The sequence below is a fragment of the Chanodichthys erythropterus genome, chromosome 2 (genome assembly GCF_024489055.1).
Source record: "Chanodichthys erythropterus isolate Z2021 chromosome 2, ASM2448905v1, whole genome shotgun sequence".
NCBI classification, from domain to species: Eukaryota; Metazoa; Chordata; class Actinopteri; order Cypriniformes; family Xenocyprididae; genus Chanodichthys; species Chanodichthys erythropterus.
The window spans coordinates 39,047,423-39,170,000 of NC_090222.1; the positions used below are offsets into that span (position 1 = coordinate 39,047,423).

General features: G+C 35.1%; 1 protein-coding gene across 3 annotated transcripts; it reads left to right on the top strand.

Annotated features, from left to right (window-relative positions):
* Positions 1–35,550: 35,550 nt before the first annotated feature.
* satb1b (SATB homeobox 1b) lies at positions 35,551–101,011 on the top strand. Of its 3 annotated transcripts, none has more exons than XM_067397864.1 (13): positions 35,551–35,913; positions 45,739–45,977; positions 48,196–48,372; positions 49,891–50,017; positions 52,160–52,283; positions 59,691–59,802; positions 60,125–60,202; positions 65,167–65,618; positions 70,272–70,484; positions 74,330–74,401; positions 76,259–76,414; positions 95,791–95,997; positions 99,933–101,011. In XM_067397864.1, the coding sequence occupies exons 2-13, from the start codon at positions 45,767–45,769 to the stop codon at positions 100,494–100,496; spliced, it is 2,493 nt and encodes an 830-aa protein (XP_067253965.1). In that variant the 5' UTR covers positions 35,551–35,913; positions 45,739–45,766; the 3' UTR covers positions 100,497–101,011. The 3 variants fall into 3 exon arrangements, with proteins under 3 accessions (XP_067253965.1, XP_067253956.1, XP_067253973.1); XM_067397855.1 differs by lacking the exon at positions 35,551–35,913 and adding an exon at positions 44,167–44,773; XM_067397872.1 differs by lacking the exon at positions 35,551–35,913 and adding an exon at positions 44,167–44,773 and having other exon boundaries at positions 52,160–52,208.
* The last annotated feature ends 21,567 nt before the right edge of the window (positions 101,012–122,578 follow it).

Here is a 122,578-nt window from a genome sequence, read left to right on the forward strand (position 1 = left end):
TTAGTCCACCTTCACATGGTTTAGGAGGGCAGAGGCAGTCTCTCTGCTTTGAGAGGGTTTTCCTGGTTCTGTTCTCAAACACTTCATGTCCAGATCAACACATCGATTTTGTGATATGTTTAATTTTTATAAACATTTAAAGGGCAATTTTAATTTAATACAAATATAAAAGCATAAAATGAGCTGTATAAATTTAGCCTAAAGTGAATGGTGATGCATATTCATGAACTAATGTTTTTTATCAACTTCACCTTCACTTTAAAGGAATAGTTAACCACAAAAATCCCAATTCTGTTCTTACTCATCATCACTCTTTTCTTTTCTATGAAACACAGAAGATGTTCATATTATTGGTAACACTTTACCATAAGGTTTCATTAGTTAACATACAGTAAACTAAGAATCAACTACAGCATTTATTGTTAATCTCAACATGTAATATGAACATTACTATTAACTAACATTAACAAAGGTTAATAAATGCTGTAGAAATAGTTTTTGTATTAGTTCACACATTAAAGTCCACTGTAGTCAATCATTTTATCCCTTAAAACTCATCTTTGATCACCAAAATTACATATTTAAACCTTTTTTCCTGTGGGAAAAAAAAGCCTTAAAATAGCATGAATGTAACTTGACACCCTTGCTTCATTTAGTATACGCTGATCTATGAATATGCAAATTAGCCCCGCCTCCACTCACTCGCACCAGCTTAGAGATCCACTCGGTCAACTTACTGAGGTAAACGCTGCACAATGTTATCGCTTTTTACAACTTCAGACACATAACGGTAGTTAATATGATTTGCCTTTTGCTTGACTACGTTTTCAAACCGTTAATAATGTGTTGCTAATGTTGCTTCAGAGCGGTCATAGTTAATGATATGCTAAAGCCCGCCCACACGTTGATGTGTTACAAGGTAGTTTGTGGTGTCAGAAACACCAGCGATTTCAAACCGCATGTCTAAAGATCACTGCAGTTTTTTAAGGGAAACTACTCAGCAATGTTGATGACTTATGCATTTGCACATGGTTTGTCTTAAAGCATAGTAAAAAAAAAAAAAAACATAATATTATTAAAAACTTGATTTTCACCACAAGAGGACTTTAACTAATGTTAACAAATGAGACATTACTGTAAAGTGTTACCATTTCATCAATATATTACACCCAGAATATCCATTTTTTTCAACAAAATCAGTTTTACAGAATGCAAATGCAAATAATGCATGTTTGTAAGTGATTGTGCTTCCATACATAAAAAAACAAACAAACTATTCTTATTTTGCAGGATTTTAATCCCTAACCAGCTTACAAACACAGCATCTAAAAAGGTTTGTAGGTGATTTATTTCTCTGTAATATGAATTGAAATATAGAAAATCAGCTGTAATATTTTGCTAATGAAATGATAAAATTTGCTTTATATATATATATATATATATATATATATATATATATATATATATATATATATATATATATATATATATACAGAGAAATAGGACAGGATTGTATAAGGTAGGACATACCAGTCCAAAGAAATGCTTTCCATGGAGCCATCTTTCTTATAAATCACGGTCTGAGTATTAAATGTGAGATGTTACACATGCACACATGACGCACATACACAAATTACTTGCTGACGGCCCGTAATTACCACTGGTTCGCTGGCCCTTTTGGATAGCAGTTATGGTGACATAATTCATTAGTGTTTGCCCAAAGAAATGATTTGAAATCTTTAAAGTGCTCCTTCAAGCATAATAGCTATTAAGGGGGCCACATGCAAGACTGAAGTGTTAAACGGTTTGTTGAAGTCAGCTGGGGTACAAGAGATGATAAATATAAATTATAGTTAATATACTGCACCAGTGGTTTTTAAAAAATCTAAATGTTGCTGCTGACGCAGAAGACTGCAGTAGCGGCGGCAGCCCTTCACGGATGCACGCCACAAAATGCACAACGCCCACAAACAACACTTCACTTTCACAACTCTGAGAGGTTAGTGCATTGCTTATGCCTGGGTACACAAATTTGATTACTAACAACATGTTTTGTACACCTGCAACCCACATACAAACAATAGTCGTTGCGTTCACGGGGTGCAAATACCCTTATTTGATTAGGAACAGTTGAAAACTTTGCACTTTAAAAGTAGATTCGCGATGCGTTCTACACTTTGTGTTGTTTGTGTTTGTGACTTAATTTGTTCAAACCGCACGTTATAACTGGTGACAAAGCCTTCTGGTAACAATATGTTTTTCCCAGTGCTACAGAAAGGTATTTTTTATCATTTATGAGCTTAGGTGCAAATGAATGAAAACAGACAACTGTGAAACATGATCACATGACATGCAGAGCAGGTGAAGATGTCGATTTGTTTTTGTCATTTATAACGTGAAGGAAATAAATGTGTGGTGCTCCCAAAATGTAAAAGTTGAAGAATATGACACTGAAAAAAATAAACAGATTTATTAATCGATTTATCATTTGCCATATATATATATATATATATATATATATATATATATATATATATATATATATATATATATATATATATATATATATATATATATATATTAAATAAAGTCTTAAATGAACATAAAGAGTTGTAAGGACTTTGGATGTATGTCATATCCGTGTCATGTGCGTCAGGTCTTAAAGTGACGGCAGCCTAATAAACCTGCTGCTGTGACGTCTTTTATTAATGTTAAAGTCCCCCTGTAGTCAATAATTTATCCCTTAAAACTCATATTTAATCAGCAAAATTACATATTTAAACGTTTTTTTTTTCCTTGAAAAATATTTCATGCCTTAAATTAGCTTAAATGTAACTCTACACCCTTGTCTCACTTGTTTAGTATACGCGGTTCTATGAATATGCAAATTAGCCCCGCCTCTACTCACTCACACCAGCTCAGAGATCCACTCATTGCAGATAAATGCAGATAAAACGCATAAAACAATTTACAGCAACAAAACAAACTGCGAATGTCCTGTGGAAGCAAGTTCCACAGATGGAGATCAGCCTAGCTAAAAGCTTGAGATCCCATAGAAGCCAAACACATGTGAGGAAGAACTAAGGAAAAGGCCAGGTTATGCAATGCCTTGAAAAAGTTTTAATTCAATACACTGTTTAAAGGTGCCCTAGAACTTCTTTTTAAAAGATGTAATATAAGTGTCTGTGAAGTTTCAGCTCAAAATGCCCCATAGATTTTTTTTTATTATTAATTTTTTTAACTGCCTATTTTGGGGCTTCATTAAATATGAGCCGATTTAGGCTGCGGCCCCTTTAAATCTTGTGCTCCCCGCCCCCGGAGCTCGTGCTTGCCTTGAACAGCATAAACACAGTTCACACAGCTAATATAACCCTCAAAATACATCTTTACAAGATGTTCGTCATGCTTGCATACATCGGATCATGTGAGTATAGTATTTATTTGGATGTTTACATTCGATTCTGAATGAGTTTGATAGTGCTCCGTGGCTAAAGCTAACATTACACACTGTTGGAGAGATTTATAAAGAATGAAGTTGTGTTTGTGAATTATACAGACTGCAAGTGTTTAAAAATGAAAATAGCGACGGCTCTTGTCTCCGTGAATACAGTAAGAAACAATGGTAACTTTTACAGTACATTAGCAACATGCTAACGAAACATTTAGAAAGACAATTTACAAATATCACTAAAAATATCATGATATCATGAATCATGTCAGTTATTGTTGCTCTATCTGCCATTTTTCGCTATTGTCCTTGCTTGATTACCTAGTCTGATGATTCAGCTGTGCACAGATCCAGACGTTAATACTGGCTGCCCTTGAGTAATGACTTGAACATGGGCTGGCATATGCAAATATTGGGGTCGTACATATTAATGATCCTGACTGTTGTGTAACAATTGGTGTTATGTTGAGATTCGCCTGTTCTTCAGAGGTCTTTTAAACAAATGAGATTTATATAAGAAGGAGGAAACAATGGAGTTGAGACTCAGTGTATGTCTTTTCCATGTACTGAATTATTCAACTTTAATTCTAGGGCACCTTTAACAGGTATTTTGAACAGGTAGTTTTTGTACTACTATTAGGATTAAGAAAATACTTGAAAACCAAGCCTTGATTTCAGACAAACAGTTAGAAAGAGAGGATGGAGGAAGTTCAGAAGTTGAAGATAAATAGAGCTGGGTGTCGTCGCGTAACAGTGAAAATGGATACCATATTTCCTAAAAATGCTTCTAAGTGGCAATAAATAAATGATAAATAGTAAAGGACCCAGGACTGACACCTGTGGGACACCTGTAGTTATACTTGATGATTTAGATTTAAACTGGCCTAATTTAACAAATTAGCAAAAATTAGCAAAAGTGTTGAAAATATTTGAAGGTGCTCTATGTAAGAATGAGAGCTAGTGGTTGAAATGGGTACTGCAGTCCAAATTCAAAATAAAGTTGCCCCGCCTCCTCCTCCTCAGACTCCACTCTCTCGCGGGTTGCCAGTTTAAAGACACGCAACAGGAGCGAGCTCAATTGACCCTTCGCTTGGAGTTTGATTGACAAGCGATCCAACCAATCATAATGCCATATATATATATATATATATATATATATATATATATATTATATATATATATATATATATATATATATATATATATATATATGTATTAAAAAATGAATAAAATATTAAAAATATAAATCAAATATTTAAAATATAAAAAATAAAAGTTAGGTTTGATTAATCGCAGTTAATTACAGAAAAAATGATTAATTAGTGTATATATATATATATATATAAGAGTTTGGTTCCAAAACTCCATTCTTTACCAAGAAAATGGCAAGATGAAAACCACTATTTTCTTTCAGACTTTCACATAGCATCTTTTGTTTATAAAAACATTAAAAATTCAAATCTAGATTTTGATTTTAAAAAGTTTATTATAAAACATATTATTTTTTCCCCCAAAATCCAATAATTCCATGATATATATATATATATATATATATATATATATATATATATATATATATATATATATATATATATATATATATTTCAAAATGCAATTAATCCATCAATATAAAAGTTATTTTTCAAATTGAAAATACACAACAAAGTAAGTTGATTCACATATATGACAGAGTCTAAACTTTGCCAATATTTATCTTATATACAGGCATTTTACTAAAAATACATTCAGCCGTCGCTCCCAAAATGAATTCAACGGGTCATCTTGTTAATGTTATAAATTATTTGTTATTACCGATTAAAGAGTATCAGGCACCACCGCACGGTTAAATAAACACATTTGCAGAGTACAATGGTATTAAAAACAGCTTTTTAAAAAAGCCTTCAATGTTTACAGTGCGTGGAATGGTGCGCTGTGATTGGTTGAGCGGATATATATCGCGTTCTGCAGAAAAAGGAGACTGCGTTTGTCGCGTTAAGGAAAGAAAGGGAGAAAACGTGACAGAATAACACGACAAATATCGCATTTTGTGCAAAATTAATAAATGACTTTTCAATACCGACCAGATACAATGCGGATTTTGGCGGAAACTCAATTTTTTTGAAAATACTGTTTATTGCGTTCTTCATATATATATGAAGAACGCGATAAACGCAATTTTAAAAGAAAATTAGTTTATATATATATAGCTTAATTAAAATAAAAATAGATATTTTAAACAAAACAAAGATTACCAACATGAATTATTATTAATGCTATTAATTTATATTTTATTTTTATTTCATTTGTAATCATTGTATGGTGGTCTATGGTGGTTACGGCCCTGTTTGTACTCTAATCTGGATTTTAGGACTGAATTTGGTTGAAAGAATGACGTGGCCTAATAGCCGCTCCCACCGGCGAGGCCTCCTTTGTGTGCCCGACTTGTTCATTGTTCGCATGGGCCGACTAGCACCATAGACACGGCATTCATCACTTTGTCTGGTCTTTGTGTGTCTCCTTTTGAAGCAAACAGCAGGAATTATTAGGGGCTTAACACGTAGAGGGTCCCAATGTGGCTCTGACGGCATAAGCCTCTTCCCCGAACCCGGGCGGCCCTTCCTTATCCAGGGTTAGGAAACATTCAAGCCTGTATTCTTAACGTTATCGAGCGTCTGCATCAAGCGTTCGTCTGATCTTGTCGATTAATATTGAATAAACAATCTTCTAAAAAAAGCCAAAGAGAGCTTTTCCGAGCCATATTCCCAGGAAGATGTGAATGAGTCGACGTTTGGGGAATTCCAGGGATTATTATTATTGGGAGCGCGAACGTCGATGCCGTTTTCGCAAGAGCGGTATTCCGGCCGGGGGGGTGGGAGGCAATACCGGAGTACCACACCTCGGCGTCTCGGGTCCCGCCGATTTGGGGAGCGTGTGAAATCCGTGGCACCTCTCCTGCATTCCTGGCTGAATCGGTGCCATATCTGTGATGGACTGAGGCAGAAGAGCAGGCAGCCGGGGATGAATACGGCTTAATCTTTACACAGGCCACATGTGTGCGCATGATAACATGGATGCTTTCTTCCTGTGCTGGGTTATTCTCATCCGGCTGCCAGGTTGCTGCCTCGAACAGCCGTGTTTCGCTGCGATATTTAGCTTGCACCAGAAAAGAACGATGGCACCTCCTAAGGAGGGGGTTAATGCATGTTTTTGGAATTGGAGGCAAAAATTGCTGTAATTCCTGACACATTTCGAGAGACAGATACGGCGCTTTTTTGCTGCAGACAATATGTAAGAGCAACTATAAATGGATGACTTGCTTCTCAGAAGCTGATATTTGATTTAAGTCCTCGTTGTGATGGAGATGAGATGAGGTTATTTTTGGGAATGCCGTGGTCGGTTTGAGGCGTTCGACCGAACGGAAACCCGCTACTGTCAAAATGCAGAATTTATGCCTTTTGTTATCCAGTTATCCTTTTCACACATTGTTTTTTTGTCCCCCACCCTTCTGGTTTTCCCAGGATCACTAAAACATTCATTGTGATTGCATTAACATAAATGATTCTATAGCATCTCCGTCTGTAATTATGGCCCATGTTTCCGCGGCCTTCGGCCTTGAGTTTGGATGAACCCCAGGTGTAGATCTCGGCTAGTGTAATGAGCAGACACGGACTCCTCTCCTCTCTGAACCGCAGCGCTCCTGCAACTGGCTCAATTAAAAAAAGCAGGATGTGCCGTGATATTAGCACAAAATTAATAGACTCTCACTAATTGAATCTATCAGATTCAGTGGGTAGTATATCTTCAGCACAAACACAATTGCGTGTTTTTGGACAGCTAACAAAGGTTTTGCTTAGATGCAACTGCCAGCCCAGTTCAGTTATTCTTCAGCAGTCAGAATATAATACATTTATTGTAGAATGCATCAAAATCCTAACCATATTTATTTATTTTCATGATTTATGTATGCATTTGTGTGTTTGTTTGTATTTATTTATTTGGGATTTTCTTTTTGTGTCTGTTTGCATGTTATTTGTTTATTTATTTGCTTGCTTTATGTATGTATTTGTTTGTATGCTTTATTTGTTTTCATGTTTTATTTATTTATTTCTTTTCAACGTCTTTACATGTTTGCATGTTTTATGCATGCATTTGTGTATTTGTTTGTATGTATGTTTTATTTGTTTATTTGTTAATTCAATATGAGTTCATTGAAATTAAAAAATTTAGTTACTACAATGAAGGCGATTGGTTTATGAAATATTATGTTATCTGAACCACATTAATTATTAAAAGTTGATTTGACAAAAGAAAAAAATGTTGTGATAATTAATAATTTCCTATCTAACCATATTTATTTATTTATTTATTTATTTGCATGATTTATGTATGCATTTGTGTGTCTGTTGTATTTACTTATTTATTGAGTTTTTTATTTTTTGTTCAATTTTCAAACTTTGATTGTTTTAGACTTATTTGTTTGCATGTTTTATGCATGCATTTGTGTATTTGTATGTATTTTATTTATTTATTTGATTATATATTTATACATTTTATGTATTTATTTTTGATTTATTTATTTTTGATTTATTTATTTTGTCTTTGTTTGCATGCTGCATTTATTTATTATTTGCTTGTTTTATGTATGGATTTGTTTGTATGCTTTATTTATTTGACTGTACCTGTTTTCATGTTGTATTTATTTATTTATTTTGAATGTCTTTGAGACATGTTTGTTTGTTTGTTTGCATGTTGTATGCATGCATTTGTGTATTTGTATGCATGTTTTATTTATTTAATTGATTGTATCTGTTTGCATGTATTTATTTTGGATCAATGTTTTTCTTTGTTTGCAAATATATTATTTATTTGCACTTTTCATGTATGTATCTGTATGTTTTATTTGTTTGTATTTGTTTTCATGCTGCATTTATTTATTTATTTATTTGTTTAGAAATTATGTCTTTGCAAGTTTAAGATTTATTTAATATTTATTTATTTGCATGTTTTATTTGTTGGTATGTGGTATTCTATTGCTTGTATGTCTTGTTTGCATGTTTTTATTTATTGCCGGTTACATCATTTAAAAAAATAAAAATGGATACACAGCTTTATCATCATCATCCTCTTTTTTACACTGTGCAAACTCTGTCATAATTATTATTTTAGCACGTATTTCGCCTTTGCTCTCTGATGTAGCTGTCACACAAAGACATCAGAAATCATGACATCTGTTTGGAAAGCACGTTGTTTGTTTGCAGTAATAATACATCTGCATCTCCTTCAGTCACTCCTTAGTTGTTCAAGTAGATACAATTGCAATGTCAGATGCACCTCTAATTGAAAACTTAATTATCTTTCTGAAGCCATCAGCTGTCACTTACGAGGATCAGATACGGGGATCCTCTCTGGGGACCGACGTTATTTTGGATGTAATGGTTTGGGACCCTACATTTTGTTGCATGTGAACATTTGATCACCGAACAGAGCATTTATAGCTCACTGTTTAATTGAAGTCAAATTAGCAGTGTTTAATTTCACACAGGAATTGTTTTTTTAAATATGGCTCAACTAACACAATCAAACTTTCCATTAGTCCACTTGTGTCTCTTGATGCATTTGTTATTTTCTCATTACTCTTTATCTGAAACTCCATGGCTCCCAGAAATTTCAAGAGAATGGAATTATCCGGTGTTTTAACTACTATTCCGTGAGGAATGCTTTACCTGGAGTCATGACACCTCTGCAGGAGAACAACAAATACAGAGTTGTCGTTGTTGCTTTGGTTCATTCAGAAGGTAATATTTTGAAGCTGTTCTCTTTTCATTACCCACATCTCTACTGTTGAATTCGAGGGCGAGATATGTCTCGTCATATTTTCTTGTCTTTAAAACACAGTCCCTGCATCCATACTATTAATCCTAAATAAGTTTGTCCCAAAGCATAGTATGTTGAAAAGAGTATGCCAGAAGGTCTACTATTTCTGGAAGATTTTCCAAGTGTGGATCCAGGAATCAGGTCCCCCCAGAAATCGGGTCTCAATTTCTCATGACACCATGTGCTTTGGAGGAGGATTCAATTCAGAACTACAAACATGTGTAAAAAGTGTTTAAAAAACTTCAAAACATGGTGACGGTTAAGATAAAGAGTTTAAACATTTGATAGTTTTTCCTTTTGCAGATGCTTCCAAAGTGAGTGTTTCATGGGAATAAAGCGGTGATCTTGGCATTGGCCTATGGGATCACATTGAATCTGATCTTTTCAATTTCTGAAATTCCCTGTTTGTATTGTTCTTTTGCACATGCAGGTCAGTTCAGAACCATGATCTGTTCACACTGGAAATCTGATATTGGCCACATTTAAAACAACAATGTGATCTGAGCAAGAATCAGAAGGCTTGCAGTGTGAACGTAGCAAAAGTATTTAACTTACAGGACAGTGCCTGAGGTCTTCCTCTGACATAAACTTCATTGTCTTGAATCAGTTATATTCAAGAAACTGATACTGACATGTTCATTTAGTGTTGATAAAAATAGCACAAACTTCTTGCATTTATTTATATAGCTCATAAATAGAGATCTTGCATGCTGTCTGTCATTCATCTGGTAAAATTAAATGTGGGTGTTTTTTGTCTTTTTTATAGTTTAGGTCAGTGCAATGGGTCAAAGAATGTTTTTTACTGTTTCAATTTTTTAAAAGGTACCGTATTCTCCATGGTAACAAGTTATTATTGTTTTTACATATATGATGTGATATATATTTGTTGTTTGGCTTCATACTGTCAGAAGCTAATATTTGTTCTCTTTTCATTACCCACGGCTGTACTGGTGAATCCAAGGCTGAGATATGCCTCGTCATACAACCCGAATTCCGGAAAAGTTGGGATATTTTTTACATTTGAATAAAATGAAAACTAAAAGACTTTCAAATCACATGAGCCAATATTTTATTCATAATAGAACATAGATAACATAACAAATGTTTAAACTGAGAAATTTTACAATTTTATGCACAAAATGAGCTCATTTCAAATTTGATGCCTGCTACGGGTCTCAAAATAGTTGGGACGGGGGCATGTTTACCATCTCCTTTTCTTTTCAAAACAGCTTGAAGATGTCTGGGCATCGAGGTTATGAGTTTCTGGAGGTTTGATGTTGGAATTTGGTCCCATTCTTGCCTGGTATAGGTGTCCAGCTGCTGAAGAGTTCGTGGTCGTCTTTGACGTATTTTTTGTTTAATGATACACCAAATGTTCTCTATAGGTGAAAGATCTGGGGTCTCATTTATAAAGCGTGCGTACGCACAAAACGGGGCTGGAAACGTGCGTACGCCAGTTCCCATGCAAAGATTGTGATCTATAAAAAACAAACTTGACGGGAGAATGTGAGGGGAATTGGGGAATTGGCGACACCGATGGTGAGCTGAGGGACTGACGGCAGATGAAGGATCTAATCATAAAGTCCTAATCATAAATACAGTGCATGTTCACAATAACAGTTTAAATAAATAAAAGAATGATTTAAACTTGTGTGGAAACTCACGTTTTCATTTTGATATACATTAATATTACACTTTCACTAATGGCGATAAGCACTGAAATTACATTACGCAGTCATTACGGAGTTAAAGGTGCCATGTGTCTGTGAAGTTTCAGCTCAAAATACCCCTTTTTTTTTTTTTTTTATATATAATTTTTTTTAACTGCCTATTTTGGGGCATAATTAAAAATGCGCTGATTCATGCTGCGGCCCCTTTAAACGCTTGTGCTCTCCGCCCCCGGAGCTCGTGCTTGCCTTAAACAGTGCATAAACAAAGTTCACACAGCTAATATAACCCTCAAAATGGATCTTTACAAAGTGTTCGTCATGCATGTGAGTATTGTATTTATTTGGATGTTTACATTTGATTCTGAATGAGTTTGATAGTGCTCTGTGGCTAAAGCTAACATTACACACTGTTGGAGAGATTTATAAAGAATGAAGTTGTGTTTATGAATTATACAGACTGCAAGTGTTTAAAAATGAAAATAGTGACGGCTCTTGTCTCTGTGAATACAGTAAGAAACAATGGTAACTTTAACCACATTTAACAGTACATTAGCAACATGCTAACGAAACATTTAGAGACAATTTACAAATATCACTAAAAATATCATGTTATCATGGATCATGTCAGTTATTATCGCTCCATCTGCCATTTTTCACTATTGTTCTTGCTTGCTTACCTAGTCTGATGATTCAGCTGTGCACAGATCCAGACGTTAATACTGGCTGCCCTTGTCTAATGCCTTGAACATGGGCTGGCATATGCAAATGTTGGGGGCGTACATATTAATGATCCCGACTGTTACGTAACAGTCAGTGTTATGTTGAGATTCACCTGTTCTTCGGAGGTCTTTTAATCAAATGTGATATGAATTCAGATAGTAGATGTGCTACTTTCGATCACTTTTCCAGTGACACGCTGTTTTAATGACAGCGAGGAGCGCTAGGAGCACAATAATACCTCTTTAAACTACACTGCAGATGTTATACAAAATATTTTAGCGAGAACGACGATCAATGCACACTTAACTTAGATATAATGGAAGACAATAATTGTCCTGTTTGAATAGTTCCAATGATAATATCTTACTGTATAATCGCAGCTGCAGGAGGTGTTGATGTCATGTGAAGGATCTTCAAACAATTACCACTGTATATGAAGGATATAATTTTAAGGAAAATGGTAAGATTTGCACATTTACTTTTTAAAATACTTCAGTGAAGCGCAGAGAAAGACAATTGTATTTACACTGCAATAAATAAGTAGGCCGATCTGTTTCCACTACAAAATATAGCCTATAAACTTCCTAAAAGATATGTTCACCTTATCAGCAAAACTGCATAAATTTGATTCGAATTGTTTAAAACAATTAAAATACTATTTGGCCAGTGGAAAACATCATTTTTAAAAACTTTATCTTAAGTATTTAATACAATTTTGTTTTTATGCATATTTTGATATATTTATTCTTAAACATAAGAACATTGGATGATATTTTGCAATGTAATGTGTATGTATTGCATGGTCCTGCTGAAATACACATGGCCTTCCCTGAAATAGACGTCATCTGAAAACCTTTATATACCTTTCAGCATTCATAGTGTCTTCCAAAACATGCAAGCTGCCCATACCGTATGCACTTATGCACCCCCATACCATCACAGATGCTGGCTTTTGAACTGAACGCAGATAACACGCTGAAAGATCTCCCTCTTCTTTAGGACACGGCGTCCATGATTTTCAACAGCAATGTCAAATTTGGACTCGTCTGACCATAGAACAATTTTCCACTTTGAAACAGTCCATTTTAAATGAGACTTGGCCCACAGGACATGACAGCTCTTCTGGACTATGTTCACATATGGCTTCCTTTATGCATGATAGAGCTTTAGTTGGCATCTGCAGATGGCACGGCGGATTGTGTTTACCGACAGTGGTTTAGTTGGCATCTGCAGATGGCACGGCGGATTGTGTTTACCGACAGTGGTTTAGTTGGCATCTGCAGATGGCACGGCGGATTGTGTTTACGACACTGGTTTCTGGAAGTATTCCTGGGTCCATTTAGTAATGTCATTGACACATTGACTCATTGTCGCCGATGAGTGATGCAGTGTCGTCCATGGGCTTCCAATAAAGGTCTTCAGCCTTGTCCCTTACGCACAGACATTTCTCCAGTTTCTCTGAATATTTTGATGATGTTATTTGCGAAGCATTTGCAATTTGACATTGAGAAACATTGTTTTCCACAATCTTTTTACGCACTCTTTCACAGCTCTGCCCATCTTTACTTCTGAGAGACTCTGCCTCTCTAAGACATCCCTTTTATAGCTAATCACGTTACAGACCTGATATCAATTAACGTAATTAGTTGCTAGATATTCTCCCAGCTGAATCTTTTCAAAATTTCTTGCTTTTTCAGCCATTTGTTGCCCCCGTGCCAACTTTTTTCAGACCTGTAGCAGGCATTACATTTGAAATGAGCTCATTTAGAGGATAAAAGTGTAAAATTTCTCTGTTTAAACATTTGTTGTGTTATCTATGTTCTTTTGTGAATAAAATATTGGCTCATGCGATTTGAAAGACTTTTAGTTTTCATTTTATTCAAATTTAAAAAACATTTTGGGGATTTTTGGGAAGTTTTCTTGTCTTTAAAAAAACACAGTCCCTGTGTTCATACTATCCATCCTAAATAGTATGTGAGATTAAAATAAGTGTGTCCCAAAGCATAGTATTTCCGGTAGATGGATAGTGTAGTGTGGATCCGGTGTGGTGAGAAATCACTTAGGTCATTGCCTGATTATAATTCTTGCAAAATGTATGATTTATATAATTTAAAATGCATTATAATGACCATTAATGTCTTTTAAATTACATGGTTCATAGTATAACTGAAGCTATACGTTGTAAAATAAAAATAAAAATTGTCTTATATTAGGTATGTTTTTTGCTTCCAATATCTGTTTCATTTTATATTTTCAAGCCTGTCGTTTGTGCACTTAATTTAATAAACATCATACAGTAGTGAAATAGGTTATAATCAGTCAAGAAATCACGATAACAACTTTTGATCAGGCATTACCGCCTGGGTCCTAAAGCAGGCACGATTCCTTGGGGGACTTGATTTCTCATGACACTGTGCAGACTATAACGGCTAATATTGCCCACAACCCACTGCGCTTTGGAGGAGGATTCAATTCAGAACTACAAACATGAGTAAAAAGTTTGGGTCGTTTCATTTTTTTAAAGGTACTGTGTTCTCTATGGTAACAAGTTATTAATGTTTTCACATACATGATGTGATATACATACACAAACACACATATATATTATATTAGAAATATACGTGGTACAGTATATGTGAATAAACCTCCCTCTGTCTCTAAATACCTCACCATATCTGTGCACCCCAGAAAATTATTATTTATACATTTTAAATGACTTGCTCTTGCATAATGTGGCAACAGAGATTGTTAATTCGTTGGCCAGAAATTCATTCAGAGACAGTTGAAGATGAGACATCGTCTCTGTACAGTATTCCCACGGCATGAAACTCAAGACAGATTCAGAAATCAGTTTTACAGTAATTAGGGAAATACTCAAAATGTCATTTTGAATCTTTATACCACTACAATGAATTCCACACTTTTGATATTACTCACAGTTACTCATTGTATTGAGCTGGATCGGGTGTTTTTGCTCTTTGTTGTGGCACTTTCCGTTTCAAAACTCCTACGGCTTACTTGAAGCAAACCATCGTCGGTCTTTCCAAAATAAGCATGATAAGCTAAGGTGTGCTTTGTGTTGATCTGTACTTTATTTGTGACAAAATTCAAATGCCAAAAGCCATGCAAACTTGTTCACAGTGAATACATATTTACGCCGCCGTCTCGTTTGTTAGTTGTTGATGGGAATCTCGTGAAATTGAATGATTGCATTGCATTACGTATTCAAATTGAGTTAAAATTTAAGAGTTATCAAAATACACATTCACTCTTTCTTTAAAAGAGCGATTGTGAAGTGCTCAAAACACGTGGACGTACACAAATCAAGGTTTGCCTCTGTCAGTTATTTTCAACTAGCAGTTTAAAAGAATCAAGGTGTGGAAGGAAAAGTTTGACCTTAAGTCTTTGTGGTTGCCTTCACATCTGTGTGGGTTATTTCCTACCAATTATAAAAGAGTTTTGCGGTCATGAGCGTTTCTGAAACTACGCGCAGTCAATATTAGAGGTAAATATGGCTTTTATGATCTCAAATGAAATTCATAATGATGTTTGCATGTAATTTTCACCTGCATCCTGAATTCACCTAATCTTTAAAGCACAGACCTTATGTTTTAACCGATATGGTTCAGATCGGGAACAAACGCCGATGCCATCCGTGCTGTTGAAGAATGTCGGTGTGGAAGTGTCCAGCTTTGGCACGCGCCGCTTTCGCCTCCAGCGCTCCAATACGCGTCGCCGCCATCCACCCAAGCCTTCGCACGGTGTCAGACGGCGATATGCGGCAGAAAGGAACGCCACCTCTTATCGGCGCCAATCCAGATTAACTCAAAGACACGCTCCCCCTACATTTCTGGGCCCACTTGCTCCATATTTGGGCACCGTTCGACTTGTTTTTGAGCTGTGGCGAACCTAAGGCAAATGAAGAGCCCTGGCCAAGGTGCTCACAATTAGCCACATTTCCCAGGGCTGCAGGCCTGTGGGTTTACTGGACGGCAGAGGCTTAAACCCCCTCGTGTCCCTTCGGGAATCTCGGCCAACTCGGAGCCGCTGGCATCCCTGGAGTGATCGCTGAGAGGTGGATGGGGATGATATGCCTTCCACAAGAGGCCATTTGCATCGTGCTGAATTCTGAAAGGGATAAAAGAAACGTGTTGGCTGGAGGTGTCTGAGAGCTTGTGGACCAAGAGCTGCCTTCACTCCCAGAGTTCTGTCCTATTTGTATTCGCATGCGCTGTCGTTCAAAAGTTTGAGGTCGCTTGGATTTTTAAATGTTTTTGAAAGTCTCTTCTGCTCACCAAGGCTGCATTTATTTGATCGAAAATACAGTAAAAATTGTAAAATATTATTACAATTAAAAATAGCTGGTTTGAATATATTGTGAAATATATGATCAAAGCTGGATTTTCAGCATCATTACTCCAGTCTTCAGTGTCACATGATCCTTCAGAAATCATTCTGATATGCTGCACAGTATTTTTGCCTTGTTTTCCATTACAAATGTTTAAACATAGTTAAATCAAGATACATTTACTTGCAAAATTAGATATGATGTTAAGCCTTGTTGTCTGAGTTTGTGCATATATTATATTTAAAAATATCTGCCAGTGTGGTCAGAAAAATAAACTTATTTTCCCTTTGAATTAAGAAAACAAGACTTAATATCTTATGTCATTTTGCTTCTTAAAGAATTATATCACTTCAGAATTAAAATTTCCTGATAATTTACTCACCCCCATGTCATTCAAGATGTTTATGTCTTTCTTTCTTCAATTGAAAAGAAATGAAGGTTTTTGATTAAATCATTCCAGGATTTTTCTCCATATAGTGGACTTCAAAAGTTACCAACGGGTTGAAGGTCCAAATGTCAGTTTCAGTGCAGCTTCAAAGAGCTCTACATGATCCCAGACGAGGAACAAGAGTCTTATCTAGAGAAATAATTGGTCATTTTCTTAAGAAATAACAATTTATATACTTTTAATCACAAATGCTTGTCTTGCACTGCTCTACGATGCGCTACGCATTTCGTAATCACGTTGGAAAGGTCACGCGTGATATATTTGGAAGTACCGCAGTAGGGCGAAAAACCCTCCAACTTCAAAGTCATCTGACAACCTTTTTTTGTAAAGGCCGTTTGACGGTCTTTACACATTCACTTTGTAAACACTGGATCGGTACTTCCTCCTACATCACGCGTGGCCTTTCCAACATGATTATGTAATGCGTGGCACATCCCAGAGCAGTGCAAGATGAGCATTTGTGGTTAAAAAGTATATAAATGTTTATTTTTTTTTAAGAAAATGACCGATGGTTTCTCTAGATAAGACTCTTATTCCTCGTCTGGGATCATGTAGAGCTCTTTGAAGCTGCACTGAAACTGACATTTGGACCCGTTTGGAACTATTGAAGTCACTATATGGAGAAAAATCCTGGAATGTTTTCCTCAATTTCTTTTCAACTGAAGAAAGAAAGACATGAACATCTTGGATGACATTAGGGTTAGGAAATTTTAATTCTGATGTCAACTAATCCTTTAAGTAAATGTATTATGGTTTAAGAATGTTTGGATATTTGTAATGAAGAAAAAAAAAGAAACAGGAAGAACATCATTTTTTTTTTGCAGTGTGTCACATGATCCTTTAGAAATCACCCTAATATGCTGATTTTCTGCTCAAGAAACTTTTTTTTATTGTTATCAGTATTGAAAACAGTTTTGCTGCTTCATTTTTTTGTGGAAACTCTGATGCATTTTTTCAGGATCCTTTGATAAACAGAAAGTTCAAACTAACAGCATTTATTTAAAATCTATTTTTGTCTTTACTGTCACTTTTGATCAATGCAATGCATCTTTGCTGAATAAGTATTCATTTCTTTAAAACAAATCTTTTGAACAGTAAAAGCCCCAAACTTCTGAACAGTAGTGTATGCACTACAAAGCTTTAGGCATCAACATTTAATTTAAATGTGGCATTGAATGCCTTCAGGTATGGTTTATGTGTAGATTAGTGTTACTCATGCAGGGTTTGATTAAAAAGGCAAGCTTTTGCATTTGATGGTTGTATTCGATTGCATATATGTTTGGTCTGTCATTTTCATTACAGTTGTCAGAAACACAATGGTAAAAAGTAAAAAATGTTTTAGTGGTCATATCATGAGAAATCGATTTGATATTTTGAGAATAACGGAAACAGCTTTCAGATTTCAACACTTCTTTCTGTATATTCATAGTTTGTGAAATGATTGCAAAATCCATCTATTGAAACATATCTAAGATTGCTTAGACAAATTTGAGCAGTGGCCAAAAGTGATTTTTGTTTTTAATGAAGGTCAATTAAACTTTCAAAATATGAGGACAATATTTTATATGTTTGAAATATTTTAAATATGAAGGAAGAACAAAACTCTAAACTTGGTTCAGGTATTTATCTGATAAAATGACAAAATTATTTGGTCAAAAAGCTAAAGGTTTTATTTTACCATGCATAAAACTGCATAGAAAAACAATAAGCATACATTGACTACAGCATAATCAGTATTTAATATCCCATTGGTTCTCTCTTGTTTTTGCATGTGTTCATAATATCCAAGTATGATAGCCTGGCCAAAAATGATGTCCACAACTATTTGGGATTAGGTTGGGATTATCTGGTGCAGTACAGTGTTGTATCGTTGTATGAAGAGGGCATTAAAATGGGGGTCTTAAAGGGAAATCCATATTTTAAATGGTCATTTATGGCATAAAAGACCTTTGTGCAAATTATAAGCAGGCCTCAAGGGGGAAAAATGAATAATACATTTATGATACTGCACCACTTTTGTACTAACAAGTATGAAGTTTAAGTAGACAGACTGTGATTCTTAATTCAGACATCAAACATTTCCTTCCTTATCTCTGTCAGCTCTACCCAAACGCTTTTGATTAATTCACACAGGAAGTGCTTGTGAAAAAGATTTATATCACGATTCATCTGCAAAATAATCAAGTCATTACCAGCTAATGACAGCAGGATGACTGATGGTGTGGATATTTGCCCAGTCCCAGTAACGCTCGCGCCCGTAGACACAGAGGATGTGTTTCTGCTGTTCTGAGATCAGCCGCGCAGACAATCCCGATCTTAATGAAGTCGTCTGAGGCGGCGGCAATTACTGACTTCTGTCACTATCACCGGGGGCAACGAGGTTTGGGAGAAGCGCTCTCTTTGGTTGAGGGATCCCCCATTGCTTTCAATGGAGTGATGTAGAGTGCTTGTCAAAAGCAACATGGAATATCGGAGGATTAATTGTTCGGAGAAAAGAAGTGGAAAGTCTCTATCAATAGAGCGTAATTGTACTGTAATTCTCAGTGCTGTCTCAGTTGTTTCTATTGGTTGATATTGGGCAGGTTAGAAGACTGATGGAAATGACATGCTCCATCTGACATTATTTTAATCTGCATTTTTCTCAGTAGTTTTTATTTATTTATTTATTTTTTAAAGAAATTAATACTTTTTTATTTAGCAAGGATGCATTAAATTAATCAAAAGTAACTGTAAAGGCTTGTTTTGTATGTCGTTACAACATTATTATGAAGGTTTTCATAAAAATATGAAGCAGCAGCACAACTGTTTTCAACATTGATAATAATCATAAATGTTTCTTGAGCAGCAAATCAGCATATTAGAATGATTTCTGAAGGATCATGTGACACACTGCAAAAAGTTCTTTCTCAGTATTTTTGTCTTTTTTTTTCCCGGGACAAATATCTAAACATTCTTAAATTAAGATACATTTGCTTAAGAAGCAAAATGACAATCCTCATTTTGGCTGCGTGAGATTCTCCAGCTTTGTTGTTGTTGAGCTGTTAAAGCTCCGCCCTCTTCTGGAAAGGGGGCGGGGAGCAGCAGCTCATTTGCATTTAAAGGGACGCACACAAAAACAGCGTGTTTTTGCTCACACCCAAATTTGACAAGCTATAATAAATGATCTGTGGGGGATTTTGAGCTGAAACTTCACAGACACATTCTGGAGACACCAGAGACTGATATTACATCTTGTAAAAAGAGCATTATAGGTCCCCTTTAAGATTCTTTAAAATGTTCCACAGGACAAATAACAACAAACAGGTTTGGAACGACATAAATGATGAAGGAAGTTGTGCTCATCTTTTCTTCCCTGTTGTGCCGAATATCTGAGTGAAACGGCTTCTCAAACAAGAACAAATGTAGGGCGGGGCTTGATTTTTGTCTGTGGGGAATTGATTGGATGGTTGTGGTTTGCTATTGGCGGAACTCATGTGAGTGACAGGTTGCCCCGCCCTCATCATCAGAGAAGAGATGCCGCTGCAAGAGGGAGGGGGAAGATATTCTGATTCAAGATTATGAGGGATATGAATTTAAAACAATAATGATATGCAGGGCTTGATATTAACACCCGCCAACCCGCCAAATGCGGGTAGATTTCAGCTGTGGCGGGTAAGACAGCCACTCCCACACTAGCCACTTTGGCGGGTTGATTATAATTTCAGCCTACAGCCAAATGAAATGTAGCCAAGCTTGTTGTATCACAAAATTACAATTCAATCACACTTCGTTATCGATTAACTTGCTGTTAGTGAAGGCGAGATAGGCAGAATCACGCTGAATGACACACGACAGAAGCGTGTGTAAATACCTGTCTGTCATTAACAGGGTTGGGGAGTAACGGAGTACATGTGAGGGCGTTACGTAATCAGGATACAAAAATCCAGTAACTGTAATTCGTTACAGTTACGTCAAAAGACGTAGTAATCAGATTACAGTTACATTTTGAAAAAAGTAGGGATACTATCAGGATTACAGTCATTTAATTTAAAACTAAATAAATCATTATTTTGCCATAATAACACATATTAAGCGCTGCTTGATTATACAGTATTTCCTGGTTCTGTGATGACTCACGTGAGCCACCCGCTGGTGCATGCGCAAATAACACCCGTCTACAATCTCCTCAGACGCAGATTGAATCACTGCTGCTGGTTGAAACAATGCTGTCCGCAGGGAAAAACGCTCTCAATTCATGGAAATTTTGCTGCTATTTTGTTTTCAAAGAAGAAAAAGCAAAAAACTCTGCCTTCCAGCTACAAAAACACTTTCTTTATCAAAGCACTAAAAAAATAATCTGTAATACCATACTGTAGCCACTAGATGTCTGAATAGCCGTTTACACACACACACACACAAGTTGTGGAAATGAGACATGATTAGTTTTAATAGGTTTTAAAAGTAACGAAAATGCTAAACATTAAAGCAGAACAAACATAAACAGAAATGTCTGATCCGAGCTTCTTCAGTTTGTTTATGATCTGATGTGACTTTTATATTTTAAGCTCTAAACAACAACAACAATAATAATATTGCAATTGATAATTTATCAGATTTGTAAATATTTTTATTGTTGAGACCCATTCAAAAGTATGGAATGTGTAACATTGCAGAAATTGAGAAGAAATAATTAAAATTACATTTAAAAAATGCAATTTATTTACAGTAAAGTAGCCTATTTCTTTCTTTCTTTCTTTCTTTCTTTCTTTCTTTCTTTCTTTCTTTCTTTCTTTCTTTTATACATATGACCTTGAAGTAATCCAAAAGTAATCAGATTACATTACTTTCATATTGTGGTACTTGGATTACATTACTAAATACTTTTTTTATGAAGTAATTTGTAACCGTAACGGAAAACATTTTTAAACTCTCCCAAGCCTGGTCATTAATGTTAATCAAACAACAAAAGATGTTAAATAAATGTATACATGTTAAATAAACCTATGTTTCTTAAATTTATTTGTAATTTGCTTCTTTGTTCTTTTTATATAGTATAACAAAAATAACTGTAGCTACATACCAGCTGATATACAATGTAGTCTTGATTTGGGTGGTCAGTCTGCATTTGAAAGTTTGAAAGGGTTTTAAATCTTGTAAATCAAGTAAAATGACTCAAAATCAAGTAATTTAAGCATGCCAAAGTCAATTTTAATCATATAAAATGTAATTTCCCAACAGCAAAATTGTGGCCAGTGAAAATGCTGAGTGGCTAGTAACTTTGGAAAACCACTAGCCACAGTGGCTGGTGAGCAAAAAAGTTAATGTCATGCCCTGATGATATGCACGGATAAATCATTTATAATAAATACAGCAATATTCCATAATAAACAAGAACTGCCAGTTTTTATTTCATGGTGACCTTAAAAAGAAACGGTGATGTGCCACAGCATCTAAAAATATACACTTTCTCTGATTTTAATCTAAACATTTAAAAGTGCATGTTATTTGTTAAGTACCCATTTGCAGATTTATTAAAGACGAAAGGAAAAAAATACAGCTTTGCCTAATGTGTTAAATGTCACGCTGCTGCTTTAGTGTTTAATGCCTTATTGGTGTTATACATATAGGGCATTTTCTGAAAAAAAGTTAAAGATGTGAAATAAAAATGCCTTTTCTTCTATGAATGTTAATAGAATCAGGTGTGAAATGCTGTTTTGATGGGTGTAATGAATCCGACGCTCACAGCACAACTTTGTCACAATTCACCTCTTCCTGCCCCAATCCGGTCATGATTGACTGGAACACAGGTGTGCTTTGATGCTTACAGATGTTGCCATGGTTACATCCTGCTTTCCAGCCCATGCAATTATGCGTAATAGATGAACTTCACTCTTCAGCGAATTAACTACAGGTAAAATGTACCGTAGTCACCGATCATCTCCGAAGGCAGTGAGTTTTCCCTCATAAAAGCTTTTGCCAAGTGATGTGTTCCTGCTTGTCGGTCGAGAGCTTCTCATGGCAGGCAATCCCTCCGAACTTCAAACTCTGTGGAATTCTAGGAATCAGTGTGTGGTTTGTCTCTTCAAATTACTGTAATAAAGTTACATTTATCTTAAGCTCAAGTGCTTGAAACGGGTCATAAACCTGACAAAAACAAAAGAAGAAATGGCAGGAAAATCCCTTCCTGAACTAATTGGAAACTTTTTCTTTAGTCTGAGTTTGAGACTGAATATCCCAAAGCAAACTCATTTTTATAGAATCCATTTATTACAATGCCAATGTATTTGTGTGCTTGTTTTTTTAATAAGCCGGCTAATAATATCCAGTCAGGCGAATCAAACTCTTCTCATGGAGGATTCTCTATCAGAGCTGTGCTTATTTGAGTTCAGATCTGTGTTTAATTAAGCAAGAGTAACGAACTCGCACGTCCTGCTGGGACTCAGACGTCGCCGTCAGATGCATGTCAGTAATTTGGTGGTGAACTGAAGGGGATGGAGATTTAAGTGCACAGTTTTCTCACACTCTTTCTTTCTCTCCTCCCCACACTTTTTACACATTTACAGATATTTATCTTGACTGTAGTGACAGACTCACATGCACCGTTTGCACTTTTAGGTTTTGTGTGGTCTTCAGATTTTTTTGTAACATTATAAAGGTCTGTCAATGTATTGTGAATACATTTTTATAATACAATAATTGTAATTATAATACATTATAATACTTATATTTTCATTGAACACACATTTAGTAAATATAATGCATTGAAAATCAATGAAGATGCAACTTCATATGTAATATTGCAATCTGCAATGCAATGCATTTTAACTTTGGGTACAATTTTATATATATATATATATATATATATATATATATATATATATATATACACATATAGGCTTTAAAAAGTCATGGCTTTTATGCATTTATAAAGGTTGAACTTTTTTAAGCTTGATGAAGCTTTAATTTAATTTTTAATTAAGCACAACTCTAGAAAAACAGTGAGATGTAATGCAATGGTAATGCAAATGTAACTTTGCTTTCAATTTATTACATAAAGCACACTTTAGGCCCTATTTTAACAATCCGCGCATGGCACAGGTGCACTTAGGTTGTGTCTGAATCAAAAGTTTGCTAGTTTAACGATGGGAAAAATGGTTGGTGAGCCAGAAGTATGTTCTAAAAGGGTTGTCCCTAGTCTCTTAATGAGTCATGGGTGTGTTTTGGGTGCAATGTGCAATAAACCAATCAGAGTGTCATCTCCCATTCCCTTTAAAAGCCAGTTGTGCACGCACCATGGCAGATTTGCTATTTACATAGCAGAATTTGCAGGTGGAAAGACTGAATGCTTCTCCAGAGAGGAATCGTATTTTATTTTTAATATTTAGCATGTTTGTGTGCTGCTGCATGTCCCTGTGTGTGTAACAAGTTGTGCAGCCTCCTATAGGCACATATTACTAACGCTTCCTTTAAATAACAAATAAAAATACTGCGGCATTGACTTTAGAGCAGGTTTTTGTTGGTCAACGGCACAGTCGTTTTCAGTTCCCTCAAAATAGCAACACGCCAACAATGCATCTGAACACACCTCGTTTTCAGACCAGCACGTCCCATGGGCACAAATGCATTTGCTATTTAAACAATGTGTGCGCTGGACGTGAAAATGATATCTGCGTCAGGCTGAAACTAGCAAAAAATAATTAAGTTAACCGTCAGTAAAAAAAACTAAAACAAATAAATACATGAATTACTGGCATAGATAAATACAAAAGTTAGTATTCAGGTACAGAAATGTAATAATTAGTGTTCACTGTATAAATGAAATATAGATTGTTTTGTTGTTTGATTTACATTAATGACTAAGGGTACGTTTACACGACAACGATATGCTTAAAACGGAGACGTTTTTTCTTCAAGTTTTCCATGTACAGACGACACCACTGTCAAAACGATCCCAATTCACATAAATCTGTGAAAATGACTAAACGATTATACGCTGTGATCTTCTGACAGGCCATTAGATGGAGATGAATCACTATAGACTGAACATGTGATGCGCATGTGCATGGCGTCATCGTTTTCACAGATTCGTGTTTTTGTTTTTTACATGGACTGTTTTCAAAAACTTGCACTTTAAAACCCGTTTACAAAAGTTTGCATCGCAAAACGCAATTGTTGTGTAAATAAATGGCCAAAACGCATAAAAAGTTTTTATTTCATTTTTATTTGTAGAAAATGGTGTTGTGTGAACAGCCCCTTAGACAGCAGCAGGTATTTATTGGTTGCTGTCACTTTAAGACCGAATGCACAGATCCAATATTACGATACATGAACATAAACACTTAAAGTGCTTTAAACAGTGATATTAAAAGATCAAATTCAGTATACACCTTATTGATGATGCATACTACAGTATATACAGCTCTGAACACGTTCAAATGGTTCTTTATAATGGTTTTCTATGGCGTAACGAGAAACTGCTTTTTTTGCTTATCTTCTTGCCTGTGTATATTAAGCATCATCAATAAGCTAAATACTGAAGTTGGTCTGTTTTAATCTTAGTACTTAATACAAACCTGGTAAAAATGACTGGCAGCCAACGGAGGAAAGCCTTGTTTTGCCCTCCAGGTGGGCATTGATTTTGATTGATAGCTTCTGTTAGACCATTAATTTTAGCAAACAGTTTTACATTTGCACTTATTTGTTTATTTCATGTACTGTATGAGGGATGCAGGTTTTTGCTTGTTCATCAGTTTCACACTGTAAAAAAGCTTTTTTCTTTATCTCGAGAGATCTTCAAATCAACATCCTGCCATGGCCTAACATGGGTGGAGAACTATCAGCGAATCAGAACTCTTCTGCTTTCATGTTCAGAGAGTGTAAAGTGTGTAAATGTTGAAACGCACCAGAAATACAGCCATGATCATCATATTGCTGATCTAATAGGTGCTGGTTCACCATATTTATCTGAATGGGGGATTTAGTGCTGCTTCGTGCACTTTAGCTCAGCGATTCTCCACTAGTTTCGCTCAAAGACCCAGATTTAACGTTAGAGTTTAGGTAGACTGTCTGGTTAATATCTGCTAACACTTTATTTTGATGCTCATTGACAGTCATTCTACTGACTATAAGTAACTTTACAACTACACTCAGTCTACTAACCCGAACCCTAACCTTACAGCCTACTTAGGCCATGTTCAGACTGCTGGCAAAAATCAGATTTTTTGCATAGATTTTTCTGTGCGTGTTGCCAAGTCCACAATTTTCCCGCAGAATTGGTTTACTTTTTACTTTTGCTGCGGGTTGTTTTGCAACTCCGTAGGTTGAAGCGACAGCAATAATGCGATATTTAACCCCCGGAACGTGATTTTTCTAGTTTTGGACTAGTTTTGAGAAGTGGATTTTGTGGTAAAAACCTGGCAACCCCGTTTATATCGTTCTCTTGCACATGCAGGTCAGTTGATCTGTTCACACTGGAAATCTGATATTGGCCACATTTAAAACAACAATGTGAACAACTATACAAAAAAATCAGATCTGAGCAAAAATTAAGCAGGAATTAAGCATTACTTGCAGTGTTAACATAGCCTTAAAGGGTTAGTTCACCCAAAAATGAAAATTCTGTCATTAATTACCCTCATGTCAAACCCGTAAGACTTTCGTCCATCTTCAGAACACAAATTAAGATCTTTTTGATAAAATCTAAGAGATTTCAGTCCCTCCATTGATATTTCAAGCCCCAGAAAGGTAGTAAAGACATCATTAAAGGTGCCCTCGAATTAAAAATTGAATTTATATTGGCATAGTTGAATAACAAGAGTTCAGTACATGGAAAAGACATACAGTGAGTTTCAAACTCCATTGTTTCCTCCTTCTTATATAAATCTCATTTGTTTAAAAGACCTCCGAAGAACAGGCGAATCTCAACATAACACTGACTGTTACGTAACAGTCGGGATCATTAATATGTACGCTCCCAATATTTGCATATGCCAGCTCATGTTCAAGGCATTAGACAAGGGCAGAACGTCTGGATCTGTGCACAGCTGAATCATCAGACTAGGTAAGCAAGCAAGAACAACAGCGAAAAATGGCAGATGGATATATATAACAGTATACAATATAACAGTATACAATAGCCACATAATCCGATGCATGCATGGCGAACACTTTGTAAAGATCCATTTGAGGGTTATATTAGCTGTGTAAACTTTGTTAAGGCACTGTTTAAGGCAAGCGCGAGCTCTGTGGGCGGAGAGCACGAGATTTAAAGGGGCCGGACAGCATAAGTTGGCTCATATTTAATGATGCCCCAAAACTAGGCAGTTAAAAAAAATAATTAAAAAAAATCTATGGGGTATTTTGAGCTGAAACTTCACAGACACATTCAGGAAACACCTTAGACTTATATTACATCTTGTAAAAAAAAACGTTCGATGGCACATTTAAAGTACTCCATGTGACTTTAGTGGTTTAACCTCAATTTTATGAAGTGACATGTTTGCGCAAAAACGTAATTTACCACTTTATTTACAAAAATAATAATCTCTTACACATTCATGAGAGCATCATGACGCATTGTGTTGATGCAGGAGCAAACGCTGTTACATGAATGTGCATTGGAGATTAATATTAAGCTGTAAATCATGTTTTTTTTTGTGCAAAAAAGTTTCGTAAAATTGAGGTTAAACCACTGGAGTCACATGATTACTTTAATGATGTCTTTATTACCTATCGGGGGCGTGAAAGTGGTAATTGCGTAGACTGTCAATGGAGGGACAGAAAGTGCTCAGATTTCATCAAAAATATCTTAATTTGTGTTCTGAAGATGAATGAAGGTCTTACGGGCGTGGAACGACATGAGGGTGAGTGATAAATTATTTTTTGGGTGAACTAACCCTTTAATGTGACACGCAATGGTAGTGTAAAAACTGGGTACGCCTATGTTGTTTCCAGAATAACCCGTGCTGATAGGTTGGTTTTGTCTGGACACACAAATCTTATTTGATCACTTGTAATTAATAGTGCAGAAAATATCTGATTTCAGAAAAAAACAGATTTGCCTGCAGTCTGAACATAGCCAAATACTCTAATGAGAGTTAATTAACATGTAGTTGCTTATAGTTAAGAATGTCCAAAGTTGACTATCGAAACAAAGTGATTTCTTCTTGTTTGTTTTGTGTGGTTATATAGTTTTTTGCATCTAATTATTTGCATTTTGCATAGTTTTTTTTTTCCCTGCTCTTTGTCAGCCATCAGAACAGGCCTGCCGCAAAGTTTTGGGTTAAGAACCACATCTTCCTGTACTGTAAACATCAGCATTTGTTAAAATAAAGATGATAACTGTACAATTCACACACTCTAAATGCTGCAAACTGTTCAGCAAGAACAACAAAATAATAAAACCTTCTAAATTTAGGCGAGACCTCTGATATTTTGCCATAGGCGGCGTATAAATATAGTCTGTAATTAAAATGTACCGACTGGATGAAAACAACAGCAGTCTTGCTTCTTATTCAGCCTGGCTGTTAGTTGTAAACATTAATTTCAGGGTGTTGTTCGGGGTGAGAGGGAATGCTTGAAATCTTATGTTTACCCTGGTTTTCTGCAATGTACCATGGCTCTGAGTTTGATTTATTTCCATTTCTGTACAGACAGTTCTTTTTCAATCATGTATTTTCATTTTACTGTCCATTAGATTCGGCTGGCAGAAAAAATATGACTCTGTCAACACAATTAAGCTGACTTCCTGTGTCAGACACCCACGCCGCCACTTTAACACCTACTGTCAGTGTGCAGATGTACTTCAGAACCTGCACTGTTAGCGACTTCTTCGACACGCACTCTCAGCTGTTATGGCAGTCCTGGCAGACAGAGTGAAATATTTTGTATTGAAGTCAACATGACATCGAAATTAACCCGATTAATTTATTAATACGTGTTTATGGTGCATATTATTCCACCTAGCAAAAAGTACAGCGTTGAAATGTTTCATCAGAATGCAATAATTTGACTCAACTCTGAAATTACTTTCCCTTTCAGATGATGTCACAAATGCTTCCTTGGTTTAATATAACAGATATATTCTGGTATATTTGTCTGTAGGTATTTAAAAATCTTCAATAAAAAGTTTTGTGTTACTGATTAAACTAACGAGTTCTGAGATGAAACAGTATAAGGTGGAGCCCTTGTCAAAATTAATAAATAGTGAATTAGGCAATTCATATAGTATATTAAAAGTTCATATTCTTTCTATTCTTTTACTTTCTTCTACTTTATATATATACTGTATATTATATAAAGTATAATTTTCAACTTTGCCTATATTTTATTCATATATATATATATATATGTTATATATAGTGCTGTCAAACTGATTAAAAGCAATCGATCGCATTTAATGTAAAAGATTGTTTCCATAATGTGTGTGTGTGTATATATATATATATATATATATATATATATATATATATGTGTGTGTCTGTGTGTTAGTGCTGTCAAACCGATTTAAAGCAATCATTGCGTTTGACATATAAGATTGTTTCCATAATGTGTGTATGTATATAATATATGTGTGTGTGTGTGTGTGTGTGTGTGTTTCTGCATGTATACACACACACGTATATATATACATATATATATACACACACATATGCTATGTAAACAAACTTTTATGTTAGATGTGATCAATTGCTATTAATCGATTTGACAGCATTTATATATTAATATGTGTGTGTGTGTGTGTATTTGAAAAAAGTTCTTGTTTACGTGTCTTTGCTAAAAAATGATTTTCTCAGTGAATATAATGTTAATAGCGTCACGGTTGGTGGTGTAGCATTCAATGGAATACTAGGAACAAGGAACAGGAAAATCGCCAGGAAATTATACAACACAACACCATGTAACTTACACAATACAGGACAAAGACTGAACTGAAACTGAGGGCTTATATACAAAGGAAACAGGAGCAAACAAGACTAATTAACAAGACACAGCTGGTACAAATGAACTAATGAAGGTAACCATGGAAACAAACAAGTGGCGGGAAACTGAACAAAGGGAGACATGTGACAAATGAAAATGCAAACAGAAAGTCCAAACACATGACAAATAGTTAGTCTATATCTGTAAAACCTGATAAGTTGTGGAAACTCAAGCCATTTGAGGAAACCAATTTCCGTAAACCAATAAGTATAAGTACTCTAAACTCATATACATTGAGTTAAATTCACTTATATTTTAGAGTTAGTCAATCATAAGAGTAAACTCAACTTAAAGATTTTAAGTTTATTCCACTCATTCAGTTTGAATTCAGGTAAGTCTTATCCACTATATCGTTACTTAAATGGTTTGAGGAAACCGATTGCAGCAAGTGGTTTAAAGGTGCCGGAGAACATGTTTTCAAAAGATGTAATATAAGTCTAAGGTGTCCCCTGAATGTGTCTGTGAAGTTTCAGCTCAAAATACCCCATAGTTTTTATTTAATACATTTTTTTAACTGCCTATCATTATAAATGCGCAGATTCAGGGTACGCGGCCCCTTTAAATCTTGTGCTCCACACCCCAAGAGCTTGCGCTTGCCTTAAACAGCATAAACAAAGTTCACACAGCTAATATAACCCTCAAAATGGATCTTTACAAAGTGTTCGTCATGCAGCATGTCTAATCACGTAAGTAAAGTATTTATTTGGATGTTTACATTTGATTCTGAATGAGTTTGATAGTGCTCTGTGGCTAAAGCTAACATTACACACTGTTGGAGAGATTTATAAAGAATGAAGTTGTGTTTATGAATTATACAGACTGCAAGTGTTTAAAAATGAAAATAGCGACGGCTCTTGTCTCCGTGAATACAGTAAGAAACGATGGTAACTTTAACCACATTTAACAGTACATTAGCAACATGCTAACAAAACATTTAGAAAGACAATTCACAAATATCAGTAAAAATATCATGCTATCATGGATCATGTCAGTTATTATTGCTCCATCTGCCATTTTTCACTGTTGTTCTTGCTTGCTTACCTAGTCTGATGATTCAGCTGTGCACAGATCCAGACGTTAATACTGGCTGCCCTTGTGTAATGCCTTGAACATGGGCTGGCATATGCAAATATTGGCGGCGTACATATTAATGATCCCAACTGTTACGTAACAGTCGGTGTTATGTTGAGATTCACCTGTTCTTCAGAGGTCTTTTAAACAAATGAGATTTATATAAGAAGGAGGAAACAATGGAGTTTGAGACTCACTGTATGTCATTTCCATGTACTGAACTCTTGTTATTTAACTGTGCTGAGGTAAATTAAATTTTTGAATCTAGGGCACCTTTAAGTTAATCAAACTCAAAGTAATAAAGTTACATAAGACTACGCAAAGCCTAACATTGGCACAAAATGAGCGGGTATTCTTAAGTATTTATTGAAAAACAACATTTACGTCACAAAGTGTTCAAGCATAAAACAAAATCAGTGGGCTGTCAAGATTGCTTTAAAGTTATATATCAGACTTTTTTCCCAAGTAAGACCGCACAAACAAGGAAATATTTAAGTTTGTAAAAGGAAAATGATAGCATAAAACAACTATGTTCTAACACCATCAGAAACAGAGTGGATCATTTTTTATGTAAAAAGGTAATTTTCCCCCAAGATTCAACAGCACTTTCTGTATGATTCAAAGTCAGTGCACTGACCCAAGACTTGGCAGACATCACCTCATCTTCAAAGACTATCAAAATATCAAGTGTTATTATGAGTTTCAGATTAGAAAACGTGAGAAGCAAAAAAAAGTTTTAAATTTTAACTAACGTTAGTAAAACAGTCATAAACGATCCTCGAGTCTAGTTCACCGGAGTTTCAGCTGCTTTAGTAAACTGAATTAGCATTACAAGGATATACTAGATGAAACTTACGAAGCGGGTCATAAATAACTATTAACAAGAAGTTTAATGGTGATAGTCTGCCAACCGTCTCAAAACATAAAAGTCGTGTTATCTGAGTCCGACTGTGAAAAAGCACAAAAAATATAAGGGATAGTTCACCCAAAAATGAAAATGTGATGTTTATCTGCTTACCCTCAGAGCATCCGAGATGTAGGTGACTTTGTTTCTTCAGTAGAACACAAAGCACTCAAGGTAGTTGGACATAGTGGTGTTTTAGAGGTACAAAATGATATAAATACTGTTCGGTTTCTCTCACAAACCGATCGTTTCGTGTCTTAGGACATCAATGTGTCATCACGAGCCGCAGGGTTTAATTTGGATTTGTCTGTGCATGTTTTTTTTACTCTTATAGACGAAGTTCCCATTGACATGCGTTATATGACTGACAGACTGCAACGGTTGGAGTTTTATTTGTGTTCTACTGAAGAAACAAAGTCACCTACATCTTGGATGCACTGGGGGTAAGCAGATAAACATCAAATTTTCATTTTTGGGTGAACTATCCCTTTAATTTACCACAGACAAACTGGGGGGTGAAACACGTCATATCACCTGCCATGGATAACTCAGATAGCGTGTTGCTCGCACACCTCGATTGTTTGCTAGCAAACGTTAAACACATTAGTATTACTGAGCTGGTTCATCTTCAGCTAAATAGGTACAAGAATTAAACAGAAAACATTCAAAAGTGCCCCAAATATCAATAAAGATAGTTCGAAATGCTTACCTGTTATTTTTCTTGACCATGGCATAATACTTTGACATGAGTAAATAATTACTTTAAAAAAAGCTTAATGTAGGCGTGTAGGCTTAATATGAAATAGATTAATGTATTTATTATTGTTTGTGTGTTTATTTGATTTTTAGTTATTTATTTAAAGACAACATACGCCATATATATATATATATATATATATATATATATATATATATATATATATATATATATATATATATATATATATATATATATATATATATATATATATATATATATATACAGAAGAGGATTAGGGCCAAGCAATAATAAAAAAAATAAAACCATCTCGAGATTAAAGTTGTTAAATTTCGAGAAAAAAGTTGAGATAAAATGTTGAGAATAAAGTCATAAAATTAATGAAAGTCATAATTTAACGACTGTTTTCTCGTAATTTAATGGCTTTATTTTCAACATTTTATCTCGACTTTTTTCTCATAATTTAACGAGTTTGTTCTCGTAATTTAATGACTTTTTAACGACTTTTTTCTCGTAATTTAATGACTTTATTCTCAACATTTTATCTTGACTTTTTCCTCGAAATTTAACGACATTTTTCTCATAATTTAACAAATTTGTTCTCATAATTTAACGCCTTTTTTTTCTCGTAATTTAATGACTTTATTCTTAACATTTTATCTCGACTTTTTTCTCGAAATTTAACGAGTTTTTTCTCGTAATTTAACAAATTTAATCTCGAGATGGTTTTATTTTTTTATTATTGCTAGGCCCTAATCCTCTTTCGTACATATATACATATGACATATACATTTAAATATATACATATATACAAATATATATATATATATATGTGTGTGTGTGTGTGTGTGTATACACACACATATATATATGTGTATATATATATAATTAAAAAATTATAATAGATAGATAGATAGATAGATAGATATATAGATAGATAGATAGATAGATAGATAGATAGATAGATAGATAGATAGATAGATAGATAGATAGATAGATAGATAGATAGATAGATAGATAGATAGATAGATAGATAGATAGATAGATAGATAGATAGATATGCTAAACTTTGATTTACTCTGTGATTATAAGGTTAACAGTTGTTCTCTATGGTGGTGTTGTAGGTCATAGCTGTTGAAAATGTGTTTCACATCATAACTGCTACTTTATAGTGTACTTCAGCATGATTGGAACATTCCATTATCCAATCAGCATCCAGAACCAGAACGATTTTAAAACTCTTGCTTCATGATTAGGATTAATGTGTGTAAATCAAAGCTTATCAGTGTCTCTTTCTCCAGCACTCATGAAGCCCTCTTGTGGTCACTGTGGAGAACAGCACGTCAAAGTCTCGTCCTGTGTTCTTCATCCACATGATGATGGTGAGTGTAATAATCCAACGCCAATCCTACAGTGTCCAGATATTCTCTCCGCTCTTCATATCACTATTTCAGACTTAAAGGAATTTCCCACTAGAGATCACTCCCCTGAAACTAATGTGTGACGCTGATTCATACAGAGAACCTGAAAATTATGAATGCCAATGATAAATGAAACCATCATGGCTTTTGTGGAGTCCCGAAGCCACTATTTGGGTAACTTTTCTGAGAAGCAGTTACAATGTGATGATGACAAGAAACGGCTTTAACGATAAGAATCACCTAAGTGAATTATTATACCACTAAAATGTTGAATAATAACACAGGATTTGATTGAATTTGCTTCCATTTAAAACAAGCAAACAAACAAACAAAAAAATAGTTGCAGGCTTTAGAATACGTTTAATGATTTCCTCTGTGCTTATGTAAATTTTGGCCTAGTTATCAAGTCCGAGGTGTCAGTGTGTTTTTTTGGAAATGTGCAGATGTTTCCATGATGTGAAGTTAAACATAGCAGCCGCCTTTCCGTTCATATGACAATAACACCGCAACAAACACACAAATGCACAAACATATTTGGACAAACACCCTTGAGTTTGTACAGTAGCAACAGGTGATGCTCGCCAAAGGCCGTGAAGGTGAGAGCGTCGCAACACATTTTGCTCGCTGTTTTTTTTGTCTTGTTCTCTCATATAATATTCACATGTGTGTCTGCTAGAAAATAAAGCTGTTTGGAAATCTCCTGCTCATCCTAAAAACGTGTAAATTAGTGTCAAATGAAAAGAGCGCTGCTGTTGCAACCAGTGCTTTAGATTTTGTGCATGCATTTTGTTTTGCATTAATTCATTCAAAATTTAATTTAAAACTGGCTATCATGTCAAATTTAAAAAACACCAGTTCTGTCATTTAACATCATCAAAATGATCACAAATCAACATAGCCATTTTTTGCCCTTCATTATGTTTTCTCAGAGACTTGTACTGTCACTTCAGGAGGCTGGTGGTCATGTATGATCTCTCTCTGGTCTGCACCACTCATTCAACGTTTCCTCATGTTGCATCATGTGTGTAAATTCTATATGATCACAATGCATGTAATGAATAAGCATGCTGATATTATTCAGGCTGAGAGAGAACTTTCACACGAGAATATATTAATATACATTTTTTTTTTGTAATTCAAATGGTTTTTCTTTTAAAATCAAAACTTCAGAATCGTTCATTATTTCCTCTTCACCTGAGGAAGCTCTACTGGAAATCTGATGGTATCTGAAGTATGTTTTTACTGTCGAATAAATGTCACATTAACTCTGGTGTAAAAGCTTTCTAATAACGTGATCTTTGTGTCGGATGACTCACATTTGAAAGGATTCATCATCATATCTGGTGCAAAAACTCCTGCAGAGCTGCCTCCAATAGTTTCCTTTTCCGCCTTAAAATATAATATCCATGTGGCGGATCTTTATGTTTTAATCGCGATTAAACAGGTGTTTGAAACAACGGATCAAAATGGAAATGATTAAAAACGTCAGATTAAAATAAAACGTGCTGCAAATGACAACTTTATCAGTGTGTTTCTAAAAATTAATTATTAAAACGGACAACTCATAAATCAGATCTCGGACGGAAATGATGCAGATTTGTTTTAAAATAAAAAAAACCTTTAAAAAATAACCACTGAAGTGACAAAGAAAGAAGAAAATTATTAAATGAATTTTATTCAAATTAAAATCAACATCCGCTTCAAATGCGCATCACCGTTCGCTCTGAATTTCAACGCATAATTTAAGTATAAATGCGCTTTTTATATAAAAAATATAAAAATAAAATGTTTTATCAAGATACAAAAAAAATAAATAAATAAATAAAAAAGTCACACGACTTGAAGTGTAAACACGCCGTGGCTGTGGATGGCAAGTTTTAAATAATTTTATACCGTCCTCCTTCCTGACAATTTTAACATGTGGTGTGTAAATATGAGAATGGTTGAGTGTGAAAGTGGATGAGTCCCTGGAGAGCGCGCGTGGAGACGCGCCGCGCCAAAAATCAAAGTGGGGCAAGAAGACGCGGTGCGCCACAGCTGGCAGATCGTCTTATGTCGACGGGGAGGGGCGGTTCGTTTACCTGACACCCCTCTCATCGAGCTCGAACCCTCCCCCTTCTCTCGCGCTTCTATCCCGCACCGCAGCCCACGTTGCGCGCAGTCCGTGCGCTCCCAACTTCAGCGGCACGCGCAGGGACACCTCCATCTCCATCAGCGAGCACAGCTGTGGACGCGCGCCGGCTTTGGATCTCTCAGCGCGGGGACGAAGTTAAACGAGCGTTCGCAACTTTTGGATGGAAATCATTCGAGGAGATTGCTAACTTGTCTAAGGTATTGTAGTATTTCCTTTCGTTCTCTGGTGTGTCTGAGCATCTGCTCCGCTGCTGTATATTTAACGAGCAGTCAGATCTCTCTTATCAATAGATAAACAATTGATAATGAGCGGAGGAAAAATCAGACTTTCAGGTTGCATTGATGTGTGTGTATGTAAATGGAAGGAGAAGTTCATTTTTAATAGTGTCCTGACAGATGCAATGATTTCTAAGAGCGTTTTAAACACAAATCAGAGGTCAGGATTGTGTGTAGCACTATTAATGACATATGCATGTGTGCATAAGGAAAAAAAGAAGGAGGAAAAAATCCCATTTTATGGAGTCAAGAGGCAGACATGCTCCTAAATAAGATGAAATGACTAATAGAACTAAATGTTTCTAAATAAAGCCCACCCTGCAGAGAATCACATCACACTGTGTGTTTTCTGTTTCGGTGAGCTGGTGTGATGGATAAGTTATATATCGGGAGTTTTTACACTTTCAATATAGTGATCAGGACCCTGTGATGTTTACAGTTGCAAAAGTGAGACGTGTATTACATGCATTTGCATGCAAAGAAAAAAAGGCGAGCAGATTCAGATGCATATTTAAGTGCAGTAATGTTTTAAAGAAATGTATTAAGTTAAAAACCAAATGCACGTAAAAAAAAAAAAATACATTTTTAGTTGATTACCTGGTTGCCTTAAAATTTGAGTTGCGATCGATTTAATCAACTTACCTGAACCACATTGTCTAAGAAAAAAAATAATAACAAAGCATGAAAATAGTTTTACAGTGTGTTTTTGTGCATTCAGTATATATTTGAGTTCGTTGAAATTAAAAATTTGAGTTAATACAATAAAGGCGATTGATTTAATCAACAGAAACTTGTAGTTCAGATAACATAGTATTTCATGCTAGACAAAATGCTATGATAACAAAGCATGAAAACAGTGTTTACAGTATATATTGAAATTAAAAATTTGAGGAAACTCAAAATATGATATTATCTGAACTACATTTTTTAAGTTGATCAAATTTTATGATAACAAATCATGAAAATGTTTGTTTTTTTTCTTACAGTGCATATTCATACAATCTATACTGTCAACATATATTCGCTTTGGAGCTTAGCATTAAAAAATAATTCTTCACAACTGAAATGAATGCATTTATTTGCATAATTTTTGAGCCGAATTGCTCGTAGGCACTCTGAACAAATAAAATAAAAACATACAAGTCTGTGTGCTTTCAATTCATATCCACTGCTCTTAATTGCCAATTATAATGGGGTGTGATAGAATAAATTACATTACAAAGTGCTTCGTTTAAATTCACGTACATTACTGTTATGGTTATGTGTGGCAAGCATACATTACTATTATTACGCTGCAGTTCTGCGATGATGTGTTGATGAAGGAAGTGCACATGATCTCATGAAGATGTTCACAGTTGCTCGTGGGCAAGAAGGTGCTGCTGTCCGCAGATGATATTAATTAATAGAATTGAATGGAGGTGCAGTAACCTGAAAATGAAAACGAGATGACAAAAAGTGTGTCAGAGTATATCTGATCCCTCATTAGGAGGTCACTGTGGTGAAAACGAGGTTATTCTTCTTGAGATTACTCTCAGCCCCTTAAGTTATCTGGGGTAGAATTAGTGTGGTTGATCTGGTCAGTGTTTCTCAGAATAGAGCTCGTGAGCTTTTCCTGCCAGCGTCAGGTTTGCTTCTTGTAAGTGCTGTTTGACATCAAAGTCGCTGCTATTATGCAGGTTTCTCTCATTCTTACATCTTGTTGATGGTGTGACGTGGAGAAGTACAGTCTGCCGATGTGAAACCGTGTGGGCCCTCTTGATGTCAACCTGAAAGTTGTTAACCATTTTTCACTGGCATCGCTTAACCCCATTTCCACGGCCGGTTGTCGAGATGCTCTCCCGCACCTCTGATATCTGTGTCCCAAATCTTTCGGCGTGCTCAGATGCAGATGTTTGTTTAAAAAGCATCCTCTCGTGTTCTCCCGCCTGACTCGCTAAGGCCTCGAACGCGTCGAGCTGCGAATAGCAACAGGATGTCAGAGTAGGTGATATCGTGAAGACCAAAGTTGCATCTTTGTCAGGGAGAAGCACACGCCGCTCGCCCTCCCGACCCTCGGAGACCAATTATCCGGCACGCCGCTTCGGTTATTTTCAGCGTGCACCTGAGAGAGTAATCAAGGCGACTCGTCCTTGATGAATTATTTCCACTCCTGTTGTAAGTGACAGCGATCAAGGAAATTCCTGAAGAACTTCTTGGTTGGTCTCTCAGCATTAATCGTCTTCACCACGAACGCTAGGATGAAATAACAGCTCAGCAAAGAGAAGAATTATACTTGTGGTTAGAGCACGGTAAATACCTGTTTAGCTGCCAGCGTATGCATTTATTAGACTGTCGCCAGCAAATAAGAGGTCTGTCTCGTTTTTTAATATGCGGCTGCTCGGAGATTCCACCCTGTTTTCTAATAGTTAGGAAAGGTAACAATGAATCAGAGACTTTTGATGACAAGCTCAAACCAGTTTGGGGGAGAAAAAAGAAGAAAGGAAAATTAAGGATTGTTTGTGCATACTTGGGCTCTGAGTCAAGCATGCAACTGGAAAATAATTTAGCAACTTTTTTTTCCCTAAATCATTTGCATACATCAGTGCTAAAATCCGCATCTCGTGTTTGATTCCTCAAGCGCTGACTCTTATTTTTCATGTATGCTTTTATCTGGTTTTAAGAATCGCTGCCGGATCTTTTTTAAAGAGGACAAAGCGTCAAAAGTGCGTCATGTCGATTTGGTCATGCTCGGGCTAAATGACATTTGTGCAAAATCAGAAGAGCACTAATAGAACCGTCACTAATAGAATTTGAAATGCGCACCCGGAGCCACCTTAAACCTTGCAAAATTTCGCATAACCTAAATTTAGACACTCCATATGTTTTGATCTGATGTTATTGTCTGCTATTTCTATGCTTGTCGTTATCCGATCTGTGTAGGTTTTCTCGAATCCTTTGTTCTGGTAAGACGACACAAAGAAAGCAGTATGTATCAGAGGAATGCACATACTGCAAAAGATCAGGCTTTTAATACCCACCCACATACTCGCAAGAAACAATTAAAGAAGATACTCTCTTTTACAGTACATACACACACACACATATGCACTTATAGAGATTTGGAGGGACGCAGATTAACGGCATACAAATCTTTGCCTTTGCAGTGTAGTTGACTGAAAAGAAGCAAGGGCTTTCATTTGTTGCTTTGATTTGTCGTGCACAGACACATATATAGAGATAGAGAGAGAGAAACACTGAAAAGAGAGGGAAGAGGTGTGTTGATATTTTATGCATAACGTAAGGTGCACATTTTATGACCTTGGCGTCGCTCACCACAAAACTCTTGCATTCAGTTTGTTGCATTTAATGGCCTGTTTTGTGTGTGTGTGTGTGGAATATCTGTACGGTGCATCAAGCGAGAGTATTGCACTCATTTTGATAGATGAAAGCGTAGTAAAATGAGCCAGAGAACTTCTGGACAAAGAGCTTCACAGCGCCTAACTTTATTAATTGTTGATACGTCGCAATCCACGAGGCAGAAATTAGAGGGCTAATTATTTGATCATGTGACGCTGCCCCACTGCAGTGACAGAAAAGTAATTTCCCGGGCCTTGAAACTGATCTCTCTTGATTGTTAGATGAAGGATTTGTTTTATAATTCGATAAACAAGCGATAAAGAGCCTCTCGCTCTAGTAATTGTTTTTAAATAATTAATACGGATTCCTTCGGGAGTCTCAAAGAGCAGGGTCTTTTTGTTGTTGTCGCTGTTGTTGCCGTTCGGTTGTCTGCGGCTGGACTTTAGGATCCCGCAAAAGCTCTTCAGTGATTTAAAAGTCTGGCTCACTTTATTTGGCAGGTGTTCAGATGTGAGGAAGCCACAGGAGGACTTTTACAGTCCACACAGTGCACACTAGACAGAAATGACTGTTCACTATGAGTTTGCTCTGTTTTTGTCACTGCATGTGATTGTAAAACACTTCAGTCTAAACGCATAAAGCCCCTCTATTGCTGCCGTTTATTATTATTATTAATGTTTTTTTTTTTATTTAATACGAGTCATGAGAGTTGTGCACAGTCAACCACAAACTACTGTATTAATGTGCTCCTCTATTCTGTCTCAAATGTGCCAGCGACCAATATTTCGAGACTGTAATGAGTTCCACGTTTTCGTGTTTCCAGGAAATGTTTGTTTTGAATGCTTCTAATGGAGATTTGTACACTGCCCGTTTGCCTGCGCATTGATTCAGTGTCTGTGTTCGGTATGTGGTGGGCACTGATGACTTACCCCATGCTGTTTGTGTTATCAAACTGCCGAGATGCTCTTGGCTCTGATTTATAACACTACCTCAAATAATCTTGTTAATGCACATTTAACATTGCGGAAGTGGCAAGCACATAGACTAAACAACACCTACGCGCGTGAGCATTCAGAATAGCACTGGTGAAGTGTGCCGAGTGATAAACTGCCTCCAGTGCAGCTGAAGAGAGGAAGACCGCACTGTCTTGTTGTCATGAGGGATTCTAACTTTGGATGCACAGGCTAAATAAACAACGGAACATCTTTAGGATGCTGTCCTCTGGGGTCCTACTTCCTAGTCAAAATAAAACAGTTTTTTGTTTGAAAAAAAAAAAAATGTATGTATGACCAAATATTTAATGTGATGTCATATCAAATGAAGCTACTCATGCATCTCAAATTCAGAAACCCAAGAAGTTTTAACTATTAATTAACTAGTTTACACCAATAAAAGTCCTAGATGAGGTGGAAACAGCTCCTATTTTACACTCTACAAAAATGCTGGGTTAAAAACAACCCAAGTTGGGTTGAAAATGGACAAACCCAGTGATTGGGTTGTTTTAAACCATGCGGTTTGTTTTAAATGTTTGCTTTTAACTCAACTTTTGTTTAAAAATGACTATATGTCTGGCTTGAAATGAACCCGAAATATGTTGGAAATTAAAAATCAGACACATAATTACTAGAGGCAACAATAATAATCAAAAGGTGAACATTTATTAATAAGCAATTTAATAAATGTTTTTAATTTAATTAGTATTCATTAAACTTAAAGACATTTTTTGGGGGGTTCATTTTAAGCAAGAAATACAGTAATTTTTAAACAATTCACTGTAAAAAAGAATTGTTGGTTTAACTTAAAAAAAATTAAAAAGTTACCTGGTTACCTTAAAATTTTGAGTTCATTGAAATTAATACAATGAAGGCAATTGGTTTAACTCAAAATATTACGTTATCTGAACCGCATTAATTATTGGAGTCAATTTGACAAAAGAAAAAATGTTGTGATAAATCATGAAAATTGGTATAGGTGAGTTAAATAAAACATTTAACCCAACCGCTGGGTTAAAACAACCTGATCTGTTTGTCCGTTTTCAACCCAACTTTGGTTGTTTTTAACCCAGCATTTTTTAAAAGTGTACAGTAAATTTTTTTTTGTACATGCATTTGTGAGTATAATTATTATATTTTGCATGTAAGTTTGCTCTGAGCATGTTGGCGTTTTAAACTCCTCAATTGTGTTTACCCTTCTTTAAATAGGTGAGAGCTGAATTATAACCACAGTTGATCAAATCATTTCTGCTCTGTGAATCTGCATGCCCTTCTGTATGTCAGAGTTGGTGTTGTTGGGCGGTGTGTGTGTGTGTGTGTGTGTGTGCCAGGGCTCTTGGCAGTGTCTGCACCTGTTGGCAGCATCAGGACCCTCCTGGCAAGGCCGGCAGAAATTGTGTGATGCTCTTGTATGAGTGCAGAGGAGACTGCAGCCACAGCGCGGCAACATGGCGGCCACTGCGTTCGGCCGGTGTTTCCGTTTCAGTCGGAACGATGCAGCTGCACAATCCTTTTGTGGGCCGCTGATGGATTGTGGGAGCAGAAATGTTAAGCGTTGCATTTTCAATGGTGCTACACTCTAAAAAATGCTGGGTAAAAAACAACCCAAGTTGGGTTGAAAATGGACAAACCCAGCGGTTGGGTTAAATGTTGCTTTTAACCCAACTAGTGTTTAAAAATGAGTTAAAATGATCTCAAAATAGGCTGGAAATTAAAAATCAGACACATAATTATTAGAGGCAACAATAATAATCAAAAGGTGAACATTTATTAATAAGCAATTTAATTAATTTTAATAAATGTTAATTTCCAACATATTTTGGGTTCATTTTAAGTGAGAAATACAGTCATTTTTAAACAATAGTTGAGTTAAATAAAACTACCCAGCAGGTTGGGTCAAACATTTAACCCAACCGCTGGGTTTGTTCATTTTCAATCCAACTTGGCATTTTGTAGAGTGTATATTTGAAGTGTGAGACGACAAATTTATTTTAGAAAACAGCCTAATTTTTGAGTTTTGTCTCAGTGTGAATCTACTGAATGCATCTCGATTAAGAGATCTGCTGTTGTCGGTGTCAGTTTTGGCCTGATCTATAAGAGCGTCGCTGTAGCTGCTGCACCACCCGATGTGTTTCACGAGGACTAACATCTCAACAAATTCACTCTCTTCAAATTCGCATCCATGCCGGAAATGTGTTTAGCGCTGTACGAATGACATATCAGATGCATCGATCGTTTAAAAAGTTAACGAAATCATTTGCTCGTGTTGAAGTGATGAATGCATATGTACTGCGCGACCCCGTGAAATACTTTTGAAATACTCTTACATTTCCTGTTTTTAACAACAGTGATACTTAATGTTCTAGCGGATTTCATACAGCTTTATCACCTTCGGTTTCATGCCTATACATGTTGCACACCCTGCTTTCAAAACTGTAATTAATTATTGGGCCTATTAGTCATTATAATTGCTGATTCTGGCATGGGCATGTGCTTGGAGACTTATAAGTCTTTTTTTTTTTTTATTACAGTCACATACAGTAGCAGAAACAATGTTGGATAAATATAAATATGGCCATTTTTTGTTTACAATTAAATAATTAGCTTAAATATTGAGTGGTCTAACTCCTGTACTGGTCATATTTATTCATTTATTTATTCAGGACACAAGTCAAGCTGAAGTATGTGATGTCAGGTGCGCAGTAATTCACATCTTTTACAATCGTTTTAACCATTCAGGATGTGGCGTTGCTCCCAAACCACCTGTGACCCTTGCACATAATTCTGCCTGACTGTTGTCTTTGTGTTTGTGTTTTTATTTATGATAACTTAAGTTCAGCGGCTGATAAAATGCTCATGCATGTTGCTGTCTTTTTTTTTTTTAAATAAACAAAAAGATTGAGAATGATTTTCATGTAAACATCATTATTGTTTAATAATAATGCATTCAATTGTAAGTCTTTTTATAAGTTAGATCAGAAATAAACGACACCTTTTTATAATTATTTTTAATATTATTATTATTATTATTACAAACGTGCATCAGCGTATGCTTATATTTACAGAAATTAGATCTGTGTGTGTGTGTGTGTTCAGGGTTGGACGTTTGCTGTCACCTGCACGTGTGTGCGCGCGCGTGTCATGCACCAGCATCACTGACAGATGGCGTGTCCTTTTGCTATAAGAAATATTGTACTCTTGAGGCTCTTTTGCAACTTTTAAAAACAGAAAATCTGCTATAATATCATCACACTCGTTCACATGATCATTCGCGTTTGCCTCGATTCTACTGATCAACACACACACACACACACACACACACACACACACACACACATCGGGATCAAAATCCACATTGTGCACAAACAAAGATCGCTTATTTATTTTGCAACAAGAACAAAAATGCAACCTAATTTTATAGTGTTTTGCAGAAATTCATGTGCATCCTGTGTATGTGTGTGTGTGTGTACAGGATGTGTGTGTTATTCAGTAATAAATGCAGAACCGCCTCACTCTAATCAAGCTGATTAAAAATTCCTGCGCGCGTGCAGGCGGAAATCCACCATCATCATCCTCGTTCTCCGGCACTTTTACTTTATTTTCGCCTGCATCCTCCTCCAGGACAGCGGGAGGACCCGAAATCCATCTTCAATCGCGTCGTTTAGGAGGTTTAGAGATGAGGAGAAGCGGCAGGCAGCGCGGAGAGGGAGGGATGAGCCGATGCAACTCATAATTTAATGGGGACAGAGAGAGAGAGAGAGAGAGAGAGAGAGAGAGAGAGAGAGAGAGAGAGAGAGAGAGACGAAGAGAGAGAGACACACACACACAGAAGGGAAACAGAAAGAAAAGGACCGAGCGCGAATGTTACAAATGTAACAAGCGGAAGATACAATGTCGCGCTGACGTGCGTCAGGAATGTTCTCATGCTCTGATGTTTCATTCGACGTTCGAAAGTGTATCGCGCACTTTTAAAGCTGCTTTGGATCCGCATATCGGCTCGAGATGAGACGGCAGGTCGCCGGGGCTTCGTGCTGTTGTTTGGCCAGATGAGAGGCGATTCACGAGCGCTTCTGATCCTATAGGCTCGCGCTGTTCAAGCTCAATGGGATGTGTTGGGAACGCCGATGCTTACTTTTATTTTTTAGCGTATTTTTGCGTACGGAACGGACGGTGGATGTGATGGTAAACTCTATTGAACTCTAGAGACTTACCGGAGATCGCATTTAGGATTGATGCATTTATTTTATTTTATTTTATTTTTTTAAGTACTTTGCGCTTCGTATCTATGTATTATCCGCTGTAATTCATGTGATCTTAGGCACTGGTGTGGGCGATCTGTAAGTTTTGCATGTTTTAGAATAGAATAGCTGACATAAAGCTGAAGTTTGTGCTCCTCCTGCCAAAACTTGAAGTCGCTGTTCATCCACAGCTCTTTATATGCTCGTCTTAAAGTGGTGAGTTCAAGCTGTTTCTTTGTTTTGTGGAATGATTTTAAAGATTTGATTGTTTTTAAATTTGGTGTGTGTGTGTGTGTGTGTGATAATTTCATTCCCTTATATGCACTTTGAAAATGTAATGTAACGTGTGCATTATCTAGTTTAAGAAAATGCAAAAATATTATATGACATGAGATCAATCTGCATTAGGTTACAGCAATGAAAGTAAGTAAAAGCAATAAAAGTAAGAGCGTTTGCATTGACATGCAAGGTTTTGTTTTTCATTTCTTATTAAGTGAACATTAAAAGTGCACACAAAGTTCATCATTTTTATACCTGTTATATTGGTTTTCACATGAAGTCACGTAAGTTCAGTGCTTTGGAATTCATTGTTGCATGTCTCGTGTCTCGTTTGGCCTGTTTGATGAAATCTAACCCCGTCTGTCATGCTGACTGTGAATGCGATGTTGAGACAAGGTGCACGTCCCTTTTCTGGGAATCTTGGATAAGCAGTTTAGCTTAGAAACTTTCGGTGTCATTGAATACACACAGTTACAACCTGTATTTTACATGGAGATGTGCGTCTTCGCCTCCAATTTAGGCTCTTTAAGCGCCCTCGGTTTTTCTCCAAGAGCTCTGATCCGCTAAATATTTCACAACCCGTCCCTCTTGTTCGCTGTACGGTGTGCTGATCACTGAAGTGGACTCCTCTGCACATTAATGCGACTGTACAAAAACTAGCTTGTTTGCTCTTCACATGGGATTCTGCAGTGGGTTAGACATGCATAATACATGCTCCTAAGAATGGGAATGTGATCGTCGCATGAAACATTGTAAATGCCATGTAACATTAGGCTTGATTTGACATTTCAGTCTGCAAGGAAGAGACACAGTTTATGTTCAGATACGGTTCAGTCATCTTTATAACTGTAGATGTTTATTTTATGGCGGTCCTGACGCTTTGCTTTTATTTGTCCCTTCAGGTGACAGCGAGCAGTGGTGCTGAGAATCATGGAGCATCTCAGCGAAACATGCCTGGGGAAGGAGAACTGTGAGATGGTCAACAGTCTGAACGACACCAAGGCCCCTCCGGCCAAACTGGCCCGCCTGGAACAGAACGGAAGCCCGCTCGGCAGGTCTCGTCTGGGCAGCACTGGAGCTAAACTCTCCGGAGTGCCCTTCAAACCCCCTGGACATCATCTGAAGGCCTGCCATAAGAGGGGTGAGTGTGCTTTTTCTTACCGCCGTGTCCTGGGATGAGATTCCAGTGAGAAGCAGTTCATCTGCCCACTTCAACGTCATGCTATGAGAAGAGGTCATTTGGGCTTCTTAATAATTAATCGCATCCAGAAAAAAAGTTTTCGTTTACATTATGTATGTATGTGTACTTTGCATATTTATTTTGTATTTATAAACACATATATAACACATATATGCATGCATATATTTAAGAAAAATATAAAAATGTTTATCGTTTAAATGATATAGAAATATAAATATATACATGTAAATATATAAACATGTAAAGTACAAACACACATAATATGTAAACACAAACTTTTATGCTGAATGCGATTAATTGCGATTAATCGCTAAGCATCCATAGTCCAAATGACCTATTAACGATTAATCGTATCCAGAATAAAAGTTTGTTTACGCTATATGTGTACTTTGCATATATATAAATTAATATGTTTTTTTTTTTTGAAAAATATAAAAATCAATAAATATTTATATATTTAAATATACATTTATATATTTCATAAATAAATACATGTGTATATAAATACAAAATAAATATGCAAAGTACACACATGTAATATGTAAACGCAAACTTTTATTTTGGATATGATTAATCGTTAATTCTCATAGGGCTGTGTAATGATTAATCGCGATTAATCGCATCCAGAATAAAAGTTTGTGTTTACATAATATATATGTGTGTGTGTACTTTGCATATTTTGTATTTATGAATGCATACATATACATGTATATATTTAAGAAAAATAAAAAAAATTAATAGAAATCTATACATGTATGTGTATATAAATACACAAATTATGTAAACGCAAACTTTTATTCTGTATGCGATTAATCGTGATTAATCATTAAACAGCACTAATTTGGACCAATGATATTTCACGATAGGCGGGGCTACTGGATATTTCACCACTCAGAAAGTGGCTAATGTCCTGTTTCATGTTGCGGCCACTGATGGTTAGGATGGAAAAAACCTTATCTTGCACCTGGATTAAATAAATCCTGGTTATCTTTATTGTTTGGTGACTTCAGTGTTTCAGTGCATTGCTATTTATTTCGCTATGTGTGTATATACATGCATGCATATAATATATATATATTATTGCAGTGTGCAATTAAAGGGGAAATGTTTTAGCCACAACAACTAGTGTTAGTTATTCACGTTCCTCTGCTCCGTTCTATAGCTCTCTGGGCAACTGTTATTATTATTTATGGGAAACTTTTGCTGAGTGCCTGCTGAACTTTGGTAGCTACTGTATTCATTGTTTTAGCTGAATAATATTTACCATGGGCTTTTCTCAGCTCTCTGGGAACAAAGCGTGTATTGATCTCGAAATGAACCGACACAGCAGTCTTTATTGTTAGATCTTTATCTATTAAAAATGGAAAAGCTTCGATTCAGCACATTCCCTGGCATCTGCTTATGATTACCCTATTTATTGATTGTTTTCCAGAAAAACGGTCGCATTCTTAGGAAACTGCGACCGCGAGGAGCAGAAATATGATTTATTACGATTGCCCAGATAGAAGAGGTTGATATTACCCCCAGCCTCCTTTAAACCCTGTAAAAATAAAGATCCCGAGTCCAGGAGATCATGAAGTTCCTGAAATTTCATCACCGGAGTGTTGCAGCTGGCTGGTATTATGTGATATTTGCACAGTAAACCCGAACACATGACAGCTTTGGACGGAGATTCTTCGTGTTTTTTTTTCTCCCTGATAGCGGCGCACTGTTTACACAGAAGTAAACCTCAAGGCTATACGTGCATTGGGAGCCGCTGCATACGGTGCATCATGGGAAGGGTACTGGGATCTGCCTGAAGAAGTATTCTAATGTGATTTGAGTACCTTAACAATAAATAAAGCGCTAAAGCCCTAACCTTTTTATTGCGCTAACATGTTTAAATAGCAGAGCTTTTTGGTTGCTCGTGATCTTATTATGCATGTTACAATGCTGCTTTATTTATAGCGGATTATAATCGATTGATAATTGGAGGTTGCATGCTTAGACAAATGTAACTATTCCTAATGCTCATGTTTGGGGTTAGGGGTTTTTCAAAAATGCAACACAACACCTTGCATCTTTCATCTTTATTTTTAGCTCGATTAGCATTTTTGACCGAATATGCAACACTCTCTGCGACGGTGAAGTGTAAAGCGTGCTCTCTTGTTTCTGCTAGGTAACATGCTGCCGGTGTTTTGTGTGGTGGAGCACTACGAGAGCCCCATCGAGTTCGACAGCAAAGAGGAACATGCTGAGTTCGTTCTGGTCAGGAAGGACATGCTCTTCAACCAGCTCATCGAGATGGCTCTGCTCTCCCTGGGCTACTCGCACAGTTCGGCTGCGCAGGCTAAAGGTACGGCGTGCTTTCGTTTCTATTCCTCCAGAACATGCACTTGATTTTCTTTTTTTTGCTTTTAGATCAGAATCATGAGTCATAGAACGCCAGGCAGATGCTCTGATATTTTTGGAGGCTATTTTTGTAGTGATTTGTTGGCTGTGTTCTGGTAGCACATGCACGGTTTTGCTCGGGCTGACCTGATGCCGAGGTCAGGGGGGTTGTGGGTAGAGGCAGGAACACACAGGTGCACCTCCTGCTCTCTGTAATCACACTTTTCTCAATGGGAACGAGTGTGGAGGTGGGCATGCGGTTTCTAATTGCTCGCTTTATGGAGTTGGGGGCTATTTTAAGAGCTGTAGCCTTCAGCCTGTAATTTATCGCAGGCTGTCCATCATAATTTCTTTTTTCTTTGGATCTTGGTTTTTCTTGTTACTGGTCGAAAGACAACATATGGCCGAGAAATGCATCTTTTCAACCTCATACTAAAAAGTACCATGGTATTATCATAACAATAAACTTTAGAAAAACCACAGCTCTGTACCACAACAGAAGTACTGTTCAAAAGTTTGAGGTCAGTAAGATTTTTTTTTTTTTTTTTTTTTTACTTTTATTCAGCAAGGATGCATTAAAATGATTGAAATTGAAGCAGTTGTTTTGGACTTTCTATTTATAAAATAATCCTGAAAAGATGATGATCATAAATGTTTCTTGAGCAGCAAATCATCATATTAGAATGATTTCTGAAGGATCATGTGACACTGAAGACTGGAGTAACGATGCTGAAAATACACCTTTGATCACAGGAATAAATTACACTTTACTATATATTCACATAGAAAAGAGTTATTTTAAATTATAATAATTTTTCACAATATTTCTGATTTTTCTGCATTTTTAAGCAAATAAATACAGCCTTGGTGAGCAGAAGAGTCTTTCAAAAACATTAAAACTCCTCACCAACCTTTAAATTGTTGTATAAAAACAAATATTGGTTAAAATTGTCAATCTTAAATGTATTTCGGCATTACATATGTATATTTTTGCACATTTATAAAATGTAGTTTACTAGGTTTTGAGGTTTGGACATTACTTTGATGGTAAAACCATAGTATTTTTTTATTATTATTTTTAATGTGTTATGTTGAATATGGTTATTAAATGGCACATATCAAGTATGAGTGTCACTGTACGTCACAATATTCCTCATTTAAATAATTAATATGCTGAATAAAGGGGCGGGCCTGTTTGAGTTAGTTAGTAGTGTGTTAAAACTGGCGGAGCACTCGACCACTCGACACTGCTCCAGCCGACCAATCAGAGCACATTGTGCTTTTCAGAAGGAGGGGCTTCATAGAGACAGAGCGTTACTGACAGACTGGGAAGAGAGGAGCTGCAACAATGGAGAATATGAGGAAAATAATGCATGCAAACCTGTTCTAGTAGAGCCCAAAAACACTTTTTAAAAGGCTTTTATTCCTGTGTGCTGCCGTGTGTGAGTGTCTGCCTGTGGTAAATCTTGTTTCCTCACCACAGGTCTGATTCAGGTGGGCAAGTGGAACCCCGTGCCTCTTTCCTACGTGACGGATGCACCCGACGCCACAGTGGCGGACATGTTACAGGATGTGTACCATGTGGTCACGCTGAAAATCCAGCTACACAGGTCAGTGTTTCCCATGTACTGTACCCACAACAGTGCCGCCACAAACAGTGCTGTTTTTTTTCCCCCCACAAGCCACTGCTGTGGGCACACACACAGACACACCTCTTCCTTTTTTCTGTAGACATCCATGTATATCTGTCTGTCTCAGTCTGTCTGGTCTCCAGAGGCTCTGTGGCTGTCTCACACTTTAAGGTGTGCTGGATCCGATCGCTCCTTTTCTTTGTGTGTCTATGTGCAAACATGGATGTGTTAATTGCACATTACAGCAGTACTACTGCTCATCCAATTTCTCCAAAGAACTATGAAATTTAATTCAAGATTCAAGCCTTTTATACAAGATGAATTCATGATGAATGTGTCATCACTAGCATTATCAAATGGAAAGTTAAAAGGGTCATGAACTGCGTTGTTTTATGTGGGGTGCACTTATAATGTTAGTATGCTTTTTACATCAAAAATTGTCATAATTTAGAAATAAAATCTGTTTTAAGGGGCGTGTCTGCTGTGAGACTTCAGTGTAAACGCCCACTGCTGTGATTGGCTGACATCTTCGCATATGAAATAGCTCAGTATTACTCTCATGAAAACTTTTAGCACCTTTTTACTATTACAGCTCCCAAGGTTAACTAATTGTGAAAAGTGTTGATTATAGCATTACATGTAGATCTATGGCATTATATTTAGATCGTGGCATGAAAGGTTGCAGTGATGAACATTGTAGTCGATCACAGACATGTTGTTGAGATCATGAAAGCAGTGATCCGTCAATTTCTGCACACTAATGAATGCTTTCATCATAACTAACAGCGATATAACTAAGAGATTTGTTGAATAAAACGTGAGTTTTGGTGCGAGTCCAGAACTCAGTCACTGATAAACTCACACTGTTTGATTGACAGCTCCAGCGATTGTAAAGGGAGCGTTCTTTGATCGCTTTCTATATATAATTTAATCACCGTTTAAATAACAGATTATTTTCATCCTACTAAGAGAAACAAGGTGAAGTTGAGCGTTTAGTCGCTGGTTTGATTTACTGACACACAGACAAAGATCATCTGACTGCACATGAATCATTAATATCAGATCAGGCATTAGAATGAACACAGTTACTGACATGTTGTTGCATTACTGTCGAGTCCATATCCTAAAAGTCGATTGATTTACCAAAGAATCCACAGTGAAATGTAGCGAATACAAATAAATAAATAATCATATTCCTGCATTAGGATCCTTTGAAAGGTAATGTTAGTTTAGTCCTGTATCGCTCTTCTCTCCTCCTCATCTCACTAACACTCCGGTGGGCGGGGCTTATGTTGCAATGATGAAGTAGGCGTTGATTTCTTCTGTGGAGGCGGAGTTTCACCATCTATTCCAGGACGAGTCATTCGCTGGGTCTGATGTCAATAAAAGCTTTTATTGCACTAATAAGGATGTTTTCAGTTCTGAAACTTACAGGATATTCTTATAGTACGATGACCTCAAGGAAAAGTTGATTTCTCAGTTCATGACCCCTTTTGCAGTTCCGTTTTGTGACGCTGGTGGTGCGGAAATGACACTCCTCATCCTTAATTTGCATTGCATTCTGGCATCGAATGTCTCTGAATGTTTTTTTGCATGGGGGTGTTGCGATATTTACTTGGCAGCTTGCCGTTTTTTGCGTCCTATTGAACAAGCGTTCATTAATGACACCCTGAATGCAGCTGTGTTGATTTGGTCGTGCATTTCTTTTTTTTTACACACATACATATGGATTAAGTATTTAGATGCAGGTCCTTTTTTTTTTTTTAATGCATCTAGCATCTAAATCTATCTGGAAACACCTTAAATTGTTTTAGCAAGCACATGAAGGCAGGAAGGTAGAAGTAACGTGAAATAATAGTCGCCGCATGCAGCTGATGTATAATTCATGCATCAATACAGCAGATGTGTTGTATAAAGTAATTAACTAATCAGAACAATCAGGAGAGAGAGAGAGAGAGAGGAGAGAGACTCCAGATGCATCTGCTTCATGCGCCAAATGAAATCTGTCTGTCTTAGAGGGACGCTTGCAGCAGGAAAGCAAAGCCCAGTGCTCACTGTCCTCTCCCTCTCTTTTTTTCTCTTTCCATCTCTCATTCTCTCTTGTTCTATCCCTTCCTGCAGTTGTCCTAAACTGGAAGACCTTCCTCCAGAGCAGTGGACCCACTCTACAGTAAGAAATGCGCTCAAGGAGTTACTCAAAGACATGAACCAGAGCTCTCTGGCAAAAGAATGTCCCTTATCACAGGTGCTGGAGCCTTCCACGTCTAGTTGCCAAGATTGCAAGTGTCCCTTTTCAAATGCCCAGAGTTTGATAGAGTGGAAATGAACAGAATTGCCATAGAAATCCAAATCAATAGCCATTGTCATACTCGTAGATTAATGCACTTTATTTTGATGCTGTTGCAGCAGTGCTGGCTGTTGTGAATGCAAGTATTGTTGGGTAAACAATGGGCAAACCACAATGATCTTGATAATGCATTACAAGCTGTGAACTGTTATGGGTGAATCTCACGAAACCTGTCACCATGTCATTTTTAACCTAAAATTCCAAAGAAAGAATTGTGTTGTGCTTATAGAAAGCCTTCATTTGCATTTTCATTTGCACTTATTTTAATGACGGTTATGCAGCTCAAATTCTCATTACCGCAATGTAAAACTTTATACAGCATTGTAGTAGTTTTTTCTTACACTTTTTATTTGATTTTTATTTATGCTGATTGAAAAGAACTATGAAAATCCCAGCAGAATTACTTTTTGCAAACAATTATTTAAAAGTCAGACGTTTAAGGTCAAGACTATTAAGGTAATGAGAAAAAATAAAATAATATATATATATATATATATATATTATTACTAATATTTATTTATAAATGTATATTTATGAAGTTGAATACATACAATTTAAATTAAAAAAAAATTTTGTAAATGAGGCCATAAAAATATATATATATATAAAATTAAGCCCATTTTTAGGACCATTTTTTACATTTAAAAATAAATAAATTATATACAATATATAATTTTATTTATATGTGTGTGTGTATATATATATATATATATATATATATATATATATATATATAATTCATGCATCTATATATATATATATATATATATATATATATATATATATATATAAAATGTATAAAAAATATATATTTTTTTATATATATTTGTTTTTATCAATAGTTATTTATAAATATATATTTATGAAGTTGAATACATACAATTTAAATTAAATTTTTTTTTGTAAATGAGGCCATAAAAATATACATGTATATAAAATTAAGCCCATTTTTAGGACCATAATTATATGTATTTTTTATGATTTTTTTTATATTTAAAATAAATAAATAAATAAATTTTATATATATATATATATATATATATATATATATATATATATATATATATATATATATATATATATATATATATATATATATATATATATATATATATATATATAAAATATATATATAAAATATATATATAATATTTCTTTTATATATTTCTTGATTTTTGGGGTTAAATGTGACCAAGACACATTTTCCAGAGATTCACCTTTTTAAATAAGCAGAGCTGCTGTTTAAATGCTTAAGGGAAGACGAGTGTTTCAGCTTGTGTGTTGGCACAATCGTAGTGCGTTTCATCTCAGGGAAGCCCGTTCTTTACCTGCAGGTGTGTGTGTGTGGTGGTGTAAAGAGTCCCAGGGTGCTGTTCAGGCAGCGCAGGGGCTGGGCCGCTCCACATCTCTCTAATCACTCTGTTTACAGTCCATATGTGAGCTATTCCCACTGAGCAGCGGCCCGGTACTTACACTGAATTAGAGTCCGCTCACATGCTGTAGGCTGGGCGGCCGGCGTGTGCTGCAATCTTTGGGGGAGGGGGGAGTTTTCTGCTTTTCTTGTTTCCAGGATGCTTCATCATGCTAGGCTCGTCTTTGGTAGGTAACCTAGTAGAGGTGACCTCTTTTTCAGGTGAACAGTCATGCTGTTGAACAGGAAGAGTAGGAGAGATCGGGCCGATTTAAGAGCGAACGCCAACTTTTATAGGATTAGTGTCTCCTTGATACTCCGAACGGTAATCCCTGCTCTTGAAAAGGTTAATGAATGGAGAATTAGGAGAAGTACGCCACTTTGGAGAATGGTTAGCAGAATGAAAGAGGATGTGAATGGAGTGTTTGTTGCATGTTTAGGTTTATGCAGTTGCAGGAGAACTGGTGAACTGTCTTTATGACTAGTTGGCTAATCATTCCTAAAGAAGCCTTATATAAATATGTTGATTTGAGGGTCCATCATACAGCAACCAGACTTGCTTATTAGTACTGTTCATGTGGGATGTGTTGAGTTTTCAAATTGCACTTTTCAAAGTTGAAGTACTTTTAATTTGACTTAAATGCAACACTCATTCTGCAAGAAGCTGAGAAAAATCTGAAAAAAACAAAACTGAGAAATGATAATGACGAAAAAATTAATATTATGCGTGAATGTATGTGCTTTCCCATGACTCATTGTCTACGGATTATAGTATAATTACTGTAAAGCGTCCTTGTGCTCTGGAAAGGTGATATTAAATTTGTATTTTTTTAATTAATTTGAGAAATATTGAAACTTCTTAGAAGGTCAACGCGCTAAAACTTATTATAATAAAAAATACATTCATCCCCTCTTAAGTGCAGTGCATTACATATTAAACATATTTTTTTAAATCATATTTGTTAGGAATTTTAATGTCAGTATTATTTTTGTTGCAGCAGAGATGAATCTAGAAACTTCCCAAAGACAACATGCTAAAACTTTTGAAATTAAAATATTTTTTTATTATAATATTGTTAATAGTATTTACATTTAATATTTAATAATTTACAATAATTTGTGGGATGAATTTAGCAAATTCTCAGGAAGTCAGGATGTTAAAACTTGTATTAATAAATATATAAAATATAATAAATATAAAATATTTATAAAAGTTTGTGGAAATGCTAAAATTTGTAAAAAAATAAATAAATAAATATATATAAATATATATATATATGTGGAAATGCTAAAATTTGTAAAAAAAAAAAAATATAAATAGATATATATATTTTTTTTAATATATATAAATTAAAATATATTTATAATTAAAATATATATTTAAAAAAAAGTTATGCATTATGAAATTTATATATTATAAAATTTATATATACATATCAAGGCTAAAAGAAATAGAAAGAATTTGCATTTTCAGACCCCCAAAATACTGTTGTCGTGTAAATGAACAATGAAAATATAAACGAAATTCCATTTTTAGTTGTAATGTTGTCTTGTAAATGCCCCTAAGTTTAATGGACATGCTGAAATTCATGAAAAAAAAAATAATCTAAAAGTAAAAAAAAAAAAAATGGACCATCTCACCAGTTGTCCTCACTAATTGACTAGTTAATTGCTGGGTGATTAATTGACCATCCTGACCCCATTCCTAGTTCCTTCCCCCTGGATAAAAAACAAAACAATAAAAAAAAAAACCACATGGTTTTGTTTTCAGCACAATATAACGCGACCGCCGTCAGGCCGATTTCTCGCGCACCACTAAAGAAAGGAGAAAAGTAAATTGCTCCGGCAGGTTTGTGCGAGGCCCCTCCCGCTCATCAGCCGTCTTTCAGCACACGTATGTTTCCCTGTGATCAAACTTAACCCCTGTGTCCCCTCAGACGACCGCAACAAAAGAGCTCCCCACCCACCCCGTGCCCTGAAAGAGCAGCTGTGTAGTTGCATAGCAGCAAATAGCCATCAAATGCCATCTCTGCGGGCTGAGCTCGGGTTTGACATGAGCTTTTCTCATGGTTTGGACGAAAAAGAAGCTCTAATTAAGACGTTTTAAAAGAAAAATGAAAAGGACGGGGAATAATGCGAACAGTCTCTCCCCAGGGAGACCAAAAGATGCCACTTAAGAAGGAAGTGCCTGGCTAGATCCGGAGCATTTCTATGCGACTCTCCCGTGACGGAAAGTCAAATAGATGTTTTAGGTCGATAACGGCGTGACAGACTTCCTGGGTGCTCTGATAAGGCCTCTCGATGGTTATCTTTTAAAGAGGCTTGTCCCATTACCTGTTGATGGCTCCTGGCGCTCGGTACGCCGAGGTGTTTATCTGCATGGTTTGTGGTGGTGTACAGGGCTCGGAAGATGTGCGGCGTGAGGCCGAGTGATTAATGAACGCAGCTTTTCACAACATCTGTGTCAACTGTACTCAATATGAGCCTCAGAATAGTAGATCTCAAACAGATCTTTGATGATTCATCGTGGGTAATTTTGTTCCTCCTCTATTGTTAGATGTTGTTTTTGTTTGTTAGCTCTCTTCCACCGTGACTGTTGTTTCAGATCGACGATAAAAGAGGCTGTGACATTTAAAACGCCTGAACGTGACCTCCTATCTGCTGCATATTCCACTCTTGCTTTTGGAGATGGTCTTCTTCTCCTCATCTTGGATACCGTTATACACTTTTCATTTCTACAGCAGCATGAGCTTTGGCAGTAAAGGTTAATAGTCCTTCTCAAGCGTACACAGCGATGTGTTTTTGGTGAGCGGTTAACCCTCTTCTGGCTGCTCCTGCTGAACTGTGCACCTGTTCATGGAAAAAAAAAGCTTCCAAATGGGATTTTCAGCCTGATTCTGTTGGAGAACCTTTTAAAATTCCATATGGTGCCATAGTGACATCATATGGAACTTAAAGAGGTTCTGTTTTCATTCACATTCTAACATTTTGTTTTACAATTAAAAAGTCCATATTATGCATAAGAAAGCATTTTTAAGTTTCATATGATTTTGTAGAATAGCATACTTAAATTCTGTATGATGCACTGTAAACCTGAATAAGTTGGGCTAACTCAAAAAAAAAATTCAATCAATTTTTTTACATCAATGTTTTCAATTTTAAGTAAGCAGAACTATCACGTTTTGAGTTTGTAGAACTCATGCATGTTTATTGCTCTAACTTGAAGTACTGAGTTAGCTGGCTCATACATTTTTATATCAATTAACATAAAAGATTTACTTAACTCATTTAATTTGCAAGAACTCAAAATAAAAGTTATTTACTTTTTAAAAATGTATATGAAAACGTATCAATTTAAATTTCCCCATGTCATAAAGAACATTTCAAAGTTCCATATGATGTCATAGGCAAACTTTTTAAAACTCTATATGAAATCATAGAAGAACAATTTAAATGCCATAAGCAGATAAAACGCTCCATATGATATCATGGAACAAATTTTATAGTATGCCATAAGAGAACGTTTTTAAGTTCCATGGAATGTCATAGAGCCTCTTTAAATTCCGTATGATGTCATAGGAGAACTTCACATATAGTTTAAAACTCCATATGAAAACAATTTAAATTTGCATACTATGCAAACATTTAAGTTCCATATGATGTCAGAGAAGAGCCTGGTCATTTTAAAGTTAATATAGTTTTAAAAAGTTATGTATGGAAATCTTAGGAGAACAATTTAAATGTCCAAATTATGCCATAAGTTATGGAAGCTTGTTTCCGCCACTAAATTAAAAAGTACTCAGAATTGCGAGATTTAAACTCACAAGTCCGAATTGCGTGATATAAACTTGCAATTCTGAAATTTTTTTTTGCAATTGCGAGTTTTTATCATGCAATTCTGACTTTTTTCTCAAAATTTTGAGATATGAAGTCAAAATTGCAAGTGAAGTCAGAATTGAGAGATATAAACTTGCAAATAAACAGAGAAAAATGCTAGCCTTTTCCCCCTCACAATTGGACAATATAACACGCAATTGCGAGTTTAAATTTCGCAATTCTGACTTTTTTTTTTCCAAAATTGAGAGATATAAACTAGCAATTGCAAGTTTTAACATCAGAATTGTGATTATATATGCACAATTCTGACTTTATAACTCACAATTCTGACTTTATATCTCGCAATTCTGACTTTATATCACACAATTCTGACTTTATAACTCACAATTCTGACTTTATATCTCGCAATTCTGACTTTATATCACACAATTCTGACTTTATAACTCACAATTCTGACTTTATATCTCGCAATTCTGACTTTATATCACACAATTCTGACTTTATAACTCACAATTCTGACTTTATATCTCGCAATTCTGACTTTATATCACACAATTCTGACTTTATAACTCACAATTCTGACTTTATATCTCGCAATTCTGACTTTATATCTCGCAATTCTGACTTTATATCACACAATTCTGACTTTATATAAAGCAATTCTGACTTTATATAAAGCAATTCTGACTTTATATAAAGCAATTCTGACTTTATATAAAGCAATTCTGACTTTATATAAAGCAATTCAGACTTTATAACTCGCAATTCAGACTTTATATCTCGCAATTCTGACTTTATATCACACAATTCTGACTTTATAACTCGCAAATCTGACTATGACTATAAATTGTGAGTTTATATCTTGCAATTCTGAGAAAAAAGACAGAATTGTGAAAAAAAAAAAGTTGCAATTACCTTTTTTATTTCATGGCTGAAACAAGCTTCCATAATAAGCAGGCGTTCCATATGAAAAAAAAAAAAAAAAAAACACTTTTAAAAAAAATACTCCATATGATATCATAGAAGAACAATTAAAAGTTTTATAGTATATCATAAGAGAATGTTTTAAGTTCCATATAATCTCATAGAGCTTTTTTAAATTCCATATGATTTCATATATAATTTCATGTATCAAGCTTTAGACTATGTGAATTTTAATGTCTTTGAGAACATTTTAGAGTTCTATATGATGTCAAAGGAGAATAGTTGTTTCTACACAAACCTATACTGTAACCTCAAAAACTAATCTTCAAAGAAGCTTATAGTCACATCAAGATTCATAACTGCTTCATATCTCTAGGTCTGCTCCGAGATGCATTGGAGCATATGCTGAAGTTATCCATAAACTCAAACTTGAAGGTGTTGTGTTCCTCTATTGTAAGCCACGAACCCCTCCTCCCAACCTCTGAGTCCCCAAGTGCTCATGTTATAAAAATGATAAAGCTGCCGTACCTGTAATTTAAAAACAGATGGTTTCATCTTTTGAATATTTATAACAATCAAAACAATTTCTGCGCTATGTAGCCCAGGGCTATTAAGATGTTAAGTGTTGGGTTTAATGAAAAAGAATCTCAGCTTTTTTTTTTTTTTTTTTTTTTTTTTTTTTGGGAGTGGAATGTATTAAAATATAAAAAGAAAAAAAGCAGAGAAGATGAATAGGAAACATGCTGTTAGGGCAGCGAGGAGACGTGAACTCATTGTGTGGTCTCAACATGCAACTCCGGCTGTGAAAACAGATTGCAAATATGAGTTGCATTCATATAGGGCAGAAATCCCCAAAGCATCATCTGCTTTGCTCTCTGCCTCACAGATCCTCCTGTACTCTTTCATACTCTGTGGCATTTGTTAAAGGGACATGTATTTTTATTAGTTTATATTACTGCAGAAAAAAAAAAAAAAATGTGCATGAATCGCAATTCTTACCGTTTCTTGGATCAAGATATGACACTTTACACTATATAAGTAATGTTGCATTGTGCACAGCACAGAATGACAGGATTGGTTAATGTACTGTGTGTGAATGTGAATTTTAAACGACATACAATTTTGTCTTGCAGAGTATGATTTCTTCAATTGTTAACAGCACTTACTATGCAAATGTGTCTGCGGCGAAGTGTCAAGAATTCGGACGCTGGTATAAACATTTCAAGAAGACAAAAGACATGATAGGTAAGCATCTGTCTTTCTGTGTACGTGTCTATCTGTCTGTGTGGTTTTAATACACCTCATTTGTTTATGTTCTTCAGTTAAAATGCAAATCTAATACCGAAAAAACCTTGTGTTTAGGACAAAAAATCTTTGCCACAGCAATGTGATTTTTAGCTTGTCAAGAGTTCAGACACGCTTCTGTCAGTCAGGTTGTTGTACTTCAGCTCTTGACATCTGCCTCTTGTTTCCTGTTCACACGTTCACTTTTACCCCCCACTAACACTCTGTTTCTCTCTCCACACCTGTGAATGCGTGTGTTGCGTGTTTGTGTTCATCTGCGCAGTCGTGCGCCAGCCCTCCCAGCTGGAGGGTTACCTGGGGACGTGTGTCCTCCACGACAGTCCACGTGCCACCACGTTAGGTAGGTCACGTGACGCACCGCAACCATATTATACATGAGCCCATGTGCTCGAATTCCGATGGTGGCAACACTAACCGCATTAACGACTCACGGCAGGCCGAGAGCCGCGTGAGCGGGGCGATTCGCGTCTGATATCAGATGACGCAGGCTGCCACGATATAGATGTATGCATATACAAATTGTAAAACCAACTAATTTTGTTTGTTGTTGTTTTTTTTTTTTTGTTTTTTTTTTGTTGTGGCCAAGTCAAATGTATTTGTCTAGTGCTTTTCACAATGCACATTGTTTCAAAGTAGCTTTACAGAAAATCATGATGTTAATGTTTATAATATCTTAAAGGGGACATATCATGCTATAACTCTACCAACACAAAAAGCGTGAAAAAGGACAACCCAGTAACTTTGTTTTGGCAAGCTTTTCTCTGACGCTCAGATTTCACTCCCCTTGTGACATAGGAAGGGGATCTTATTATAATATTACCGCCCCTTAATCTGCACGTTTACACCCACGGCACTGACATTTTGTTTTCGCAAGCGAAAACGGTGTACCAATTCTAACGCCATGACAAAACTTTGAGCAAAGCTTGCTAACTGTTCACAGACGAGCACTGAATATTATTTAGAGTCTCGTTAGCTTGGATAACATTGACTCTGGCAAGATCGATTGCTAAAAAAATGAGCGTTTCTGTCCGAGCGATCTTTTGGAAAATATATTAGACCATTCACAGCATTTGATAGCAATCATAAACGTTAGCCTGGTGTGTATGGCTCTGTTTAGCAAACAGGTACGCTATGTATAGTGGGCGTCCATATGGGTTTAGCAACATGACGGCACATGCTAGTGGATGAGTTGAATCAACTTTAAAAAATGTATCCACTAACCATTCAGAAACGTCTAAAAGTTGTAACTTCTTCCTGAGTCTCTCCATCAGTGTTGAACAATGTAAGGCTGAACACTTTCCTCATTTTGGCTGCGTGAGATTCTCCAGCTTTGTTGTTGTTGAGCTGTTTAAGCTCCGCCTTCTTCTGGAAAGTGGGGCTCATTTGCATTTAAAGGGACACACACAAAAATGGCGTGTTTTTGCCCACACCCAAATTTGACAAGCTATAATAAATGATCTGTGGGGGATTTTGAGCTGAAACTTCACAAACACATTCTGGAGACACCAGAGACTTGTATTACGTCTTGTAAAAGAGGCATTATAGGTCCTCTTTAATATCTTCATAACTTTTAAGCGCTGGGCGATAATATAGTTAAATTTTTCTACAATACAATCAGTCATGCAATTGAGATTTGCTATAGTATATACCGTTTTAAATGGATGGTTCACCCAAAAATGAACATTTTGTCATCACCCTCAAGTTGTTCCAAACCTGTATAAGTTTCTTTCTTCTGCTGAACACAAAAGACGATGTTTTAAAGAATGTTGCGTTTACCAGCATTCTTTAAAATATCTTATTTTTGTGTTCAACAGAACAAAGAAACTTATACAGGTTTGGAACAACTTGAGGGTGATGACAAAATGTTCATTTTTGGGTGAACCATCCATTTAAGTGATTATATGTATCCGGATGAGGTTGGATATACTTACTTACAATAGCCAAATGTCTCCAAACATTTTATTTTGCTTTCTAGTTTTTATTTTGACTCTGTGACAAGAAATTTACACTGAGAGCAAAAATCAGAACATAATTGATGTTTAATATACAGTTATATAGAGTGGGGCTTGGAATGCATGATGCTATGTTGCATACAATAATACAGTTTATTACTGTGAAGCTGCTTTGTATAAGGCGCTACAATAATAAATGTGACAACTTTTATCCAAAGCGCCTTGCATTGTATTCAAGATGCACCTTTATTCAGTTCATGCATTCCCTGGGAATCAGACCGAATCAGACTCATGACTTTGGCATTGCTACAGTAGCACCATTCTCTTTTATTTAAACCTCCATAGTTACGCCAAGGTTGTGAGTTTGACTCCCACAGAACACTGCTAATGATGAAATGCATGTCTTGAATCCACTGCCAGTGGTAACTGGTTAGGACACAGCGGGTTGAGCGCGTCGTTTCACGAGTGGTCAGTGAGAGGCTGATCTCGCAGGATTTTTGGGAGTGTGGCGAGGCGTCTCTAGCGCAGCAGCGCTCCCATTCAGACGCAGCCGGGCCGTGGGGTTTTACCTCCCTCCCCTCAGCCCACATTCTCTCTCCCATTGTGCTCCTAATCCCAGCCTGCTTTGTGGCGAATTCCACAGGAGGGACTCCGGTGCTCTGTCTGTGCCGCTGCAAAAGGTTTCTTCCAACCTTTTCAATTTGCATGGAAAAGTGTGCGCCCCCCAGCAAAAAAGGCATACCGTAACATCAGAGCAGAGGAATGAGGGGGATTATGGGAGAGCTTTGATTATTACCCAATTTTTTTTTTGTTGTTTGTTTGTTTTTTTTCTTCTCACTTTCTGCTGATATTGAAAAGAACAGCCTCGGCTTTGTGCTCGCTGTCAGTTAAGACACATGTTTGCGTCCTTGTGCTTATTGTGCGTATCTCTGGAGAGTTTCCATGCGCTTAATCTGGTTTTTATCTTCTTGTTGAAATATTTATATTTGGATGATATGCTTTTTTTTGCACTCCATAAAATCCGTAAGATTGTGATGGAGTTGTGCGGCTGACTACCTGTGTTTCAAAAAGGCGTAACACGTCAGTCCTTTAAACTATTAGTCCTTTTTTTTTTTTTTTTTTTAGAATATTTTCAATATTTCTTTTGATGAAAAGAATCAGACGGTATCAAATAGTTGCCTTATTCCTCCGTCCTCTCTAGGCTGGCCTGTTTAAAAGGCCGTGCTCTGGGCTTCCAGCGTAACACGCTCCGGTTTATATTTAGACTTTCCCAAAATTTCATATTAGCCAGCTTGTGTACCTTGTTTTAGAATTAAGAGCATAAAGGACGATTCAAGTGTATGGCTCTCTGGCTGGGTCCATGCGAAGACGTCCTGCTCGCTGCTTTAGCAGAGCGCCCACACTGGCTTGTTGTTATTGCTCACATGATTTGGCCATGGACATTATAAACTAATTTCTGGTGCTGCCAATTTATGCAGATACAGGTCACACACTGTGCCCCATTATATTAGAGAGGTTGTGCTGGGTTACTGTAGTAATGGCAGGCTGGAACGGCTTCGATTCGCATCGTTTAGTTTGATACTTCTGCTTTTTGACTTCAGGTCATGTCTGGCTCATTATAAAAGTGTTTACTGTTTCATAGTGATTCATTTTGTGATCAACATAGAGGAGCGATAGGACAATATATTAGCATGCCCAATTGTCCATTTAGGTGATATGCCCTATATATTTATCTTTTAAATATTATTTATTTAGTGCACAGTTAGGGCAAAAGTATAAAACTTGATACTAAAATAAAAACACTGCTTTTCTTTGGTAATGTATAATAACCAAAGGTGTAAAGAGTACCTGAAAACCATACTTGAGTAAAAGTACTGATACCTTACAGCGAAAATTACTACATTACAAGTTATAAGTCACCAATTTCAATACGACTTGAGTAAAAGTCTTAGAGTATCTGATTTTAACAGTATTTTACTTGTGCTGAATGTCGGCTAAAAGATGCACTAGTCCTGCGAGGCATGCCGGTGAAATTAAGAAATGATTGATTTGTAAGATGAGAAATTAAGTTTATTTCCTAAAATCTAAATAAAACTGAACACCTCAATGTTGCAATAAATCAAGGTCGACACAACAACCTTTTAAACATCTACAAACTCTCAAGTCTCAGTTGAGTTCAAGTGCTCAAAAAGGCCACAAATAAACCAATATCCATCAAAAAGATCTTGTCAATATAGCGGATAAATACAATAATGTTACGTAAAATTAAAAAGTCAAAGTCTGCATTACCAGCTGATGCACTCACATTCATGTAAAGTGTCCATGTTGATAGGGGTGAGTAAAGGCAAAACGCACAAGATGTAGTACCTTCAATGACCTTAGATGGCGATATTGCTGCTGCAGAAAAAGTTAGGTGTCATGAAAAATGTAATGTGTAATTGCATCACTCATCACAAATGTACTGGAGTAAAAAGTACATTTACTTGCTCAAAAACGTAGTCAAGTAGATAATAGTAATATCTTTGATACTCAGTACAACTACAAAGTAGCCAAAAAGATACTTAAGTACAGTAACTAATTACATTTACCCAAGTACTTTACACCTCTGATAATACAATTTTGAGTTGAAGTATCAATGTAAACAGTCAGTTGGTCTGAAGTGGATGCAAACAGGCAAAATAAAAATCAGATTTGTTTCACATTAGACCTGTCGCTGCCTTTTTTGATGTTAATATGAATCAAACAACACAATATTGACAAGAAAAAGAGAAAAGCACTTACTGTGTTCTCCATTAATGACTGTTTACATGAATAATTTCTTCAAACAATATTTACTTAATTGAGAAATGATTTCACTACATGCCACTAATTTAATTTGTTCATGTTTATATTAATATGCATTTTGTTCTTTAAAAAAAATGAAGAGGCAAGTTCAGTAGCATAAAAATTTCACTGTTATTAGGATAAATTACTGAAATTGTTATTGTGATAATAAAGGGTGAAGATGACAATTTTCCTAGACTGAGCATCACTATATATATATATATAATATTTTTTTCATCAGCGTTTTGTTTTTCCATGCATTTATTTTATTTTTTTGTATAGTGAAATAAAACCTTGCACTTTTTGCCAAATTATTTTGTCAGATAAATGCCGTCACCAAGTTCAGTGTTTTGTTCTTATTGTTCTTATATATAAGGCAAGAACAAAGCACTAAACTTGGTTAAGGTGTTTATCTGAGATGTTTTTTGCCTAATAATTTATCTCAAAACTTACTTTCTCATCAGACAGTTGTCAGTTAAAACAATCTGAACCCTGTGCATTGACACGTCTTCTTTGTGTCCACCTTTAGCTGAGATGGACGGTCTGTCTGATCTTTCTCCACCTGGAACAAACCACCTCAGCTTCAGTCAGCAGCCCATCCCGGGCAGCACAGCCGAGCAGCCCCCGTCCCCGGTGCCCCTGTCCCACAGCAGTCAGGCCCCCGGTCGTGCCCAGCTCCCCGGCCTGCACCCCGGCCTGGTGTCCACCCCCATCAGTCCCCAGCTGGTGAGTCAGCAGATGGTGATGGCTCAGATCCTCAACCAGCAGTACGCTGTCAACCGTCTCCTGGCCCAGCAGTCCCTGAGTCAGCAGTACCTCAACCACCCGCCCGTCAACCGCGCGCTCAACAAACCGCTGGACGCGCAGGTGTCCTCCAACTCCGAGGTCTCCTCAGAGATCTACCAGTGGGTGAGAGACGAGCTGAAGAGGGCGGGCATCTCCCAGGCCGTGTTTGCCCGTGTGGCCTTCAACAGGACGCAGGTACAGAATTATATATGATTTCGCTTTTTTAACTTTAGTTAGTGTGTAATGTTGCCGTTTGAGCATAAACAACATCTGCAAAGTTACAACGCTCAATGCAAAGGGAGAAAGAATTCTCTGTTTAAGGACCACAGCAAAATTCTTCCCGGGATGTGACATCACAAACCCCAAAATTTGCATAAACCCCGCCCCAGTGAACATGCAACAAAGGGGGCGGGGCCATGTTGGGCTGCTTTAGAGAAGAGGAAGAGTTGTTGTAGTCGAGTGTTGTTGACATGCCGTCATTTTACGCCAAACGAGGGTCAATTCAACACAAAAGATGAACATGACGGCACATGCTAGTGGATGAGTTGAATCAACTCCACAGCAACTACATCAATTTATCCACTAACCATTCAGAAACGTCTAAAAGTTGTAACTTCTTCCTGAGTCTCTCCATCAGTGTCGACTCCGGTTTGAACAATGTAAGGCTGAACACTTTCCTCATTTTGGCTGCGTGAGATTCTCCTGCTTTGTTGTTGTTGAGCTGTTAAAGCTCCGCCTTCTTCTGGAAAGCGGAGCTCATTTGCATTTAAAGGGACACACACAAAAATTTGACAAGCTATAATAAATGATCTGTGGGGGATTTTGAGCTGAAACTTCACAGACACATTCTGGAGACACCAGAGACTTTATTACATCTTGTGAAAGGAGCATTATAGGTTCACTTTAGCTAAGTTTAGTGTTTTGTTTTTCCCTCATATTTAAAAAAATATAAAAAATGTTTGATGGTTGAATTTGTAGCGTCATTACAAACAAACCTCCGGAAATCTCTTTTGAAGATCAAGTTTTAAATCAGTTAAGATGCTGTCTTTGAAGGCAGCTGTCTATGTAGGCAGTATCCGGCTCAGGTTGTGGAACGGAGCCATTAAGTATGTTGTTTTTGTAGATGGCTGTCAAATCATTTTGTTGACGATTATAAATGCTGAATCATATCCCCAGCTCCGCCTCAGCCCCATACATCAGCTGTGACATGTTGCTGTGATGCTTGCCACTACACGCTCTGTACATCATTAAAATTCATCATGCCTTGCTAATATAGTGACAACAGAATGCTGATAGTTGGATGGTTTATCTTCTTTTGTTTTGGGATCAACACAAAGAGAACAGTCGTCCAGGAAATGAAGGGGTTATCAGGACAAAGAGCGAGGACTGTTCTCACAGATATTATTTCAATCAAAAACTTTACAAACCATCAACTTCCTGGCAGGAGTAACTGATCACTGACTCACATCTTTTGGTTTGCACACCCAGGGTTTTGACCTTGTTTTCGTCACCGCACGCAATCTGCTGTCAGCACTGAGCTGGGACAGGACGCTTATTAGCGGTGTTAGCCGAGGCAGACGTCACTATTATTATTACTCATTCAAATTAGTACATTTTCCAGTCAAAAACTCATTCCTCATTGATGTTATTGTGTGAGAAAGATACAGTTTGAGCTGCACAGGTGTACGGTTTTCACTCAACAAGCAAAATTCGCTTTTGAATTTATTTGAGAATTCACTATAACATATTTGAATGCAAAAAATTATAGAATTTATGTATTTATTTTTTAGGCAAAATTACCTAAATTATTATCTAAAATTATTTATGGCTGATTAATATTTGAGTCTACTACTAGGAGTGGAAGTCATCAAGGATGTTATGTTATATTATATTATATTATATTATATTATATTATATTATATTATATTATATTATATTATATTATATTATATTATATTATATTATATTATATTATATTATATTATATTATATTATATTAGAATCATGATGTTGATATTTGTTTCTTTGTTATTATATTATATTATATTATATTATATTATATTATATTATATTATATTATATTTTTATATATTAGATTCATGATGTTACTATTATTTCTTAATATATTATGATATATTATTTTATAGAATCATATGTTAATATTATTTGTTTCTTTTTTAGTTATTATATTATATTATATGATATTATATTATATTATATTATATTATATTATATTATATTAGAATCATGATGTTGATATTTGTTTCTTTGTTATTATAATATAATATATTATATTATATTATATTATATTTTATATCAATTATTATATTAATTATATTTTTATATATTAGATTCATGATGTTACTATTATTATTTCTTATTATATTATATTATATTATATTATATTATATTATATTATATTATATTATATTATATTATATTATATTATATTATATTATATTATATTATATTATATTAGAATCATGATGTTGATATTTGTTTCTTTGTTATTATATTATATTATATTATATTTTATATCAATTATTATATTAATTATATTTTTATATATTAGATTCATGATGTTACTATTATTATATTATATTATATTATATTATATTATATTATATTATATTATATTATATTATATTATATTATATTATATTATATTATATTATATTATATTATATTATATTATATTATATTATATTATATTATAAATAATATAATATAATATAATATAATATAATATAATATAATATAATATAATATAATATATTATATTATATTATATTATATTATATTAGAATCATATGCTAATATTGTTTTTTGTTTCTTTTTGTTATTTTTTGCTTAGTTAATTGTTCTGTTTTTTGACAAAAATGTAATACTGTGAAATATTGCAACTTAAAATGGCTGTTTTCTATTGTAACATATATTCAAACATAATGTCATTATTGATGTTGCAAAAAGCTCCTTAATATATGGAAACCTTGAGATATATATTATTTGATGAATAGAAAGTTAAAATGATGAATAGAAAGTTCAAACATTTTTTTTTTTATAAACAATCTTTCTAATCTCTCCTATAACATCATAAATCGCCTTTACTGTCACTTATGATTAATTTAATGCATCCATGCTGAATAAAAGCATTAATTTATTTAAAAATAACAACTTAAGTCTTTTGTGCAATTATAGCTTATTATAGCTGAGAGTCACTGTAATTTTTCACCCAAAATATTTACGTCCAATAACATTTTTGTGCGGCGAGAATATCTGTATCATATTTTGAGGTAAAATACTTGTGATCAACCACCTAGAACATCCTAGCAAATACTGGGAAAGTTGTGAGATGACCTCAACATTGTGGTTTTGCACTAGTTGTTATTAGTAAAATCCCACTTCTCAATTCTAACTGAAAGCCTTGACAACTGTCTGCCATCATCAGGTGAGACAAAGAGAGCCGTACCTGGACGTGTGCCAGCGGTGGGGGACGGGCGGGCGCTGGCTCGGCCGCGGACTGTCACCGCCACACGCATGAGCGAGTGTTGGTGGAGACTCTGGGAAGATAATGCCTCCCGACGTTCTGCATAAAACCTGCTTTGATGTTGTGTTAGAGCGATTGGAATCTATAGGAATCAGCGGCCGCGTCATGACAGGCCTGTTTGCACAAATTGGCATTTAGTTGCGCTGTGAGGAATTTGCAACATTTTGTTTCCAGTATTTATTTTACATCCTTGTCCACATGTAAATGATGGCTGCTTGTGGTGGCATGTCGGGGTGGCGTCTCATGCGGGTTTGGTGGCCCTTCTTAGAGATTATAACATCTTAATCACACTTTGTAAAGTGCGTACACATTGAATGTGCTTGATGGTAATTGACCCTCCACTTAGAAATGTAACTGACCTTAGAAAAAGTACACTACTTTACAAAATGTTTGGGGTCGGAAATATTTTTTTGAATAGTCTCTTCTGCTCACCAATGCTACGTTTATTTGATCAAAAATACAGTAAAATTCTGAAATATTTTTACAATTTAAAAGAAACATTTTCTAAGTGAATATGTAATAAAATGTAATTTATTTCTGTAATCAAAGCTGAATTTTCAGCATCATTACTCCAGTCTTCAGTGTCACATGATCCTTCAGAAATCATTCTAATATGATGATTTTCAGAAAATTCTTGGAATTTTCAAGAAAAAAATGGAACTCTTTTGTAACATTCTAATTTTTCTCACTTTTGATTAATTCAATGCATCCTTGCTGAATAAAAGTATTAATTAATAAAATTAAATTTAGTTAAACTTCTCTTTTGTAAGTCACTTAGGATAAAAGCATCTGCTAAATGCACAAATGTAAATAAATGTAATTTCTTTCAAAAATCATTTAGTGAACGGTAGGGTACGTTTATGAAAGTCCCGTGTGTTTGTACAGCAGTAAACAGAAATTATGTTGTAGAAACATCACTTCTAGTTGCTTTCAAGTGAGGCTTTTCTCTTTTCAGGGACTTTGAGAAACATTTGATTCAATTTTTTGAACATTTTAATCGCATTACTGTATAATTTAACTTCTCTGGAAAGAAAGGCTTTGTAATGTCACATTTAAGTCATAAGCTCCATTAAATTATTAGCACTGCATGAGCATATTCTGCTGAAAAACACTTTTAATAGAAATCTCCAGTTCAGTTCTGCTTGTTGAGCGACTGAGGTGGGCGGAGCTTAGCGAAGGGTCAATTGCTTTGTCACGTATGGAGTGGAGAGGATGTTTTAATCGTTGCACTTGTACTGATTGCTCTTTTGTAAGAGGACAATGCATTTATTTCCGTCTCTTTTTCTGTCTGTTTCTTCCAGGGTCTTCTCTCAGAGATTCTTAGAAAAGAGGAAGACCCCAAGACGGCGTCTCAGTCCCTCCTGGTCAACCTGCGAGCGATGCAGAACTTCCTGCAGTTACCGGAAGCGGAGCGAGACCGGATCTACCAGGACGAGAGGGAGCGCAGCTTGACCGCAGCCTCGGCTATGGGCCCCGCGCCCCTCATCAGCACCCCTCCCTCGCGCCCTGTACAGGTAACGCACTCGATCAGCCCTGACGCCCACTGCATGCCATGCATCAAGGGACTGAAGTTTCACACGTGGATGCTCTCTGTGGAGTAAAAGCTGTGCTGTAGGATTGCAACCTTTGATGCATGGCAAAAAGTTTTCCAGATAAAACATCCTTAAAACAAGATGCATTTGGAGGCATTTTTTCTGTAAGATAATAAGACAGAGAATATATCTTAAATTAGATTGATTTTTCTTACTCTGTTGGCAAATGTTTCACTGTAAATAGATTATCTGAAAAATTATTTGTTTATTGCAATTTTTTCTTCTCAATTAAATGTTTTAAGATGGAAGACGAAGACATAACATACTTGTAAATGTATTTATTTATTTACTTATTTATTTATTTTGCATTCTTTTTTTCTGGTTACAACATCTAGATATCCTTAAACGAGATTTTTTTTTGGATATATTTTAAGATAAGAAGACAGCGAATATATCTTGAATTAGGTTCATTTTTCTTACTGTTTTCAAATGTTTCTCTTGCTTTATGCATAAATCAAACAGATTTACTGCAAATTTTTTGCAACTTTTCGTCTCAAGTTAATGTTGTTTTATGTGGTTATTTTTACTGGAAGACTAAGTTAAAATATCTCTACATCCTTAAAACAAGATACATTTTACTGTAAGATAATATATCTTGAATTAGGTTGATTTTTCTTGCTCTATTGCCAAATGTTTTTCTTGTTTTATGCAAAAAAAAAAAAAAAACATTTGCTGTAAATACATTCTCTGAAAACACACCTAATTTATTTTTTTTTAGTCATTTATTTTTGCAATATTTCTTCTAAAGTAAATTTTGTTGGTTATTTTTACTGGAGGACAAAGCAAAAAATACCAATTCAATTCACATGCACTGATAAATCATTCACAGTAAGACCATAAACGTGAATTAATAAAGTGAATGGGGTCATGTTGAATTTAAACAGATTCTGTATTCTCACTAATATAAATGTAGGTGGAACTGAACACCCAGACTCAGTTTCAGCACAAATATTTAGCATGCGTTCACTAACATAATGAATGATTAGCTCAAGTATGCTTTTCATCAGTCATCGTCAGAGTATTTGCTTTCCGCAGTTCTACCAACTGCTGGAAAAAATGATTTTGACGTTGAAATGCTCTCAAACTCTTTTTGTTTGAGTGTGCATCCAATGCAAGACAGGGGAAACCTGTTTGGAAACTGTCATTATTTTTGCACTTCTGTTTGGTGTGGCGATTGGTCCGGAAATTATGCACTGTGGCTTTAAATCTCAGTGTATTGTAGTAATCTGTTAGTCAGGAGCTCACACATGATGCTAACCACAAGGTCATCATAATGGTGTCCTCACACCGAACTCTGACACACAGTTAGGCGCAAATGCATTGATACAGATACTGAGTAAACAATGCTTTAGTGGTCAGCTATACTGTCCTGTATTTGATTTGTTAATAATAGTAGAATTAACAGCTGTAAATATTACAATTTATGCATTTTATGTTTTATGCATTTAGCAGATGCTTTTATCAAAATATTAAATATGCTACACTTAAATTATGATTATGGACTTGAAATATTTTTCACAGTTTTTGGTGAGGACTAAAGTAAACTAAACTAAAGTAGAGATGCATTAATGTACCGATACTTTTAAGGAAACAATTTATGCTTTTATCCACTGTTGGGCGGAAACCTTGTTTCTCCAAAACCGCTATTTCAGGAAATGGAAAAACAATTTTTTTAAATAATTAAACACAATTATCAAAGTTGGTATTGTGGCTTTATCTATGATCAGACACCTGTATGCATCATTTATATTAACATTGATTTAACCAAAAAAATCTCACAAAAAAAAAAAAAAAAATCTCATGTTATTAAAGACAAAGTGCTTCGCACAGGCTGTTTAAAGCAGTATTGACTATGACTCGATGGCAAATGCAAGATTTAGACACTCTTCTCCGCTCCTCAAATACATAAAACTTTAAATATTAATAAAGTGTTTCTTGAGTAAAGAAAAAGCTGTACTTAATCAAACAACCAGTTCTTTATTTACCATTGCATTGCAAACAAGCAGAGATGTGTGCAGCATTTCATTCACGATAGAAGTGGGAGGAGTTATGAGGTTTGACTGACAGTTTGAGGAGCCAATGGTTTAGTCACAAGCTCTTTTTAATACTTTTCATTAGTTAAACATTTGCAAAAGCCACAGACAGACGTAAAGGGTGACCAATAGTAATGATTTATGAAAAAAAATAAACATGACGATATGCTACCTTTAAGTTATGAGCATGCACTTTTACGGCTATTGGTGAGTATAAATGCATCTCTACTTTGGAGGAAATGGTTTTACATTTCATGCATTTATCCAAATATGAAATAGCTACTCTTAAATTCTGAGTATGCACTTGAAAATGAAGTGTTTTTTTACAAAACAAAAGGCTCAGTACATCAATGCACCTCTACTTTGGAGGAAACGTTTGGAGGAAAGATCCCAGGAAGTGTTTCTTTCTTTCACTCCCAGCCTTCTAGAGCTCAGAGCTCTCCACGCGGGGCGGGAAAGGTATGCAGAACGCTCTCCACCGCGGCCTCCTTCAAACGCAGTTGAGTGTGTCTTAGTGGATCGGACACAAAGCCTTCCTGTGTGTGATGGACTGAGGAGGGTCTTTTATACCGGATAAAAACTCCCGCACACACACACACACACAATGTGTAAAGACCGAAATGTCATCAGTGTTCACTCAAGTGTGCATGCATTTGTGTGTGTGCTTGCTTGCATCATGTCCTTGTGTGTGTGAGTGTGTGTGTGTGTGTGTGCACAAACCAGATGCTGCTTTCCTGTTCAGATCCCATTATCAGATGGTTCTGTAACCTGATTATTCAGCAACTGCGCCTAATTCGTCAGCCTTGTACAGCGCTCGGCAAAAGTCTCCATTATCTGATGATATTTGGACAAATTGGTGAAATTTGAAATCAAAGGGCATATCGATGCACTGGATGACATGCATATAATGGCTGTGTTCCAAAACCTAGTGTGCTTCATAGGCAGCATCCTCATTAGTAACTGATTTGGAACGCTCTACATAGGCAGCAAAAAAAGCATGCAGGAAGCTTGACTCTTTTGATTCCACTAGAGTTAGTATGTCGCTACTATAAGCTTAAAAATGTGAATGTTAGCTAATATAATTAACTGTATTAATACTTTTCAGTATGGAATAAATGTTTTAATATTATGCTGCCTACCTTTTTGAACAGCCTTTATATGCATGTTTAGTCGATCATGCCATTGGTCAGATAACGTTTTGCCCATCTTTGGCTCTTTTGCATAAACAACGAGCGATAAAGCAGATCCACGTAGGGGAAAATCTGATGTGGGGCAGCTTGATGCTGACAGATATGAGTGAGATATTCTCAGGGTTTTCTGCTGTAAATCAGCAGGGTGGCACGTCTCACAGCGCTGCAAGGCTTTTATGGCGCCCATAAAAACAGATGTGAAGGTATGTTTCCCACATACGTTAATGGATCGTCAGACGGCGCGTGCAAGTTTGCACACGCTCATCCCTTTATAATTAGATGTGGTCGCAAGATAACTCAACCTAGACACTGATGCTTCACATGTAAATGACTGCTGGAGGTGTCGTTGACAGGCTCTTCACATGGCAGTTTGGAGACCCTTCATGTTAAGAAATAAAGAGTGTTATAGAAATCTTTGCAAGCTGCTGAAATCATTTGTCACGGGGTGCTTTAGGATCAGCTGCTGTGATGTAAATCTGATCGTGTGTACTAGAGTATTCTGATCGTTCTCATGAAATGTGTGTGTGTGTGTGTGTCTTCACAGCCCAGAAGAGAGGAGTGTAACAATGTGAGACCAGAAGACTGGAATCCCAGAATTCCAGTGGGCATCTCTCCTGTGAGTGCACATATGGTACATTTGTTAATGGAAAAGTGATGCATGATTTTGTCCTTGATTATAAACCTACATTTATATGTATACATCAGCTACCAACATATCAATTTAAAGTATATTTGCTGGAAAAAGCAAAGCTGTATGTGTATATAATGTATATATTTATATAAATCAATGAATAATCAACAAATCCTGAAAAATACCTCAAAAATATGAAGCAGCACAACTGTTTTTAATATTGATCGTTCTAAAAGCTGAAAATTCTGAAAATTAAATTACATTTTAGAATATATTACAATAGCAAACCATTATTTTAAACGGTAATAATATTTCACAATATTACTGTTTTTACTGTATTTTTTATCAAATAAATGGAGCCATGTTGAGCAGAAGAGACTTCTTTCAAAAAACCCAAACTTATGAACTGGTGTGTGTTTTATATATATATATATATATATATAAATATATAAATAATATATATTTCTGCGATGTGGAAAACAGATGGAATCATAGAATCTGGTTATACAAATGGAATTTACAGTATAACGCAGAATCACACAGAATTTTGAAAACTTTTAATGAATAAATCAAGTAGGGCTGTATACTTAATCAAACTGGACTAGCTTGTGTCAAAATATATATATATATATATAATAAGCTCAAAAAATTAAAATATATGCATGTTATGCATGTCTCCATTTGGTCTACGTCCTTCTTAATTTGTACTTAATTTTAACTTAATTTGTACATATCAAATTATGTTAAAGTAACAAAGAATAATAATAAATATATTCTTCCATATATTATATTATATTATATTATATTATATTATATTATATTATATTATATTATATTATATTATATTATATTATATTATATTATATTATATTATATTATATTATATTATATTATATTATATTATATTAGTGCTGTCAAAATTAGTGCAATGCATGCACTTCATTTTTACAGTTTAATGCATTAAAAATATTTAACGCAATTAATGCATCCATTTTTTTTTCTGCCATAATTAGGCTAACGTTACATTATATGATCAAGCTCTTATTCATGCAAATGCTTTTAAACCATTAAAGCACCACAAGACAAACGAGAATACGCTGTCTGTGAATGTTGTGTCATGTGACAGCCAGTATCGAGTTCTCTTTCGCGCTTGAATAAACAATAACACACAGAATTATGCCAAAATGGGCATTTTTTCGATTATCCTCATAAGAGCAGTCTTAAGTAAGTTCTTAAATAAACTTAAAGAGTTGAAATTGAGATGCGCATCAGATCCGCAGCAGCTCTTAAAGTGACAGCAGCTTAATAAACCAGTTGCTGTGATGTTAATCAAAGAACAAAGGTAACAGAGAAAATTGTAGCTTTAATAAGGATCAATCTATATTTAATCTAGAATTTATGCAGTGAAGACTGTAAAGTGTTAACTTTAAAATGTGACATTTATTATAATGGGTTTATGTGAAGATTGTTTTAAGTTCACTTAAATTATAAGTTGATGTTTTTAAATTGATAGTTATACTGTAATGTATAATGTCTATAATTAAAGTTTAGAAAAATGCATTTCATAGAGACGTCTGTACCAGTGATTGTGGCCTTCATTCATAAAAAGATGAACAAATATTTAAAATCTTTAAGTTGTTTCTACATTAATTTAGAGAGTAATTTGAAATTATTACAATATAGAAATATTAAAAAATGTTTTTGATCGTTATTAATTACAGAAAAAAAAAGTTATTTTTTTTTTAATCGATTGACAGCACTAATTATATTATATTAATATTTTATTTTATTACTTTTTTTAACATAATTTGATAGGTACACTAAAAATGTATTTTTTTCCAGGTCAAGCCCAGCCCTCTGACCTCCGAGTGGAATGGGAAATCCGAGAGCTGCGTGTTAAACATCAACTCCTCCATCTACGACGAGATTCAGCAGGAGATGAAGAGGGCCAAAGTGTCCCAGGCCATGTTCGCCAAGGTCGCCGCCTCAAAGAGCCAGGTACAGCCCGAACCTCACACACACACACACACTGACTTTCACTAGCCTGTCACGCTTCAATCGCTCGTCTGGTTGACAAAACATTGTCAAACATTTTTGTGTACAGTCTAAAGAATGCCCAGATAGCAAGATAAAAGTGTAAAAGGAGAGCTTTGTTAAGCCTCGCGCTCGTCGGCAGGCAGGTAGCGCAGCGCCGTAATGACTCGAGCCGCTTTATTGTGGGTTTGTGAACAGCAGACAGTGTTGCAACATAAAACAAATGTGTTTATATAATTCAGCTGTGCAACGACCACACCGTTATCTCACATAGCGAACAGCCTTCTGCTGAATACAGGCCTCTGTGAGAGACATTACCGTCTGTTTTAGCCTATTAAAACTAATTAAAGAAACGCAAGGCGAGCCCCATTATTAAAGGTTTCACATATCTATGTGCACACTTAAAGATTTTCACAATTACATCTGATGGAGGAGAAAACGCGAATAAAAGCCCTAAATTATCTGGAAATATCAGCAGGTTTTTGCTGATTGCACTGATTATGGTGCCAGATACTTTTGTTTCACCAAATTACAGTTTGATGCACAAACCACTGTTTTTGTCGAAGGGAGTTCAAAGCCGAGAAGGGTGGAGGAGAGAAAAGACAAACCAGGGCATTTATTCCAGTAAGATTCTCGTATAAAATGATCGTTTGAGAGAAAAGAGCCCCCTCTCTGTCTCTCTCTCCAGCCCTGCCTGAGCCTGTGTGCTCCATTCATGGCTGGTGTGAATGTGAATTGAGCAGCAGATAAGAACTGTGCTAATTACGCAGCTGAAAAAGGGGCCTGGGAGAGCACTTATCTCCGGCTCCATCTCGTAATGTGCGCTCCCCGGGCAGCTGGTCCCCCCTCCTTCCCTTTCGCAGCCCCCCCCGCGGGGCCCACGGGGGCCGCCGGCTGAATGTCCGGCCGGTGCCGAGTGCCGATGCCGAACGCGCGGGAACGATGCCGTTTGCCAGACGGGCTCCTGCAGCTGGGAAACTCTTTTGGAATTGGGGCGTGTCGTCTAAAGAATCAAGGATTGGTATTGGCCATCATTACGTTTACATGGTGATTGGTGACTGTGCGATTTAGTTTGGTCGCATTTCATGTGCTCTTCATGAAGATAAGGGATCGTTCTTCCAGGTTTGCTAAAAAAACTAACTAAGAGATTTGTTAAATAAAAAAGAGTCCAACTGATATACTCATGCTGTTTGATTGACAGCTCCAGCGAGTGTAAAGGGAGCGTTCTTTGATCTAATTTAATCACTGTTTAAATAACACTGTTAATTTCAATATGCTTTTTCTTGGTAATTTAAGCCATTTTTTCTCAGAAATTGTTAGTACATTTCACAAACAAAGTAAATTGTGCATCAAGAATGCTGTGTCATGTGAAAGACGCAAGCGCAATGGTCAAACACACCCATTTAGAGCATGTTTACATAGGAAAACAAGAGGAAAACAGTGCAGTGAAATGCAAAAATGCTGCCTTTTAATGTGCATTTTTGTGCAACATAAGATTGTTGTCTGTCAGAATGTAGAAAATGCATTTTTTTAATATTTTTTTTAATGCATTCAGTTTATTTTGATAAAGTCGAATTTGTGATTTCTGAGTTTGTTTGTATAGCGCTTTTGTTTACGATACATATGCATTCTCTGTAAAGCTGCTTTGAAGCGATGTCAAAATTACAATTTAGAGAATGCAGTTAGCTAATAATGTAGTAATTTAAGCAATTAAGTAGTTAAGACAGTTAAGTAGGAAGACAAATGTTCATTGTTGGTTGATGTTATGGGGTTCTATAGCGCGGACGGAATCGCTGAATCTGGTTATAAAAATATAATTTACAGTATAACAAAAATTTTGAAAAGTAGGGCTGTATTCCTAATCAAATCATGATATGGACTAGCTTCTGTGAATATTAAAGCTATTAAAATATATGCATGTTCTGCATGCCTCCGTTTGGTCTACTACACATACTGAAGCACGCGTGACACCCGTCTGCCGCTATATGAGGACATGAACGCATGAACTCTGAGAGTCACTTCACCATTTCATTTGATAAAGCTATCATTACTGCTGCGTAAAGCTCCACTTCCCCTCGGGGGGAATCCCCGCCGCCATTTTGAAGTGCATTCAACTTGGTCAAATGGGCGAGGGAAGTTGCACAGACCCTTGATCCCTCAATTTTTGTCTACTCTATATGTATATTTCAGGCAGATCCATAGACCCCAATGCAACATCATTGTGACGTCACGGCAGAGCGCACTTAATTTACCCCCACTCCACACAACTCACTTATTTTAACATTTAACCACATAATACTTTTATATATTTTTTCTTCAACAGCCCAAGCATACATACAGGCCTAACCTAAGTGATCAAGGGCTTACGGCGTTCCATTTAAACGCATCGCAAGGGTTCCACCAGTAGTGGGCGCTCGCTCAACGTAAGCAATAATGTACATCCGAGTGAATGAGACGGAGGAAAGTTAGTGAAGGAAAATACACACTGTGGGCCCTATCATACACCTGGTGCAATGTGACGTCAGGCAAGTGTTTTGGGCTAGTTTCAGCCTGACGCAGTTATCATTGCCACGCTGTTTAAATAGCAAATGCACTCGCTCCCATCTGTTCACCCATGGGTGTGCTGGTCTGAAAACGAGGTGTGATGCATTGTTGGCGTGTTGCTGTTTTGAGGAACTGAAAATGACTGTGCCGTTGACCAACAAAAACCTGCTCTAAAGTCAATGCCGCAGTATTTTTTTGTTACTTAAAGGGCGTGTTTGTAATATGCGCGTACACAACGTGCATACGCTCTGCTCGTTACACACACAGGGACACGCAGCAGCACACAAACATGTCAAATATTAAAAATAAAAGGATTACAATGTAAAATATTATTATTGTGTGCATAAATATCATAATGGAGAGTCATTGCATGTGTCAGAATGACTTATTTGCAGTAATGATGAATGAAATTGGCTAATTATATGACCAATCGTGGCAATGCACACATGTATTTAAACTGACTGGTGTTTATATTCCACTATGGTTTTTAAAGGGAATGGGAGATGACACTCTGATTGGTTTATTGCATGCTACGCACCAAAACACACCCATGACTCATTAAGAGACTAGGTACAACCCTTTCGCGCCATTTTTTCCGTCGTTAAACTAGCAAAAGTGGATTTGGACACGCCCTAAGCGCACCTCAAACAGGGCTCAGAATCTCAAAGGTCATCACAACAACCCGCCAAAATAAAAGTTTGGTTTAATTTGATGAAATTATGACTGAAATATATTACTGTAGTACAGTAAAAGTACTACTCAAAGTAACAACAATAATAATACAGTTCTCACTATTAACTACGACTTTTGCCTCAATAAACTCCTAATTTTTGCTTATTAATAGTTAAGTTTAGGTATTGAGATGTTGATATGAGATGTTGACTATAGTCATGCAAAATAAGGCATTTATGAGTACTAATAAACAGCCAATATCCTATAATATGCATGATAATAAGCAAATAGTGAGAATTAGACCCTCAACTAAAGTGTTACCAAACATTTTAAAGGAATATCACACAATTTCTTGTTTTAATTTAAACAGTTTTGCAGCCAAAATATGATTTAATTACATTTTAAAAGATTCAGTTGTTGCATTCATATGATTACCACTCTTTTTGATGATATATTAAATAATAAAACACAGAATCCAGAATTAATTCAAATGGAAGACGTCTGATGTCGTCAAAAATGTCTAATGTCAGCTCAGGTCCATACAAATTTTAAATATCCATAAGTAAATGTTGAAACAAACAAACCAAGATTAATAAATAATGCTTTTTGACTATTAATTCATGTTAGCTAATATAGTAAACAAATGGAACCTCTTTGCAAAGTGTGACCACCAACTGTGTTTGTTTGTTTGTGCCTGGCTGAAGGACCTCAGGGTCCTGGACGGCGTGTCCTGGGAGGCGTTTTGCCGTATGGTTATCTTCCGTGGCGTGTCGGATTAATTGGCGCGGCCATCAGTGCAGGAATCCTCGGCCGTAGCGGAGGTAGACTGCAGCAGCACTAGCCGCAGCACACGCTGGAGATCTGGCACAGGACGCGGGTTTGGCTTCCGCAGCCACGGGGCTCCAGACTCGGCCCAGCTCTGCCCTCCATGAGAGCCGTGGTGGAGGGGGAGGCGCAGCGCTCGTCCCCTGGGCTTTAAAAGCCGTAAACAGTAGTTTGAGGGGGTTAAAGACAACCGTCGTGTGTGTGTGTGAGCGTGTGTACCTGCTTACTCATGTGGCTGTTTGTGTATGGCTGTGGTGCACATGAGTGTGTGTGTGTGTGTGCTGTTTGCTGGGGGATGGGCACTGGATCGGAGCCATGCCGTCCCCCTCTCTGGGCACACATCCATACAGGACGTGAGTGCCAGGCTTTATCTATTTGGTGGCACTTTCATATTCCGAGTAGCATTTCAATTAATTTCTCCTCCTGCACCACAGAAAAACCACAGATTTGCAGCTGAAAAAGATGGGCATAAACTGTATGTACGAAATCCTGACGTGTTGGAGGTGAACGCAAGCTGCGTGGTGAAATCGCAGGATATTTTCACCCGGTTTGTTGTCTAAATGCACTTTTTATTTGACATATGATTTGCATATTACGAACCTGAGTTAACCTCGCTTTTTTTGCACGATCTAATGCATTTCTGAGGATATCTAGACTATTGTTGAAAAGTTTGGGGTTGGTAAGATTTTTTTTAATTTATTCAAAAATACAGAAAAATTGTGATTATATTATTACAATTCAAAACGGTGATCAATTCTGTGATCAAAGCTGAATTTTCAGCATCAATGATCCTTCAGAAATCATTATAATATGCTGATTTAGTAACAGTTCTGATTATTATTATCAGTTTATTTTTATAGAAACCTTGATATATTTTTTGCAGGTTTCTTTGATGAATGAGAGAGTTCAGAACAGCATTCTTTAAAAACAGAAATCTTTTGTTACATTATAAATGTCTTCTTTACGGTCTCTTTTGATCAATTTAATGTATTCTTGCAGAATAATACTAGTAATTTCTTGCAAAAAAAACATCCTGACCCCAAACTTTTAAATTTGTTCATTTTAAGTTTGGTAAAAAAATGATGAATTGAAATATTTAAAATATAATTTGGAATAACGTGCATTGATGAATCATTGACAGTAAGACGAGTATTATGTAAATGCCGGCAGTTTTGGTTTCATGTTGACTTGAATACGTAGATTTAGAGGTTTGTTAAAATCCCTAACTCTGACTCTGAGCAATAGCCATGGTGACGTATGAGCAAACAGCACTAATACAGACATGACAGTGCTGAACTGGCATTCAGAGAGCTCTGCTGGGGCTGAGAGAATAGAGAGAAGAAGGGCATTATGGGAGTGCTGACACCCTCTGATGGTGAATACAATCACGGCCCCTGTTGTCAGATGACAAGCCCTTTAGAACCCGGAGCCATTCCCTTAGACTGACCTGTCTCTCTCCGTGTCTCTCTCTCCTGGAAGAGGCTGTGGTAATTAGCAGGGCTCTAATGAGACAGAATGTCAGTGATCTGCCGCAGTACAGGGGGGCAGGCGATAGGCCGGTGTGTGTATGAAGGGGGGTAGAGGAGGCTGTGCCATCTGTCACTGAGCGCCTGGCTCGCTGCTCTCTAGGGGGGCAACAGTGGGTCGGGAAAAAGTGAGCAAGAGAGAGAGATATTAAACTGCAGGATAGATGGTGCATATCAATACAAAACTGTTATTGTAATTTCAGCTAGTGGTTGACTGATATATATCGTCCATTAGCAGATATTTGCCTCATTGATTGATTTGGTACAGTATGTCCCCCTTATGCCATTTTCACTCCCCCAGCATTTATTAAACACTCTAATGATGACATTTCCTGTTTTTTTTTGTTTTGTTTTTTTAATTATTTATATAATTTTATATATAATATATATATATATAATATTTATATTTATTTATTTATATATATATATATATATATATATATATATATATATATATATAATATATATATATATAATATTTATATTTATTTATTTATTTATTTATTTAATATTGAGTATTTTCTTGCAATTTTATAATGTATTTATTTTTAAATTTTATAAAATTGCTAACAAATTAAAATATATATATATAAATAAATAAAACATTAAAATATACATAAAATGTCTAAAATATGCATTTATTATTTTTATTTATGTGTTTGTTTGTTTAATTGATTTATTATTTAGATCTTCCATTTCCTGATTTTAAATTAAATGTATTTATTTATTTAAAAAACATAAACATTGGGCAGTCTTGTCAATGGATAATATTTAGAAATTCAATAAAAATTAAAAATTCTCTGCTAAAATTGCATACATGCTAGTAGAATTTTATTGGCTACATTAAATAGTTTTGCATAAGTTTTTTTTTTTCTTTTTTTTTCACTCTCACACACATGTATGTACATATACATTATATATACACTTATATATACACACAAATAAATATATATATATATATAATATATATATATATATATATATATATATATATATATATATATATATATATATATATATATATATATATATATATATATATATATAATATATATATATATATATATATATATATAATAAATATCATTATTATATCATATCATTATATCATTATTATTATATCATCATATCATTATTATTATACCACCTTTTTTTTAGGGAGCTACATTCATTCAAAATATTAAGCTATCATATGATATATCAATATATCAACCAGGTCTATTTTTGTATATAACCAGTTGTTTTTTTTTTTTTTTTTTTTTTTAACATTTTGTTTTCACCTTTTTTTTTATTGAATTTTGATTTAAATATTATGTAAAATAAGTGGTCATTTAATTGTTATTTATTTTATTCATTTGATTGTTAACCTGCAGTCTGAATGACAGCATCAGTCTTTCTCTTCCTGAAAAACGACTGTCAGTATTGATGACATCATCTTGCGCTCAGAGGTGTCGCACAGGTTTCTGTCCAGTGAAATGAGACTTTCCCTCCCCCTGATGTCACCTGTCAATCATAGTTCAAGCTGTAATGTAAACTAAAGAATATGGACCCGTTTCACATTCGCTTCTTAGAAACAGTATAGTCGTCATGGAAATGATTTTGTTCCTGTTTGCTCCAACAGCATTAAGACAAAATCCATGATAGCGTTTTTCCAAAAGAGGGAAAAAATAGAGATCTAAATGTATCTACTGCGTTTACTTTCATTAAGGCACGAGAACCCAAAGCCGGATGCAAATGAAATTACGCTCCTATAGGGAAGATCGGTCCTCCCTCTTCCTATTCCCCCATAATTTTACACGGAATATATATTTTTCATTATAGTGCTTCATTTTGAAGAGTTGTTTGTTTACGGTTATGAATTCGCTGTCTCCCATGGGCGTGAGCGAGGCAGATGGGAGCGGCGGGCCTCGGAGAGCGGAAATAGGGCCATGACTGTTTATTAATTGATTTATTTATTTATCTGGCTGCCTGGTTATTAGGTTGCCTGGGAAACAGCTGCAGTTCCCCTGTATTATTAAAGACACAATATTCGTGAACCAGAGACCCAGATGTCTGGGAAATTAATTTCGCGTCTGATTTATCGCAGCACTCTCTTCCAAGCTAACCTTTTTCCTCGTCGTTTAACGCTTCTTGTTCCTGTTGCGGTGACCGGCGTCTCGTCTTTCTCTTGCTTGTTCTCCATCTGCTCTCTCTCTCTCTCTCTCTCTGTCTCTGCATGTAAGGTAGTGTTAGAGGTGGCCCGGTTTCTCGCGTTCTCCTCTGTCAGACCACACAGGGCTTGTTCTGAGGCCCATTCTCGCTAATCTGATCAGGCAGGCAAATACGCCGGGAAAAGCGGCTTTAATGATCCCCCTAATTACCTCAAGTCAATACCAACTGTATTATTAGACTCCGGGAAAATATTCCATTAGGGTCCCCCCCGTGGGACTCCCCGCACGTAGCGATGTCACGCGCCGCGCGCCCCCATGCTTGTAATTAATTTTATTTACACACGCAGGAATGCACAAGGTCGCACCTGCAGCCCGGAGCCGCCTCGCCCGGCCCCCGACTCGCCCGCTTAATCAGATCTGTCATAATTACCATTCTGCATGCTTCTGACACACGCTGCGAAATATTTCAATTTAACTGCAGCCAATGGCTGCGGCAGACGCGCTCGCCCACGGCGTACAGAGGCGGACCGGACCTGCTCTCCTGTTTCCCTTCTCTTCTCTCTCACTTCTTGTGTTCTGCAATGTTTTGGACATCAGACAGACATGTTGTCCCATATATGTCCGTTTGTTCCATTTGGCATCTTTTACTCACTCTTGTGTTCAGGGCCATAAGAGAGAGAGAGAAATGGCCAAATCGTCCCCCCGAATATTTGATATTCTTGAGGCTGTTCTGTTTTTCGCACCACTCTGTTAGGATGACAAAAAGTTTTAAAAGTGTTTGTTGTTGTTGCTTGGTCTGCTTACAGCGCTCGTCAGTGTCAGAATGATTGAGATGGCCAATCAGAACAAAGAAGGCGGGGCTTACTGTTTACTGAAGAGTGCAATGCTTTAGTTTTAATAGTGAAAAAGTGTGTGAATAATAGTGAAAGTAGCATAACATTTAATATTTGACAACTACGATAGAAAAATTAAACGACTCACGGTAATATCCAGTGATGCAAATTGCTCGACGTTTTTTTAAAATTAAATTTCAACGTTTTTAAGTTTAATTATGCTATGTACATGATTCATATGACGAGACAAGAGAATTTTTGCGTTTTTGTCATGCACACTTATATGTATGTCTAATATTTTAAAATATTTGCAAATAGTTACTTCACAACCACAATTAGTCCTAGAACTTTACAGTTCTTGTTTCTTTTTCTTTTTTTCCCCCCTCAAGTCCCATTTAATCCTAAATTATTAAATTCCCTTAAATTAAAATAACACAGCTGATGTCTTGAAAATTTGTAAAATTTTGATGATAATTATCCATACAACTTGTGAACCCTGGACCACAAAACCACAAAAATAAGGGTCAATTTTTTTAAATTGAGATTTATACATCATCTGAAAGCTGAATAAAATAAAATTTGTTAGGACAGGACAATATTTGGCCGAGATAAAACTACTAAAAAATCTAGAATCAAAAAAATCTAAATATTGAGAACATTTTCTTTAAAGTTGTCCAAAAGAAGCCCTTAGTAATGCATATCCACTCACAAAAATACATTTTTGATAAATTTACGGTAGGAAATTTACAAAATATCTTCATGGAACATGATCTTTATTTAATATCTTAATGATTTTTGGCATAAAAGAAAAATTGATCATTTGACCCATATAATATATTGCTACACATATTTCTGCGGTTAATATTTTCAGTTTAACGTGTTAAAAATATTTAACGCAATTAACACAACATCCATTTTCCGTGGCGTTCTTTGGCTAGCGTAACAGTATATGATCACGCTATCTGGATTTCACTCGCCAGCTCTACGAAGCGAGAGAGAGCGGCCGACCGAAGATGGTCCGGATGTAGGCCTATCCTATGATCAGCCAATCATTCGTTCAAGTGCTTTTAAACCATTCAAGCGCAATAAGACACAGAAGAGAACTCAGTTCGCCTCTCTGATCGCGCACCACCAAAACGTGCGCACAGAAAGCCGCTTCTCAGACAGCGCGTCAAAATGTGGGTTTTTGGCAAGTAGCCTCGTTTTAAATGATTTAAAAAATCTTAAATGACTGTAAAGAGTTGGGAGATCATGTGTGTCAGCTCTTAAAGTGACAACAGCCTAATAAACCTGCTGACTGTGTCATTTAATGTTAATCAAACTGCAAAAGACAAAGAGAAAATCTATCAGTGCTCTCGACCGAATAACTTTTGTAGCTTTAATAAGGATTAATCTATATTTAATGTATTATACTTTGTTAACAGCTATAATTATTAATTTTATCCCTTGAAATTGAGAAAAATCTTTTAATAGTTGCAGTATTGGCATCAGTGAAACTGACCTTCATTCGTAGTGCTTAGTTCAAAGATTCAGTGTGATATTGTGTATTACAATATAAAAATATATAACAAGTTTAATGTTAGGTGCAATTTAATTGTGATTAATGACAAAAATGTGTGATTAAATCGATTGATAGTGCTTATATACACACAAACACATACATATATAGTTACATTATATTTGACCAACATAAAACTATTCAAGTTCATCAAACGCTTCTGTCATAAAAGTTAGGACTTGATATATTTTTGCCGTTTTAAAGCAAACTCGTGCATTAATTAAGAGTGCTGTTGGAGCTGACATGTACAATTTGGAGGTTTTATGCAGTTTTAATCTATAATTCAATAAGATCAGGCATGATTTATCTGCTTAATTACTCTCTGATATTAGCAATTAAACTCCAGCTTTGAATTAAATCTCAATCACACGCTTATAATTGATGGACTAGCGTTTTCTCATAGGTTGCTTGTGTGTCGAGGGCTCCTTGCAGGCATTCGCTGCTCTTTGTTTGATTTGATGCAATCAACCTGGGTCTTTTTTTTTTTTTTTTTTTCAGGATTCTTGAATGTTAACCTATTAGGGAGCACCAGATAATCCTGCTTTTTTTCTTGCAAATATTTTATAGACAGAAGGTAGAAGGTGCAAAGTATTTTAAGTTGTTTTTGGGCACAATACTCACACAGATATTATATAAAAACAAACTTTTTTTTTTTTTTTTTGATGTGATTAGTCTTTTGACAGCACTAGCTATAATGCATTATATCTTTTTCATTAATAATTGTAACCAAACTTAAATGCATTCCTTATATCTGAAATCGGTTGTCATGTGTTAATGCATTATACTTTGTAAAGGTGTTTTCAATGAATAGAAAAGTATTATAATGTATTATAACTGTGGTTACAGTTATTCATATAGACCATACAATGTATTACAAGGTGCACTACAAGGCATAATTAATGCATTAATATGCATTATACATAAAGGCTTCATTGCATCATTGTAACATTAGTGCCGCCCACTGGCGTGTTAATGAGAAGAGCAATAAAAGACTAAAAATATTACCTTTCAAAGGATACTAATGCAGGAATATGGTTATTTATTTTCAGTTGAGCTTTATTTATTTGTATTCAGTACATTTCACTGTGGATTCTTTGGTAAATCAATCACATTTCAGACTTTTAGGATATGGACTCGACAGTAATGCAACAACATGTCAGTAACTGTGTTCATTCTAATGCCTGATCTGATATTAATGATTCATGTACAGTCAGATGATCTTTGTCTGTGTGTCAGTAAATCAAACCAGCGACTAAACGCTCAACTTCACCTTGTTTCTCTTAGTAGGATGAAAATAATCTGTTATTTAAACAGTGATTAAATTATATATAGAAAGCGATCAAAGAACGCTCCCTTTACAATCGCTGGAGCTGTCAATCAAACAGCGTGAGTTTATCAGTGACTGAGTTCTGGACTCGCACCAAAACTCACGTTTTATTCAACTAATCCCTTAGTTACATCATGTTTGCACTGTTAGTTATGATGAAAGCATTCGTTAGTGTGCAGAAATTGACGATATCACTGCTTTCATGATCTCAACAACATGTCTGTGATCGACTACAATGTTCATCACTGCAACCTTTCATGCCACGATCTAAATATAATGCCACAGATCTACATGTAATGCATCACTTTTCATGATTAGTTAACCTTGAGAGCTGTAATAGTAAAAAGGTGCTAAAAGCATTCAAGAGAGTAATACTGAGCTAATTCATATGCAAAGATGAGTTTACACACAGCAGTGGGCGTTTACACTGAAGTCTCACAGCAGAAACGCCCCTCAAATGAGAGGGCTAAAATCAGGGTAGGAAAAATGCCTTTTATTTCTAATTAATCACCATTTTTAATACTAACATTATAAGTGTACCCCAGGAAACATTATAAAACAATAAAACAACACGGTTCATGACCACTTTAAGAATCCAAATACATCCTGGTGCCACAGTGTATAGTAGACTAACTTCCAGAAAGCTCACAGGGAACGTATTAATGGCGTCATGCATGTTGCTCAGCAGGTTTTTTGAATACCCGCACATAACAACCTTTTTGTCTCTGTCTGGAGATGTCTAGATAGATGGATAGACAAACAGACGGCCATTATTGATCCCTGAGGGGAATTTTTTCATGAAAAAACGGCTCTATACATTTACATGTTGCAATCAAACAAGACAAGACGCAACACGTGGCACTGCAGCCTTGCATATATGGTGAGAATTATGAATTATGTGCTAAACAATATCTTTATTTAGCCATGTGAATCAACAGATAAAGGCCCGTTCGCACCAAGAACGATAACTATATTTGCGTCCACACCAGCGCATGATAACGGTCTGTTTATTCTATCGCCCCCTTGAGTTCGGAGGTCTGCAGTGATTAAATATACCGCCTTCATCCTCCGGCTACAGACATGAGTATCTTCTTGACCACATCTGTTGGGAACGGACGCGTCTCTGTGTGTTTAGAGTTCATCTGGGGCTCTGGCCTCATTTTCTCTTCCTCCATGCCAAGACCATTTGAATAAATACTGGGAGAAGGTCTATTTGCATAGCAAGATATCCAAAAAGGCAGTCCGTTCTTGGCCTATTTTTGGCCTGTTTTTTTTTTTTTTTTCTGCTTATTGTTGCAGAAGATTCACATATGCTGTGCGAACGCATTAATATATTTCAGCCAACAGATGGACTTGACGCGCATGCGGCGGGTCCAATTCCTTCACTCGTACATCCGCAAACCCCACACACGTTCGCTCGCTCGCGGGGCCCCGCGCGCAGACGAAAACAGGTTTGAACATACTGTATTATCTTTTGAATTGATCTGCATGACACTGTCTGCCAAAGCTGAGCCGGTGCCAGATTCAGGAGGGGCGGGAGAGCAGGAAACAATAATGCTTTGTCTGTTGAACACTGCAGCCCTCTGCCTGACATCAAGATGTTTGTTTCTCGCTTTTGTTTTTACTTCAACGCGCTCAAGACTGAAGCCATAACAATGGATTAGCATCTTTATTTAAAAACAATGGAAAAGAGTGAAAAAGAAAGAGCGGTTCTTTAACATCTGCCCCCAGATTGCGGTTTTGACAGCCGTCCGTGTGAGCGACAGACCAGGAGTTTGTGTGTTTGTTTAATGGAGGATCCTGATACGCCCTCCGGTCTATAGGGGCCGTATCTCTACCGAAACTTGCTGACTTGTTTGAGAAAAGCAGCCAGCGATGTGATGACTGATAAGCGAACAGCCGTGTCGTAGAGGGCAGAACGCTGATCTGGAGACAGCGGTGACGGAGATACCAGCTGATCTAACATCATGATTTACAGAATATACAAACTATATAGTAGGCAAGATTAGGATTAGTGCGTCTCAAGTATAGGATGCAATAGTGTCCGGAAGGAATAGTATTTTTGTGTAATTTTTGAGTTATACTGTATGTCAACAATACATGTCTTATATATATAATTTTATTCATTGTGTGTGTATGTATGTATGTATGTATGTGTATATATATATCTTTATATAACATATATACATATATATTATATATATAACATCTTTAAAAAAAAAAAAAAAAATTATTTATATATATATATATATATAAAATTATTATTATTTTTTTTAAAGATGTTAAAACAAGAAATGTAGTTGTTAATTGAATTTATTTTGCATCAGTTTTTGAATGTCTATATATTTTTTATTAGGTTAAAGTTTTATTTTTCAGTTGTTTATTATATTAAGTAAATTTTATCACCTACTTGGAGAAAAAAAAAATAAATAAATAAATAAATATAAATAAATAAATATATATATATATATATATATATATATATATATATATATATATATATATATATATATATATATATATATATATATATATATATATATATATATATATATATATATATATATATAATTGTTTTTATTTATGAATAGAAATTTATTTAGTTTTATGTTGATGATAATTTTGTGTAATTTGAGGTATACTGTATGTCAACAATACATGCTATCTTAAAATATGTCTTTATTTTATTAAAAATATTTAATTTAATAAACTAATTAAATTTTTTATATACATAAAAACAAAGTAAATTAACTTTATTATATTTTATAGAATTTTTTTTTTTGCTTTCCTATAAAAGAAGATATGTTTATCTTTTTTCCAAGCATAATTTACCATGTCCAGAAGACATGATATTTTTCATTTAATTTTGTTTTATATATTTTGTGTAAAAAAACAAAAACAAACAAAAATACAAAAATTAAAATTATGTATATGGTATTTTTTTACAAAAAATATAATATATAACAAAGACATATACAACATATCTTCTCTTACAGGAAAGCAAAAAAAAATCTATAAAAATATAAAGTTAATTTATTTATATTTTTTATCACAATATATCTTTTTCATCTTACTCATTTGAGGATCTGCTTTGATTTGCACCTACTTTTGTTGCTAAATGCTTAGTTTAATATTGCTGTGTTTTACTTAACATGTTTAATTTGATATATATTTATTCCATTTTGTTTCTAGTTATATTGGTGGTATTAAGTGTAAATTGATCTGCTCAGATGCTGTTTAATGCATCACACTCTCTAAGGGTGATGTATGAAGTCATATTTTTGGTACCATATAAAATGTTATTTAGAGAGATTTCCCTCTTAAATAGCTTTGATTTTCTCACTCAGTCGCCTCCTACTGTTTCTTGATGGGTATCTCGACTATACGTCTGTGTAGTTTATACCATAGCGAGTGCGTTTCCCAGTGACCTTGCCCAGTCTCTATATTCTCAAAGTTTTCCTGTCCAAGCACACACTTTTAGTGCGCAGTATAAGTATACGGACTGGGATTCGGCCCAGTGATGCGGCTGGCCGGTTCGGGAGTGGCGGCGGCGCCGAGGGCCGAGCGATTTGAGGCCGGTGTCGTCTCTGAGGAGTGCGAGGCCTGGCAGAACAGGGTGAGCAGAGGGGACGATAAGGAGCAAATGAGATAATAAAAAGGTGTTGATGGTGCCATGTGACTGTGATGTGGAAAACCGCAACTGTCTGGGGCTCCTGAACTCAATCCCAAGGTTATTAACGTGCTCTCTGGCATCTCGGGCAGGGCGAGGGACATAAACACCACGCTGTTCTCTCACAGTTGTGTCCTGTGCGTCTCTCATTGGCAGCTTGTGACCGCTCGGCCCTCACACTCATACACACGCTGTCCTGCTTAGTTGGGTGAATCTTACGCATGAATTCAGCCATTGTGTGCAAGAGAAATATTTTTATCAGAATGCACCACTGCTATTTATACCTCCAACACAATGAGGCTCTGGTGGGCTCCTGGACCCGCTCATCCTGCACCACTTGACCCGTCCAACAACCACACGGCCTTTATGGGTAACATACGCTTGTGAAGTTGAGCTGTGAATGGGTGAATCTCACTCAAATCTGTCAAGAACATTTTAAGGTCATATTTCATACACACGATAATTTACATTTAAGGAAATTTTAGATTAAAATTAAATCAAGATTTTATTTGATTTCATTACTTAATTTGTGTTAACATGTGACCTGGACACTCTTTCTGGGATTCACTAGAATCACTATTGAAATCTATCAACTATTTTTAGTAGGCAATGAAATGGAAATCAAATGGAGATGCTGAAGTCTCCTGATGTTTGTCCTGAAACCCCATTAAATGTGGCTTAATAAAATAAAATCTTAAAGCTTAATATTTTTAAGGCAAATTTAATAGATTTTTTTTTTTTTCCAAACATCAGGAGACTTCAGCATCTGCATTTGAATTCCATTTCATTGCCTAATAAAAAAAATAATTATGAATTTCACTAGTGATTTTTCTTTCATATGGCTATTGGGTGAATCTCACAAAAAAAAAAATATATTTTATTTTATTTTATTTTATTTTTTATTTTATTTTATTTTATTTTATTTTATTTTATTTTATTTTATTTTATTTTATTTTATTTTATTTTATTTTATTTTATTTTATTTTATTTTATTTTATTTTATTTTATTTTATTTTATTTTATTTTATTTTATTATTTTTTTTTATTTTATTTTATCCTCCCAAAAAAAAATGTCCAGGTCACATTTCACAACAAAAATACAATAAAATTAATTTAAAAAAGTGTAAGATTTTATTTTATTGTATTTTATTTTTTATTTTATTTTTATTTACATTTCACAACAAAAATACAAAAAAATCTTAGACTTTTTAATTTATTTTTTTTTATATATATTTTTTATTTTTATTTTTTTTTTTATTATTATTATTATTATTTTTATTTTATTTTATTTTATTTTACTTTTTTATTTATTTATTTATTTTTATCCTCCCCAAAAAAATGTCCAGGTCACATTTCACACCAAAAATACAATAAAATTAATTTAAAAAAGTGTAAGATTTTATTTTATTGTATTTAATTTTTATTTACATTTCACAACAAAAATACAACAAAATCTTTGACTTTTTAATTTAATTAAATTTTTTTAATGTTATGTTATTTTATTTTATCCCCAAAAATTAAAAAATCCAGGTCACATTACAATACATTATTTTATTTTATTTTATTTATCAAAAAAAAATGTCCATTTCACACCAAAAATACAATAAAATCTTACACATTTTAATTTAATTATTATTATTTTTTATTTGTTATTTTATTTTTTTATTTTATTTTTTATCCCCAAATAACACCAAAAATACAATAAAATATTAAGCTTTTTTAAGATTGTATTTTATTGTCAAAACGAAAAAAAAAAAAAAATCCCAGTAACCTTATTCTCATCTAGAGCTTCATAAGTGATCACCACAATCTCAATCTGTGCTCAGTTCTGCCAAAATACCAAACTCTGCAATCAAACGATCTCATCCTGAGCTCCACATAACACGCTACTCTTACTGTACGTCAACTGTTGACTCATTATTACTCGTATTTATTTCTCAATGTTTCGAGGAGAAACTTTATAAGACAAAGTTGATGCTTAATGAAACATAACTGAGAACTGCTTTAAAAGAGCGATTTACTTTGCCTCTGTAGGTTTTATCATCATCACTAAGCAGTTAGTTATACATGACTACATTTCTTATCTCCACATCCTTCAATAATATGCATATGACAGAATTGGCCAAACAAATCCCAGTAACGCTCCTGCATCCCGGCCGTCTCTCTGCGAGTGCGCTCTGTGTCTGGTAAGACAGTGGAAGAAATGCAATTGGACAAAAACAAACACAGTTTCAGGTCTTGAAGGCCCAGAGAGCATTACTCCATCAGTGTGTCCGTCCACTGCAGAAGTGTTTGTTGTGTTTTTGTTCTATAATGCAGCAGCATTAATGCTAATACCTCTGTTGACTTTCTCTGGTTTGGTTGTACGTCGATTTTTTTGGTGGCTCAGTGGGATTTGTTTGCAGATGTTTGATTGAGGATTATTTTACGATAGTGTGTTAATGGCTGCGATAAGGTGTGTGTTTGAACCGTGTTCGGCTGCAGACATCACAGCAGGAACAGAGCTCAAATCCCGCGCGTGCAAATAAAACAAAACGCGACAAACGTGGCAGAGGAACAAGGTGAGCTGATGAGCCTCTCTCTCTCACTCTCTGGGGCTTTACATGGCTTTTGGGAGGAGCAGGAACATGGGACAACAGAAATGCTGAGTTATCTTTGCCATGCAGTGCTCTGGTGTGGCTCTGGCTTCTGCTCCGTGTGTGTGTGTGTGTGTGTGTGTGCTGGGTAATCCTGTGGAAATGAAAGGTGCTGCCACACACTGGCCTGGAGATTACGGCATCACGTTTGTAAGTGTGCCAGGACTCAACTGCAAGAGCTTTTTTCCTCTTTTCCTTTCCTGAAAGTAGGATTTTACCAGACTTTATATTAGGAATTTATGGAGGACTTATAATGCTTTTGTACATGTTCAGCTTTCTTTAGAGCGTAATTTTGCTGTTTGAGCATGAAAAAAGACTCTTTATCAGGGTCACTGTTTCTGAACTGGCTGAATATAAAGATTCTCTCCTAAAGTGTTAAATTGCAGTGTTAAAATGTTCGCTATACTGCCGTAGTTCATGACGTTTTCAAATATGTATCGGTTATCCAAAAAGGACAAATATTAAATAAACATAAAATGCTAAAAACAACTCTTTGGGGTCAGTGAGATGTTTTTAAAATAAAGAAATTAATACTTTTATTCAGCAAGGATACATTAAATTGAGCAATGATTTCTGAAGGATCATGTGACACTGACATCATGTGACACTTTATTTTATTTTTTATTTTATTTTATTTTATTTTATTTTATTTTTTATTTTTTATTTTATTTTATTTTATTTTATTTTATTTTATTTTATTTTATTTTATTTTATTTTATTTTATTTTATTTTATTTTATTTTATTTTATTTTATTTTATTTTATTTTATTTTATTTTATTTTATTTTATTTTATTTGTAATGGACTCACACAAAAAGATAAAATTATTCCTAACAAATGAATGTCTGATATCAGTGCAAAACCTTCAGAATATTAAACAATATTTTTTGTTTGTTTGTTTGTTTTAGAATGATTTCTGGAGGATCATGCTACACTGATTTATTTTATTTTATTTTATTTTATTTTATTTTATTTTATTTTATTTTATTTTATTTTATTTTATTATCATAATGGACTGAGATCAAATTATTCCTAACAACTGAATAAATTTGACATCAGTTCAAAAACGTAAAAATTTTATTTATTTATTTATTTATTTATTTATTTATTTATTTATTTATTATTTTCTTTTTTTATTTTTATTTGTAATGGATCAAATTATTCCTAACAAATGAATAAGTTTAACATAAGTGAGAAAACTTAAAATTATTAAACAATATATATATATATATATATATATATAATATATTTAATGATTTCTGAAGGATCATGTGACACTGACATCATGTGACTTTTTATTTATTTTATTTTATTATAATGGCCTGGGATCAAAAGATTCCTTACAAAAACTTCAAATTATTAAACAATAATTTATTTGTATTTTATTTTTTTAGAATGATTTCTGAAGGATCATGTGACACTGAAGACTGCCGTAATGTTGCTGATTTTCAGCTTTGATCAATTTATGTGGAATATATTCACATAAAAGCTTTTTAAAATTGTAATAATATTTCACAATATTACTGTTTTTCTTACTGTATTTTTGCTTAAACAAACGCAGCCTTGAGCAGAAATCTGACGTGTCTGTTGACTCTTGCAGGGCTGGCTGTGTGAACTGCTGCGCTGGAAAGAAGACCCGTCCCCGGAGAACCGCACACTCTGGGAGAACCTTTCCATGATCCGCCGCTTCCTCAGCTTGTCCCAAATGGAGCGTGATGCTATATATGAGCAGGAGAGTAACGGAGGACAGCAGCACCACACGGACAGACCGCCTCACCTGCTGCACATGCCCACGGACCCGCTACAGGTCAGAGACACACACACGATACACACACACACCCGCTACAGGTCAGAGACGCACAAACACACACGATACACATCATATTGTAGACTGTGCGGGATACACTTATAGTCCTAGATCATGCATCATTTTCATAACAGACCTTTTGTCTGTCTTCGGCTGTTATTAAACAGTGCGATCCATTGAACACACTGCCATTCTGTCTTTTCATTCCTGGCAGACATTAAATATGGTGCTACCCTGATTAAGATCTAGTTATTTTTTTGGGGGGGAAATTCAACAGGAAGTGGGTTATGTATTAAATAAACATGTGGTAATGATATAAAAGCTCCCACATCTGAGTGCTAGAGGTGGGTGGCATGAATAAAATCATATTTCATATTTTATCGATCACAGTATGGCTATTTTTGCTGGAAATCTTTTCATCATCTCCATTTTATTTATTTTATTATATAAAGGAACCTAATGAAATCAGACCAATAGATCCAATTATTTCTTAACAAATCAAGTCTGACATCAATACAGAAACTTATTTTCAATACAGAGATTATTTTATTTTATTTTATTTTTTTATTTTATTTATTAATTTTTTTATTATCATAATGGACTCAAACCAAAAGATCAAATTATTCCTAAAAACTGATTAAGTTTGACATCAGTGCAAAAACTTCAAACTATTAAACAATTTTTAATTTAATTTAATTTAATTTAATTTAATTTAATTTAATTTAATTTTTTTATTTTATTTTATCTTATTTTATTTTATTATTTGTAATGGACTCGAACCAAAAGATTACATTATTCCTAACAAATAATTTTGACATCAGTGCAAAAACTTCAAATTATTAAGCAATTAATTTTTATTTTATTTTATTTCATTTTATTTTATTATTTGTAATGGACTCAAAATCTAATTATTCCTAACAATAAAATAAGTAATTTTGACATCACAAAAATAATTTATTTTATTTTATTTTATTTTATTTTATTTTATTTTATTTTATTTTATTTTATTTTATTTTATTTTATTTTATTTTATTTTATTTTATTTTATTTTATTTGTAATGGACTCAAACCAAAAGATCACATTATTCCTAACAAATAAATAATTGACATCAGTGCTAAAACTTCAAATTATTAAACAATAATAATAATTTTGACATCACAAAAATAATATTTTATTTTATTTTTATTACTTTATTTTATTTGTAATGGACTCAAACAAAAAGATCTAATTATTTTATAATTTTATTTTATAATTTTGACATCACAAAAATAATTATTTTATTTTATTTTATTTTATTATTTTATTTTATTTGTAATGGACTCAAACCAAAAGATCGAATTATTCCTAACAAATAAATAATTTTGACGTCAGTGCTAAAACTTATTAAATAATAATAATAATAATAATAATAATAATTTATTTATTTATGTTTGTTTGTTTGTTTGTTTTTATAATGGACTCAAACCAAAAGATCACATTATTCCTAAAAAAATAAATAATTTTGACATCAGTTTCAAATTATTAAACTTTATTTTATTTTATTTTATTTTATTTTATTTTATTTTATTTTATTTTATTTTATTTTATTTTATTTTATTTTATTTTATTTTATTTTATTTTATTTTATTTTATTTTATTTTATTTTATTTTATTTTATTTTATTTTAAAAACCCATGTGGTAAAGCCTTTATGTTTGTTTTTATTTGCCCAGAATTGTGTCTAATTGTGATCATTTGAAGTGTGGATGACTGTATGACTGTTTCAAACACTGTAAGTAAAGCAGTCATTAGCAACATCGTTTGTCTGCATTTAGATATTAAGGACAGCTATAGCTATTCTGATCAATTCATCACTATTCTGAATCTAAGTTTAATCACAAAAATCCCCAAGTTCTTGTGGTTACAGCTGTGCATTTGATCAGATATTATTTTGTTTACTCGCAAACATATGGTCATTCCAAGAAAATAGCAAAACATTTATTCACTTCCATTTTCACCACTTAAGGTGACGGGATCCAATCATGGCTGCTGCAGATTTCAACATTTACCTCTACACTATTGGTTAATGCAATATTTTAACCAACATTAACAGATTATTGCACATTATTAATGTTAGCTAATGCATTCATGTTAAGAAATGAGACCTTATGGTAAAGTGTTATCAAACATTTACATAAACATAATTGCATGCTGTGGGATAATAAAGCCATAAAACAAAATACACGTAAAATTATACTTCATCTTTAATGTACTGCATGTCAGCTGTTGACCTTGTACTTGCTCATGTCCCATATTTTCTGCCTATTGTATCCCAATGTCTTTGAAATGTTATCAGGAGACTAGTGCATTTGCAAAAATGTTATCAAGCATTCCTGCTCCCTTTGGGAATGTCCCAGGAAAAGCCGTCTGTATGGTGCATGGAAAGCAGCAGCTGCCTGCTACAATGGCCCAAACTCACAAACAATGGCACATTTCAGAGCGAATGTGTCATGTGTTTACAGCGGTGTGAGAGTGGCCTAAACACAGACAGCGATAGCGCTCGCACCCGTACATCTCTCTCAGGACCCGTGCGATGCCATCTCCACACGTATTGAGTCTGTTTACCGTGTTCAGCAACAGCTTTTCAATAGGGCTTGATAAGCAATCATCAGACCGGCACTTTATATGTGAATATTCTGATGAAAGAGTTCGCATTCGTGTTCACAGGGAGCAGGTTAAGATATAATATCCCCACATCCGAGTGCTAGAGGTGGGTGGCATAAATAAAATCATAATTTATCGATCATATTATTTTTGTTGAATCTTTCCATCTCTCATTTTATTTTATTTACTATTTACTATATACATTTTTAGTTTTGTTCAGTTTAGGAACCTAATCGATTTAAACCAATAGATCAAATTATTAATAACAAATGAATAAGTCTGACATCAGAGCAAAAACTTCACAATTATTAAACAAGAATTATTCTCTTTTATTTTATTTTATTTTTTCGGACCAATAGATCAAATTATTTATAACAAATCAAGTCTGACATCAACACAGAAACTATTTTTTATTTTATTTTTTATTTTATTTTATTTTATTTTATTTTTTATTTTATTTTATTTTATTTTATTTTATTTTATTTTATTTTATTTTATTTTATTTTATTTTATTTTATTTTATATTTGGACCAAGTTTGACATCAATACAGAAACTATTTTATTTTATTTTATGTTGTTTTATTTTATTTTATTATTTTATTTTATTTTATTTTATTTTATTTTATTTTAGATTCGGACCGAGTTTGACATCAATACAGAAACTTTTTATTTTATTTTATTTTACATTTTATTTTATTTTATTTAATTTTATTTTATTTTTAATTTAATTTTATTTTATTTTATTTTATTTTATTTTACTGAAATCAATACAGAAACTATTTTATTTTATTTTATTTTATTTTATTTTAGATTCGGACCGAGTTTGACATCAATACAGAAACTTTTTATTTTATTTTATTTTATATTTTATTATTTTATTTTACTGAAATCAATACAGAAACAATTTTATTTTATTTTATTTTATTATTTTTGGACCAAGTCTGACATCAATACTAGTTCAGATTTGGACCAAATAGATCAATTATTCATAACAAATTAAGTCTGACATCAATACAGAAACTATTTTATTTTATTTTATTATTTTATTTTGATCATAATGGGCTCAAACCAAAACATCAAATTATTCCTAACAAATTAATAAGCCTGACATCAGTGCAAAAACTTCAAATAAATACATTCTTCACTTCAAAACAAATACTTCAATTCAAAAGACACATAATGGCGAAACTAATATTATAAACTGCATAGTTCAGACTCATTCAAAACCATTCTGAACGCTAAAAAAAACTTCCCTTGAGTTTGACACTGGCATGTTTCTCTGTTTCTCTCAGACTCATCAACAGCCTTCCTCTCAGCTCCAAGCACAGCTGCCCCTGCCGCACCCCTCGCAGCCTCCTCTATCCCAGCAGCCCTTGCAGCAGCAACAGCAGCAGACGGGACTGCGGCTTCCCCCGCGGCAACCCTCCACGGCTTCACCCGCCGAGACCGAGGACGACAACCGCTGCAAGAGTCGACAAGGCAACCGCATCTCCATGGAGGCGCTGGGCATCCTGCAGAGCTTCATTCAGGACGTGGGCCTGTATCCGGACGAGGAGGCCATCCACACGCTCTCGGCACAGCTGGACCTGCCCAAACACACCATCATCAAGTTCTTCCAGAACCAGCGCTTCTACATCAACCACGCCGGCAAGCTGAAAGAGCCACTCGTGGGTTTCCCCTCGAACAACAACAAGGACGAGGGCCTGACGGACTTCAAGGAGGGCGAGCTGCTGCCCGAGCTGGACGAGAGCGTGCAGACCAACAGCACCATGTTCTCCATTAAAATCGAGGAGCACCTGGCGCCCGAAACGCACGCCATGAGCCAGGCCCAAACTGAGCAGGAGGCTAAAGAGTAGCGGACCTCCTTCTTTCACAATCCTCTTCTCTTTCACTCTCATCTGTGTTCCATGAGCGAAACTGTAAGACTTTTTACACAAGACTGAATAATACAGAGATGATTAACTTTCACAGTTTTGTAAAGCGTGGATTATTTCACTGTAAAGACTCGTGCATCATTTCAATAATCTGCACAACTAAACAAAATGGAAAAAATGAAAAAAAAAAAAAAAAAAAATCTTAAAGGAATAGTTCACTCCTAAATGAAGAATTTTGTCAAAAATCTTATTCTGAAAACCAGTTTCTTATGAAGTGAATGATGACTTGGACTGTCAAGCTTCACAATCACAAAAGCACCACAAGTCGTCATAAATAGTCCATAAAGGTATATGTGATTATGTTTGCTATAAATACAACTTTCATTTTATTTCATTTTATTTGATTATTTTTGTAATGGACTCAAACCAAAAGATCAAATTATTCCTAACAAATGAATAAGTCTGACATAAGTCTTATTTTTTTTTTATTATATATATATATATATATATATATATATATATATATATATATATATATATATATATATATATATATATATATATATATATATATATATATATATATATATATATTTAATAATATTTATTTTATAATAACTCTTTTTATTATTATTATTTTTAGTAATGTATGGAAGCTTGTTTCAGTCAGAGAATAAAAAAAATTTGCGAGAAAGTCATGCAATTCTGACTTTTCTCTTGCAATTGCGAGTTTATATCATAATTCTGACTTTAAATGACGCAATTCTGACATTATAAATCGCAATTGCAACTTTATATCTCGCAATTCTGACTTTATATCTCGCAATTGCAATTTATAATGTCAGAATTTAGTCATTTAAAGTCAGAATTATGAGATATAAACTCGCAATTGCAAGAAAAAAGTCAGAATTGCTTGATAAAAAGTCACAATTACCTTTTTTATTTTATATTCAGAGGCGGAAACAAGCTTCCATAGTAATGGACTCAAACCTTAAGATCAAACTATTCCTAAAACTGAACAAGTCTGACATAAGTGCAAAAACGTCAAAATTATTAAACAAGAATGTTTTAATTTATTTATTATTTTATTTCATAAACCAGACTAATAGATCAAATAATCCACAAATCAGTCAAAAATGTGAAATTATGATGTTCTTTTTCACTTTCAAAAACTGTAAATTTAATGGTATTTTACTGTAAAATTGAATGAAATGTCTAGATCTATTACAGTTATTCACATTGTTGTATGGAAACTTTTGAGGCCAACTACTATCCTTGTTAGAGGGCCCGCCTCCCATGCCAGGGACCCGGGTTCGAGTCCCGCTTAGAGCGGGTGGTTCGAACAGAAGGGGTTATAAACAATCTCATGAAAGTAAGCTAACAGTTTCTATTTGGCATGCTGTTTATACACAGAAATTACTGTTGGTTGCATATGATACGCACATGTTTGACATGCATATAATACACACTTTTTGGGTGCATATGATACGCACTTTTGGTGAACATATAATACGCCCTTCCCCACACCACTAATCCTACCCATTGCATATCATATGCACGCAAAAATTAATTTCAGTGTATAAACTTTATCTAATTAACAGTTTTTACCATAAGTTTACTGTTAAAATCACGATAATGTACAGCGTATGAGTCATGTTATATCACGTTAGTGTGTTTTATATCACAACATGGTTCATCTGAAGTCACACGACCGTTTTGTTTACGACAGCCCCAGTTCTCATTCACTTCTATTATGTAGAAATATTCTTCAGAAATCACTTTGTGCGTCACACGGGTTTGTGGGAAGAGAAAGCGATGTTTGCGCGAACTATTCCTTTAAGCGAACAGTACGTTGCTGTGGATATTTGCCGACTGCACTCGTTGTCTGTTGTTTTTACACTGATTTTAAACTACTGATTTTAAAAAAAGGAAAGTCAATGGAGTTTGATAGACTTTGATGTTTACGTATGTGATGTTAACTGGATTTTTTTTTAAAAAAAAAGAAAATGCATGAAATTGGAGAAGGGGGTAGACAAAGGCCTTAACGACGAGGTCCCGAGTCGAGCACTGCTGGCTAATGAGTTTTTCTCTTGGAAATCAAAAGGATCGCTCAGTCTCTGGATCCCTATGACCTGCAGGTAAACCGGGGGGAATCTTATTACTATTTGGTTTGAAGAAATATAAATATATAAATATATATATATAGACATATATTAATTGTAAAAAAGTATACAGTCTTAAAGAAACTATGCCAACAAATGCCTTGTACTATATGGCACTGCCGATGTTAGATTATTTTGCAAAACTTTGGTCACTGTAAAATCCTGGATTTCCACAGTTTCAAATGTGAATCACAACATCGTCCCGCATTATTTATTTCCTGCGTTTTCCGAACACTTCCGCCATTTTGCCGCTTTTCGTTTTACTGATCTTTTTTCTATTTATAAATGTAATTTTGATGGGCAGTAAAATCAGAAGTGTCTTAACGTTTTAAATGGAAAATGTGCTTTAACAGTTGCCTAAAAAAAGTGCTGTATGTCAAGCAACTCATGCTAACGAGCTTCACGATTAATGTTGTATGCAATTTTTACTATCATGCAAATAAACTTAGGTAAACGACTAACCTATAGACCACCTTAGAGAGAAAAACATATGCAATTTGTGTGAAATCGATGTTTGCAATGTGTCTTCCTTTTGGTTAATCCAATTCAAAGCTATTCCTGTATAAATATGATGTATAAAAAAGTGGTTCTTTTTTTATGAGTTTATTGCAATGAGAACACCAGTTATTTTGTTACGACTGACTGTTTTATAAGTGTTTCTTGGTTTCTTTATGCAGAAATGTTCTAACTAGGAGTGGTTACTGATTGTTAATGACACAATTAAACTGTTTGTATTGTACTCCAGAATCTTTGCGTTAATGTGCATTAAAAGAATATCCACAGCGCAGGCGAAGCGGTTCTTGTCTGTGTTTCCGCATGTAAGGAAGAAGCTCCCCGGTGGAAGGCAGGATGAAGTCGCATTAGAAGCGTGTTTAAGGGTAAATAGACGGCAGGTGTTAAGGCCTTGATAATGAGTTGATCTGCGGGGATTGGAGGTGTAAAGCTGTGAAGGTGCTTTGACTTCCCATTGAACTCCAGGTGAAGCTCATATGGAAATCTGTCTCACCCATATAGAGGTAAATCGTCAATGACCTCCTGCTTTTCCTCAAAGCAAGTGTTTTTAGGGAGAAATTTCATGTGTCAGGATGAGGGTAAGTTCTAAATCATACCGCAAATGCTTTTTAATTATTATTATTATTAATAAAGTCCTTTGTTTTGCCAAACTTTGTACATGTGGCAGGAGATGAAGGCAAGTATGTAGATAACTGTAACATATATGAAACATGGAAAATACGCAACTTTGCAGTCGTGCAGATTGTTTTGCTCAACTACAGCGCAATCGTTTGTTGTCTCACTGACAGCAGTTCCGTTATTAATGCAAGTGGGAAAATAACTTTCTTTCTTTTTAACTATGTGAAGTTTAATATTTTAATGTGTACATTAGCAGGCATCGAATTTCATGAAAATGTCAAATAAAAGTCCTTATACCATGGAGGCCCTCGACTGAAATGTGTTCCAATGACAGACAAGATTCTCCTTTCTGTTGTTTTACATCATAAAATGGAGCTGATATGAACACTTGAATGTTCTTAACACATAGACTTTTTTTTTTCTCATTTTATCAATAACTTAACTACTTCATATGATCTTCATAAATATGAAAATATATATTAATCTTAGCGAAAACAGAAATATAAATCTTGTGAAAATGTGAAAACATTGCAATGTCAGGGTTATTATTGTCAACTTTTTTATTTATATATATATATATATATATATATATATATATATATAATTAGTGTGTGTGTCATTGACGAATAAGGTTTTTAAAAGTGTAATAAAAAAAAGTTTTTTTTTTTGTTTTTTTTTTAACAAGATGGACAAAATTTGTCACCAAAAAAAGTCATTTGGTTTAACCAAAATTTTGGTTACACTGAATGACGATATTTTCAAACAATGCTAACAGGCTGATATCTAGCAAAAGGACAATTTTTGGCAAAAAAAAAAATTGATAAAAAAACTTTTTATATTTAGTACAAGTTTTTAAAATATTACAACATTTTCCATGTTTTATAGCGGTTGCACCGAATGACCTGATGTTTCGGGACATGCTTATGAGCGAAAACATGAATTTATCAAATAGTGAAGAGAGAGTTAGTTACTTTGCTTCATGACCATGTGGTCCTTTGCAGGTGTCTGAATGATGTCACATGATATTGACCACATGACTTGATCCAGAATGGTCTCTTTATATTGGTTACTCCGAATGATATCAATGAAATTCATTTTTTCCGGACATTCTTTCTCATAACAAAGCAATGACTTCTACACATAATTTTGTTGTACACATAATGTTGATATATGATGTAATAAATGTATATTCTTTATTCTGGCATGATTCTATTACATTTTAAGATATTTTAATCACAAATGAAATGGCTCTATTGGTCTTTGGACGGTTAAACCGAATGACCTTTTGACCCTTCAAAATCTCTAAAATACCTTTTTATATGCAGCAAAATATAACTAAAACCTTTTGGATTCAATAAAAGAGATCTAGTTGTACTACCTTACATACTTTAGAAATCTTTGTTTTTTATTATTATTATTATTGAGGCCTTTGGACAAAAAAAAAAAGGAAAGAGTCACGTCAATGACCTATAGACTACAAAAAATCTAACTAAAATGAAAACAAAACCTTTACAAAGTTTCACAACCGTCAGATATTTATTAAAACATTTGCAAAATCAGGCAATATCAAAGGTCCACAGTTCATATTTCACCTGTTGTGAGAACAAGGCCACAATGGATCTGGAGTTTTTTGTTTTGTTTAGTTTATTTTGATTTTCTGTGTCAACCACGGATACAGCACAATATATACTCTATTATTTCAGAAAACAGAACAGTCAAACCCCAACAATTCTGTACATTTGGTAGTCCACTTAACTTCTTTGATTATATCCATGCTATGAGAATATTTCACTCGGAGAATATTTCACACAGAAGTTTGACAAAAGGTTGACACAATAATAGCAGGTTTTGCCTCATAGGGAGTGTGCAACACTTACCCATCAGCCCCTGGGACTGTGCAGTAAATCAAACAGGAAATGCAGCAGAAACACTAATAACGTTATTTTGATGTGATCTCTCTGGGAAAATAAGTTCTCTGTCTTCAATAACTCCAGGACTCAGATGGAGACCACAGCGGAAGGATTCGGACATCATGAAATCAAAACTGACTGTGTAAGACATGCTTTGGTCTTTCTGTAAAGAATTTTATCTTGCTGCATACATCCTACAAAGGCAGCATCTCAAGTGAAATATGGAGCATTAAATGGTTTCATTGTTGATAATAATGAGAATGTTTCATCATATCAGAATGATTTCTGAAGGATCATGTGACACTGAAGACTGGAGTAATGATGCTGAAAATTCAGCTTTGATCACAGGAATAAATTATATTTTACTTTATATTGACGTATGTGTAAATGATCTTTGATATCATTCTTATTAGTATATATATATTTTGTCATTAATGTAAAATATTAAAGCAACTATTGTATTTAAATTTTGTTTTATATACATTTTTTCATAAAAATAATCGAACAACTGATGACATACAAAGCAGAATGCCAGTAAAAGAGATTAATCTGAAAGGTAAATTTATTCTTTGACTTATATATAGGCATATGAATGTTTCCATATTTAATTGCCCATATTTTAATTGAAGATACATCATAATATCAACACTGAATTCAAATAGAGTGGTTATTTCACTCAATTAGCCTACAGGGTTGAATTAAAAACAGTTCATTGGATAATAACCCCATGAATTGGCAAGTATGAAATAAATTTAAAAAAAAAAAATAATAATAACACTGCAAAACAACTACACAAATTCATTCTTAAAAAATTGACATTAAAAAAAGCTTTTCCATGTTACTTTTCACTCAATGAACAAGGAAATGTATATATTTTTATTTATGTACAAATATAAAAATTCACAGCCATAAACAACTACTTCATTATTTTAATACATGACAAATATCCTTGTGTCATTTCACTTTCGTGAATATTTTTGAGTGATGACGCAAACGAATCATTCGAATCAGAGTTTTAATCGATTCTTTAAAAATGATTCATTTGACTCATGAATGAATCAAACTAACCAACGGACGTTTCACTCGATGACTAAAACGTTTTCTGCTCTCATAATAATGCTTCCTTCAAATAATTTGACGAGTTCATTGGATTCAATTTGCGAAATTGGAGTGCATTTCTTACCTAGGAAACTCGCATTTTCGATAATTCCGAGAGCATGTGAAGGCAGCATGACGCGACGAGAAGGACTGTACGGGAAGCAAAAGTGCGGGAAAGGTAAGTAGTCGTAAAAAACGCCAGTTTAACCGATTAGAAAAGAATGAAATTATCATATACAGGAGCACAAGTTGATGCATGCTAAATGCTAGAACTGATGTCATATGAATCGCAAATTCTCTTTAATTTTATATATAAATAAAACTGACACGCAGGGTTGCCTACTTCAATGTAAAGACCTAACATTAGCGGTATTTGGTATAAAGTAACTTTGAACATTTGAATAACAAAACATGATTAGTATTTATAGCAATACACAGCGCACAAATTTAAATTTATGTACTTTTTTTGGTATAGCCCACCCTATGTAGTCTACTTAGTTGGACCTTCGACTAGCTGTTAAAAGGTCTTGTCCACACAATTATTTTTGTCAAAACAGTCGTCTGACCGACTATCATTCACAGTTTGTGCTGTTCTTATGTTGTTGTGCCTGTCTTCAAATCTTTCAAGTATATTCAGAGTTTTGTTTGATGCCATTAACCTTGTAAACTTTGATAAATCCAGTTATTATTTCGTTTTGTAACAGAATGTCCATGTGAAAACTCCCTCCTGTCATATTCAGGGAACACTGATGTAATGCTTCAAATGATGAACCCTGTTAAAAGCTTTCTTTTTCAAAATCTGGGTCATTTAGAGGGTCTGAAATTAACAAACGGGCTCAGCTTGGGCTTTTTAGAATGACCTATAATGGTTAATCATGTTTATTTTTGTGCCTTTCCTTATACTTTACATAACATAAGACAGAAGGCCACGTTTAACTCAAAGTTATATCTCAGGATGTGCATCATCATTATTAAACTTTTTAGTGTACTTTAGGAATGATGTATTGACTTTACCCCAAGAAGCATTGAAGAAAATATAGCTCTCATAATAACTGAAACATCTATATGCCTTTCATTTTATGAGCGCTAAAACCCCCCAGCTTAATTTAATGATTGACATTACCATAATTTTTTAAATACCTTTTCATTTGATCAAAAACTGTGTTTCCCAGACCTTTTGCACGTTTAGGCAAAACAGGTAAGTCTGTGAGTTTTTCATTGTCATTGTCGGCCAAGTTTATTTTGTAATTAGTCCATTAATTTTTATCAGTTTCCCATTCAGGCTGATTTGAGGAGCAGTGTAAATATTGGGTGTAGGGTTGCAAAACTACTTTGGTACCAAGTAGGTACTGAAATTTTAAAAATGTGACGATGCCAGTGCTGATAGACGCCTGTTTTCAAACTCTCCTGTGTGTATCTGTGTAAGTACTCGGTGTGTTTTTGAAGCATTGATCATTGTAGCCAATCACAGACATATCTGTTGAGCGGGTGAACACAATGGCCAATCAGAGGTGTTTAAGTTAGTCAGAATCCACTCAACAGCGATCAAAATGCTAGAGGGAAATGTTGGTATCATCACATTTTTAAAATTTCAGTACTGACTTGGTACAGAAGTACCGATACTTTTGACAACCCTAATTGGGTGGGCATTATCTTGTTTACAGCATGATCAGCCAATCACAGTGAAGTGGAGGCACAGCCTCATCTCTCATATTTTTTTTTTCTTGGGGTACGTTTACACGACTAAAAACGGAAACGTTTTTGCATTTTTCGTATACAGACGACACCATTGTCAAATTCACTCGGATCTGCAAAAAAACAAACAACTAGAATCACTATAGGGCTGCAACAACTAATCTATTAAAATATCAATAATTAATAATGAAAATCAACAACGAATGTCATTATCAATTAGTCATGTCTGCCCACCATGCACGGAATGCTTCCGCCAGTCGCGCCAAATTCATTTTCAGTGCAAAAATATAAATTTTGCTGTTGTTGGATGATAAATTTAGGTTTAAAAATCAACATGTAATTCAAGTATTTTACAAGAATAGTAACATAAATGTTTATTTTAAGGACAGCATTGGGCAGGATGTGGAATTGTGTATTTTGTCAATAAAATAAAAAGAAAATTGGGGTTTTATCCGATTAATCAAAGAAATAATCGGCCAACTAATTGATTATAAAAATAACTGTTAGTTGCAGCCCTAAATAGCTGTATTCTGCTGCCAGGCCAGTAGTTGGCGATGTCACTTTGTAAAGAAACTACTCGCCTCTAGACTGAACCCTTAATATGCATGCGCATGACATCACTGTTTTCACAAATTCACGTTTTTTTTTGTAGTTTACACAGTGACGATAACGGTATCGTTTTCTAAAACTTGTACTTTGAAACAAGTTTTCAAAAGTTTGCATTGTTGTGTAAATGAACAGCCAAAACTCATTTTTTATCGAAAACTGTACTTACTTGGCTTGGATTTTCTTCTTCATTAGACCTCAGTGAGAACACGATGAGCTCAAAAGAGACGCTGCCTACATTTGAACTTTTAAGGCCAAGGTATACTTTGTTTTTTTACGCGTACATGAGCGAACACAGACCGTCGAATGCACAGACTCGTCTGTAGGACCTCAATTGTCACTGTAGCTTGCATGCGTTCTGGTCTGTTCTGTGTATGCATTCTTCGACTACCTTGTGAATCAACACCCCCAGGGCACAGTTGCCACCTTGTGGATAAACTAATCACTGCAAAAAATTTTTTAAATGTGTACAAAGTATCCACTGTTTAAAAAATCCAGTGGTGCGCGTATAGTATGCGAATACTCTTCTGATGACGAAATTCTGCTGACCCTTGCATATGCTTAAAAAGTGAAGTATATTCATATTGGGCTTTATTCATTTTTGTCACTTTGACAGTAAAATATAATATTTTTTAATATTTGTTTGTAATTGATTTAGTATTTTTTTTTTTACTATCAATCATTTTCTCATTTCTCATTTTATTTTTGGAGAGGCAAAAACCCTCTCTTGCCTATTTTTGTAGCATGTGCACATTTTTGCATGCATGAAAGATCCAGATGATTTGTCAAAATGTGAAACGAATACTGTTATTTGTCATCTTTTATTTGCCTTCAGGTTGTTCCGACCTCGTTTTCTTTCTTCTGTGAAAGACAAAGGAGATGCAGCATATTGTTTCACATACTACTTTTTTGAAAAATTATTAGACAGTTACAGTACAAAGCAGCCCTGGTTTGTACGTGGTGCTGTTGTAAATAGGAGAGATGTGTTGAACAAGCTCTCAGCAGCAGCTCTCAGCACAGCTGGATGGCCTGATAAATCCGTAAGAGCCGTCCAGTCCAAACAGCCTGATAGATTCAAAGGTAGCGTGGCTCCTCTGAGCAGACATCTGAAGAGACAGGCTGGACTCAAAACCTTACTCAGTAGCCAGAATCTGTGAGCTCACCTGCCATGAGTTAGATAACTAAAAAACTGCACACGAGATGATGAAAAAATAGTAGGGCTGGGAAAATTATTATTATTATTTTTTTGATTAATCGTTTTTTAAAATTTTGTCAATTCAATATCAATTCTCAAAATGTCCAATTTGCAAAAAATTTGGTATGTAGCATCTACACGCACTCCAGGCAAAAAGTTATTAAAATATGTTTGATCGGCCAATCCGTTCTCGTATAGCGCGTCAATGAATTTGACGGCGAGCATGCAAAAATTAATTTAACTTGGTATATGGCATTACAGACATGACTTGCGGGTACATGCACATTATCATCACAGCGCCACCTACTGGTGCCAAGATAGGAAAAATGGCTATTTTTGCTAATAACTTTTGAATGCCTTGTCCTAAAATCAGTAGATTCCTTGAGGCATGCTGAGTTGAACGATATCCAATTTTCTTTGGTTGGCCATTTTGAATTTTGTCATAAAATGCTGTGTTTTACAAACACATGAACCTATCATTACGAAACTCGGTATGATTCATCAAAGCCATATTCTGAGAGGGCCTGTAAATTTTTAGGTCAGCGCACCCAAGTGGTCAAGAGATATAATGAAATTTATGAAAATGCTTATAACAAATGAAAAATTCAACATAATGTCATTCAATTTTACATCATTAAATTTGTCCGAAATTTGGTATGTAGCATCTACAGACACTCATGACAAAAAGTTATTAAAAGACTTTTGATAGACTCAACAATTTACAACTGACTGCGAGCACGCCAAAATGGATTTGCGGCTATATCACTGCAAAAGTTTAGAGTATTGACACAAAACTTGGTACATGTCATCACAGGCATGACTTGAGGGTACATGCAGACTTTCGTCATAGTGCCACCTACTGCTCAGAAGTTATAAACCATGTTATTATGTTATAAGTGCTTTAACTGATGTAATTTAAACAACTTTATCCTAACCTCATGATCACAGATGTACACAAATATTTCATTTTCTGTTCTATTCGGCCTGACCCCGTAACTGCTGCTTGCAGCTATATTTTATTTGCCCTATTGCTTGTTATTTAATTATTTTTTTATTTTTTTTCTTAATGCCTGTTTAATTGTCTTTAATAATCTTTGAAATATTTAGCTGTGGTGTGCATGTATCCTGTGCAAAGTGTGCACATTTTTGCATGCATGAAATATCAGGATGACGTACTGCATATTGTCCCACTACTTGAAAAATATTACAAGACTGTGCAGAATGCAGTAGGCCGTGCATTCCAAACACAGCCGAGGAGAGTAGAGTTAATCAGATTCAGGTGGAATCGGGAGGTCCAATCAGATTCCGGTCTGTGTCCTGATGACTAATTAGATCTGTAGTCTCTTGATCAGTTACTTCCAAGCCTGTGGTCTCTGCACCGAATGAGCATTGCTCAGCTCAATTAACCCACCCCAAACTCGGCGTCTTACAAAAATAATTGAATTTAATGGTGTAATTGTGCAGCAAGGCACCATTTTACCTCGTTGTAAACCTATGCAATAGATTCAAACCTGAACAAAACACTGATGACCCTCTACAAAGCAGGTCGGTGGAGATCAAGATATCATCATGCTCAATATTTATCAGCGACGATCTCAAACACCTCCACTTTGCGGCTAAATTGAGATGTTGCCAAGCAACCGCATGGTATAGTGCCAGGAGCGCAGCTTTACAGCGTCCCCAGTTGTGTCTTTTATCTCTTAGAAACACTACACTGTCTGCCTTTTTCTGTAGAACAAGTTTAAAGGTGTCGCACAAAACAAGTGAATCCATACTGCGGTCTGATGGCACAAGTTTGCGTGGCGGCATGTAATTGTTGCTGCTGTGTGTGCAAACAGTGGTTTGCCGAGGCCAGTATCACATTTACTATTGATTGCACTGTAAAAATGATTTTATTATTGTTTGTGTACGTTTTAGAAAAATACTATTTCATCCTCTCTGTGTTCTTTTTAGTTATTTGTGAAATCTATTAGCAATTCCAGTTGTTTCAAAGTCAATCCTACATCATTTTTTCAGAGTATATGTAGGTTTAAGGGTTAACTTGTGTGCTATTACTTGTGTATGATTAGACTTTGTTTGGCGGACAAAAAAATGGGCAAAAAAATCCCATAGACTCACAAGGGGAGATCTGAACCAAATTTTAATTTGACATTGTGACATTGCACGTGTTTTAAATGGGCAAGCATGACTTTGGAAACACCAAAGACGCTTTAATATATCATGTGTTTTATTAGACAGATGAGCAACTATTTGGATACATTCGTCGGCAGAAAACTAATCATTGTTATATAACTCAACACAGTAAGTCTAATTGTTTAAATCTCATATTCTTGATTTACTATAAATCAAGGCAACCTCAAGCTACGCCTTTGTTTTTATTAAGCGACCTCTAGCGGCGAAAAAAATTACATATTGTGCCTTAAAAAGGGCTATGTGTAGAATTCAGAAACCCTTGTTATTAGTGACACCGGTGGCCGTTAAGTGAATTGCAGCCAACAACTTATTGCTCATACACGTAACGTACAAGAGACTAAATGTGATTCAAGACCTAATATACTCAAGGCGAAGTTCTTTTTCGTTCTTCACTTAGAAGTAGGAAGAAGCTGAAAATATCTTTGCAGCGATTATACTGTTAACAAACATCACAATGTCATCTGCACTGCTGAGAGACGTTTAGATGAATATGTAAATATGTCCTGTGCGCTTTCCACTTAAAAATAAACACAACAAAAATGAGAAAACAACAGTTCAGAAAGCATCAAATCATAGTGATGTTGATATGTTTGCACCAGCTCTGAGATTCAATGGCATCGATTCGTCAGATGAGGTATTTAAAATCACACTCTTATGATAGTTTGACTATATATTGGTATATTTGAGACTATAGTTTGAATGAATCCCTTTTCTTTGCATGACACATCAACATTACAGTACAGAACGGCTCTTTTGGCATTATCCTGAACATTGTAAGCATTCGTTTAATGTATCATTGAACGGAAGAGAGTGTAAACATCACATTCTTTTGATTCCTTCACATTAAAATCAGTCTACAGGCTTTCATAGACAACCTAGGAAGTCAGAGAAGATCTAATTTTTTTAAAGGATTAGTTCACTTCAGAATTAAAATTTCCTGATAATTTACTCACCCCTATGTCATCCAAGATGTTTATCTTCTTTCAAAAAGAAATTAAGGTTTTTGAGGAAAACATTCCAGGATTTTCTCCATATAGTGGACTTCAATGGGGTTCAACGGGTTGAAGGTCCAAATGTCAGTTTCAGTGCAGCTTCAAAGAGCTCTACATGATCCCAGACGAGGAATAAGAGTCTCATCTAGAGAAACCATCGCTCATTTTCTAAAAGAAAAAAAAAAAAATATATTTTTTTTAACCACAAATGCTCGTCTTGCACTGCTCTGTGATGCTCCACGCATGACGTAATCATGTTGGAAAGGTCAGGTGTGATGTAGGTGGAAGTACCGATCCAGTGTTTACAAAGCGAACATGCAAAGACTAAGTCATTTACAAAAAAAAACGTAAAACAACGATGTCGGATGATTTTGAAGTTGAAGGAGAAAATGAGATGGAGTTTTTCGCCCTACCGTGGTACTTCCACGGTGTGACCTTTCCAACGTGAGAAATGAAATGGCCGATGGTTTCTCTAGATAAGACTCTTATTCCTCGTCTGGGATCATGTAGAGCTCTTTGAAGCTGCACTGAAACTGACATTTGGACCCAGTGAAGTCCACTATATGGAGAAAAATCCTGGAATGTTTTCCTTAGAAACTTTAATTTCTTTTCGACTCAAGAAAGAAAGACATAAACATCTTGAATGACATGGGGATGAGTAAATTATCAGGAAATTTTAATTCTGAAGTGAACTAATCCTTTAAATTGGCAATAAAAAGCAATTAATACACACAAAATCTATTATAGCCCCTTTAAATATGTAGTTTAGTGTTTTGTTTTGTAAATTCAATCATTTGAATATCACTTTTAACATGTTCTTTGTACAGTTACGACATTCTTTCTGTCAAGTGCTTATGCAAGCAGCGTAGACCGTAATCTAATGCTGGTTCAATGGCTATTTTTTTTTCCCTCAGCAGGAATGGTTCAGGCGAGGTAAAATACTCTGAACAACACAACCATAGCCATTTACTCACTAGGTGTCCACTTATTCATTTTCAGGAAATTTAGCTGAAGTGGCCTCTTATTATCTGAAGTACTAATTGAACCTATTTTCCTTTTCGAAGCCTGTCTACCTGCATTCATTTTAAAGCAATAACTCATGGATGAGCAACACCACTCATTGGCAACCACTCACACTGATGGCTCCACTTATGTGGTGACCAAAACAGCAGCACCTCCCCACAGTTGGATCACGAATCGCCATGACTTCATCTCAACGTTATGCAATTTAATCATGGTCGGTACCTACAGGTTTTCTGAAAACTGTTGAATTTCTTACAGGTTGCATTTAGTCCTAATGCACAGATCTGATTTATGCCAAGAAGGTCTAATATACCTTAAGAGAATTGGTATTGTTTGACTGGTGCATGTATCAGAACTCAGTTCTGGAAACTTTTTTCAGTAAACAAGATTGCACTGCAACATGTTGTTTAATGTAAAATCAGGGTCCTCAAGAAAAAACAGCGGGTTAATGGATACCATTTCACTTTGTTACTCGAAAACGCCTATGATGTTCTCTGATCGTGAGTGAAATGTGTTTTATAGTCGTCTGAGATCCTTTTAACAACGCTTAATTTAACAAAAATCATTTGCCGAGGTGTTTGTGGTACAGTAGGTGCATCGTGGGTAACTCGTCGGGTAAGCTGATAACATTTAAGCCTAACGGTTCTTTCTGCCGCTTCGCTTCCGTTAATGTGACAAGCCGAATAACACTTCAAGTTGGGCTTCTCGCACCTGTTTGGTTAAACTATCAATGAATATAATTTCCACCTGGATCTACTTTATCCATACCGAGAGCAAGCCTTCCCGCAAAACAGTATGGCGCTAGACCGACCGTACGCAACTTAGACATAGCTAGCCATCATGCAGAAAAAAAAAGCACAGAAAAAAAAAAAACACAAATAAAGATAAAGGCGAAAAAATGGTTTTAAGTGTTTAAATGGATGGAACAGCTGTGGAGGGATGAATAACTCGTTAGCTCTGTGCATTTTAAGCCATTATACCCACACCTCTCACCTAGCCTCATTTGCAAAAAGGACAGGATTGAGGTGCTAATTAACGTGATAAAGAGTTGAGCAAATCTGATGGTGGCGCTGGATTTTGGAGGGAAAAAAATAATCTGTTACATCTGTATTCTCCAACACTCAGAAAGGTGTGACTTTCATGTTTAATTAATTAAACGTTCTCTTTAACTGTATCTTGACAAATACAAGCCAATTAGAAATGGAGGAGAAATGTTTGTGACTAATTAATGGTTGATTTCAGGGGAAAAAGTCTAAAACTTGGAACAGATTTAACTTGCAACAGTAGTCTCACACCTGGATTTTCACAGCACTAAATGCTGATTAGCAGGAAAATAAACCATGGTGTGGTGCAGTTAAAGTGAAGCATCACCTCTCAGCGCTTTAACGGAGATGAATAGGGCTAATTCACCAGCTATGGGTGGGGCTGTTGCATTAATTGAACGCAGGCGAAACTCCAAAGGAACACGTCTCTGTTTTGTGGCTGATTTACCTCGGTTTGTTTGAAGCGCGCTTTTACATAATTACTTCTGAAGTGTTTTTGATCTCGTCTAGGAGTTATTACAAAATAAAAGTCCTTCCTCTATCTTTTTTTTAAGCATTTTGCCATGAAACAGTGCGTATGTCACAGTTAAGTGACATTGCAGCCGCAGTGGATTTGAAGCTGGGGTTTGCGAATAAAATGTTTTGAGTTTTGCCTTTCATTTAATTCTACACCACCTTAAAACAACATTAAATCATTGACGGCTCTAGTGTAAAAACAGGAAAGTGGTAGTGCCATTAGAGATGACCCAATCAAATAACCTCATCTTTTGGGGTCAAAACTGACTGCATCCAAACAAGCTGCATGCATATGCAGAATATGCTTTACTGCCGTTCTCGACAACTTTTGTTACTAGCATGAAGAACAGATGAAGAGTTACACTGCAAAAACCTGACATCTTTTCTTTTAAATTAGCTTTTTTTTTTTTTTTTTACCAGACTTCTATGTTTAGGTTCAGTAATTTCACTTTAATGGCAATGAAAAGTTATTGAAATGCCTAATTTTCAAAAATATCACTTTAGTCAATTCATTGGTATTTAACAAATTTGACTGTCTTTTGCTGCAAAATCAGCCAAGTCCTTGTGTGCTTATTTTTAAAAAACATCTAAGTTCAATTCTTTAGACAACAAGAAGTAAAACATCAATTTCTGTCAGTTTTGCAGCATCAAAAGGAACACTTTTTGTTTACTTGCTACTCACGAAATCCTGTCATTGACACTGTAACGATAGACAAAAAATGATAACTTGCAGCTCGGCAATTGAAAGCGTTTCAAACGCTTGAAATCATATGATTCGATGTGCGAATTCTGGTTCTTCTGTGGACGTAGAGGTTTTTGCTGACAAAGGGAAGTGGTGTTTAGCGGTTTCTGCCAACAATCTGGTATTTCTGAATGGGCTGACGCTGGGATTTAGCGGTATGGATTACTTTTATGATGGATGGATGCACTTTTTTTGGCTACAAAATCTCGGGTCTCATTCACTCCCATTTTAAAGCTTGGAAGAGCCATGATATTTTTAAATATAACTGATTGTGTTTGTCTGAAAGAAGATAGTCATATACATCTAAGATGGCTTGATGGTGAGTAAATTATGGGATAATTTTCATTTTTGGGTGAACTATCCCTTTAAGACTGAAACTCTCTTCGATATAGAAATATACTCTGTTTTTAATGTAATATATTATGCTAGCAAGAATGCAGTTTTCTCCCGAATATCCACACAAATGCAAATGCAAATGTGACATGACAGAACTGTTATTTCCTTAGTGAACGTATCTTGTGGCTTTGAATGAATTGGTAGAGTCAATGATTCAATGACTCATTCATAAATGCATCCACTTGCTTCATGAATGAATGAATGAATCAATCAGTTTTACTTTAATATTTAAAAGTATAATTAAAAAAATGTTTTAATATAGAATGTTTATCTAAAACATTCTCTCATAACATTATTTATGCCACTCTAATTGCATTCATGCCACCTCTGAGCAACATTAAATAGTGTGTAAAGACATCTAAATGAAGCTTGTTCCACTTGTGTACAGTTGTGTACTGGTTTCATTTGATTGAAATTTATTTAGTTTAATTTTTTTCTTTATTTAGCATATTAATTTAAGAATTTGTCATACAACATGACACATACTTTTAATAGGGTTAGAAAAATGTTGCTTGTATAAAGATACAAAATTACAACCTTTTATGTCCAAATTTAAAGTGAAAGTTTGCTTAACAGTCAGACTGGGCAATCCGAAAATTATGTGTGGTTATGGAATTCAACATGGAATTTTGATTTTTAACAAAATTTCCATTGGAGCCAGTTATAAATAACATGTTTAATGCATAAAATATCCATGCATGCTTTTCACAGTAATGTCTCATTGTCACAATCACATTATTATATTTGAAACTAGCATGACTAGTTCTTTATAAAACATAATAGTCATGGTTTTCACAATGTTATTTAATTTTATATAGCCAGACAGAATCATATATATATATATATATATATATATATATATATATGATTCTATTGCACAGTCTGTAATCTTTGTTTCGTTTTTTTCCCATTAGGGTAACTATAGTTATTTTTGAATAGTTTTATATATTTATAGGATGTGAAATGTAGGCCTTGCTTGACTGGAACCTTTTTTTCTAATTTGAGCACAACACATGTTGAAGTGCCTCAACTTGGTCACAGGAAATTTGAGTTTTTTTGATGTATGTGTAAGTTTATATCCATCGTCACCCAATAGTTCATACGCAGCACATAGACTGACAGAACAAAAGCCCAGAGTCATTAAACGCCACAGCACACACATCAGTCTCTCGTACCACTGAATTGTTAAATGATGCTGTACAACATCATCATTTCCCTAACTAGACAGCTCCACAATTCATCCAGAGCGCATTTCTTCTCTTATCGGGAGCTGCGCTTTTCAGACACGTCATTTCCGAGTAATTCACACATGCTGAAACTCGTCTGAAAAGAGCAGAGCGACACAAATAACATCACCGTCATCTGAGACAGGATATGCTCTAATAATAAAAGTCTGTCAGAGAAATTCACAGTATTGAGTACAGGACGAGATTTCTGCAGGGCCATAAAAATGCCCTTTGTGCCTCAGCGTTTCCCACAATTCAACCCGAGCAAAATGATCATTCTCTTGGGAATGGGATCTGTCATGCTTTTTCTAGTACTGTATGTTCAAGTCAATGAACTCCAAAAATAATGCACTCATACTTTTCAAAAGTATTTCATATCATCTACCCACACTTTCAACATCTTTCAGAATTGTGGATAATTGATATGAAATATTGGAAAGTTGACACATTCTGTGGTGTGACATGTTGCACATGCAAAACTATTTTTAAACAGAATTAGAAAAACTGTGTTCATAATTGCTATGCATGCCTCTTTTATGCGCTCACATTAATTAAGAAACCAAATTTGTACTTTTTAAAAAAAATAATAATTTTACTTTTTAAATGCAACTACACTGCAAATCATTGTCAGTATTTGTATCTTTCTGGTCAAAATATATAAATATGCTCAAGTAATTGATATTCTTTTTTTTTTTTTTTACCCCACTGGCAAATTGTTTTTGTCTTGTCTTGAGTTTTATTAGATTTATGCGTAAAACAAGAATAAAACAATTTGCCAGTGTGAAAAGAAAAATAAAACTAATTCAAGATATATTATGAGTTTGGCCTCGTTTGAAGTGGGGAAAAAAATGCAAAAATGCTTATTTAGAAAATCCTCTGCAGTGTAAGGAAGGCAAACAGGTGTTTAAAGATGTATACCTTTGTTCATATGTCCATAGTAACTTTCATTTGAAATGCTGATGTTTATTAAAAAAAAGAAGTCCACGGACACGTTACGTGCAATCTCCACCCATACAATGGGATTACATTTTCAAATGCATGGTTAAATCATGCCGTGCACGACTGTAGCTTTCAAGTCTGAGCACTGGTGTCATCGTCATAATGAACGCTAGCTGTCGAACAGAAGCAGATCAGCTCTAATCATTCAGATTTTAAAACCTGTGCTCTTAATTGAGTCTTAGAAAGCCCCTCTCCGGCTCGCCGCCTATCCTGCATACAAATGCAGGAGTTTCTGTGTCAGCGCCATCTACAGAGGCAGCGCAGGAGCAGAAGGCGAACGGGGACAGAGCTGTGTGAATTTTAATTGCGCTCACAGCCACATAGCCACAGCTACAGTGACATGCTTATGTTCCCCGAGGTATAAAAATTTAAAACCAACTAAGTAAAAAAGAAAGTTTCTGTAAACGGATGGGGTGGGGGAACATATAAGTGGCATAGCCGAACGAGTGGTGCGGGCTGCCTCAATTCCCCAAAGATGGTTTATTATTCCATGCTAAAATGAAGCGGGGAGCAAGGAGTGGTAGTCAGCGAAGCGTCGGAGTTGCTCTTTGAAGGCATTAAAAAGCTGAACGCACAACAAAGACCAGATGTTCCAGCATGCTTTATTTATACTGCCATCAGCTATGTTCTGATGTCCACGGAAACACTTTACGCCATTTTTCTTCTCCGTACTAGCCGAGGCCTTTTTAACACGTACTGTAATACTCCATGATTTTTGTCCTTTATTGTTGCTCTTGATGGACTTTGAGCTGATTTTGGACAGTAATGTAAAAGAAAGGTTGAGAAACTAAAATCAGCATCACTTTTACTATTGCTCAGGGTTAAACATTTTTCCAACTTTCTTACTAAAGTTTGGCATGTAACTCACAAATCATTTTTACTACTGACACGGATGAGACCTCAAATCATGCGGCAAGAAGTGTGCAATTACTTTTCTAAACTATCTTAAATTTTTTGTACCTTGCTAACATTGTTTTTTATCTTGTTTTCAGCATAAAGCTCACTCAGTTGGTTAGATTTATTCTAAAAACTAGGCAATTTGCTAAGATAATTTGGTAAAAACAAAATTAACACAATTCTTTGGCATCAGATTACTGATTTATCTCTGTGTAAACTTGCGTAGTTTCCGATAGAAATTGTACATATTATTACAGGTCGATACCAGTATATTATTTATTTATTTCTATTTATTAATGTTTTTCCAAACCACTTGCAATGTATGAATACTTTGAGTAACTTTTGTAACTTGCACAAAAAAAAAAAAAAAAAAAGAGTAATTCTGTGGTTAGGAGCTGCTCGATTATGGCAAAAATCATAATTAAAATTATTTTTGGTCAATATTGAATTCACGATTATTGGTGGGCGATATGATTGAAGTCTTATTTCACGATGAGTAATTTTAAATATCAGTGAAATTTCACAATTATCGATACTTCAGCAAAAACTAATATTAGGTTAACTAATGTAAGGAAAAAGGTCTTCAAAATAATTACATTAAACAATTAAACAGTCAGCAATACAATAAGAACAAACAGAGAAATAAATACAACAGAATGAAAATACAAATTAAATAAACAGTGTTTTAAGTTTTTCATAAAAAAGCACAGTGGTATTCAGATAAGTAATAGCCTGCAACAAAAAAAATAATAATTTAATGTAAAACTGTCTTATTGTACACACTAAATATCTTACTAAAGCTACTTAAGTTATTCAGTCAAGATCAGTGAGTGATTTATTCTTTGTCATTAATTACTCACCCTCATGTCATTACATCCGTAAGACCTTCGTTCATCTTCAGAACACGAGTTAAGATATTTTTGATGACATCCGAGAGTTTTTTTTTTTTTATATATCCCCCATAGAAAGCAATGTAATTACCACATTCAAGGTCCAGAAAAGTAGTAATAAACCTGCTGCTGTTTGTCATTAAAGGATTAGTTCACCCAAAAATGAAAATTGTCATTAATTACTCACTCTCATGTTGTTTCAAACCTGAAAGACCTTCATTCATCTCTGGAACACAAAGATATTTTTTATGAAATCTGAGGTTTTTTTTTTTTTAATCCCCCATACAAAGCAACATAATTACCACATTCAAGGTCCAGAAAGGAATTAAACACATTGTTAAAATAGTTAACGTGACTATATAGTTAATAATAATAAAAATACTAATAATTAATAGTTAACAGTGCTTCGACCTCAATATTATGAAGCGACGTGAATACTTTTTTGTGCAAAAAAACAAAACAAAAATAACTTTATTCAACAAATTTGTCTATTTTGACTATTTTAACAATGTCTTTATTACTTTTCTGGACCTTGAATGTGGTAATTACATTGCTTTCTATGGGGGATAAAAAAAAAAACCTCTTGGATTTCATCAAAAATATCTTAATTTGTGTTCCGAAGATGAACGAAGGTCTTACAGATGTGGAATGACATGAGGGTTAGTAATTGACATAAATTTCATTTTTGGGTGAACTAACCCTTTAATGAGAAACAGCAGCAGGTTTATTAGGCTGCTGTCACTTTAAGAGCTAATGCACAGATCCAATACACTGATACACAGGCGTTTTCTTTTTCAACATTGTGTTTACTTAAGACATAACCCACTGTGTTTACGTGAATACTCTCCAAAAATGCATTTTGACATTTCGTGTGAAGGCATTTAGGAGCGTATCCAAAGCCCATTTGCTTATCCATGTTCGACTCGGGGCGCGCACAGAAAGCCGCCTGGGAAACAGTGTCTATTTTGCAGCTTAATGCGCTTTTAATAAAACTGATTATCTTGTTTTCATAATCGTTGGAAGCCGAAATCAAAAATCAATTACGATTAATCCCACAGCCCTAGCTTACTTGTATAGTTACTTGGAAAAACTTTAAGCAATGATACTTTAATATTTATGATTAAAACAAGAATAAAACAGTGTGCCAGTAGGGTAATATAACAACAACAAAAACAATTCAACATGTTCTCTGAAACTTTGGCATCAGACTTTGGCATTATCACTGTGTAAATGTACATATACAGGGTCATATTTAGGAAAAAGTTTAAAAAAAAGACTAGTAAGCACTTAGAACCTGCCTAGTTTTGCATAGGCATATTTCCTAAAAAAATATGTACAAATCTAGCAGTT

Bases quoted from the DNA above. Each gene is read 5' to 3' on its own strand.
- satb1b (XM_067397864.1), top strand. From the start codon at position 45,767: ATGGAGCATCTCAGCGAAACATGCCTGGGGAAGGAGAACTGTGAGATG. The intron at 50,018-52,159 runs GTCAGTGTTTCC...CCCTTCCTGCAG, and splicing joins CTGAAAATCCAGCTACACAG to TTGTCCTAAACTGGAAGACC. The intron at 74,402-76,258 runs GTGAGTGCACAT...ATTTTTTTCCAG, and splicing joins TTCCAGTGGGCATCTCTCCT to GTCAAGCCCAGCCCTCTGAC.